This window comes from Nerophis ophidion, linkage group LG14 (genome assembly GCF_033978795.1).
Source record: "Nerophis ophidion isolate RoL-2023_Sa linkage group LG14, RoL_Noph_v1.0, whole genome shotgun sequence".
NCBI classification, from domain to species: Eukaryota; Metazoa; Chordata; class Actinopteri; order Syngnathiformes; family Syngnathidae; genus Nerophis; species Nerophis ophidion.
Window position 1 is genome coordinate 18,929,776 of NC_084624.1, and position 140,672 is coordinate 19,070,447.

The 140,672-nt window shown below is 41.6% G+C and overlaps 3 protein-coding genes across 5 annotated transcripts; all 3 read left to right on the plus strand.

Moving 5' to 3' along the window:
* Positions 1–43,682: 43,682 nt before the first annotated feature.
* Positions 43,683–52,350, plus strand: mrps14 (mitochondrial ribosomal protein S14). The gene is made up of 3 exons (XM_061920057.1): positions 43,683–43,839; positions 49,634–49,798; positions 51,891–52,350. The coding sequence occupies exons 1-3, from the start codon at positions 43,771–43,773 to the stop codon at positions 52,071–52,073; spliced, it is 417 nt and encodes a 138-aa protein (XP_061776041.1). The 5' UTR covers positions 43,683–43,770; the 3' UTR covers positions 52,074–52,350.
* Positions 52,351–52,435: 85 nt separating this feature from the next.
* cacybp (calcyclin binding protein) lies at positions 52,436–62,704 on the plus strand. Of its 3 annotated transcripts, none has more exons than XM_061920056.1 (7): positions 52,493–52,594; positions 54,067–54,138; positions 60,166–60,367; positions 60,442–60,538; positions 60,601–60,700; positions 61,962–62,056; positions 62,124–62,704. In XM_061920056.1, exons 3-7 carry the CDS (start codon positions 60,166–60,168, stop codon positions 62,287–62,289), a joined length of 660 nt encoding a protein of 219 aa, XP_061776040.1. In that variant the 5' UTR covers positions 52,493–52,594; positions 54,067–54,138; the 3' UTR covers positions 62,290–62,704. The 3 variants fall into 3 exon arrangements, with proteins under 3 accessions (XP_061776039.1, XP_061776040.1, XP_061776038.1); XM_061920054.1 differs by lacking the exon at positions 54,067–54,138 and adding an exon at positions 58,077–58,142 and having other exon boundaries at positions 52,500–52,594; XM_061920055.1 differs by lacking the exon at positions 54,067–54,138 and having other exon boundaries at positions 52,436–52,594.
* Positions 62,705–65,203: 2,499 nt separating this feature from the next.
* plk3 (polo-like kinase 3 (Drosophila)) lies at positions 65,204–85,476 on the plus strand. Its single transcript, XM_061920058.1, has 15 exons — positions 65,204–65,507; positions 67,094–67,201; positions 67,263–67,379; positions 67,442–67,571; positions 67,658–67,745; positions 71,772–71,867; positions 72,018–72,216; positions 72,278–72,404; positions 75,576–75,691; positions 78,757–78,877; positions 78,945–79,028; positions 79,456–79,618; positions 83,187–83,316; positions 83,387–83,497; positions 84,007–85,476. Exons 1-15 carry the CDS (start codon positions 65,283–65,285, stop codon positions 84,202–84,204), a joined length of 2,013 nt encoding a protein of 670 aa, XP_061776042.1. The 5' UTR covers positions 65,204–65,282; the 3' UTR covers positions 84,205–85,476.
* Positions 85,477–140,672: the final 55,196 nt, after the last annotated feature.

A 140,672-nucleotide genomic window follows, 5' to 3' on the forward strand; every position in this document is an offset into this window, starting at 1 on the left:
GCATAGTCGCAGCGGAGCTCAACTGAACTGAGAAAGGAACGAATCAGTTCATGAAGTGATTTGGTTCAGTACATTCACTCAAAAGATTTGTTCGTCCGAACGAATCGTTCGCGAACGACACAACACTACTGTGTTGGCCCCGTGATGAGGTGGCGACTTTCCTTCCACCCGTGTGCAGCTGAGATAAGCTCCAGCACCCCTTGCAACTCCATGAGGGACAAGCGGTAGAAAATTGATGGATGGATATATTCTATTTTTATTTATGCATAACACAACGTGCCAACTTCACTGGTTTTGTATATGCCATCAACGTGCCGGGCACCATCTCTTCACAAAGAAACGCTCAGGGCTCCTACTACAGTACTTCAGCATTATGTTGATTTTTCATGCTCATTTATTTTTTGCAGTTTTTACCTGTCACAAGTTCCAAAGCTAGTCCGTGAAAATAATGCATACATTAAACCTGGTGGAAAAAAGGTTGGGGAACCCTGCATTAAATGATGCGGCAGGCTAAACATGTTTGAGTTTGACACCTGTGCTCTAGTGGAGCTTATGCAAGCAATGGCTATTTTTGGTCATGTCAACAACTGCTTATGTCAGCCAAACCGAGAGATTTGGACTTAAATGTGTTTCATTGTTGTTGTTTTTGACTTTCTAGATCAGCTCACCTCTGTTTACTCTCTTATGGCTCAGAACTGAAAGTCAGTTAATTTTGACTTTTGAAAAGGTTTGAAAAATATGTTCTTTTTTTCCTCTCCCTTGAAGTCTAATGGCCCCTACCAGGTGAGTTCACCTCCCATTTTTGAATACTCTATGGCCCATTTATGTGTGGCTCTTAATGCTATGGCTATACAGAGTCCCCTTTTCTATGACTTCATCTCGCAAAGTTTCTTCTCGGGATACACCAGCATGAGCTTCACCTTGTAATGTTGCTCCCAGAAAGGCCAAGCTGTCAAATAGCTGCTTCAATCAGTGACAACTGGGGGCTGGCTGAAACGCAGCAGGAGGAGGAGAAATAAAAGAAAAGTACAGCAAGTCCTAAAATCTAGCAGCATGTCATCATAAATGCCTTTTTGCAGATGAGAAGTGGAAGCGCTTACTTCGTGCTCTGTCATGAAACCCTCTTTTCAGCCTACAATAGTCCTTCCACTAGAATGAAGTTTTTATTTTCCTGCATCTTTTCCTTTGAAGTCAAGCGCTCATGTTCTCCATCCCCTTGCTGCCACTCGCTACAAATGAAAGTATTTTTAGTGGAAGTCCCTTATTGGCATCGGTAGTTGTGTATGTATGTTCGGAGCATGCACAGTTGGTTCAGTAAAGCCTACACCACTGAGGTGGACAACAGTCACCCAGCCCGTGTTCGTGGTGGACTCATTGGTCAGACACCTACTGGGCCTGCCAGCCATAGAGGCCCTGCGGCTGGTGGAGCCAGTAGATGAAGTAGAAGATCCAGGGGAAACATTTAAAAACAGGTTTCCCACGGTGTTTGCTGGTCTAGGTAGATTAGATTAGATAGTACTTTATTTATTCCGTCAGGAGAGTTCCTTCAGGAAAATTAAAATGTTCAGCACAGTCCCATTCAAGATCAGACAAACATTACAGGGAGACAGAACAGGATCGCTGACGGGTCTGCCGGCTTCCAGTGCCCCTTACAAAAAAGATGAGATACAGGTAAACAAGGGGGGGAATGGGAGAAAAAAATAGAAGATTAAAATAAAATAAAAAAAATCGGTCTCAGCCTGGGCCCTGGAGGGGGGTGCAGACTGAGGCCAAGGGAGGCAGATCCAGAAGTCAACAAAAAAGCACCACAGAGGTCACGAAAGTGCCACCCCTTGTCACACAGTTCCAAAAGGTCCCGGACCAAAAGGGAAAAAAATATAATAACACATGAAAACAAGAGGGAAACACAAAAGGATGACACAAGAGCACAGAGCTCCTGCCAACAGCAGCTACTACAGCAGCGCCATCTTGGAAATATATAATAATAGGTAGGCTCGACGGGGGATGCATCATTCAATTGAAGGAGTATGCGAGTCCCCATGCACTCACAAGACCATGCAGGGTGCCGATTCCTCTGACGGAGAAAGCAAACGAAAAGTTAGAGAGGATGGAAAAGATGGGGAGCATATCGAGGGTGGAAAGGCCAACAGCGTGGTGTGCAAGCAGGGTGCCCGTAGTTAAACCTAATGGGAAAATAGAATCTGCGTGGATCTGACCAGACTTAATGAGGCAGTATGTAGGCAGAGGAACATGTTGACATCAGTTAAGCAGTCACTTGCACAGTTAGACACAGCAAAGGTATTCACCAACCAGGATGCCCGATCTGGTTTTTGGCAGATTCCCTTGGCAGAAGAAAGCAGAGAACCTACAACATGTCTTACCATTTGGAATCAGCTCAGGGCCAGAACACTTTCAGCGCCGCATGTCGCAGCTCTTAGAAGGACTGACAGGGGTTGTTTGTCATGCTGACGAAATATTGGTGTTTGGGATGGACCGAGAACAGCATGATGAGAGGCTGACACCTTAAATGAAAAGGTGTGGGACACAAAATCAGTGGCGAGGGCATAGCACCAGACCCTGAGAAAGTCAGAGCAATCATAGACATGTCTACTCCACAAAATGTAGCAGATGTGAGAAGGTTTCAAGGCATGGCAACATGCGTGGATAATTGTTTGGCCTTTTTCACAGACATAACCAAACCGTTACGGGACTTGTTAGCAAGGGAGAGTGAGTGGGTATTTGGAGAAGTGCAACAGGCCGCATTTGAAAAAGTGAAAAGGGAGCTGGCCTCAGACAGGGTGCTGGCACAGTACAGGCCAGGTGCCAAAACGAGAGCGTCCGCAGTCGCTTCTTCTTTTGGGCTCGGGGCGGTTCTTACTCAGATGCGAGAGAACAAAAGAGTTGCGACCAATAGCATACATATCACGCAGTCTCTGTGATGCTGAAGAGAGATATGCACAGGTAGAGAAGGAGGCTCTTGCAGTTACATGGGCATGCGAAAGGCTCAGATCATACCTAATAGGCCTGCAGTTCACCCTGGAAACAGACCACAAGCCATTGTTAGCTCTGTTAGGAACAAAGGCACTGGATGACCTACCCGCGAGAATCCAGCGCTTTCGCCTCAGGCTCCTCAGGGACTCATTTCAAATAGTAATGTCCCAGGGAAAGCATTGAAAACGGCAGATGCCTTATCACGCACACCCATCGTGCGCACACTCACAGAAGATGAAAGGGAGCTTGAAGGGGAGGTAAAGGTGTTTGTAGAATCAGTGCAACAGTGCCTACCAGCATCTAAGGCAAAACTACAACAGATTAGAAATGCACAAGAGCAGAACTCTATATGCAGACGGCATAGAGATCTATGCAAAAGGGGGTGGCCCCGACATGAAGACCTGCCACAGCGGCGAAAACCCTACTGGACGTACCAGGGCGAACTATACTGTACAGCAGGACTTTTATTGAAAGGTCAGAGAATTGTGATTTCTCAGACTATGCAAGCAGAAATGCTGGCGCGTCTGCATGAAGGTCATATGGGTATATCTAAATGCAAAGCAAGAGCAGAGCAGTCAGTGTGGTGGGTGGGCATAACGAGTCAGATCACTAAAATAGTGGCACAGAGTGTAACATGTATTAAGAGCCAATCACAGCATCTGGATTCAATGATCCCATCAGCACTACTCCAGCGCCCCTGGCAAAAGGTAGGGGTGGATTTGTTTTACCTGAAAGGCAGCTCCTACCTGTTAGCAGTGGACTGTTATTCGAGATACATTGACATTGAGAAAACTTAATTACCACATCTAAGGGGATTATCAATACACTTAAAGGCATGTTCTGCAGGCACGGAGTCCCAAAGGAGCTACGGAGTGACAATGGTCCACAGTTCTCATCAGCAGAGTTCACAGCCTTTGCCAGAGCTTATGACTTTTCGCAAGTGAATAGTAGCCCTTTCTTCAGCCAGAGTAACGGAAAGGCGGCGAGAGCTGTCGAGACAGTGAAATTGTTGTTACTTAAGAATGAGGAGGACCCATTAAAGGCAATGTTTTATGTTTATTAAAGATGGCGGGGCCCGGACGGGCTGTAGCTTGCAGACGCTCGTGGTATAAATAGAACATTTGGCAAAAATACCGGACAATTTTGCAAAATTCATGGCTGGCTTACAGTGTGGACACTCCGTGGTCACATACAACTACCAGACAATTCTGGATGAGGATCGATTGGGCCGTTTTGGACTGAAGATGTGTGTAAGTTGGACCACCTTGCTAGCATCGGAATACATAGGCGGCTACATCCAGCGGCCTTTGACGTCAACGGAAGACACGTAAGCGGTGTGATCGAAAGCAGAAGCAAGGATGCTGAGCGGGGTTAACAACAAAGCTGAAGGCTAATCCCCACAGACTCCTTACCCAGATATAGCAACTTTCTTAGAATAATACACAACTCACATTATGTTTTTTCTGCTATGACTGTGTCAGAGTTGGACATGCGTTCTACTGAGGTGACAAATTATGATGCATTCAGTTAATCGCAGCACCAAGCAAAAAAATATGAACATTCCCGTCATATCAATTCATATCATATCATATAATTATTTTAAGTGCACTACGCAAAATAAACGCAAAATTATTAATATTGCGACTACAAATAATTTGATCAAAAACTCCTTGACGCAGCCTATAATAATAGGCTAAAATAAAATAACCTATAATATGGGCTTTTTAAACATAAGATCATTGTCTCCCAAAATGTTCTTAGTTAATGAGGTCATTAGAGACAACAATCTAACGTCATCGTTCTCAGCGAAACCTGGCTTAAACCAGACGACTTTTTTGCACTACATGAGGCATCTCCTCCTAGCTATACGAATGCGCATATTGCCCGTCCCCTTAAAAGGGGTGGAGGGGGGGGGGGGGGTCGCACTAATATACAATGAAAACTTTAACCTTAGTCTTAACCTAAATAATAAATATAAATCGTTTGAGGTGCTTACTATGAGGTCTGTCACACCGCTGCCACTATACCTGGTTGTTATCTACCGGCTCCCAGGGCCCTATTCGCACTTTATCAGTGATTTCTCAGAGTTCGTTGCTGATCTAGTGACGCACGCCGATAATATAATTATAATGAGGGACTTTAATATCCTTATGAATACCCCATCGGACCCACCATGCGTTGCGCTCCAGACTATAATTGATAGTGTGGTCTTACACAAATAATAAATGAACCCATGCATCGCAACGGTAATACAATAGACCTAGTACTTGTCAGGGGTATCACCGTTTCCAAAGTTATGATACTCCCATATACTAAAGGAATGTCCGATCATTACCTTATAAGATTTGAAATTCAGACTCATGTTCGTCAAGCTAATAATAATAATAACTGCTATAGCAGCCAAAACATTAATGCTGCCACAACGACGACTCTTGCTGGCCTATACTGCCCTCGGTAATGGCACCATTCCCCAAGTATGTGGGCACTAACGATAACCTCACTAACAACTTTAACTAAGCCCTGCTTGAAACCATTGATAATATAGCACCGCTGAAGTTAAAAAAAGGCTCCAAAAAGGCATACCCCATGGTTTTAACTAGAGCTTATAAATTATCATGTAGAAAGCTGGAACGCAAATGGCGCGCGACTAAACTTGAGGTTTACCATTAAGGATGGAGTAATAGTTTAATAACTTATAAACGCATGCTTACCTTAGCTAAAGCTAAATATTACTCAAATCTCATCTGCCTTAATAAAAACGATCCTAAATTTTTGTTTAGTACAGTAGCCTCGCTAACCCAACAAGGGACTCCTTCCAGTAGCTCCACCCACTCGGCAGATGACTTTATGAATTTCTTTAATAAGAAAATTTAACTCATTAGAAAGAAGATTAAAGACAATGCGTCCCAGCTACAACTGGGTTCTATTAACACAGATGCGACTGTATGTTCGGCGGATACTGCCCTCCAAAATAGTTTCTCCCGTTTTGATGAAATAACATTAGAAAAATGAATTGTTTAACGTGGACCCCAACTTAAAAAAGTTAAAAAACCTATTCGTGTGTTACCATTTAGTGGTCAATTGTACGGAATATGTACTGTACTGTGCAATCTACTAATACAAGTTTCAATCAATCAATCAATCAATCAAAGAATTGTTACAACGTCTAAATGGAATAAAACAAACAACATGCTTACTTGATCCACTTCCTGGGAAACTTATCAAGAAGCGTTTTGTATTATTAGGTTCATCAGTGCTAAATATTATAAACTTATCCCTTTCCTCTGTCACTGTTCCCCTAACATTCAAAAAAGCGGTTATTCATCCTCTCCTTAAAAGACCTAACCTTGATCCTGACCTCATGGTAAACTACCGACCAGTGTCTCACCTTCCCTTTATTTCGAAAATCCTCAAAAAAATTGTTGCACAGCAGCTAAATGAACACTTAGCGTCTAACAAACCTTTCAATCCGGTTTCAGGGCAAATAACTCTACCGAGACAGCCCTCGCAAAAATGACTAATGATCTATTGCTAACGATGAATTCTGATGCGTCATCTATGTTGCTGTCCCTTGATTTTAGCGCTGCTTTCGATACGTCGATCATAATATTTTATTAGAGCATATCAAAACACGAATTGGTAGGTCAGACTTAGCCCTGTCTTGGTTTAACTCTTATCTTACTGACAGGATGCAGTGCGTCTCCCATAACAATGTGACCTCGGACTATGTTAAGGTATCGTGTGGAGTTCCCCAGGGTTCGGTCCTTGGCCCTGCACTCTTCATTATCTACATGCTGCCGCTGAGTGACATCATACACAAATACGGTATTAGCTTTCACTGTTATGCTGATGACACCCAACTCTTCATGCACCTAAAGCTGACCAACACGTCGGATTGTAGTCAGCTTAATGAAATTAAACAATGGATGTCCGCTGACTTTTTGCAACTCAACGCCAAAAAAACGGAAATGCTGATTATTGGTCCTGCTAGACACCGACCTCTATTTCATAAGACAACTTTAACATTTGACAACCACAAAATTAAACAAGGCAACTCCATAAAGCATCTGGGTATTATATTCGACCCAACTCTCTCGTTTGATTCACACATTAAAAGCGTTACTAAAACGGCCTTTTTTCATCTCCGTAATATCGCTAAAATTTGCTCCATTTTGTCCACTAAAGACGCTGAGATCATTATCCATACGTTTGTTACGTCTCGTCTCGATTACTGTAACGTATTATATTCGGGTCTCCCCATGTCTAGTAATAACCGATTACAGTTAATACAAAATGCGGCTGCTAGACTTTTGACAAGAACAAGAAAGTTTGATCATATTAGACCTATACTGGCTCACCTGCACTGACTTCCTGTGCACTTAAGATGTGACTTTAAGGCTTTACTACTTACGTATAAAATACTACACAGTCTAGCTCCAGCCTATCTTGCCGATTGTATTGTATTGTCCCGGCAAAATTTTTTAAAACTAATTTGTATACTCTTGCCTTTAAATAGACTCCCTTTTTAGACCAGTTGATCTGCCGTTTCTTTTCTTTTTCTCCTCCGTCCCCCTCTCCCTTGTGGAGGGGATCCATAGATGAAACACTGGCTGTCCAGAGTCAGGACCCAGGATGGACTGCTCGTCCAGAGTCGGGACCTAGGATGGGCCGCTAGCCTGTGTATTGAATGGGGACATCTCTGCGCTGCTGATCCGCCTCCGCTTGGGATGGTTTCCTGCTGGCTCCACCTTGGCAGGGACTCTCGCTACTATATTAGATCCACTTTGGACTGGACTCTCACGGTTATGTTAGATCCACTATGGATTGGACTTTCACAATATCATGTTAGACCTGCTCGACATCCATTGCTTTCGGTACCCTTGGGGGGGGATGTGCCCACATATGCGGTCCTCTCCTAGGTTTCTCATTGTGGTGAGTTTTCTTTGCCCTTATGTGGGCTCTACCAAGGATGTTGTTGTGGTTGGTGCAGCCCTTTGAGACACTGGTGATTTAGGGCTATATAAATAAACATTGATTGATTGATTGATTGAATGTTTGCATATAGAGTCACACCATTGCGCCATGGGCTGTCACCAAGCGAGCTCCTGATTGGAAGGTGTCTCCGCTCGCTGCTGCCACAGGTGCCATCCAACCTCAAACCACGGCGTCCCAGAACAAAGGCCTTCGAGAAAAAGGACTATAAGCTGAAATGCACACGGCTCAGAACTTTGAAAGCAGACACTAGGCCACACAAAAGCCCGAGCTGAGGCCTGGACAGTCAGTATGGATATCTCCATCAAAACAAAAAAAAAAAACCAGTGATCAGGATTGCCGACACGCCACGCTCCTATGTGGTCGACACTGGAGCAGAGGAGGTGAAGAGAAACAGTGCTCACCTTCAGGCTCTCCCTGAGCCACAGCTCCTGCCACAGTCGGCTCCACAAGAGCCACCAACCCCACAAAAGGAACACAGAACAGAGAGGGAAGCAACACCAGGTACACCAATCAGAGAGTAGGTAATCCAGACACCGACAGCAAGAGATGCTCCAAGACGGTAGGTACAGCCACCAGGGTCGCTTAAAGACTATGTCTCGTGAAAGGACAGGACATAACGAAACACATCTTGTGTAATATTAAAGCCTATAATTTGATTGTAAGTTGGCAACACTTGTTGTTTTATTTTTTTTATTGTTTTTTGAATTTGTTTTTTTTCTCAGGGAGAAATGAGGATGGTGTCACAGTTCGTTTAGCAGTGGAACAAAGGGACCCAAGGATGCAGATGAATTTGAGTGTAAATAGTCTTTACTTCACAAATAAGAAAAAAGTCAATACAAAAATGCTCAAAAACTAGAATGCAACAAAAGGTGACAGTGCGGAAAAAGAGGAACACAAAAAGGCACCATGATACAAGAATAAAAGGCTAAACTACAAACTAAACTAAAACTAGGGTCGAAATTGCAAGACGTGCAAACAACGATTTACATACCAACTGGATGGCACAGGGAATGGACAAGCAGGTCTGAGGCAAAAATACAAAGAGACTAGGAGGAATCATCAAACACCGTCACGGAGTGGAATAGCCAAGTACCATCCAGTTGGCCAGGTGCTGCTTATATAGTGCAGGTAAAATGAGATCCACCTGTGCACGTCTTGCAGCTCCGCCCACAGGAACTCTAAGGAAGACCAAACGTCAGAGACAAGTCTGCTGCACCAACAAGGGAAACTGAGTAAACTAACCACAAGATGGCAGCAGGTGGTGACAGTATTCTCCCCCTAATCAACGGACGCCACCTGGCGGACCTCCTTGTTTACCGGGAAATCTATGATAGAAATTAGGGATTTGTCAATGATAAGGGAACGTGAAATCCAGGACCGATCCTCTGGGGGGTAACCCTCCCAGTCGATCAGAAATTGCACCCCCCTGCCTCGCCTCCTGGCGTCCAGAATAGTGTTGACCGTGAAGGCTGGATGACCCTCAATCTGCTGCGGAGCAGGGGGAGACACAGGTGGAGGACTAAGGTTGGTGGACTCGACGGGCTTGAGGCGGGAAACGTGGAAGACAGAATATGACTTGAAAGATTTTGGTACCTTTAGTCGAGCTGTGACGGGAGTTATCATCCCCTCCACCTCGTATGGACCGATGAATCTTGGTGCCAGTTTCTTCGATTCTCCTGGTAGTGTAATGTCTTTAGATCAATGGTTCCCAAACTTTTGCAGGCTGGCGCCCCCTTGGCTCCCCAGTGAATTCCTAGCGCCCCCCCCCCCCCCCCCCCCAGACACATATGGAAACAAACACCTCTTTCTTGATATTTGGTATGCTGCAATTTGAAAAGAGAAAGGTTAAACACAAATGTGTATTTCACAAATAAAATCCAATTTAGTAAACCAATTTATTTTTTAGCAGTTTTAACTGTTTCAGCAACATAGAATGGTAAATAAACATTCCACCAGTAACCTTCATTGTCTCACACTTAATATTAATGGGATGGATGTGCTTAGTGCAGGGACATAAGCTTCTCAACATCAGGCTGGAACTCACTAAGAAGAAGTCGTAGATCCCCGCGGTCAGTAATTTTCAGTCGGTTTCTTTGCTTGGAAAGAAGCAAGGCAACTGCACTGAAGCCCCGTTCTACTAAATATGATGTTGGGAAGGCAATAAAGTACATCTTGACCTTGTTCCACAGCACTTGATAGCAGTCAGAGATTTTTTTTTGTAACCAAAAATCTTGATATGACTTTTTGAACTTTGGCCTTAGCTCAATGTCATTTTGAATTGAAATCAGTTCTTCCTCTGCCACTCCAGTTTCTTCACCATCGACATTTAGGAATGGATTGATCACCCAGTCTGGTATTTCAAGCAATAAAATGTCCTCAAATCTCTCAGACATGTCTCTGTGCAGTTCATCCAGGTGTGTACAATACACTTGAAGGTCATCGTCTGGTATGCCTTTTTCCTTATCCAATTCAGAGAGGCTTGGGAACTGGTAGAGTGCATGGCGAGCTATGTTTCGTTTGAATAACTGTAACTTGGCCAGGAAGGTGGAGATAGCTGATTTGACTTTAATTAGGTTAGCCTCATTTCCTTGCAGCTGCAAATTAACTTCATATAACCATGTAAAATACAGCATTTTATCGCATTTCATAAATAGGCCTACTTAAAGACAAAAATGACAACATTGAAGGTATGAAAAGCAATTTACCCTCTCACGTATTCATTTTCTTCCATTTACTCACAGAAAATGGTGGCGGACGTGATCTAAGGCACGCCACCCTCGCCACCCACACAATGACACACGCGCGAACACGCATATATGCACACACACACACACACACAGGTACAAAGTCATATACATTCGTAACAATATATATCAGTGAATGCACCACCCTAACCAGCTCAACACAACACAACACTGCGCGTTCTGGCGAGTCCCCAATTTCATGTTGACTTGAACTCAAGAGGATGTTGACCGCCAGAATGGGGTTTTTATTATAAGATAAAATTCTGAACATTACAAGTTTGAAATTACAAACCTGAGCTTTTGCTTTTGTAGTCTATGCTGTCGGATCTGACTGGGCCAGAGCGGCGTGTGGTAACCGGACCCTGATGCGTCGTCCAGAACTCGTCCTGCTGCACGTGTTGTGTACAAATCGTCAAACAAACGTTCGAACTTCTGACTTCGACTTCGGACTGCCGCCCCCCTACCGCCCCCTTCTTCCTCACCGCCCCCCCAGATCTTTCCACCGCCCCTTGGTACCGCCCACTTTGGGAACCACTGCTTTAGATGATAACCAAACCCTCTGGCCAGGTTTGTAGTCGGGAGATGGTCTGCGGTGGCGATTAGCTATGATCTGGTTCCGACTGGCCGTGCGAGACAAGGCGGCACGAGTATTACGCCACACACGGTGCACACGTCGCAGGAAGGCAGCTACGGAGGGGACAGTTGACTCGACCTCCTGAGAGGAGAAGATGGGGGGTTGAAAACCATGCACCACATGAAAAGGAGACAGCCCAGTGGATGAACATATGAGTGTGTTACGGGCATACTCCACCCATGGGAGATAGGTGGACCACAGTGATGGATGCTGGTGACAGACACATCTCAGGGCTGCCCCTAAGTCCTGGTTGGCTCTTTCCGACTGTCCATTAGATTGTGGGTGGTACCCTGATGACATGCTGACAGTGGCCCCTAACAAGTTGCAAAAGGATCTCCATGTCGCAGATGAAAATTGAGGCCCTCTGTCTGACAACACATTTGAGGGGATCCCATGAAGTGGGACCACATGGCTGACCAGAAGCTTGGCGGTTTCCAGGGATGAGGGAAGTCTGCGAAGGGGGACAAAGTGCGTGAACTTAGAGAATCTGTCTACTATTGTGAGGATGACAGAAAACCCCTTAGACATGGGTAGACCTGTGACAAAGTCCAAAGCAATGTGCGACCATGGGCGAGAGGGGATGGGAAGAGGCTGCAGCAACCCCGCAGGAGCTTGATGGGAAGACTTGCTTCTGGCGCAGACGGGGCATTCCGCCACAAATTCCTTAGTTTCTGTGCGAACGGTAGGCCACCAGAACTGCTGAGTGAGCAGGAACTCAGTGCGTCTGGCACCTGGGTGGCAAGCAATCTTGGTTGTGTGAGCCCACGACAAGACCTCTGGACGGAGGATTCTTGGTACGAAAAGGCGACCAGGAGGACATCCAGCAAGGGATGGGGAGTCCCTGTTAGCCTCCAACACCCGTCTCTCCACCTCCCACTGCACTGCGCCCAGGATCCGGGACTGAGGAAGGATAATCTCTGTGGGAGTGTCTTCTGTAGGCGGAGAGAACATCCTCGACAAAGCGTCAGGTTTTCCATTGAGAGAGCCCGGGCGAAAGGTGATACAAAAATCAAACCTTGTAAAGAACAGGGACCACCGAGCCTGACGGGGATTGGGGCGTTGAGCAGAGCGGAGGTAGGCTAGGTTTCGATGATCAGTATGGATGGTAAAGGGGTGTTTGGTACCCTCAAGCCAGTGCCTCCATTCTTGAAGGGCGAGGACCACTGCAAGAAGCTCTCGGTTCCCGATGTCATAGTTCTTCTCAACAGGCGAAAGGCGTTTGGAGAAGAAGGCGCAGGGGTGCAATTTCTGATCAGAACTGGAGCGCTGGGACAAAACAGCCCCTACCCTGGTGTCAGATCCGTCCACCTCAACAAAAAATGGGAGAACAGAATTAGCGTGAACTAACACAGGAGCTGAGGTACAGAGACATTTAAGGCGTCGAAAAGCCTGGTCCGCCTCCGCAGACCACACTAAAAGATCTTTAGAGGACGTTAGTCTATTTAAAGGTTGGGCTATTTTGCTGAAGTCTCTAATAAAACGTCGGTAAAAATTAGCAAAACCCAGAAACTTTTGTAGCAGCTTCCTGGAGGACGGCGTAGGCCAGTCTACAACCGCTTGGATCTTAGCTGGGTCTGGCTTAACCTGCCCCCTCTCCACAATCAACCCCAAAAAAAGACACTGTGGTAGAATGAAAGGTGCACTTTTGGGGTTTGACAAATAATCGGTTCTCTAAAAGTCTCTGCAAAACCAAACGGACATGCTGATGATGTAATTCGATGGAGTGTGAAAAAATAAGTATATCATTCAAGTAGACTACCACGAAACAGCCTATCATGTCACGGAGGACATCATTAATTAAACACTGGAAAACCCCAGGGGCATTAGTGAGGCCGAACGGCATGACGCAATACTCAAAATGGCCAAGAGGGGTGTTAAAAGCAGTCTTCCATTCATCACCCTCACGAATACGCACAAGGGGATATGCATTGCGTAGATCCAATTTAGTAAATACTACCGCCCCGTGCAAAGGAGAAAACGAAGACTCCAGCAGTGGAAGAGGGTATTTATTCTTGATAGTCATTTTGTTTAAAGCACGATAGTCTACACAGGGTCGTAACCCACCATCCTTCTTTTGACCAAAGAAAAACCCCGCCGCCACAGGAGCGGAACAGGGACGAATGTGTCCGGCGGTGAGAGAAGAGGAGATGTATTCCTCCATAGCCTGTTGTTCGGGACGCGAAATATTATATGGCCGCGAAGAAGGTAGTGACGACCCAGGAAGGAGGTCAATGGCACAGTCATACGGGCGGTGGGGGGGTAGCGACGTAGCCCGGTCTTTACAAAAAACCTCACTAAGGGAATGATATTCCTCAGGAATCAATGCGAGATCAGGGGGCGGAAGAGTAGCAAGGTTAGCCGGAGACGGAGTGGAGCGCAAACAATGACTATGACAAAAAATGCTCCAATTGGTAATCTTACAAGTAGTCCAATCTATCCTTGGACTGTGACGTCGCAAGCATTGAAGTCCAAGAACTAGGGGGCGCCGAACGAGAAGGCATTATAAACAATTTAACCTCCTCACGGTGATTACCAGAAATAAGGAGGGATGTAGTCTGTCTGTGAGTAATATTAGCCAGGTGGCGCCCGTCAAGTGAGCTAACATTCTTAATACGATCAATACTCATAGTAGGAATCTTTAAAGATTCAACAAGGCCACTGTCAATGATAATTTAATCAGCCCCTGAGTCAATAAGTGCCTTAATAGGACAAGAACCCCCCACCCATGACAGAGTACCTTCGACTTGAAGTTTTCCCACCATTGAGGAAGCAGACGTTACCACAGGAGCAGGCGGCGAAGTAGAGAATCTTCCCTGCGGACGGTCTTGGTTGGACGTGGAACGGCCCCCAGTAGGCCGCGCAGGACAGCGAACAACGATGTGGTCCGCAGCTCCGCAGTACAGGCACAACCGCCACCTCAGCCGCCGGCTCCTCTCTGTAGACGACTGCCACCCAGCTGCATGGGAATGGCCCCCTCTTGCCCATTCTCCGGGGCACTGCAGTCAGAAGGCGGAAACGACAAATCTTGAGGCTTGGGTGTAGACCGTGTGGACCAGGTAGATGACTGCCCTCTGGTGGATGGAGGATCCACCCTCCTCTGGGCGTGACGCTCTCGTAGGCGGTTGTCCAATCGGATGGCGAGCGATATGAGCTCCTCGAGGGTCTGGGTCTCGTCTCGGGCAGCCGGCTCGTCTTGGATCTGGGAGCTAAGGCTAGCCAGGAATATTCCTCGTAAGGCTCTCTCCCCCCAGCCACTCTCCGCCGCCAGGATTCGGAAGGATATAGAGTGGTCCGCTACCGAGGAGGGCCCCTGGCGTGTAGCGAGGAGGCGGCTGCCTGCCTCTTGTTCCCTCACGGGGTGATCAAAGACGCTGCGTAATTCAGCTGAAAATAGGGGTAAGCTAGAACGAAGTCCGGGTTTACTCTCACACACCTCCATAGCCCAGCTCGCTGTTCTTCCAGCCAGTAAACTTAAAATGTATGCCCGTCGGGCAGAGTCTGTAGCGTATGTGTGAGGCTGCTGTGCAAAAACTAGAGAACATTGATACAAAAATAGTCTGCATTATCCAAAGTCCCCCTCATACCTGGGTGGGTGTGGTATGCTGGGCTCCCGGGCAAGAAAACCCGATGTCGAGGACGTGGGGTAAGAAGGAGTTGCTGGTTGAGCAGCCTCAGGGTCTGGGAGCGGCCGAGGCACAAACGGGCTAGTATGCATCTCTTGCACAAGTGTGGTCAGGTTTACCAAAGCTTGTTCATGGTCACTTATGCGCTGGCCATGAGCCCTGAGGGCCAGCTGAATCTGATCATCTGCGGGTTCCATATTGACTTGGCTATTCTGTCACAGTTCGTTTAGCAGTGGAACAAAGCGACCCAAGGATGCAGATGAATTTGAGAGTAAATAGTCTTTACTTCACAAATAAGAAAAAAGTCAATACAAAAATGCTCAAAAATTAGAATGCAACAAAAGGTGACGGTGCGGAAAAAGAGGAACACAAAAAGGCACTGTGAAACAAGAACAAAGGCTAAACTACAAACTAAACTAAAACTAGGGTCGAAATTGCAAGACGTGCAAACTAAGATGTACATACCAACTGGATGATGGCACAGGGAATGGACAAGCAGGTCTGAGGCAAAAATACAGAGACTAGGAGGAATCATCAAACACCGTCACGGAGTGGAATAGCCAAGTACCATCCAGTTGGCCAGGTGCTGCTTATATAGTGCAGGTAAAATGAGATCCAGCTGTGCACGTCTTGCAGCTCCGCCCACAGGAACTCTAAGGAAGACCAAACGTCAGAGACAAGTCTGCTGCACCAACAAGGGAAACTGAGTAAACTAACCACAAGATGGCAGCAGGTGGTGACAGATGGTAAGGAATTTGTTATGCAATTCTCATACATAATGCCTTTGTAAGGTGTTAGGTTGATTCATTTAAAAAGGTGATGCTTATTTATAAATACATTGCAATGATTTTTCATTCCTTGTTGTACATTGGAGAAAAGGAGATGTAGTGGATGTCCCTTATGGGCATCCGTAGATGTGTATGTACAAACCCCGTTTCCATATGAGTTGGGAAATTGTGTTAGATGTAAATATAAATGGAATACAATGATTTGCAAATCCTTTTCAACCCATATTCAATTGAATGCACTGCAAAGACAACATATTTCATGTTCAAACTCATATTTTTTTTTTTGCAGATAATAATTAACTTAGAATTTAATGGCTGCAACACGTGCCAAAGTAGTTGGGAAAGGGCATGTTCACCACTGTGTTACATCACCTTTTGTTTTAACAACACTCAATAAACGTTGGGGAACTGAGGAAACTAACTGTTGAAACATTGAAAGTGCAATTCTTTCCCATTCTTGTTTTATGTAGAGATTCAGTCATTCAACAGTCCGGGGTCTCCGCTGTCATATTTTAGGCTTCATAATGCGCCACACATTTTCGATTGTAGACAGGTCTGGACTGCAGGCGGGCCAGGAAAGTACCCGCACTCTTTTTTTTTTACAAATCCACGCTGTTGTAACACGTGGATTTGTCTTTCTGAAATAAGCAGGAGAGTCCATGAAAAAGACGGCACATAGATGGCATCATTGTTGTTCCAAAACCTGTATGTACCTTTTCAGCATTAAATGCACCCCCATACCATCACAGATGCTGGCTTTTGAACTTTGCGTCGATAACAGTCTGGATCATGGGTCTCAAACTCAATTTACCTGGGGGCCACTCGATGCAGAAACTGGGTGAGGCTGGGCCGCAAGAAAATATTTCTTTAAAAATCTAACATGCACATTTTAATGAATTCACCTTCTATGAATGGCTTTCCCGCCCTAGCAACATACTTGCCAATCCGCACGATTTTTCCAGGAGACTCCTGAATTTCAGTGCACCTCCCGACAATTAGACATTCGTTGCAAAACCATTCTCCCGCATTTTTCCCAAATTTCACCCGGCCGACATTATTAATGGCGGCCGTGACTGCACTGCCTTTAACGTCCTCTACAACAGTGGTTCTCAACCTTTTTTCAGTGATGTACCCCCTGTGAACATTTTTTTAATTCAAGTACCCCCTAATCATAGCAAAACATTTTTGGTTGAAAAAAATAGATAAATAAGTAAAATACAGCATTATGTCATCAGTTTCTGAATAATTAAATTATATAAAAGTGCAAAATATTGCTCATTAGTAGTGGTCTTTCTTGAACTATTTGGAAAAAAAGATGTAAAAATAACTAAAAAACTTGTTGAAAAATAAACAAGCAATTCAATTATAAATAAAGATTTCTACACATAGAAGTAATCATCAACTTAAAGTGCCCTCTTTGGGGATTGTAATAGAGATCCATCTAGATTCATCAACTTCATTCTAAACATTTCTTTCCAAAAAAAGAAATCTTTAACATCAATATTTATGGTAAATGTCCACAAAAAGTCTAGCTGTCAACACTGAATGTTAGATTGTTGTATTATTTTTCCACAGTTTATGAACTTACATTCATACTTCATTGAAGTATTATTCAATAAACATATGTATAAAGGATTTATTAATTGCTGCCGTTTTTTAGAATGTCTTTAATAAATCTCACTTGTCCCTTGGCATACCTTCAAGTACCTCCAGGGGTCCGCGCACCCCCTAAAGAAGACTACTGCTCCACTACATGTCATTGCGCACGCTTTTTTACCACACAACCAATGTGCCGGCTCTGTATCATGTTGTGTGAGACTTGTGCAGAACAACGTCAGTGGCTGTAAGACGTACTTGTTCAACAGCCATAGACGTTACACTAGGGATGGCCGTAAAAAAACTTTTAACACTGTTACAAATATGCGCCATACTGTGAACCCACACCAAACAAGAATGGCAAACCCTTTTTGGGAGAATTTCCGCACCCTAACACAACTTAAACACAAGAGAACAAATACCAAGAACACCTTGCATATATACAACACCTCAACCGACGCAAGTAGGGAGGGTGGAGGCGTGGGGGCGTGGTGGTAGCAGGAGTGTGTATATTGTAGCCCGGAAGAGTTAGGTCTGCATGGGATTCTGGGTAATTGTTCTGGTGTGTTTATGTTGTGTTACGATGCGGATGTTCTCCCGAAATGTGTTTGTAATTCTTGTCTGGTGTGGGTTCACAGTCTGGCACATATTTGTAACAGTGTTAAAAGATTTTTTACGGCCACCCTTAGTGTGACGTGTGTAGCTGTTGATCAAATATATCTTGCAAAAACACTCATGCGTCTCACATGGCCAGATGCAATACACAACTGGGCTTGCACGCTGTCAATTCAAGATGTAGGGGGCGCTAAAGACAGTGCCATTATGGCACTCCCTGAATATTGTTGACCTGTTAAAAATTGACAGGGGCTTTGATAGAATTGTTGCCCTGAAATTCAGGGGTCTCCCGGGAAAATTGGGAACGTTGGAAAGTATGACACTGTCAAGCGCCGTTCATATTAAACTCGTGGGCCGCACCAACATTAAATTGTCATATCAAAGCGCGGGCCGCATAATAACAAATCAGCCCGCGGGCCGCACGTTTGAGTCCTCTGGTCTGGATGGTTCGCTTCCCCTTTGATCCGGATGACACGATGTCGAATATTTCCTAAAACATTTTGAAATGTGGACTCATCAGACTACAGAACACTTTTCCACTCTGCATCAGTCCATCTTAGATGATCTCGGGCCCAGAAAAGCTGGCGGCGTTTCTGGATGTTGTTGATAAATGGCTTTCGCTTTGAATAGTAGAGCTTTAAATTGCACTTACAGATGTAGCGACGAACTGTATTTAGTGACAGTGGTTTTCTGAGCCCGTGTGGTGACATCCTTTAGAGATTGATGTCGGTTTTTCATACAGTGCCGTCTGAGGGATCGAAGGTCACGGTCATTCAATGTTGGTTTCCGGCTATGCCGCTTACATGAAGTGATTTCTCCAGATTCTCTGAACCTTTTGATGATATTATGGACCGTAGATGTTGAAATCCCTACATTTCTTGCAATTGCACTTTGAGAAACGTTGTTCTCAAACTGTTTGACTATTTCCTCACGTAGTTGTGGACAAATGGGTGTACTTCACCACATCCTTTCTTGTGAAAGACTGAGCATTTTTTGGGAAACTGTTTTTATACCTAATCATGGCACCAACCTGTTCCCAATTAGCCTGCACACCTGTGGGATGTTCCAAATAAGTGTTTGATGAGCATTCCTCAACTTTATCAGTATTTATTGCCACCTTTCCCAACTTCTTTGTCAAGTGTTGCTGGCATCAAATTTCCAAAGTTAACAGGTTGTTTGCAAAAAAAAAAATGTTTATCAGTTTGAACATCAAATATCTTGTCTTTGTAGCATATTCAACTGAATATGGGTTAAAATTGATTTGCAAATCATTGTATTCCGTTTATATTTACATCTAACACAATTTCCCAACTCATATGGAAACGGTGCTTGTATATTCGGAGCATGCGCAGTTGGTTCAGTAAAGTCTACACCACTGAAGTGGATAACCTTGTGTGTGTCACTGATTTCTACAGTATTGATTGGCAATTTCACTAATTTACGGAGTCCCTAAAGGAACATGGATGTTTTGCGAGATATCACAGAAGGTTTTTTTCTTTTGTCAGTGAACCGGAAGTAAAACAGACACAGCGATGGTGAACCAGAAGTGAAACAGACACAGCGATGAAGGCGCAAGAGCATGCGGGAAATAATCCAAAGCGTGTGCTTTGTATTATTGATTGATTGATTGATTGATTGATACTTTTATTAGTAGATTGCACAGTTCAGTACATATTCCGTACAATTGACCACCAAATGGTAACACCCCAACAAGTTTTTCAACTTGTTTAAGTCGGGTCCATGTTTATCAATTTTATGCAGAGCCACCTATTGGTACCTGCTTATATGTATTTTGGATCTGCATAAGTCTCCAAAAATTTGAAAATCAAAGCGTAGAGGCATGATACGAATATTTCTAAAACAATCTCACCTTCCTTAAAACTTCCTCTGTTTGGAATTCTGTTCAAGTGTGACGACGCCAAAGCAGAAATGAACCCAAACATCCGGGAGCGAGTTGATTGATTTAAAACGTCATGTCAATGATGAAACCCAATGAAGGGAAATATTGGTTTGCTTTAGTCACAACAGAGAATTTAAGTCCGTACGTTCTGTCAAAAATGATTTATGGGGGGTCATAAATCAATGATTTATGAGGGGTCAAGGTCAAAGGTCAATGATTTATGAGGGGCCAAGGTTAAAGGTCAAGTTCAAAGGTCAAAGTCAAAGGTCAGGGTCAAATGTCAAGGTCAAGTGGGTGTGGCTTACCCCGGAAGAGGGTGGAGTTAAGACCTGCGGTGGGAGTGGTTAAACCAGGAAGAGGGCTGAGTTTTAACCAGAAAGAGGGCAGAGTTAAGACCTGAAGTGGGAGGGGTTAAACCAGGAAGAGCCAGGAAGAGGGTGGAGTTAAGACCTTCAGGTTGAGGTCAGTTTTTTAAGGAAGCTTGAGAATGTCATCTGAGCAGCATGTGACCATCCATTTGACAGTTTAAATGTTTACGATCGTTTGAAACAACTTCCAAACTTCTCGAAAACAAATTTAAACGATTGGGAGGAACTAATTAGGTTAAGGTTAACCATATGTTTGACCCTGCTTCGATGTATTGATGGCTGGGAATGTTACGTGGGGAGATGTGGACACGCACACACACGCACACACGCACACACACGCACACACACACACACACACACACACACACACACACACACACACACACACACACACACACCCACACACACACACACACACACACACACACACACACACACACACACACACACACACACGCACGCACACACACGCACACACACATACCCCATTACCTCTGCTATACCATGTTATTAGACAATGGTTTAACTCCATTTAAGCATTTAAACGTTAAAAGCATTGCACGTGTACGACGTTGTAATACTTTTTTTTTTTACCAGCCGATGACGACGAAGTGAAAGACGATGAACTTTGTTTAACGATCTTACAAAGTTGGAAGATGATTATCGAGGTGTGTTTAAACCTTCGAATTATTTAATATTATGTGTATTCATTATTTTGTTTCATAGAGGAATTGCCGTAAGATCCTAACGCGATCGTTTTAACCCAATCGCAGTCTGGTGAGTCAAATGATTCTCATTTTACAAGAAAAAAACATGCGGTATACAATACATATATACATATATTTACTTATAGATTTTCCGTTTACATCTCCGGCTCGCTGGTCTCCCTTAACGCTGGCGGGTCCGTCAACGGCCGTCGAAGAGAGTCGGCCATTCCAGGCAGAGGAGAAGGCTTGATTGCGCCAAAGACTCCAGACATCGAATCCTTGCTCCGAGGGGAAATCATCGAAAACGACGGTGAATGTCCGACAGGCACCCGCTGTAAGTTTTTCTCGTTTTCTGTAAGCTTTTTAAGATTCTCAGGAGCTTTAAAGAGCTCCTCTCATTCCAATGTCTTTCGCTCAAATGAATTTCGCGCCTAAGGGGAATGGGCGGGGACTGATTCCGGAGGTGGGCGGTTGTTTCCGCCAAGCAACCTTCTGGTGTGCATTAGCGTCACTTACTGAAATGGAGTGTGGACCAAGATGGATCCCTACTCTATATTCTTTTATTCAACCCAATGTTTTTTAAATACGTGTATAATGCTTTATATCCTATGTGTTGTGAATTCCATCCTACAATATCTTCCAAGGAACCCAAAGAAATGTTACCACACCTCCCGCTTTATTTATTCTATAGATTGCCTGAACTATTTCATAAACTAAATCTTGTCTTGTTTCTGATGCTATGTTTTTTTTTATGCTCATCAATGCACTGCTGGAGTCCGAGCACACAACTACTTTCCCTGCTTTGTTTTCCTCTATCCAGTTAACTGCCATATAAATTGCTACCAATTCCCCCGTAAAAAACAAATAGTTTATCACTGATTATTTTATCTAATACTATGTTTCCTTGTGGGATAACTGCTACAGCTCTTACCTTTATTTTATTTTTTTTATAGTTTTTGATGCATCCGTATATATCATATCTCAATCCATTTTTCTATCTGGTAACTATTTAAATTTCTATTCTTTAGTAATTGCATGTTTTCTTTTGGGTTATCAAACATCCACGGTGGTATTGCAGGCATTGGTACTGTAGGACTAACTTTAATATTGTCAATTTTAACTTTATTACATATGTCTCCTATAATCCACCCAAAACTATTCTTTTTTTTAATTTTTTTCTCTTTTTCTTGGCAGTTTGGTAGCACTGGACAAGTCGGATATCCTTGCTTGGATCCTTTTAAAGTTGCCCGATAAACTGCTGAGAGTTGATCTCTCCTCTTGTCCAAAGGTTTTTCATTCATTTTTACTTGTAATACTGCCACTAGGGTCGATGTAGTAGCTCCACAACATAACCTTAAAGCCTGTGACTGGATCCGGTCTATTTTCCCAAATCATGTTTTTGAAGCAGATTGGTAAATAATGCATCCGTAATCAATAACAGATGGAATTAAAGTTATAAATATATACATATATTGTTTTCAACGTTAACCTATCAGCCCCCCAATCATTACCCCTCAAAGCCCTCATTATATTTAACACCTTTTTACTTTTTCCCCTATTTTTTTTTTTTCCGGAAGGAACACTCCTGAAGGAATAAATAAAGTACTATCTAATCTAATCTAATCAAATCTATTTTGCTGATGTGGGTTGACTAGTTCATATTTTTATCAAACCATATTCCTAAATATTTAAATACTTGTACCTCTTCTATATTTTCACCTTAGAGTTTTTATTTGGAGCTTGTTTTGTACTTTTGTCTTTGTAAAATGTATGACTTTTGTCTTTCCAACAGAGAATCTTAAACCTCAAGCCGTTCCCCAGTCTTGAACATTATTTACCACTTTGTTAGTTTTTTGATTATTTATTTTGACTCTAAATAATATACTAGTCTTTCATTAATCATTTTTTCCATTACTTTCCCCAAATTTATAATTTCCTGCCTCTTCCGGGTCTTACCCTGACTTGCATATTGGAATTATTACCGCTAATTTTCCCCTCTGCCGGTCATTCTCCTTCTTCATATATCCTGTCATATCATTTCAAGACCACTTCTTTGACGATGCTACCTAAGTTTTTGATCATTTGATAACCCACTAGGTCTTTCCCCGGTGACGTATTTTTAACCTTTTTCAAAATTCGAACCATTTCATTCAAAGAAAATGTCATATCCATAGTGTTGGTAAAGCTATTATCGTTGTCTTCCATCATTTCCCCAATATTTAAACTCATTGTTTTTTCTCTCTTTTGTTTTTCCACATTTCTCAAATTATCATTACTGTGCACTTTAACAAATGTTTTTGCTAAAGGTTCTGCTGTTTCTTTACCCGTGACTACATCTTCTTTAATAAATGTGGCACATCATCCTCTTTACCCTTCATTCCTATCTTTACGAATCGTTATATATCCTTTTATTATAAAGTTTAATTTTGGCTTCAGCCCTGTTTCTTGAATACAAATTATATGTGGTTTAGTTTTCATATTTTTAATATATCCCTTTAATTCATGTTCGGTTGCTATCAAACTTCTGGCATTCCACCGGACAATTAACAGGGTGTTGGAATGTGGTAACATGACTCCGTCACGTCTACTCTCCGTAGTACAGCTTGCACCCGGTCCCAAGATAGTTCTTTCAACAACTTTGCTGCTGCTTTGACAATCATTTTGATCTTCTCAGTTTTATTTCTAGCCTGTTCTGTACAGTTTATTACGTGAGCCAGGAATACAACTAGTTTGTCCGTGGAAATTCCTGTATTTGTTGCCTCTTGTTTTTTTTTATTTCTTGAACTATTCACACTTCTGTTCTTTTCTACACTTTCTTGATTTCTCACTTTAAATGCCTGTGCGTATGTAATATTTCTTTCAACTTTGATTTGTTGTACTTCTGTTGCCTGTTTCATGATGTATGGCTTTTGATTATTTCTTTTTTCAATCTACAATTCCAATAAATAACACGTATTTCAAGATTACTGATAACTTTTTCAAAATAAAATGTAATTCCTGAATAAGATAATTGTATCGAATCCAATGGATTTTCTGGTCCTAAAACCTCTTTGTAATATTTGTTTGATTCCCCCAAAATACGACACAGTCTAATTTGAAAAACATATGTGCCTCGTCGGCTGTAGTAAAAAAAAAAAAAAAGCAAACCCATGCCTCCTCGGTCTAACCTCTCACAGCCCCTTTACTGCCGTGTCAAAGATGGATCAGAGACCACCTTGGCCCCTAACCCCCACTTCTTCTCCACTACCAAGAGAACAGTAATTAATCCGAGCTGAGTTTTTAAAAATATTCCAACATGACTTTTTACTTTCATTTTGTATCAAAGCTGAGTTGTGCTCTCTGGTTTATTTTGCAAATGAACCGACAGAACATGATCATGTACAAGACTCGCCTACCCACAATGCACTGCAGCCCAACGCTCCTGGTCGGATGTTTGTATCGGGGTTCATGGAGAGATGCGGTAAAGAGTGGTAGCCAAGACACACGGTCACACACGGTCACACACGGTCACACACGGTCACACACGGTCACACTCGGCAATTATTTTGACCTGGGGAGCAGATTTAGAGGAAAAAATGTGTCTGGGGGGCCGGAATATCTGATTTTCAGGTACAAAAAACTTCACAATGACACAAAATAAACACAACAGTTAAACCTCACACTAAAAACAAGACATTGACTTGTACGTTCAAAAGACAGAATAGAACAAGACAAGACATGCAATGCCATCTACAAAATGTTATGTAAATGTTAGTCATTACACACGCGGCTATGGTTTTGATGTATTTCAGCATTTCTCAAAGTGTGGGGAATAGAGACATGACAGGTGGGGCGCGAGGAAAGGGAGGAAATTTCACTTTAATTTTTTTTTTTTTTTTACTATGCTTTCATTTTCTATACACACTGTAAATCACTTTGCGATTCTGTCTGTGAAATCCGCCGTATAAATAAATGTAAATTACTTATTTTTCCTGTAGGCTTTAAATTTCTCGGCAGGAGCGAAAGTTTGACAGACATAGCAACAGTAACTTTTGCAGGCGGGGCTAAGAGGAACAAACTTTCGCGCGGATGGGTAGCAGGCTAATGTGCGGACCACAATTACACAAAATGGATACATTTGCAACTCGCACCTCAAAGGTCTGCAGAGAAACAAAAATATGACGGGTCTAATCAACCAAAAAGTCAACCTAAAAGAAAATATGGCGAAGGGTATCTTGCTCTTGGATTCACGGCAGCGGAGGTGGGGGCAGAGGAGAGACCCCTGTGTGTTCTTTGTCTAAAACGGCTAGCAGCAGACAGCATGAGACCCAACAAATTAAAGAGACAACTCGAGACCTCACATGATGTCCAATAAATTGTTTTGTTGGGGCGATGGGGGTAGGTGGGCCTTGAAAACTAACCCCTTAGTCTAAAGTGGGGATGACAGAAAAAAAAAAGTTTGAGAAGCCCTGACCTAATTGTACGGATCTCACTTTAAATGGCAAACCGATCATTTAAATGTTTTCACTTTGAATATGAAACGATGAGTAAAATGTACAATGTACAATATTATCAATTATTTCACAATGACATGTTTTAAGGATATTGTACAGTATAATTAAATCTAAAATGAATGTGATCACTTTCAGGATCATTTTATTTTTAGCCAGTAAACAACTGTTATGTACTTTTGAATCGGGTTTTCCCCTTTAAATAACAAAAATTATAGAATTTTACAATATTCATTATTATTAAATATTAAATGTGCCAACTAGTTTTACGGCATAGATCATCCCCCCTTTACCCATTTGTTAAAAAGACGAAAGTTGATGCGAGCGCCTACGTGCTGTCAGAAAACTAAAAGAAGAAGAATGCCTTTGTGCAATTACTGCTATCCTGGCACAAGTTATAAAACAAACAAAGTTACCACATTTTTTTCTGAGGAGACAAAACGAAAAAGAAAGAAAAATAATAAATCAATCAATCAAATGCATCAGTCAAATAGTACAGGCAACTTTGTTAACATGGAGCCACAGACAATTTCATTCAAAAAGTCCCAATTGCTAACATAAAGATACAACAACAAATAAAGGCAAAGAAGGCCTAGTAGGTAATTACAACAACAGACAAAGTATTAAAAATGTCGGTCCAATAACTGCACAGGGATGGGCAGAGCCAAAACATGTGTAGCAACTAAGCTGGAGACTGTTGACACTGAAATAAGGCTATATGTGGCACAGATACAAGATTTATAAACTCTACTTAAAGCCCCACTTAAGAACTTTTAGTTTTGGTTTATATTGGCCGCACCAGTGAACCAGAGCGATGGCATTTTCCCAAAAGGAAAACCACATTTACCATGAGGACTAGCGCATATAGCGTCAAACTGACACGATAATGCCACAATGATTCTGTATTACTTAACTTTCCACAGTAGGAACCTACATCCATTTTCTACCGCTTATTCCCTTTTGGGGGCGTGGGGGGCGCTGGCGCCTATCTCAGCTACAATTGGGCGGAAGGAGGTGTACACCCTGGACAAGTCGCCCCCTCATTGCAGGGTCAACATAGATAGACGGACAACATTCACACCAACCTACATATTTTACTCAAACCTTATATTTGCAGTTTGAAGTCACTGCATTGTTTTTTCCTTGTACAGTTCTTTTGAGTTTGTTGCGTGGTTGGTCAGTGTGGAACTGCGAAGTATCGCGCTGGTGGGTATTTATTGCTACCACACAAATTTCCAGTAGCTAAAATTAGCATTATTATTCTGATTTGAGCATTGAAAGTCACTTACTTAGGGACGGCGTGGTGCAGTGGAAGAGTGGCCGTGCGCAACCCGAGGGGCTCTGGTTCAAATCCCAACTAGTACCAACCTCGTCACGTCTGTTGTGTCCTGAGCAAGACACTTCACCCTTGCTCCTGATGGGTGCTGGTTGGCGCCTTGCATGGCAGCTCCCTCCATCAGTGTGTGTGAATGGGTAAATGTGGAAGTAGTGTCAAAGCGCTTTGAGTACCTTGAAGGTAGAAAAGCGCTATACAAGTACAACCCATTTATTTATTATTTATTTACTAGTTTAGCAGGAACAGATCCAAGGCAGCATTGGTCTAAAATCTCTCGTCTTTGACCTCACGCAAGCTAGTGAAAGTCGTGCCATTGTTGATCCTTGATTGTCCCTCCCTTTTTCTTTTTCGTTTTGTCTCCTCAGAAAAAAATGTGGTAACTTTGTTTGTTTTATAACTTGTGCCAGGATAGCAGTAATTGCACAAAGGCATTCTTCTTCTTTTAGTTTTCTGACAGCACGTAGGCGTTCGCATCAACTTTCGTCTTTTTAACAAATGGGTAAAGGGGGGATGATGTATGCCGTAAAACTAGTTGGCACATTTAATATTTAATAATAATGAATATTGTAAAATTCTATAATTTTTGTTATTTAAAGGGGAAAACCCGATTCAAAAGTACATAACAGTTGTTTACTGGCTAAAAATAAAATGATCCTGAAAGTGATCACATTCATTTTAGATTTAATTATACTGTACAATATCCTTAAAACATGTCATTGTGAAATAATTGATAATATTGTACATTGTACATTTTACTCATCGTTTCATATTCAAAGTGAAAACATTTAAATGATCGGTTTGCCATTTAAAGTGAGATCCGTACGATTAGGTCAGGGCTTCTCAAACTTTTTTTTTTCTGTCATCCCCACTTTAGACTAAGGGGTTAGTTTTCAAGGCCCACCTACCCCCATCGCCCCAACAAAACAATTTATTGGACATCATGTGAGGTCTCGAGGTGTCTCTTTAATTAGTTGGGTCTCATGCTGTCTGCTGATAGCCGTTTTAGACACAGAACACACAGGGGTCTCTCCTCTGCCCCCACCCCCGCTGCCGTGAATCCAAGAGCAAGATACCCTTCGCCATATTTTCTTTTAGGTTGACTTTTTGGTTGATTAGACCCGTCATATTTTTGTTTCTCTGCAGACCTTTGAGGTGCGAGTTGCAAATGTATCCATTTTGTGTAATTGTGGTCCGCACATTAGCCTGCTACCCATCCGCGCGAAAGTTTGTTCCTCTTAGCCCCGCCTGCAAAAGTTACTGTTGCTATGTCTGTCAAACTTTCGCTCCTGCCGAGAAATTTAAAGCCTACAGGAAAAATAAGTAATTTACATTTATTTATACGGCGGATTTCACAGACAGAATCGCAAAGTGATTTACAGTGTGTATAGAAAATGAAAGCATAGTAAAAAAAAAAAAAGAATTAAAGTGAAATTTCCTCCCTTTCCTCGCGCCCCACCTGTCATGTCTCTATTCCCCACACTTTGAGAAATGCTGAAATACATCAAAACCATAGCCGCGTGTGTAATGACTAACATTTACATAACATTTTGTAGATGGCATTGCATGTCTTGTCTTGTTCTATTCTGTCTTTTGAACGTACAAGTCAATGTCTTGTTTTTAGTGTGAGGTTTAACTGTTGTGTTTATTTTGTGTCATTGTGAAGTTTTTTGTACCTGAAAATCAGATATTCCGGCCCCCCAGACACATTTTTTCCTCTAAATCTGCTCCCCAGGTCAAAATAATTGCCGAGTGTGACCGTGTGTGACCGTGTGTGACCGTGTGTGACCGTGTGTCTTGGCTACCACTCTTTACCGCATCTCTCCATGAACCCCGATACAAACATCCGACCAGGAGCGTTGGGCTGCAGTGCATTGTGGGTAGGCGAGTCTTGTACATGATCATGTTCTCTCGGTTCATTTGCAAAATAAACCAGAGAGCACAACTCAGCTTTGATACAAAATGAAAGTAAAAAGTCATGTTGGAATATTTTTAAAAACTCAGCTTGGATTAATTACTGTTCTCTTGGTAGTGGAGAAGAAGTGGGGGTTAGGGGCCAAGGTGGTCTCTGATCCATCTTTGACACGGCAGTAAAGGGGCTGTGAGAGGTTAGACCGAGGAGGCATGGGTTTGCTTTTTTTTTTTTTTACTACAGCCGACGAGGCACATATATTTTTCAAATTAGACTGTGTCGTATTTTGGGGGAATCAAACAGATATTACAAAGAGGTTTTAGGACCAGACAATCCATTGGATTCGATACAATTATCTTATTCAGGAATTACATTTTATTTTGAAAAAGTTATCAGTAATCTTGAAATACGTGTTATTTATTGGAATTGTAGATTGAAAAAAGAAATAATCAAAAGCCATACATCATGAAACAGGCAACAGAAGTACAACAAATCAAAGTTGAAAGAAATATTACATACGCACAGGCATTTAAAGTGAGAAATCAAGAAAGTGTAGAAAAGAACAGAAGTGTGAATAGTTCAAGAAATAAAAAAAAAACAAGAGGCAACAAATACAGGAATTTCCACGGACAAACTAGTTGTATTCCTGGCTCACGTAATAAACTGTACAGAACAGGCTAGAAATAAGACTGAGAAGATCAAAATGATTGTCAAAGCAGCAGCAAAGTTGTTGAAAGAACTATCTTGGGACCGGGTGCAAGCTGTACTACGGAGAGTAGACGTGACGGAGTCACGTTACCACATTCCAACACCCTGTTAATTGTCCGGTGGAATGCCAGAAGTTTGATAGCAACCGAACATGAATTAAAGGGATATATTAAAAATATGAAAACTAAACCACATATAATTTGTATTCAAGAAACAGGGCTGAAGACAAAATTAAACTTTATAATAAAAGGATATATAACGATTCGTAAAGATAGGAATGAAGGGTAAAGAGGATGATGTGCCACATTTATTAAAGAAGATGTAGTCACGGGTAAAGAAACAGCAGAACCTTTAGCAAAAACATTTGTTAAAGTGCACAGTAATGATAATTTGAGAAATGTGGAAAAACAAAAGAGAGAAAAAACAATGAGTTTAAATATTGGGGAAATGATGGAAGACAACGATAATAGCTTTACCAACACTATGGATATGACATTTTCTTTGAATGAAATGGTTCGAATTTTGAAAAAGGTTAAAAATACGTCACCGGGAAAGACCTAGTGGGTTATCAAATGATCAAAAACTTAGGTAGCATCGTCAAAGAAGTGGTCTTGAAATGATATGACAGGATATGTGAAGAAGGAGAATGACCGGCAGAGGGGAAAATTAGCGGTAATAATTCCAATATGCAAGTCAGGGTAAGACCCGGAAGAGGCAGGAAATTATAAATTTGGGGAAAGTAATGGAAAAAATGATTAATGAAAGACTAGTATATTATTTAGAGTCAAAAGAAATAATCAAAAAACTAACAAAGTGGTAAATAATGTTCAAGACTGGGGAACGGCTTGAGGTTTAAGATTCTCTGTTGGAAAGACAAAAGTCATACATTTTACAAAGACAAAAGTACAAAACAAGCTCCAAATAAAAACTCTAAGGTGAAAATATAGAAGAGGTACAAGTATTTAAATATTTAGGAATATGGTTTGATAAAAATATGAACTAGTCAACCCACATCAGCAAAATAGATTTGATTAGATTAGATTAGATAGTACTTTATTTATTCCTTCAGGAGTGTTCCTTCCGGAAAATAAAAAAATAGGGGAAAAAGTAAAAAGGTGTTAAATATAATGAGGGCTTTGAGGGGTAATGATTGGGGGGCTGATAGGTTAACGTTGAAAACAATATATGTATATATTTATAACTTTAATTCCATCTGTTATTGATTACGGATGCATTATTTACCAATCTGCTTCAAAAACATGACTTGGGAAAATAGACCGGATCCAGTCACAGGCTTTAAGGTTATGTTGTGGAGCTACTACATCGACCCTAGTGGCAGTATTACAAGTAAAAATGAATGAAAAACCTTTGGACAAGAGGAGAGATCAACTCTCAGCAGTTTATCGGGCAACTTTAAAAGGATCCAAGCAAGGATATCCGACTTGTCCAGTGCTACCAAACTGCCAAGAAAAAGAGAAAAAAATTAAAAAAAAGAATAGTTTTGGGTGGATTATAGGAGACATATGTAATAAAGTTAAAATTGACAATATTAAAGTTAGTCCTACAGTACCAATGCCTGCAATACCACCGTGGATGTTTGATAACCCAAAAGAAAACATGCAATTACTAAAGAATAGAAATTTAAATAGTTACCAGATAGAAAAATGGATTGAGATATGATATATACGGATGCATCAAAAACTATAAAAAAAAAAAAAATAAAGGTAAGAGCTGTAGCAGTTATCCCACAAGGAAACATAGCATTAAATAAAATAATCAGTGATAAACTATCTGTTTTTTACGGGGGAATTGGTAGCAATTGATATGGCAGTTAACTGGATAGAGGAAAACAAAGCAGGGAAAGTAGTTGTGTGCTCGGACTCCAGCAGTGCATTGATGAGCATAAAAAAAAACATAGCATCAGAAACAAGACAAGATTTAGTTTATGAAATAGTTCAGGCAATCTATAGAATAAATAAAGCGGGAGGTGTGGTAACATTTCTTTGGGTTCCTTGGAAGATATTGTAGGATGGAATTCACAACACATAGGATATAAAGCATTATACACGTATTTAAAAAACATTGGGTTAAATAAAAGAATATAGAGTAGGGATCCATCTTGGTCCACACTCCATTTCAGTAAGTGACGCTAATGCACACCAGAAGGTTGCTTGGCGGAAACAACCGCCCACCTCCGGAATCAGTCCCCGCCCATTCCCCTTAGGCGCGAAATTCATTTGAGCGAAAGACATTGGAATGAGAGGAGCTCTTTAAAGCTCCTGAGAATCTTAAAAAGCTTACAGAAAACGAGAAAAACTTACAGCGGGTGCCTGTCGGACATTCACCGTCGTTTTCGATGATTTCCCCTCGGAGCAAGGATTCGATGTCTGGAGTCTTTGGCGCAATCAAGCCTTCTCCTCTGCCTGGAATGGCCGACTCTCTTCGACGGCCGTTGACGGACCCGCCAGCGTTAAGGGAGACCAGCGAGCCGGAGATGTAAACGGAAAATCTGTAAGTAAATATATGTATATATGTATTGTATACCGCATGTTTTTTGCTTGTAAAATGAGAATCATTTGACTCACCAGACTGCGATTGGGTTAAAACGATCGCGTTAGGATCTTACGGCAATTCCTCTATGAAACAAAATAATGAATACACATAATATTAAATAATTCGAAGGTTTAAACACACCTCGATAATCATCTTCCAACTTTGTAAGATCGTTAAACAAAGTTCATCGTCTTTCACTTCGTCGTCATCGGCTGGTAAAAAAAAAAAAGTATTACAACGTCGTACACGTGCAATGCTTTTAATGTTTAAATGCTTAAATGGAGTTAAACCATTGTCTAATAACATGGTATAGCAGAGGTAATGGGGTGTTTGTGTGTGCGTGTGTGTGCGTGCGTGTGTGTGTGTGTGTGTGTGTGTGTGTGTGTGTGTGTGTGTGTGCGTGTGTGCGTGTGGGTGCGTGTGTGCGTGTGTGTGCGTGTGTGCGTGTCCACATCTCCCCACGTAACATTCCCAGCCATCAATACATCGAAGCAGGGTCAAACATATGGTTAACCTTAACCTAATTAGTTCCTCCCAATCGTTTAAATTTGTTTTCGAGAAGTCTGGAAGTTGTTTCAAACGATCGTAAACATTTAAACTGTCAAATGGATGGTCACATGCTGCTCAGATGACATTCTCAAGCTTCCTTAAAAAACTGACCTCAACCTGAAGGTCTTAACTCCACCCTCTTCCTGGCTCTTCCTGGTTTAACCCCTCCCACTTCAGGTCTTAACTCTGCCCTCTTTCTGGTTAAAACTCAGCCATCTTCCTGGTTTAACCACTCCCACCGCAGGTCTTAACTCCACCCTCTTCCGGGGTAAGCCACACCCACTTGACCTTGACATTTGACCCAGACCTTTGACTTTGACCTTTGAACTTGACCCCTCATAAATCATTGACCTTTGACCTTGACCCCTCATAAATCATTGACCTTTGACCTTGACCCCTCATAAATCATTGATTTATGACCCCCCATAAAACATTTTTGACAGAAGGTACGGACTTAAATTCTCTCACAACACTAACTTACAGCCTCATCTGAAGTTCAAAGGTGCCTTGTCTTAACATTTAGGATACGTGGCAATGTGCCTTCAACTGTGAAGAAATGGTTTCGAGTGTGTACAAGGAAGAGTCCATTCATCCATTTTCTACCGGTTATCCCTTTGACCCATCACTCTTGATCACCACCCTGGGATTTGAGGCGAGCAGTGAGTAGCAGTGGCTGCGCCTGGGAATCATTTTTTTGGTGATTTAACCCCCAATTCTAACCCTTGATGCTGAGTGCCAAGTAGGGAGGTAATGGGTCCCATTTTTAAAATCTTTGGTAAGACTCGACCAGAGTTTGAACTCACAACCTACCAATAATCAGGGCAGACACTCTAACCACTAGGCCATTGAGTAGGCCATATTGCACACGGTCTTAGCGAATAAAAAAAACAAAAACAATTACCATCTTTTAACTCCACCTCTCAAAACAGCCCGCTTTTAGAAGTAGCCAAAGTGGCTAAACAATAGTCTTTTGAGCAAAATCTTTGCAACATTTTGACCAAAGAGCCATCATTACATGTCACGTAAACCAAACGGAGGTGTTCTAAAAATAGAAATAATGACAAGACCCCTTTAATGATGGTGACAGAAGTTGTGAAGACTGGACAATCTTAAATTGATAAAGGTAATCATTGCATACATTGTGCAGAGCAGTGAACTGTAATCCAAGGGACAATGGTGCGTACACCAGGGCTATCCAAAGTGCAGCCTCTGGGGCCTTTTATGGCCCTCAGCTCATTTTTTATTGGCCCATGAGAGATTTTTAAAGACAGAATAAACATACAACATTGCAACAACAAATCAAAGAAAAAAATACATATGGCCCAAATGGTTCTAAAAATGGGACCTGACAACGAAAATGGCTGTAGACCTACTGTATATGGTCGTTGATCACTGCCATGCTTCCAGTTATGATGAACATGCATACAAATTTCTTGCTAGAATTGTTAAGATTTTGAGTGTGCTAAAGCTCTCTAAAAAATTTTTTATTTGGAGGAATAACAATAATATGAAATCATAATAATAATAAAATTCAATTAATTTGCTTTTTTGCCCACAACACAAAGTTAAAATGTTTTGTTTAAAAGTATTTTAGTTTGTATTGGACTATTTCAGACTCTTGATCCCTGAATATACACAAACAAGTACACTCATGTTAGAAATGAAAATATCTACAGGGAATAAAGTTTACTATCATAAAAATATTTATATCCTTTCACATATACAATTAAAGATTTCTAATTACTTTCAGAGTTACAATTTATAGCGCAAACCTACTGACTTTTTAGTAACAATGTACATTTGAATGTTGTTTGTGGAAGGAATTTGAGGCAAATAAATATTTTTGAGAAATAAGCCCACGACTCCATGAAGAGTGTGAGACTAGAACATTCCACAGCTCGTGTTTATTTTGGTGGATACACACTGTGGTTATGACATGTACATTCATCCTTTTGTCAACCTCATTCAAGGCTGTGAGTTGGTATGGATGGTATTAAATTCAAATTTAACTACACAGTTGCAATGTAAACTATCATCTTTGAGCAATTGTATCTCTATCGCTGCAATTTTAATTTGACTTTTTTTCCCCACGATCACAATTGACTTGGTTTATTCGTCCTCCTGGTCGATAGGAGGCAACACTTACTTTAACCCTTTCAGATTCATCCTCCTGGTCGATAGGAGGCAAGACTTACTTCAACCATTTCAGATGAGACTAGCAAGCGAGTAAGATTTTGACCGAGGGCGAAAACACGACGCAGAGTGTGTGAGCGGAAGGTGGGAGAGGAAGCTTCCGGAAGGAGAGACGCGGAACTACCAAACATTTGGAGTGAATTTGGCGACGGCGAGAGTATCTAAATCTGTTTTGGCGGTTGAGCATAAACTGTTTTGTGACTGGATCGAGATGGAAGGGGATAGTGACGGGATGTATGAGGATAGTATGGAAATGGATAGGACTAGAGGGGAGAGAGGAAAGAAGGGGAGAGGAGGGAGTGAAGGAAAGTCGAGTACTAAAAGAGTGCATGAAGACGATGAAGAGGTTGATAAGAGGAAAAGGGTTATGGTGGATGAATATAAGATCATTTATACATTTAAATCAAACCAAGATATGAATGACATTAGTTTGATGACACTGGTTAAGGGATTAAAGAAGGACATTGGAGAGGTGGAGATAGCGAAGGTGCTGAGGGACGGACGGCTGTTGATTAAATGCAAAAATGGAGAGCAGAAGAGCAAAGCAATGCGATTGCAAAAACTGTGCAACAAAATAATAAAGGAAAACATCGAAGTGGGAGAACGAAAGGGGGCAAGAGGAGTCGTGACAGGAATCCCAAGAGGAGTGTGAAGACTCTTCTTCGGCATTGTAATGCCGGTGTGGTTTTCCCGTGGATGCGTCGAAGCAGAACACAGCATAGGTAAGATAAAGGGTATTTAATAACAAAAGTCTATGAACAAAAATACTGGTGTAAAGAGAAAAAGTAAACAAAAGACGCTAGCGTGAAAGCTAGGCTAAAACAAGGAAAACTAGAACTTGGTACGAGGACACAAAAGAGTAAACAAAACATTTAGCATGAAAGCTAGACAATAAAGTGGCTTGGCGTGAGAGCTAGCGAGAAAATACATACGAATGATGAGAGTCGTCACTGATGCGCGTGGGCAAATTAGGATCCGAGAATGAGTGAACAGAAAAGGTGAGCTTAAATAGGAGGGTGATAATTATTAGCAGGTGTGCGGGGCGAGACTAACAGGTGGACTGATGTGTAACCATAGTGATGGACAAAAACAGGAAATAAACGGGTCAGACTGAGAATGAAAAAACAAACACGTGAAGATCTGAGCAGCAGATCGCAACAGTATTCCCCCCCAACAAAAGACAGATACCAGATGTCTTAAAAAACAAACAAAACTTGAACCCCCTCCCCAAAACCAGAAAGTTCACAAACGAAGGGAGGGCGGAGGGAGGCCACGGTGGAGGGTCGCCAGATCGCATGTCCCCGAATCCACCGAGGACACATCATGTGGCGGCGGCGGGTGGAACGCTGCTGCCGAAAAAGTTTTGGCGGGCGACCTCGAAAAGGCCACATTAGTGGCCGCCTCGCAGGATGAGGTGCCCGGCGAGGCGGACGACCCGGGCACGGCCACATCCGTGGCCGACATGGAGGAGGGAGTATCTGGCGAGGAGGATGACCTCGCAGAGGCCACGCCCGTGGTCGACGTGGTGGACGACGCCTCAGCACCGAAATCCCAGCAGGCTTGGAAGCAGCAGACGAGGGTGCGGGGACTGCAGCCAAAGCAGGCCCGAGTGCAGCTGGCGAGGATGATGCGGGTGCTGCAGCCGAAGAAGGCGTCGGAGGCGGCCTGGGAGCCGCAGGAGTCGTCGGAGGCGGCCTGGGAGCCGCAGGAGTCGTCGGAGGCGGCCTGGGAGCCGCAGGAGTCGTCGGTGGTGCTGGTGTGGGCTCCAGCCCCGTCGTCGACGCTGGTGTGGGCTCCAGCCCCGTCGTCGACGCTGGTGTGGGCTCCAGCCCCGTCGTCGACGCTGGTGTGGGCTCCAGCCCCGTCGTCGACGCTGGTGTGGGCTCCAGCCCCGTCGTCGACGCTGGTGTGGGCTCCAGCTCTGGAGCTGTTGCTGGAGTCGGCTCCAGCTTTGGAGCTGTTGCTGGAGTCGGCTCCAGCTTTGGAGCTGTTGCTGGAGTGAGATCCAGGTTAAAGTCTGTAATTGGTATGAGAACCAGTTCTGGGTCGGAGGCTGGTGTGAGAACCAGGCTAACATCAGTTTCTGGTGCGAGAACCAGACTAGAGTTCAAAACTGGTGTGAGAACCAGGCCCGAAAAAGCTGCTGGTGTGTGAACCAGGCGAGAGTCGAATTCTGGCGTGAAAACCAGGTTAGTGTCATGTGCTGGTGTGAGAACCAGACTGGGAGCAGGTGTCGGCTTCAGCCGAGGAGCAGGTGTCGGCTTCAGCCGAGGAGCAGGTGTCGGCTTCAGCCGAGGAGCAGGTGTCGGCTTCAGCCGAGGAGCAGGTGTCGGCTTCAGCCGAGGAGCAGGTGTCGGCTTCAGCCGAGGAGCAGGTGTCGGCTTCAGCCGAGGAGCAGGAGTCGGCTTCAGCCGAGGAGCAGGCACAGGGGTCTGCCGAGGAGAACTAGGGGACTGGCTGTGAGCAGGACTAGGACTATGATGAGTGATAAGACAAACACTAGGACTCGGGCAAGGACTTGAGAGAGGACCAGGACTTACAATCACACTAGTGCTTTGAGAAGGGCTTGGGCAACGACCAGGACTTACAGTCATACCAGGGCTTGGGCAAGAACTAGGACAAACGGTCAAACTAGGGCTTGGGCAAGGACTGGGACTAACAATCAAACTGGTGCTCGGGCAAGGACTAGGACAAAGACTAGGACTTACAGTAACACTGGGGCTCGGACAAGAACTTGGGTAAGGACTAGGGTTCGGACTAAGACCACGAGGGGAATCAGTACTAATATTACAAAGGCAAGAAACAAGACTCGGGACCGGACTCGGACTACGGATCAGTCTACGAGTGGAACTAGGACTACGACGACTACGAGAAAGACTAGGACTACAACTAGAATCAGAACGGAAACTCGGACCAGGACTTGGACTACGACTCAGTCTACAAGTCGGTCTACGAGTAGGACTAGAGCATGGGCTACGAAGAAGGCTGGGACTCGAACTCTGAGAGAGACTGTGACTAAAACTAGGGCACGGACGGAACACAGGTGGAGGAGGTCTAAGAGGGCGTGACTTGACCGGGGAGAACACCGGTGGAGGAGGTCTAGGAGGCCGTAGTGGCTTAACAGGTGTAAACACCGGTGGTGGAGGTCTAGGAGGCTTAGTAGTAATACTGGCCCTCCCCTCGAGACCCGGATTCCAGACGGGGTCCCGTTGGATAGAGGCTGACCGTAAGGGCGGGCGGTGGGAGGTTTGGAGGAGGGCAGACTCCACCCCATTAGTCTGTATGAGGAGAGGATTGTTCTGAGCAGCAAGAAATTTCTCCTCCAGCTCCAGTTCAATCAAAACTCTCCTGTACCACTCGTCCATCCAGGCAGGACTATATTTTTCTAGGTCAGTTTCAAAATCAGGTGACGTAGGGGTAGGACGTGAAATAGGCTGAGATGTGGGCGGGGCCAAAGTAATGGGAGGCTGATCTTGACAATTAACAATATACTGAGGGTGACTAGAATCAATATAAATGTCCTGATACTGTGTGAAAGTATTATTACTGTCCAAGTTTTTGGAAAATGGCTGAGATATATCGTCCACAATAAAAAAATCTTCTGAAAAAATGTCATCAACAGAGGCCGGTGTTGCGTCACCGGTGGGCGTTCCCCAAATGACGTCATCGCTTGTGTCAGAAAAAGTGTCATGGCAGCTTAAGGAATGATTTGAAAAAAAACAAGCAGGATTACCGGTAATGACGGGTGAATCCTGGACGGGGTGAAACTTGCTGTGTCCATGGGGAGGAATAAGTGGTGCTGGAACATTACTGCCGCGCGGGGGACCTCTCCACTGGACCCCCCGCTTCTTCGGGGCAGCGCGAACGGCTTCGGAGGAGACTTCAGGCCCACAGTCGAGTCTTTCCTGCTCCCAAGCCACGAGCTCCAACCACAACCCTAAGTCGAAGGGTTCCTCCCGTGGTTTCGACGCGGAAAAACAACTTGATGCTCGGATCCTACTGTGAAGACTCTTCTTCGGCATTGTAATGCCGGTGTGGTTTTCCCGTGGATGCGTCGAAGCAGAACACAGCATAGGTAAGATAAAGGGTATTTAATAACAAAAGTCTATGAACAAAAATACTGGTGTAAAGAGAAAAAGTAAACAAAAGACGCTAGCGTGAAAGCTAGGCTAAAACAAGGAAAACTAGAACTTGGTACGAGGACACAAAAGAGTAAACAAAACATTTAGCATGAAAGCTAGACAATAAAGTGGCTTGGCGTGAGAGCTAGCGAGAAAATACATACGAATGATGAGAGTCGTCACTGATGCGCGTGGGCAAATTAGGATCCGAGAATGAGTGAACAGAAAAGGTGAGCTTAAATAGGAGGGTGATAATTATTAGCAGGTGTGCGGGGCGAGACTAACAGGTGGACTGATGTGTAACCATAGTGATGGACAAAAACAGGAAATAAACGGGTCAGACTGAGAATGAAAAAACAAACACGTGAAGATCTGAGCAGCAGATCGCAACAAGGAGAAAATTTAGATGATCTGAAAAAAGAAATAAAAGGAGGAACTGTCACTATGATGAAAAGAATGATGGCATTTAGGAACGGTGAAAAGACTGAGAGCGAATCCGTGCTAGTGCAATTTGCAGAGGAGGTCCTACCAGAGAGAATCATGATTGGGTATTTAAGCTTCTATGTTAGAGCTTACGTGCCACCCCCAGTACGTTGTTTCAAGTGCCAACGCTATGGGCACATAGCTAGTGTGTGTCATGCTAAGATGAGATGTGGACGGTGTGGAGGAGAGCATGAATATGGACAATGTGGAGAAAATGAACAGGTCAAGTGCTGTAATTGTGGCGGGAATCACACAGCAGCGTATGGGGGCTGCATCATAAGAAAACAGGCAACAGAAGTACAGCAAATCAGAGTTGAAAGAAATATTACATACGCAGAGGCAGTTCAAATAAGAAATCAAGAAAGTGCAGAACAGGACAGAAGTGAAAATAGTTCAAGAAATAAAAAACAAGAGGCAGCAAATACAGGAATTTCCATGGACAAACTAGTTGTATTCCTGGCTTATGTAATAAATTGTACAGAACAGGCTAGAAACAAGACTGAGAAAATCAAAATAATTGTCAAAGCAGCAGCAAAGTTTTTAAATTTAAAAGAACTATCCTGGGAACAGGTGCAAGGTGAACTACAGAGAGTAGACGAGACCAAGTCATGTTACCACAATCCTACGCCATGTTAATTGTTCAGTGGAATGCCAGAAGTTTGATAGCAAACGGACAGGAATTAAAGGGATATATTAATAATATGAAAAATAAACCACATATAATATGTATTCAAGAAACATGGCTGAAGCCAAAATTAAACTTTATAATAAAAGGATATATAACGATACGTAAAGATAGGAATGATGGTCAAGGAGGAGGATGTGCCATATTTATTAAGGAAGATATGTATTATTCAATATTAAAAGTAAAACAAGAACTAGAGATAGTAGGAGTAGAAGTATGGAATAATAAAGAAAGATATAAAGTACTAAACTTCTATAATCCATGCAAGAAATTAGAAATTCACCAACTAGAAACAATAATCGAGCACTGGAGTGACAATATTATTTGGTGTGGTGACTTTAATGCACATAGCACAATGTGGGGTGAAAGGGATGACTGGAATGGGGATACATTGGAAGCACTTTTGGAGGAAAAAGAACTGGTGTGTGTGAATGATGGGTCGGGAACAAGGTTAGATGTCGTCACGGGTAAAGAAACGGCAATAGATTTAACACTAGTGTCACAAGGGTTAGTTAGCAGGAAAGGTGGAGTGGGAAGTAAATAAATACAGCACAATGGGAAGTGATCACTATCCAATCTTCATTCACATAAACATAAATCATAGGACAGAAAGCACTAGGATAGAAGGAAGATGGAAGTATAATCATGGTGACTGGGGGAAATTTAGGGAAATTACCGACATAACTTTAAAGGAAGTAGATATAAATCAAGATATTGAACAATTAAATACAGATATTACAAAGTGCATAATAGAAGCAGCCGAACAGAGCATACCAAGGAATAGTATAGGGAGAAGAAGGAAGATAGTGCCGTGGTGGACACAAGAGTGCACAGATGGAATACAAGAACGGAATAGAGCATTTAGAATATTGAGAAGAACACAATTTCCAAGACATGATCCAATATAAAAGGCATCAAGCTAGAGTAAGGTATGTTATTAAAAAAACAAGAAAACACCATTGGAGAACTTTTTGTGAAACACTAAATAGAACTACTCCTTTAAGCCAAGTGTGGGGAATGATCAAGAGAATGTCAGGGGTCAGAAAAGAACATAAAAATCATGTGATGAAAGATGGAACGCGGAGTGTGGTAGGAAATAAAGAAAAAGCAGAACTTTTAGCAAAAACCTTTGTTAAAGTGCACAGTAATGATAATTTGAGAAATGTAGAAAAACAAAAGAGAGAAGAAACAATTAGTTTAAATATTGAGGAAATGAAGGAAGACAACGATAATAGTTTTACCAACACTATGGATATGACATTTTCTTTGGATGAAATGGTTCGAATTTTAAAAAAAGTTAAAAATACGACGCCAGGGAAAGACCTGGTGAGTTATCAAATGATCAAAAATGTAGGTAGCATCGGCAAAGAAGTGGTCTTGAAATTATACAATAGGATATATAAAGAAGGAAAATTACCAGATGAGTGGAAAACAGCTGTAATAATTCCAATATGCAAGCCAGGGAAAGATCCGGAAGAGGCAGGAAATTATAGGCCGATAGCATTGACCTCAAATTTGGGCAAAGTAATGGAAAAAATGTTATAATGAAAGATTAATATATTATTTAGAGTCAAAAGAAATTATAAAAAACTACCAAAGTGGTTTTCGCAAAGCAAGAAGCACAAATGACCCAGCAGTGCAGCTGGAAGAGGAAATTAGAAAGGGACAAATAAATAAAGAAAGTATAATTGCGGTATTTTTTGACATAGAGAAAGCGTATGATATGTTGTGGAAACAGGGCTTGCTGATGAAACTAAATAAGATTGGGATTAGAGGACTTTTTAACAAGTAGAACATTATTAGTAAAAATAGAGAATGAATATAGCAGAGAATACGAAGTGGAAGATGGGACCCCACAAGGGAGTATAATAAGTCCAGTACTATTTTCCATCATGATAAATGAAGTTTTTAGCGAAGTGGAAGGGTTAGTGGAGGTGGCATTGTTTGCTGATGATGGAGTGATGTGGAAGAGAGGTAGAAATACAAAACATATAGAAAAGAAGATTCAAAAAGCGGTAAATAATGTTCAAGACTGGGGGACGGCTTGGGGTTTAAGATTCTCTGTTGGAAAGACAAAAGTCATAAATTTTACTAAGACGAAAGTACAAAACAAGCTCCAAATAAAACTCTATGGAGAAAACATAGAAGAGGTACAAGTATTTAAATATTTAGGAATATGGTTTGATAAAAATATTAACTGGTCAACCCACATCAGCAAAATAGTGGAGAAAAGTAAAAAGGTGTTAAATATAATGAGGGCTTTGAGGGGTAAAGATTGGGGAGCTGATAGGTTGACATTGAAAACAATATATATCACTTTAATTCGATCTGTTATCGACTACGGATGCATTATTTATCAATCTGCTTCAAAAACACTACTTGGGAAAATAGACCGGATCCAGTCGCAGGCGTTAAGGTTATGTTGTGGAGCTACTAAATCTACTCCAGTGGCAGCATTACAAGTAGAAATGAACGAAAAACCTTTGGATATGAGGACAGATCAACTCTCAGCAGTGTATTGGGCAAACTTAAAAGGATCCAAGAAAGGACATCAAACCCGTCAAGTGCTAATAAACTGCCAGGAAAAAGAGAAGAAAAAAATCAATAGTTTTGGGTGGATAATAGGAGATATATGTATCAAAGCACAAATTGACAATATTAAAGTTAGCCCTACAGTACCAATTCCTGCAATACCACCGTGGATGTATGAAAACCCAAAGGTAAACATGCAATTACTGAAGAATAGAAATTTAAATAGTTACCAGATAGAACATTGGATTGAGGAAATGTTTTTTGATAACATCATGATATTCACAGATGCATCAAAAACTATAAATAGTAAAGTAGGAGCTGCTGCAGTTATCCCACAAGGAAATATAGTGTTGAATAAAAGAATTAGTGATAAACTATCTGTTTTTACGGGTGAATTGGTAGCAATTCATATGGCAGCTAACTGGATAGAGGAAAACAAAGCAAGGAAAGTAGTCGTGTGCTCGGACTCCAGCAGTGCATTGACGAGCATAAAAAACATAGCATCAGAAACAAGACAAGATATAGTTTATGAAATAGTTCAGGCAATCTACAGGATAAATAAAGCGGGAGGTGTGGTAACATTTCTCTGGGTTCCTGCTCATGTAGGAGTTGAGGGAAATGAGTTAGCTGATAGATACGCAAAACAAGCAACCACTGAAACAGAAGTAAACCTGGAGATTAAGCACAGTAAAGAAGAAGTGAAGAGCATAATTAAGATAGAACACAATAAAAAGTGGCAGGATAATTGGAATAAGGAAATAAAAGGTAGAGAGTTTTACAAAGTCCAGAGGAGAGTAGGTGTCATGATAGGAGGGGGTAGAAATAGGAAAGAAGAAGACATTATTACGAGAATGAGATTAGGACATACTTATCTAAATAGTTCACTAAAATTGATAGGCAAACATACTACAGGGCTGTGTGATTTTTGCCATCAAATGGAGAATGTTGACCATGTTTTAACACAATGTCGGAAATACAATAGAGAAAGAGAAATACTGGAAAATAAGTTAGCAAAAGAAAATATTAGGTTAGAAGTGGGAGGTATATTAGGATTGCATTCAGAAAACGTAGGATACAAGGCAATATACACGTATTTAAAAAACACTGGGTTAAATAAAAGAATATAGAGTAGGGATCCACCTCGGTCCACACTCCATTACAGTAGGTGGCGGTAATGCACACCAGAAGGTTGCTTGCCAACCGCCATTAAAACATAAGAAGAAGAAGAAGAAGCAAGCGAGTAACTCAACATGGCGGCTCGCCTAATAACACAAATGGGCTTTGGTGCCCTTTATTCTAGTGTCTGTGCTCCGAAGCAGGTATTGTATTCACATTAACATGTTGCTTCAGTCGTTTGATAGTTGTGTCTATTTTGTAGCGATGTGGTATGAGTTAACCGAGAAACAGCAATGTTTGGCTAGGCTAGCATCATGCTAAGCTAGTTAGCTGTAACATTCGTTGCATTGTAGCTAACTGACTAGCATCATGCTAAGCTAGTTAGCTGTCGACAATCGTTGCAATGTAGCTAACAGACTAGAATCATGCTTAGCTAGTTAGCTGTCGACAGTTGTTTGCAATATAGCCAACAGGCTAGTATCATGCTAAGCTAGTTAGCTGTCAACATTCGTTTCATTGTAGCTAACAGACTAGCGTCATGCTAAGTTAGTTAGCTGTCGACAGTCGTTGCAATGTAGTTAACTGACTAGCATCATGCTTAGCTAGTTAGGTAACAGGGAGGTGGAGTGTTAGGGGTCAAATGTGTTAAAGTTGTTATGCATCTTAAAAATTCTGATTGTAGGCTTACTTTTTGTTTGCGTCAAGGGCAGAGGTCTAACAGCAGGGGTCATAAACTACTGAGTTGATTAGACTTTTTTATAGATATTGTTTGTCTACAAATGTAAAGGTTTAAAAGTGCACAGTAACATTGATCCACCACACTGTAGTGTTGATTATAAAATGCTTTACTACGGACACAACTACTCACACCTTGCAGTTTTCAAATAAAAAACGTAAACTACGCCTGGGCGTTATCCAATATCCATTTTCTTCCGCTTATCTGAAGTCTGGTCGCAGAACCAGCAACCTAAGCAGAGAAGCCCAGACTTCCCTCTCCCCAGGCACTTCGTCCAGCTCCTCCTGGGGGATCCTGAGGCGTTCCCAGGCCAGCCGGGAGACATAGTCTTCCCAACGTGTCCTGGGTCTTCCCCGTGGCCTCCTGCTGGTTGGACATGCCCTAAACACCTCCCAAGGGAGGCGTTCGGGTGGCATTCTGAGCAGATGCCTAAACCACCTCATCCGACTCCTGTCAATGTGGAGGAGCAGCGGTTTACTCTGAGTTCCTCCCAGATGACAGAGCTTCTCACCCTATCTCTAAGGGAGAGACCCGCCACCCGGGGGATGAAACTCATTTTGGCCGCTTGTACCCGTGATCTTGTCCTTCCGGTCATAACCCAAAGCTCATGACCATAGGTGAGAATGGGAACGTAGATCGACCGGTAAATTGAGCTCTGCTTTCCGGCTCAGCTCCTTCTTCACCACAACGGATCGATACAGCGTCCGCATTACTGAAGACGCCGCACCGATCCGCCTGTCGATTTCACAATCCACTCTTCCCTCACTCGTGAACAAGACTCCGAGGTACTTGAACTCCTCCACTTCGGGCAAGATCTCCTCCCCAAACTGGAGATGGCACGCCACCCTTTCCCGGGCGAGAACTATTGACTCGAACTTGGAGGTGCTGATTCTCAATAAATACAATCTCAGATTTTTTCACAAAAAATGGATTTACAATTTTTCCCCCCGAATTTTCCTCCTACTTTTTAAAGAAACCATAAACCACTAAAGACAGATCGTTCAAAACAAGTTTTTGTTTTCTCCATTCATCCATTTTCTACCGCTTTTCCTGTATTTTTTGATCAAAAACTAAACTGAAATGGTGCTGCATAAACTGCGTTCATTGATCCATCCATCCATCCATTTCCTACCGCTTGTCCCGTTCGGAGTCGCGGGGGTGCTGGAGCTTATCTCAGCTGCACTACTATCTTCGAAATTCTAATTTGAATAATGTTGGGTTTTTAGACTAAATATAAATTGTAATTTTTATACAATAATTTTCACAGGATTGAAATTACGATCTTTGTCTGGGAGACAATGTTGGCGCTAGGAATTTTGTAACTGAGGTTTTAGGATCCCCAGTAAATCATAAAAATGGGGTCCCACAGTAAATTTTTGAGGTCCCACTTTTTTGTAAGCGTTTTGGAAAAAAAAAGATAAATGTATGCATTATCCTGTTATAACTTACATTTTATATTGTGTTTTGGAAAAAGGTTGTCATAAACGTTACTTTGTTCATTAAAAAAATAATACAAAAGAAAACAAATTTTTATGCATATGTAAGTTTATTCAGTTATAAACATTCATTCAGTTTCTCCTTTCCTTAAAGGATCTAAACTTCACCACTGCCGGTAGTTTTTTTCTATATTTGTATTTAATAGCTTGTAGGTGTATTTTTTTTCAGTATGAAAGTGTAAAAAGTTTTATGCATTATTTATTTAAATCTCTAGTCTTTACATCGATCCCTCAGTTCTATGTTGTTGTATTTTTTTTCTGCTCTTTTTGTCAAAGAAAACTGTTATTTTTTTTATGGCAAACACACAAAATTTGCATGATATAATATTTGATGTGAAGTAATCAGAGCCTTCTATCAAATCAAAACCCATCAAATCAACTGTATTTATATAGCACATTTAAAATTTACCACAGGGGTGGCCAAAGTGCTGTACAATGGGCAGGTTAAAAATGAGAAACGAGCAAACACAACACAAACAGAACATGATAAAAAATAAATAAAAAAATAAAACCAGGTAACAGCAGGTGTATATTGGGGCGCCATTGCAGGATGGATATCACTCAGTGTTAAAAGCCATGGAATAAAAGTATGTTTTTAAGAGAGATTTAAAAATAGGAAGATATATATAGGTTAATAGCTCATAAAAACATTGATTTTGATTCAATATTATGTTTTGAGCAATGACAGGTTTAAAGAAAAGAACATTTAAACTTTTTCTGAAATTAAATTCCACCTGTAAGCTTTTTTATTCCACTTTTATGTTTTTGTTTATTTTAATAGTATTTTTAGAATGTGCCATGGGCCTTGGAAACATTAACTGCAAACACTTCAAAAGGCACATATTTGTTGACCTGCAAAGTATGTTTTTGGTCTGGTCGTATGCTAGTTAGCTTGAAGCTAACAGCTAGTCTGTCTCCATCCTGGAACGATCTCAATCCAGCGAGAGATAAAAGTAAAGTTTCCATGCACTCACAAAGACTTCTGCATGGACTTCCGGAAATGTGCGGAAATGCGCGTCCTTTCTGATTTCAATGCGTAATAAGACCCAAAAAGTGTGTTAACGCCAATAATGGGAGGCAATACTTGTCTTGAACAAATTACTTCTGTTGTTTTACAAAATTGTGGAATTGCACATTGCATGCAATAAATAATCATCTCCAACATTGACATTAATAAAGTGCAAACCTAAAATTACTTCTGTAAACTAAAATGTATTTTACATCATGAGCAAATAATCAAGTAAAACGTTTCAGTAAGTGGATAAAGGAAGGCTTTTTCATCCACAAATCTTGGGAAAGTGCAGAGGAACTGCTTTAGTCATCGTTCTCCTCGTACATGTTATTATACATACCTGCTGTAAATGATTCCACTGCTTTTTAACCAGGGTTTTTTGGTTGTTGCGATCTTGTTAGGCTCGGAGAGTAGAATTTCCTGCACTCGACTGGAGGCTTCGGTTTCAGATGCTGGAATACATTTGTTGTACTGCTGCCTTTTTTAAATGGACTTTGCACTGTGCGGTCATTTGTTCCACGCCTGTTCCCGCAAAACAATTGTACTGTCAACGGTTTTATTTGGAACAAACGTCTCGCTCTTGTTAGCGGTAGCATTGGCCATGTTTTGAATCCCCGCTAAAGCAGTAAGGGGGTGGGTGACGGCTATGGAAGTTCATGGGGGCAAAAATTATGCCAGAGCAGGAGGAGAAATCACTTTTTTATTTTTTAAATTTGTCTGCAACAGTAAACTTAAATCCATCTAACACTTATCACCAGGCCTAACATAAAACAATATTTTCGTTTACATGTTAGTGTTTAAGATAGCTAGCAATTTGCTCGCCAGTTTTTAGTTAGAGATTAGCGCGCCAGCTAGTGATAGGTGCAGCAATTGCTAGCTAGCCACTAGCGGCGCATTTGATGTTGTTACTGCTATGTTCACACTGCTGGGTCGGATGTTCGATTCTAATATTTTTGTCAAATCTGATCTTTGTAGTGGCGGTTCACATTACAAAAACAAATTGATTTCTAATGTAAATGCAATCTGACCCGCACGTCTGATCTTGAATGGGTTTGTGCTAAAAATCTCAATTTCCTCTCGGGGATTAACAAAGTACTTCTGATTCTGATGCGGACATGGCGTCATGATGTTGTACGAACTGCAGATTTACCGAAGTAAGCATCACTTCTGCTTTAGTCAGTCTCTGTACTGATGCGTTTGTGGCAATTTCACAGATTTTGTGCAATCAAAATTAACATTTTCTGAACCGTATTGTTGCGTACAGAAGATTAAGAAGGAAGAGGACGAGTATTTTGGCTCTGGCAGTTTTACAGGATCATTTGTCTTCGAAGTCTGTCCGAAGAGCGAGCGAGCAGTCGGAGACAGGAGTGGTAAAATTTTCACGTGGGTACCTAAAACATTTGTTTTCACCTGTTTTCTGATCCGTCGTCAACTATTTTGTAACTGTCTATTGTGGCAAGTAATTATGACGCTTATCGCTTTTTGGTGACGTTGTGGTCGAATGAATTTAAACCTAAACGCGGCAGCGTTCAAATTGAGGAAAGATTGCACATGCACCTGATTTGTATCCACTTATGAGAGAGTTCTGGGTCATAAATAAAACAATTTGGAATTGCACTGTTACACGGACATGAAATAATACGATACAGGTCGCATATAGGCAAACAAAATTGGAATTGTCCTGCAGTGTGAACAAGGCATAACTCTGTATTACACAATTACACGTTACCTTTTGATTTATTCAAGTAGCCCCACCCCACTCTTATCAGTTCAAGTGTACTTGGCCTGGACATTGTTGAAGACCCCTGGTCAAGAGTGACCGAATCCCAGTTCACCAAATGTGGGATAAAGACTTACGGTAATTAATGCATCGAAGTAGTCAAAAATAAACATTTTATTAATTTTAAACATGATTCTGTTTCTTAACCTGTGAAATTACTGTGATTTGTTAGCAGCACATGACAGACTGCAAAAAATAAACTTTTCTCAACTGTCTCACATAGGAAAAGGTGCTGGAGCTTTTGTAATGTTGCTGTGGGGAAAATGTACCTCAATAAAATAGAATCTGTCTCTGTTAAAAAATAATAATAATAGAACACCATACACAGCCGAAATATTTATTAAAATGGCTTACCAAGTCACAACGAACAACATTGCAAAATGTAAAAAATTAAAATGCAGTGTTTTCCCAATTTTTTGTCTTCTTTTTTTGTTTTCTGTTGCCATCACTTTCCAACAAATTTAGCATACTGACTCGTGTTGATGGGCTCATCTTGCTCATTGGGTTTGAAGCCGAAATATTCCCACACATTTGGCTGTCGTGATGTTTTCTTTTAATGTCTACTGTATCGGTGCTTCTCACTGGTCATGGTCACGTCCTGTGTGTATACCAAAGCAGCTCCACCGACAAGAGACAAAGACAGCAGATTACTGAGGAGATAGTTCACTCCACACCCTGTGCATTGCCACAACTAAATATGTGTGACGCGTGAAAAGTAATGGCAATGCCTGACTTGTGTGGGACATCCGGACACGTGTCCCAGGAGCTGGAACAAGAGTCAAGACAGGCAGTATAATACACAAACATTGGGATACTACCTACATCAAAGAGGTCCACTCTCTTAATTGGAGTTTCGGTATATACAATTATATTCTAGCATACTACACAAGCTCAATAAGTCAAGTTTTTTACCCTGTTTGAGAAAAGTTTTTATAGTCATTTCCCTATAGAAGTCATTGAACACTGTGTGCAGGTACTGAGGATCTGCTGGGGCACTGTGGAGCAAGTAAGAGGTTACTACGTCGACTGGAGGATGCTGAGAGATGTCAAGAGGAGAAAGATGGCCTTCGATTATGCGGATGAGAGGCTTCGCATCAACTCGCTGAGGAAGAACACCATCTTACCCAAAGAACTTCAGGTACAATGGAACTAGTGCTGGGCGATATATCGATATACTCTTGTCTCTGCGATATAGAAAATGACTATATTGTGATATTTGGGTATACGTTGTCACTCAGTTGCTTTTAGCTGCTGGCATTACACTGCTGGCTCTTCCCACTCGTTCTTGTGTCTCCTTCTCACAGACAGCAAGCGCACTGTCTTACATACGTCACATTTTGTCACGTCATACGTCACATACATATACGCCCTCGCGGAGCAGAGAGGTAGCAGCATTGGTAACATTAGCTCTGAAGCTAGCAGAGCCGTGCGAGTGGCAATACAAGAGAAAGAAGGTGCGAATCTGGTAACAAATAAAGGAATAATTCATTCCCAAGAAAAACAGCAGGGTGTCCATCATCTGGCGGTGGTTTGGCTTCAAGTGGGAATATGTCGAACAGACAACCATAATTTGTCAAGTGTGGGGCAAAAGCTTTGCCACAAAAAGTAGCATTACTGCTAATATGCAGCATCATTTGAAAAGTCACTGCTAGAGAACGAAGAGTGATTACTCTGCATGTCAACATCTTCATTCGGTGCCACACGCCCACACCATCAAAATGCCGAGGACATTTCCAGATCAACGCCGTATGAAAAAGAAATAGCCAACAACAAAAGGGTATAATGTTTGCAGTAACCTACCACATAGCGAAGGACAAACAAGATTTAATTTCCTATTATGCAGCATATTTTTATTTGACAGTTATTAAAATATATTTTGTGACATCATGCACAAAAGTGCACTTTATTTGTTTTAAACTATTGTAGTGGTGTTCTGTACAAAAAGTGCATTTTAATTTAGTGTTGTTTTGATATTTCATCTTAGTGACATTATGCACAAAAGCGCACTAATTTCTTATTTTAAAATGTCTCTGACTATCTTGCACTTTATGATTTGGAATTGACATGAATGTTTGTGCCACTACTTAATGCAGTTTTGGTCAATTGACTTAGTTGTGATTTACTTCTCTGCATGAAAGTTTAAAATGAGCATATATTAATGAAGTATGAACAAAAATGTTTTTTTTAATGTAGACATAAAATCATCACACTGGTGTGATTGTATGTATGAGGTGTTAATTCAAGGCTAAGGCAAAATATTGAGATATATATTGTGTAGGACTGCGAATCTTTGGGTGTCCCATGATTCAATTCAATATCGATTCTTGGGGTCGCGATTTGATTACATATCAATTTTTTCGATTCAACAGGATTCTCGATTCAAAAACGATATTTTTCCGATTCAAAACAATTCTGTATTCATTCAATACATAGGATTTCAGCAGGATCTACCCGTCTGCTGACATGCTAGCAGAGTAGTAGATTTAAAAAAAAAAAAAAAGCTTTTATAATTGTAAAGGACAATGTTTTATCAACTGATTGCAATAATGCACATTTGTTTTAACTATTAAACGGATCAACTATTTATGAGTTATTTTATCTTTGTGAAACCATTGGACACAGTGTGTTGTCAAGCTTATTAGATGCGATGCAAGTGTAAGCCACTGTGACCCTATTGTTATTTTTTTTATTTTTATAAATGTCTAATGATAATGTCAATGAGGGATTTTTAATCACTGCTATGCTGGAATTATAAATAATATTGATACTGATGTTGATAATATTAATTTTTGTTTCACTACTTTTGGTTTGTTCTGTGTTGTGTTTGTGCCTCCTCAATTGCTCTGTTTATTGCAGTTCTGAGTGTTGCTGGGTCAGGTTTGGTTTTGGAATTGGATTGCATTGTTATGGTATTGCTGTGTATTGGTTTGTTGGATTGATGAAAAAAAAAAAAAATCGATTAAAAAAAAAAAAAGAGAATCGATTCCGAATCGCACAACGTGAGAATCGCGATTCGTATTCGAATCGATTTTTTGCCAACACCCCTAATATCGTGTATCGCGATATGGCCTACAAAATATCTACATATTAAAAAAAGGCCATATTGCCCAGCCCTAAATGCAACATTTGTCTCTTTAACACACAAATATGAGTACAGTCATGCAGATTTCCAGGTCATTTGTCGATAGGAACCGTCCGAACAAAAGGCAATGTATTTTTCCCCCCTGCAGGAGTTGGCAGATAAAGAAATTGCTGCATTCCCCCGAGACTCATGTCCTGTGAGAATCCGCAACAGGTGTGTGATGACATCCCGGCCGAGAGGAGTGAAGCGCAGATGGCGACTCAGCCGAATCGTCTTCCGTCACCTGGCGGACTACAGCCAGTTGTCTGGGATTCAGAGGGCGAGGTGGTGACTTAAGAGGACGATGGGCAATGACCCACAGACTTTTGTTTTGGACATTTCTGTGTTTGAAGACATTCACAAATTAATCACGAGCCAAAAGTTGATTCAATAGCATCTTATCTGAAATCTGTGCAGCACAGCACTTCAGCTGACCTGACTTTGAAAGCTATTCCGACAATATAGTTTGTCCCCCCCAAACAATCTCAATAAACATTGCAGCATATTTAAGGATACAATGTTCTTCATCTAACATTTTCAAATATGATTTAATAAATGCATTTACATTATTATTTGTGCTTTGTTTTTTCTCTCTTACCAGAATGTTAATTTTCATCCAAATATAGTGCATGTATAATGTGTTATGTTGTGTAGCCACGAGGTGGCGGTGCAGCACTCACATGCTTGATGACACCGCCAACGAAGGAGAAAGCGGCGCTTCGGATGTACAGTGAATGTTTGAGCTGCATCTCCGACATCATCGCTGGGCTAATATAACGTCAAATACGAAGAATAATGGATCTAACAGAGCAGGTACATTAAATTAATGTAATCAATTGAACATTATTACTGCAGGAGAATAATTATTTGCTCCTAATGCCGCTAATCGTTTCACAAATAATACAACTTCCCATGCTAGCTAACAATTTGCTTACGATAAGACAAGACACAAAACTTTGTTTTCAACGTGAATCCGCCTGATTTGTATTGCTGTGTTCGTACAACCTGTCTTCTGTAATGTTCACATGTGATTTATATTACTGTGTTCGTACAAGCTGTCTTCTGTAATGTTCACATGTGATTTATATTACTGTGTTCGTACAAGCTGTCTTCTGTAATGTTCACATGTGCGAGTGTCCGTCCTTTTTTATGCTTCTTCTGCTAGCTAGTTAAAATAGGACACATTTAAGCACCTTTGCCTATTCACCATATTTAGAGGGACTGTCATTGTTTTATTTAGTGTGCTTGATTGACGATCGCTTCCTCGTTTTAGCTGGACTTTTCTAGAACATTCTTTAGCCTTTTTTTTAAATGTTATAAACATTTTTTTATAAACTGTAACATTTACAAACACTCGAGAAATAATACTAATCAAAATATGTACAAAAACAATAAAACTCAGCGCCAGGGGGTTGTAAACTAAATGTTTTCTAGAACATTCTAGCCAGTAGCGTTGTAGCACGTGACGTCAGATGCATCGTTTAAATGCACCCTGTCATATATGTATGTATATTTAAATGTGTACACACACAGCGATTTTTTCGGTCTGTCCAATTTAAATTAATTAATCACTGAATAAGTTATACACAGTCTTTATTCTCTCGTCATGTTAATGCCAATTAGAACATAGTGAGATCTAAACATCGATTGATTGATTGATTGATTGATTGAAACGTTTATTAGTAGATTGCACAGTTCAGTACATATTCCTTACAATTGACCACTAAAGGGTAAGACCCGAATAAGTTTTTCAACTTGTTTAAGTCGGGGTCCACGTACATTGGTCCATGGTACAAATATATACTATCAGCATAATACAGTCATCACACAGGTTAGTCATCAGAGTATATAAATTGAACTATTTACATTATTTACAATCTGGTGGGTGGGATGAGGAGGATTTGGTTGATATCAACACGTGTAATAAACAAACTTTAATAGAAATGGGCAATATGGCAGTTTTTTATATTTGCCCATATCAAAAATTATGTATGTGCATTAAATCAAAGTGCAAAAATAAGGAAGTCGTAAGCTTATTAAAGTGTTGCAATGTGTGAAAATGTGAACCGAGAAACCTGAGAAAAACTTATTTTTGTGCAGGTTTGTTGGTTTGTTATTCTAACTTCAGTGTGGCAAGGAATTCATGTTATGCAGTAATTGTTGTTTAAATATTATTAGACCAACATTTTATTTTAAAGTAGCACATTTATTATATTTTGTGATTTATTATATTTATACAGCCCTGCACTTTACGTCCTACCTGTTTTTTCCGTTCACCCGAATAGGAAATGGAGGAGAGGAGATGAAGTACTACCGTCCGTTTGAAAAAAATCCATAAAAACTGCTATACTGTCGAGGTGACTTTTCCCGTTTTATTCAGAATTTGCTTTCTGCAGCACTCATTTTTACTTTCTCTTCTCACTCTATGAAGAGAATCAACAGCAATGTGGCGCAACCTTACTTGATAGTTGATACTGTTACGGGATTGGCTGTTTAGCGTGTCCTCCCATTGCTCACTGACCACTTCCTGTTTTGCTTGGTTAAAGACCAATAGTGCCTTTGTCATGTTTCTTTATTTCCAGGTTCTTCCAATTACAATAAAAAAAATATAATCTCACACACTTTTTATAAATATCCTTTACGTTTCTATTGAGATAAATATTGGTATCGTTTTAGCAACCGAGACCTACTTTTTACTGACTTCCGGACACCGAGATGAGATGTCTCATTTTCTTTCGCTCCCGCTCGGTAATACAACCAACCGCTCGGATGATCCCACACTTTCCCATTTTTCTACTGTGGATCACAGATTTATATTTGAAACCACCATGGATACAATACCCTCTTGAAAGTGAGAGCCGTGAACACGAAATGGACAATCACTGCGATTTCTACCTCTTCGGTAAATCATCGGTGAAGCACCAGGCCTTCGGGGGTAATGTGATCCACTCATGCCTCACAGCGGATCGGAACAGAAGAAACAAACCCCTGACTAGTAGGATAGACCGAAGATCTACAATTTTACTGTTACTTCTACTCTCAGGAGATAGTGAACTAAACCCTGGACCAATAACCACCCGGTTAATGTTGTCTCGCCTGGCGAAGCCTAGCAATGTTGTTGCTAACAACGTCGAGGAAGCTAGCGTAGCTGCAGGACCTCGTCAGGGCTATGTTAAAAACATTAGCTCTCTACCTATGCCAGCTCTCACTTGTTCATCACCACACAAGCTCACCTGCGTTCCAGCGGTCGGCGGCACGACGGAGGACTTCACCCTGATCATCGGTGCGGTTGGCAGCCCGGAGATGGAGGAAGACAGCTCAGACACCGGTGAGGACAGCGGCTCGGCGGCGGACGGCGTAATGGCTTTTGACGACACCCTGGCCGCCATTAAAGTCGGCAGTGCGAAGGTCCTCCTAACCTCTCCCAAACCCTGAGGGTCATCACCGCGTCACCTGGACCCTCCCACGGCCTACACAGGTTTCAGGGGACTCTTAGTAAATCCCTGGTTGTTGTTCTCAACCTCACCAAAACCCACGAAAACCACTTTAACCCCCACCACTCCTACCTTGCCCCCTCTTCAACTCTGCCCCTCCCCCATCCCCTGGACAACGAACAATGGGCCTCTCTCCACCTCCACCAAGTCTTGCCTCACAAACTTCAGTAACAACCAACATCCCTCCATCTTCTGGACCCTCCATCTTCTGGACAGTACCTCTCCCCAATGGACTCTGATGTTATTTTTGGTTCCGGTGGGCTACACATCATCCATCTTAATGTGAACAGCCTCTCTTGAAATAAACTCGACCAAATCACAGAAATGTTCCACAACAGTAAGGTAAAAATCCTGTGTTTCTCTGAAACTTAATTAGATGAAAGTGTTTCTGACTCAGAGATAGAGATAGAAAACTTCTCGGTCATCAGAAAAGACAGGAAAAAACATGATCGTGGTGTTTGTATGTATATTAACCAGGATATTGAATAGATAACTCGCTCTGATCTTAACCACATTGCCCTTGAATCTGTGTGGACAGAAAGTACTTTTAATACCAAAAGTGTAAAGCCGAAGTATATTAAAACAACCCAATAATAATAACCTCAAATCACTCCTTTCAACACTCAAAAAGCAATGCAATAAATTTAGAAATAAGACAAACAACCTGACTAAATCCTTTAAAAAAAATTACATCAACAAATAAATGGAGGAAAACACAAATAAAGCCACGTAAGCTCTGGAAAATTCTCAACAACCAGCTTCCTGGATGCAGCCAGAAACTGAAAACCAGACTCACCAACATCAAGGAGGGGTGACTCCCTTATTACAGACAAAATGAAGGGAGCAAGCAGATTTAACACCTTTTTTTCACCAGCATAGCCACAACTCTCGTTAACAAGCTGTCCCATCACTCTGGTCGCTTTGGCGTAGAACACATTAAAGCCTTCAACAGAAAGCTAGGAGTAATCAACAACAATTTCAAATTAGAAATGGTCTCAGCTAACGAGGTGCTTAATAAATTGAGCACGCTCCACCCAAACAAGGCCACCGGCCTTGACAATATCCCCTCAAGATTCCTCATGGACTCTACCACCACCATTGCCCCAATAATCACACATATAATAAACCTCTCAATCAAACAAGGCCAAGTACCCAAGGATTTCAAGATAGCAAGAGTAACCACCCTTTATAAAAAAAAGGAAGCAAATTAGAACCTGGTAACTACCGACCTGTTTCCATTCTCAGTTCCATTTCGTAAATAATGGAAAAAATAGTTTATGAACAGGTCGATAGATACCTTGCTACTAATAAACTAATGTACAAATTCCAATCCGGCTTCAGAACTAACCACTCCACTGACACATGCCTTCTCTATCTGACCGACCACATCAAACATGAGGTGGACGCGGGCCAATACTGCAGCATGGTCATGCTGGACATTCAGAAGGCCTTTGACAGCGTTAACCATGCTATAATGTTGGATAAGCTCAGAGCAATCGGATTTGATAAAACCTCATCGAGCTGGATGCAGTGTTACTTGGAGGGGAGGAAACAGGTGGTAGAGATGAACGGCACCGTGTCCCCTCCACTCTCAGTAAGCTGTGGAGTCCCCCAAGGCAGTATACTAGGACCTTTACTGTTCCTAATATACGTAAATGGCATGCCATCAGCATGCGACTGTGAATTGTTCCTGTTTGCGGATGACTCGGCCCTGCTGGTATCCGGCACGGACAAGTCACAGGTGGAACAAATCCTTAGTGCTGAACTCCATACACTTAAGTAAAACGGAATCCATCCTATTTGGGTCCCATATCAACCTTAAGAACGTCAGTGACTTCACTATTAAAGTGGGTGACATTGTTATCACCAGGAAAGATGAGATCACCTACCTAGTTTCCATTCTAGAGGCCAATCTTTCCTGTGCTAAAATGGCAACCGAGGTAATCAAAAAGGTCAACTAAAGAACAAGATTCCTCTACAGAATCTCCTCTCTGGTCAACAAAAGCATCTTGAAGTATTCTAGCGAGAACTCTCATTCAACCCTTTTTCGATTACGCTTTCTACAAAAAGTAGCATTACTGGGTGGAAGACAGAGTAAAACAACTTGCACTGAGCCAAGTCTATAAAATTCGCTACACCTCCCTGATACTGAAGTACATGTCAAACTACTTCCTGTGGGGCGGTTTAGCTCGGTTGGTAGAGTGGCCGTGCCAGCAACTTGAGGGTTGCAGGTTCAATTCCCGCCTCTGCCAACCTAGTCACTGCCGTTGTGTCCTTGGGCAAGACACTTTACCCACCTGCTCCCAGTGCCACCCACACTGGTTTGAATGTAACTTAGATATTGGGTTTCACTATGTAGAGCGCTTTGAGTCACTAGAGAAAAAGCGCTATATAAATATAATTCACTTCACAATTCACTTCCTTATCGTAAATGCTTGACATAACCACAACACCAGGGGGCGCTCCACAAACCACGTTAAACCCAGATTCCGATCCAACAAAGGTCTTAATTCATTCTCTTTCTATGCCACATCAATGTGTAAAAGTAAGTGCATCTTTATCCTCCTTCAAAACCGCTCTAAAACAACACTTCCAGGCAACTTCAACCCTTTGCTAATACCCTCATCCATTCACATCCCATCTCCCCGAATTGTAAATAACCTAATGTAAATAACCAAATGTAGTTCTAATGTTTATACTTGTTCTCATGCTATCTGAACTCACTATGTACTCTGCTCGCTGTACATATCCTACTAAGTAAGACCTACACTGTTTCAATGTCCATTTCTCTTTTGATGCAGTTGTTGATGACTGAAGTACTGATATCAACCAAAGCTCCTCATCCCACCCCCCGGATTGTAAATAATGTAAATAATTCAATGTATATACTATGATGATTAATTTGTGTGATGACTGTATTATGCTGATAGTATATATTTGTACCATAAATTGATTAACGTGGACCACGACTTAAAAAAGTTGAAAAACTTATTCGGGTGTTACCATTCAGTGGTCAATTTTATGGAATATGTACTGAACTGTGGAATCTACTAATAAAAGTTTCAATCCATCAATTAATCAAACAAAAAAAACAGCACATGATCTGTTCTGTCAAATATATGAGCTGACTAAATGATCAGCAATGAAATTAAACAATGGATGTCCACTAACTTTTTGCAACTCAACGCCAAGAAAACGGAAATGCTGATTATTGGTCCTGCTAGCCACCGACCTCTATTTAATAATACAACTTTAACATTTGACAACCGAACAATTAAACAAGGCGACTCGGTAAAGAATCTGGGTACTATCTTCGACCCGACTCTCTCGTTTGAGTCAGACATTAAAAGCGTTACTAAAACGGGCTTCTTTCATCTCTGTAATATCGCTAAAATTCGCTCCATTTTGTCCACTAGCGACGCTGATATCATAATCCATGCGTTTGTTACTTCTCGTCTGGATTACTGTAACGTATTATTTTCGGGTCTCCCCATGTCTAGCATTAAAAGATTACAGTAGGTACTAAATTCGGCTGCTAGACTTTTGACAAGAACAAGAAAGTTTGATCATATTACGCCTATACTGTCTCACCTGCACTGGCTTCCTGTGCACTTAAGATGTGACTCTAAGGTTTTATTACTTACGTATAAAATACTACACGGTCTAGCTCCAGCCAATCTTGCCAATTGTATTGTACCATACGTCCCGGCTAGAAATCTGCATTCAAAGGACTCTGACTTATTAGTGATTCCCAGAGCCCAAAAAAAGTCTGCGGGCTATAGAGCGTTTTCCATTCGGGCTCCAGTACTCTGGAATGCCCTCCCGGTAACAGTTCGAGATGCTACCTCATTAGAAGCATTTAAGTCTCATCTTAAATTTCATTTGTATACTGTAGCCTTTAAATAAACCCCTTTTTAGACCAGTTGATCTGCCGTTTCTTTTCTTTTTCTCCTATGTGCCCCTCTCCCTTTTGGAGGGAGGGTGGGGGGTACAGGTCCGGTGGCCATGGATGACGTATTAGCTGTCCTGAGTCGAGACCCAGGATGGACCGCTCGTCCAGAGTCGGGATCCAGAATGGATCGCTCGCTCGTGTATCGGTTGGGGACATCCCTGCGCTGTTGATCCGCCGCCGCTTGGGATGGTTTCCTGCTGGCTCCACTATGGATGGGACTCTCGCTACTATATTGGATCCACTTTGGACTGGGCTCTCACCGTTATGTTAGATCCACTATGGATTGGACTTTCACAATATCATGTTAGACCCGCTCGACATCCATTGCTTTTGGTCCCCTGGGGGGGGGTTGCCCACATATGCTGTCCTCTCCAAGGTTTCTCATAGTCATCATTGTCACTGTCACCGACGTGCCACTGGGTGTGAGTTTTTCCTTGCCCTTATGTGGGCTCTACCGAGGATGTCCTTGTGGTTTGTGCAGCCCATTGAGACACTTGTGATTTAGGGATATATAAATAAACATTGATTGATTGATTGATCTGCGATAAGGTAGCGACTTGTCCAGGGTGTACCCCACCTTCCGCCCGATTGTAGCTGAGATAGGCGCCAGCGACCCCAAAAGAGAATAAGCGGTAGAAAATGGATGGATGGATGATTGATTGATCTGCGATGAGGTACAGACTTGTCCAGGGTGTACCCCACCTTCCGCCCGATTGTAGCTGAGATAGGCACCAGCGCCCCCCGCGACCCCAAGGGGAATAAGCGGTAGAAAATGGATGGATGGATGATTGATTGATTGAATAGATATGGAGAAGAGATTAGATTAAATAGGATCCCCTTTTTCGTACTCCTTTTCAAAATAAAGCCAAGTTTTAACCTAACTTGTGTGTTCAACACATATACCATACCCTGATCATGATTTTCTTCCTCTAAAACAGATGAAGCAGTTGGAGGCAGACTTGCAGGAGCTGGGGTCTCTCTTAGAGAAGGCGGAGAGGAAGAGGGTGCAAGATGTACTCAAGCAAGAGCAGAAGAAGCTTGAGAAGGAAATTGCCGCCAAGCGTCAACAGAAAGAACAACAAGCCCGGAGAGAAGCTGACCCAATGAAAGCCACTTATACGGTCAAGATCACCAACTACGGTAGAAGGTTCTCAATACATTACTGCTCATGTTTCTCTTTCATTCATTATAAGTGTCATTTACCTCTAATGCAGCGTGGGATCAGTCTGAGAAGTTTGTGAAAATTTACCTGACTTTAAAAGATGTGCAGAAGATTCCATGTGAGAATGTAGAGGCCAGCTTTACAGAAAGGTGCGTAAATGAGAACATCATGCTTCTACAAGGATAGGTCAAATGTGATGTCTCTGCGGCAGGTCATTTTCCGTGCTTGTGAAGGATCTGGACGGGAAAAATCACCAGATGACTGTTCTCAATCTGTTGTATCCCATCGATGAGAAGAACAGCTGCACAAAGGTGAGAGGAACTTGCAGTCAGCAGCAATAGAACTATGTTGTGATGAGGGATGGCACAATTGAAGCGATTCGGTACCTGGAATCAGTACTCAACGGTGTAAATGTTTGCTACTTTAGTGTGTCTTAAAATACCTTAATGAATGCTAACTGTTTGAAATTAAGTCAATTATTTATTTTAACACTAAGCTGTGCTGTCCAGTTATCTTGTTTTTCTACACTTCTGTCTCATTTGCAATTACTGTACTCTATTACATAGTAGATTTTGCATGTACTTGCAATTCCAAGACGTTAGAAGTAGAGTATGGATGAGGGTGTTTTCCCCTCGCTGGTAAGTAGTCTTTGTCACCAAGTTAAATGTGCCATACAAAGTACTGTATGTATTGTATTTATTACAGACTTACTGTTTGTTTGATTGTAACATGCATCTTACTTGTCGTTTTGATTTCTAATTTTAGAGGTGTTGAAATAGCCATGTAAAATCGCCAATGCTCATCTTTAGCATGTCTGTGGAAAAATCCAAGGTAAATTAGCATCGATCTTTAAAAAATGGAGCCTTACTGTACTTTTGAGTGCCTTCTTCACTCATCATACCTCAGGTGCTGCCATTTTGTCGAGTAATTGAAAGTCACAAATATCACTGACTATTGGAGACCCCAACAGTCATTTGTTTTTGCAGACCACGCACCTGGCGACTATATGAGAATTGTTGGTTAATTCATGGCTAATAGGGTCCTTAGGCAGAATTTCATTTGGAACCTCCCCATTACATTAAAAAAAAATTAAAAATGTTCATGTAATTAAGTGGAACAATTTTTATCCTTCTCTAATCATTGCTTAATTGAATTTGTACTAAGCAAATGTAATGGGAAATCAATTGATCAATACTATGCTTTGTGCGGAATAACAAATGTAACATCCTTAAACATACATTTATAAACGTGAGCACCTCAACTACTTACAAGACGAGCACTAATGTGAGACTTTAAGGGGAATTTTTCCATTACAGTCTTATCAGTGAAGCAACTAGGTAATACTTTTGCTGTAAAATTTCATATATAGCACCCTGTCATTCGTCAATTTACATTTTACATGCGCTTTATCGCACAGTACAGGGCCCCCTACGGATTGTGGGCCCAACTCCCAGTGCGTGATCTGCATTTAGGGCAGGGTGGCCCTGAATGAAAAATTGCCGATGTATGGAACATCAAGGAGTTTGAAATGTGTTGAAGTGTTTTCCAATCAAGAAAATGTTTTCCCCACAGATTAAAAGTGACATGGTTGTGATCATGTGCAAGAAGCAAACCACAACAAAGTGGGAGTGTCTCACAAAGGTGGAAAAAGCCTCAAAGGACAAAGAGTAAGTTGTTCTTGTCCACGTGAACATGATGACTGAACACAAGCTAGTGAAGTGTTGTCCCCCACAGTCAACCGAGCACGGAGGACAATGTCGACCCCAGCGACGGTCTAATGAACATGCTGAAGAAAATCTACTCCGAGGGCGATGACGACATGAAGAGAACCATCAACAAAGCTTGGTCGGAATCCCAAGAGAAGAAAGTAAGAGGAGAAGAAGGCATGATGGAGTTTTGAGCTAGAATTTCCTCTCATCCATAGCGGGACTCAATCCCATTTAAAAAATGACTTGATTGCCAACTTTTGAATCATATGTCCATTGTACAAACACTTTCTGCTTTATCAAGAAGTTTCATGTCACACACTCGGCAGTATAGCCAAGAGCAAGTCATTACCAGAATAAACAACCAAATGGAACTGAACTCTTTCACTCTGTCATTTACTCTTTTTATGCATTGGACACATGTTAAACCACCTTTTATAAATACATGTGTGTGATCATGTGACTGTTATAAATGCATGTGTGATCATGTGACAGTTATAAAAATGTGTGTGATCATGTGGCTGTTATAAATAAATGTGTGTGATCACGTGACTTATAAATACATGTGTGTGATCATGTGGCTGTTATAAATAAATGTGTGTGATCATGTGACTGTTCTTCTGGGCTTTGTCGGGAAAATACATTTCTGTTTAATCACTGATCTCATCCACCACAGCTGGACTGTTTGGTTTGTCTTTGAAGACTCATCCCACTGACTTCATCAGTTCTTGTCTTAGACTGGTCACAACTAGTCTTAGATTGGTCACATCTAGTCTTGGACTTAGATTGGTCACATCTAGTCTTAGATTTAGATTGGTCACATCTAGTGTTAGACTTAACTTGGTCACATCTAGTTTTAGACTTAAATCGGTCACATCTAGTCGTAGACTTAAATTGGTTACATTTACTCTTAAGACTACGATCTGTCACATGATCACATCCAGTCTTAGACTTAAATCGGTCACATCTAGTCTTGGACTTAGATTGGTCACATCTAGTCCTAGACTTCGATTGGTCACATCTAGTCATACCATCTGTCATCTCTGTACATTTTGTTGTCAAAGGACTGCTAGTTCTCCCTGAGGTGCAGGTAGACATTTGAGTCTAGAGAGTGAAGAGTTTGCCCGTCTATGTATTGAATTAGTGTTTGTTTTGTTTCCCCGGTATATAAAGCAGTGTATTCCTCAGTACACCAAATAGTTTTTGTGGGTGTGGGATTTCTGGTCTTTAGGATGCACCAGTCTCTGTCTCAGGGTGTTGCCTGCTTAGAAGTGTACTGGGCTGTTGTGTTGGTTAAAAGTTATTTTGAGTTTTTTTTTTTTAGATAGACCAGGTATATATGGAACGACAATATTTGTAAGTTGTTCTTGCACAGCGTGATGAGCACAGCGTGCGCTCATCAATAACATCCAGCTGTCAGCATGTCTCCATTCAACAACCCAAACGGGGCTACTGGTACGATCTTCACTACTATGGCATGCTGGGTAATGGAGTTCTTATATCACCTGGCTCATAACATCACTATATATCTGTCTTAGGCCATCTAGAAAGCCTTACTGACAACAAATCGTGATTTGATTGGCTATTGCAACTGTCTATCAACTGTATGTGCGCGTTCACTGACAGCGCACGGACGCCAATGTTTGCAGAGTATTGCTGACTCGGAAGTCTTCTGGCAGATTTGCTCCAGCAGGCAACATAAGCTAGCTGAATTCTGATTGGATAAAAACTCTATAAACTAAAAACCACAGCAGCATGATATGACATGAAGATAATTCTAATACTTTTAGATATTTAGGGAAAGTAAATAAACGATTTTTTTAATCGTTAATTATGATCATGATGATTTCTGTAAGCTAGCTGAATTCTGATTGGGTAAAAACTCTATAAACTAAAAACAACAACTGCATAATATGACATGAAGAGAATATGAATACTTTTACATATGTAGGGAAAATAAATAAATAAATAAGTTTATCTTTATGATCATGAACATTTCTGGTTATGTTAGGCAAGCAGAGAATGTCTTGCTGGCCCTGACGGCACACCACTGCAATCACTAATCCCTTTTGTCCACCAGATGACAGCAATGTTTCAATATGCACACATGGGAATATTTATATAACGAAGAATACAATAAATTATGTTAATATAGGGCTTGGATACGAGTAGATACATATTGAGAGTAGATGGACTGACAAATAGATTTGTACTAATAATAATATGGCAGGTTATTGTCAAAAAACATAATTCAATAAATCTCCTTAGGACAACATAACAAATAAATACATTCCGTTCGTTCACATAACAAAACATAACATAAGCATTTTATTTGGCGCTTCTGCTATGACTATCAAGCTGTCTGGACTTCCCCCCTTTTTTATTGTCTATTTATTTATTTATTTTTTATTTTTTATTTTATAAGCCAGATGAGGTGGTACGGGCATCTGGTCAGGATGCCACCCGGACGCCTCCTAGGGAGGTGTTTAGGGCACATCCAACTGGTAGGAAGCTAAGGGGAAGACCAAAGACACTTTGGGAAGTGTATGTCTCCTGGCAGGCCTGGGAACGCCTCGGGATCCCCCGGGAAGAGCTGGACGAAGTGGCTGGGGAGAGGAAAGTCTGGGCTTCCCTGCTTAGGCTGCTACCCCCGCGACCCGACCTCGGATAAGCGGAAGAAGACGGATAGATGAATGGAAACGTTTATCTATAAACAGCAACATTTACAAACAATTGAGAAATAATAAAAACAAAGTGGTAAGCCATAGGCTCACACAAGTTCAGTAAATAATTACAATTTGGAACACAGCATCATCGATTTCACAGCTTTTTGGCTGTTTTGAGGTAGAGTATTTTAACGTAGTTGTATTTCTTTTTTAAAGGCACAAAAACAGGTCGGGTATTGAGGAACTTACATTTATGAATATACAACTTAACCAATAGTAAATTGAGGTTGCAAAGGTGAAGTTAGTTTTCAATTTTTTGTTTCATAAAGTGTAAATCCAAATAGCACATCTTCAAAACAAAGAACAGATTTGTCATGAAAACGTCCTCCTCAACAGGCCACGCCCTTTCACGTGACCAGTCCCTGTGTATATGCGCCGCGCGCCACGCCAGACGTCTTCAGTGGACGGAGGAAGTCGCAGCCCTACTTGACGCCTGCGCTTGGGCAGCCAAATAATCCCCGATGGATCTCGGTTGTTTCACGGCGGCGCAGCGGCTTTCGTGCCACGCCACGAAGGCGGATGTATGTCCCCCGGCGACGGAGCGCGCGTCCCCGCTGCAGCGAGCTCCTACTGCGGCGGCGAAAAGCGGCAGGAGTAAATGTGAACAAGGCAGGCCGGAGCTGGCACAGGTGGTGACCGACTCCAGGACGGGACGCTCCTACTGTAAAGGCAAGCTTCTTGGCAAGGTAGGTGTCCATCACACGCAGGGGCGCCGAAAACGGGGGGTAAAGGAGACTGGATTCTAGGGGCCCAAGGTTGAGGGGGGGCCAAAGAGACACCTAATGATGATGAAATTATATGAAAATATGTGTTGGGGGCCCTGTAAAGATTATTTTCATGGGGCCCAAAATCTCTAGCGGCGCCCCTGATCACACGTGCCATAGTTGCGTCCATTGTACTCATGTGATCACCCGCAGGTGCGTCCATTGTGCTCATGTGTTCAACGCAATTTAGCTGCAAATGGATAAGGCACAGCAGAAAATGGACACATGTCTTTGCTGCATCAACACGTTGCTGCCAAGTCTGCCGCAGAGTCCATTTCATGCTTGATGAATGCGGCCATCGAAGCCTCATTTGGTGCATCAGACGCCACACCGCTTGGGTATGAAGCAACAACTGCATCATACTAGCGCTGGGCGATATGGCCTTTTGTTAATATTTCGATATTTTTAGGCCATGTCACGATACACTATGTACAGTATATCTCAATATGTTGCCTTAGCTTTGAATTAACACTTAATGCATATAATCACACCAGTATAATGATTCTTTGTGTCTACATTAAAACATTAGTGTTCATACTTCATTAATATATGCTCATTTTAAAATTTCATGCGGAGAGGGAAATCACAACTCTGTCAATTTACTAAAACTATTTATTAAACAGTAAAGTAGTGGCAACAACATTCATGTCATTTCCAAAACAAAGTGCAAGATTGTCAGACATTTTAAAAATGCAGAAGTGCACTTTTGTGCATGTCATTTAGACGACATATCAAAACAACACTAAATTAAAGTGCACTTTTTGTACAGAATACCACTACTATATTTTAAAACAAATAAAGTGCACTTTGTGCATGATGTCACAAAAGATATTTAAAAAAGCGGGTCAAATAAAAAATGTGCTGCATAACAGGGAATCAAATTGTGTATGTCTTTCGTTATGTGGTAGGTGCCTGCGGATGTTTTTTTTTTCCATTCACCAGGATGTTGAAATGCGGAGTTTGAAGCGCTCTTTGTTCTCTAGAGGGTGACTTTTCAAATGATGCTACAAATTGGTAGTGCTGCTACTTTTTGTAGCAATGCTTTTGCCGCATACTTGACATATTATGGTTCTCTGTTCAACATCTTCCGGCTTGAAGCTAAACCACCGCCAGACTATGGACCCTGTGCTGTTTTTCTTGGGAATTAAGTCTTCCTCCATTTGTTACCAGATTGGCACCTTCTTTCTCGTATCACCACTCGCACCGGTCCGCTAGTCACCTGCCACAGCTAATATTACCATGCTGCTACCTCTCTGCTCCGTGAGTGCGTATGACAAGTATAGCAAGGTGCGCTTGTTTTATCTCTCTGTGAGTAGAGACAAGAAAGAGTGACACAAGCCTGTAGTGTAATGCCCTCAGCTAAAAACTGTGAAAACGTATACTCAAATACTCACGATAGTAATGTTCTACATCGCACAGAGACAAACCCGCGATATATCGAGTATATTCAATATATCGGCCAGACCTACATCATACCTTAACCGCCTCGGTTTTTCCTCCTCCTCTAGGGTGGTTTCGCCCGATGCTATGAGATGACGGACCTGTCGAGCAACAAAATGTATGCGGTGAAGGTTATCCCGCAGACCAGGGTGTCCAAGCCGCACCAGAGGGAAAAGGTATAATGGTGTGCAACGGGTGTACAGCGCGGCTTCAGCTTACAGGCTTTTGCGTCACCAGATCACCAACGAGATCGAGCTGCACAGAACTCTGTCGCACAAGCACGTGGTCAAGTTCTCGCACCATTTTGAAGACCAGGACAACATCTATATCTTCCTGGAGCTGTGCAGTCGCAAGGTGAACAATAGTGGTGTGCATGCCGCCTCTTTCCAGGTTGACCTTTTCTTCCTTCTGTGTAGTCCTTGGCGCACATCTGGAAGGCCAGACACACGCTGACAGAACCCGAGGTGCGGTATTACCTCCGGCAGATCGTGTCCGGCCTCAAGTACCTTCACAGTCGAGGCATCCTGCACAGAGATCTCAAACTAGGTGGGCGTGCTGGGAATGTGCAGGACTTTGGCTCCTGGAGTGCAGGACTTTGGCCCCTGGAGTGTTGACTGCTGTCTGCTTTTCAGGCAACTTCTTTGTGAATGAAAACATGGAGCTGCGACTAGGAGACTTTGGTCTCGCTGCCAAGCTGGAGACTGTTGAGCAGAGGAAAAAGTATGTTAAGGATTATGGGAAACTGACTTTCCACACATTTGGGGCTCTGGTGTGCCTGCATGCCCACCGACTTCGATAGGCCCCGACCCAACTAATGGCTATCGATTTACATCAAATCAAACTGTGTCATATTTAAATACCTTTTTTGTTGCTCGTGATGTCTCACGCGGTTGCAGACTAAAAATCATCTCAAGCACACAGACCGAACTCTCAAAAAGTATGCCTGATTAAAAAAAACCTCAACATAAATTGAGGCACTGCTTTTCGGAATGCGGTAGTTTGATGCCAATTTACTCTGGCTTTGCTATGTACATGCTACTGATAAACATTAGCGATTTTACATTGCAATTCTAAGACCTCCCAAATATGGTAATCAAAACTATAACTGAGATGCGAGTTACAAACAGAAGGTGTGTAAGAAGTGCAAAACTGACTGTATAAAAACTTTGTAGGGTGCAACATAAAACTAGACTGGCACATTCAGCTTCATGGCAAAGAGTACTTCCTCACTTTGCAATGCATTGTAGTCTATACCCAATGCCATCTAATGTCTTGGAATTGCAAATGCACACAAATGTAGGATATAATACTTGCAAATGACCTCAGATTTGTAATAAGTAAACATAGTTATCATAATCAACTAGTTTTTTAAATGTTACTTTAAAAACATGGATTTTAACATGAAACATTTAACATTTGTTACAATGCCCCATAAGTGATTCCCAGGTAATGGGAATTAGTCTTTGTTTCAGTACCGATGTCAAAGTCTTTAGCAAGCTTTTCAAATGTCTGCCACATTGGGATGTAACACTTCAAACTGCACCAACGACATGAGGATACCATCATGTCATTGAATCCATGACGTGTCTTGTTGGAGCGAGTGCGCCATGGCTTTGGACTTTGCCGATTTGTATTGAGGTCTATTTTTTTATGTAGCAGATGACAGGTGTCATACAAAAGTGTCAAGGAGCAATCACAGTTCAGTCCAATCTTGACCAGTGTTTGGTAAAAAATGATTAGATAAATCCACAGTCCTGGCCTAAATTGTATCTCATAACTAGAAGAGGTGTGAACGCTCCAATGCTGAAGTATAAGTGTAATTCTGACAGAATATAATTTGAATGTTGAAAAGTTAAAATTTCCAGGAAAATGGGAATTAGGCTTCTTTGAATTGTTAGTATGAATGTCCAGGATAAGTGGAATGTTTGTTGGAATGGTTTGAATAGATTGAAAAATGTGGGAATTTTGCAATTTGGAAAAATTTCGCAATCATCTCAATGGGAACTTCCTGGAAATTTGGGGATTTTGGGAAAAGTGGGATTATTTGGAAAATCATTGGGAGCATGAATGAGCGGAATTGGTTAGTGTTGGAATCATTTAAATCGGGCAATAAATGTTAAAGTTGTAAATGGTATTGGGGAATTTCAGGAAATTTGGGAATTATTTTCAAAATGGTAAACTTAAATGGTCTGAATGAGTTAAAATGGGTGGTGTTTGAATCAATCTAGAAATGTTGAAGTAGTAACATTTTGAGTTGAGAAATGTTATTACGGAATTTCTGGAAAACTGGTAATTTTTTCAGATCAAAAAACTTTAGTTTTTTTGGCCTGATTGAGAAGAATGTTATGACGGTGGAACAACTGACATGCGTTGAATTGTGAAAGGAGTAGTTGCCAGAAAAAAGAAATGGGGCTTTCAAAAAGCGTGAATCCTGAAATTTTTGGAAATTTTAATGTCCAGGATGGTGGAATGGTTTGAATAGGTTGAAAAATGTGGTAATGGTGGAAGTTTGAAACATGGCCAATTCATTTTGAATGGGGAAAAATGTCCTGGAAATCCTGTAATTCTGGGAATTTTTGAAAATTGTCAAAGGAAAGCCCACGATTCCCTAATAGGCTGACCAGTTTGAAGTTGGAACTCTTTGAAACGGGTGAAAAATGTGGAAGGTAGAGCGTGGCAAAAACTGTAGAACAATAATAAATAGATTAATTTTGGTGGAGAAAATCATGTGTGTCAATGTTTGGAGCATTCACACAATTAATCCTTTCACTTTTAAAAAAAATATCTTGACAGACAGAAATAAAGGTTTGGAATAATCCACTCAGTCAGAAACCTGCCGGAGAAGTGACTAGAAGTGCTTATAAATATGCAGTATGTAGTGTGAGATTATGCAACATTTTAGTCTTTTTTTTGTTTGTTTTTGTTTGTCATTTCATTCATTTACTCTATTGATTGCACATTTACTTTATTGATTGAACATATCCAACCGGCCTCACATGTGCTCCAAATCCCTGAGGGAGGGGGAAAAAGCAATCGTCTTTTCTGGTCAGCACGATCATGCCAAAAGTCCAAACACCACCTCTTGTCTTCTTGAGCTAGTGCTATGTGGGTTGTGACTTTGTGGATTATTTTGTTGACTATTTCTTTATGTAGAAAATGACTGTTGTCAGATATAACTGGACTGCTGCACTGCAAAAATATACAGTGGGGGAAAAAAGTATTTAGTCAGCCACCGATTGTGCAAGTTCTCCCACTTAAAATGATCACAGATGTCTGTAATTTTCATCATAGGTACACTTCAACTGTTAGATACAGAATATGAAAAAAAAAATCCAGGAATTCACATTGTTGGAATTTTAAATTTATTTGTAAATTATGGTGAAAAATAAGTATTTGGTCAACCATTCAAAGCTCTCACTGATAGAAGGCGGTTTTGGCTCAAAATCTCACGATACATGGCCCCATTAATCCTTTCCTTAACACGGATCAATCGTCCTATCCCCTTAGCAGAAAAACAGCCCCAAAGAATGATGTTTCCACCCCCATGCTTCACAGTGGGTATGGTATTCTTGGGATGCAACTCCGTATTCTTCTTCTTCTTCTTCCAAACACGACGAGTTGAGTTTATAGCAAAAAGTTCTATTTTGGTTTCATCTGACCACATGGCATTCTCCCAATCCTCTGCTGTATCTTCCATATATCCATTTTGGTATGAACTCAACTCGTCGTGTTTGCAGGAAGAAGAATACTGAGTTGCATCCCAAGAACACCACACCTACTGTGAAGCATGGGGTTGGAAACATGCTTTGGGGCTGTTTTTCTGCTAAGGGGAGATGATGATTGATCCGTGTTAAGGAAAGAATGAATGGGGCCATGTATCGTGAGATTTTGAGCCAAAACCTCCTTCCATCAGTGAGAGGTTTGAATGGTTGACCAAATACTTATTTTCCACCATAATTTACAAATTCTGTTTGGAGTCATGAATAAAGAAACCGTACATGTAAAAACACCATGGATGGTTAGAAGACAGGACGGCGCTTCTACTTCCGGTTCAAAGCTTTGAACAGCATGAAATAACCAACAGCAGCACCTGCAGTGAGCGAATCCGTCCAACAATGACACCATTTAAGTGTCTTTTGCATGGGTTTCGAATGATAACTACTTGCTTTGTGGCTGTCTGCGAAGAAAAACCCCAAAATAATTCGCATTGTTTTTTATAGGCCGCAGACTCCAAAGTGTAGGAAGAAAAGAGGGGAAATTTACGGCCACTGTAAAATTTTCAACTAAGATTGTGCTTCAATCAAGTGATTGGTAGTTCCACGTACCACTAGTGATCCGGGAAGTACACTCCACTAGACACGGCTGCAGGTGTTTGTCAGAAATAAAGACATGACATTATCCACAAAATAAAAAAACTTTTATTATGCAGCAATTGCCATAATACTGGAGATCAGTAACCGCTGAATGTACCGTTGTACGGTCGCTCGTAGGGATCGGTCTCCTCGACAATCGCACGCTTGGCATTTGTTTGGACTTATGTAACGTGTGCAACCTTCCAACTTGATCTCCTCCAACTAAACCGGTTTCCAAGTGGCAGTTGAATGTAGCGCTCGGGGCCCAGTTTCAGTCTCGGTTTGACGCTTTCCTGTGGAATACCAGAAGCAGGAGCGAAGGTATAGAGGGAAGGTTCATGTTGGAATGAAATACTGTGAGTGTGATGAATAAATATACCTGTGTTTGGTGTAGGACCATCTGTGGGACCCCCAACTACTTGGCCCCCGAGGTGCTGAACAGGCAGGGCCACGGCACCGAGTCGGACGTTTGGTCCCTGGGTTGTGTTATGTAAGTATGGCCATTTCGCAGCCGTGTGCAAAATAGCAAGTCTTTGTTTTGGAGTCAAGACGTCTTTGAGCAGGCTAGAACATGAATGTCCCAGACAAGAACCAGTTGTGCGTAATCCGTCATGCTTCTGACTCATGACACCTCCTTCAGGTACACGCTGATGTGCGGCAACCCCCCCTTCGAGACTCTTGACCTCAAAGAGACCTACAAGTGTATAAAGGAAGTGCGCTACAACCTGCCCTCGGCGCTCTCGCCCGCCGCGCAGAAACTCATCTTTAGCATCTTGCAGAAAAACCCTCACGACAGACTCACCTTGGATCAAATTCTCAACCATGAATTCTTCACCAAAGTGAGCAGAAGCCAAAAAAAGGTCAGTTGGCCTGGTTCCTAACGTGTCTTGTGCTTTGCAGGGTTTCACCCCAGACAAGCTGCCCCCCAGCAGCTGCACGAGCATCCCCGAGCTGCATCCTCCCAGCCCTGCCAAGAACTTCTTCACAAAAGTGGCCAAGAGTCTCTTTGGCAAGAAGAAAGCAAAAGGTAAGCAATTATGGACACTTCAACAAGTCTCATTTAGACAGTAGCTAACTACATTTTCCAGTAGCTTAGCTACTTTTAGAGCCATGTAGCGAGGTAGCTAACCTCAAAGCTTCAAACAGAGAAAATGGACTGTGAATCCAGGCCAAAAGAAAATCAGTATAAAATCCAATGAGCTGGATGAATAAGAATACGTGAACATCCATGATTGCTTGATGTTCCTATGATGAGTCACCATTGGCTAAGCTTAGGGCCAAACATCACGGACTGGCCAATCTGAGGCAAGATAAGGCGGGTCATTGAAACCAGGAAGTAAAATTATAACAGTTAGCACTTATGTCACATGACCACAAGGGAGTAGACGACATAGGTACGCTTCAAGCTGACCGCTCAAAAAAAAAGAAACACATTTGAAAATGTCAGAGGAATTCTCTCCTGCAGAAGATATTTTTCCTTTAGTGATGAAGATGATGTGCAGGAAACTCACGATAATGTGTGTCCTTGGCCATATTTAGGTATGTCTTTTAGAGAAAATAAACCGTTAATTTTAGTTTACTTTGTAAACCAACATAACTGTTATCTAAGATCTGGAACACAAAAGTAGTAACGTTGTTATTATTATTATTATAATTACCCAAGTGGGCCCATAGAAATGTTGTCCAATGTAGCTTTTGATGTAGCTAGATACTTTTGCCCTATAGCTTGTAGTGTTCATGGAGAGTTACTTACTTACGGTACTACACTTTCCCGTAGCTTAGCTACTTTTAGAGCCATGTAGCGAGGTAGCTAACCTCAAAGCTTCAAACAGAGAAAATGGACTGTAAATCCAGGCCAAAAGAAAATCAGTATAAAATCCAATGGGCTGGATGAATAAGAATACGTGAACATCCATGATTGCTTGATGTTCCTATGATGAGTCACCATTGGCTAAGGTTAGGGCCAAACATCACGGACTGGCCAATCGGAGGCAAGATAAGGCGGGTCATTGAAACCAGGAAGTAAAATTATAACAGTTAGCACTTATGTCACATGACCACAAGGGAGTAGGCGACATAGGTACGCTTCAAGCTGACCGCTCAAAAAAAGAAACACATTTGAAAATGTCAGAGGAATTCTCTCCTGCAGATGATATTTTTCCTTTAGTGATGAAGATGATGTGCAGGAAACTCACGATGTGTGTCCTTGGCCATATTTAGACTAAAGTATGCCTTTTAGAGAAAATAAACCCTTACTTTTAGTTGTTTACTTTGTAAACCAACATAACTTATCTAAGATGTGGAACACAAAAGTAGGAACATTATTATTATTATTATTACAGGTGCTGTTCATATTGTTAGAATATCATGAAAAAGTTGATTTATTTCATTAATTATATTCAGAACGTGAAACTTACATATTATATCAATTCATTACACACATAGTGATATATTTGAAATGTTTATTTCTTAAAATTTTGATAATTTGTACTGACAATTACTGAAAATCCCAAATTCAGTATCTCAGAAAATTAGAATATTAGATAGGACTAGTACCAAAAAATATTTTTTAGAAATGTGGGCCAACTGAAAAGTGTGAACATGGAAAGTTTCAGCATGTACGGCAATCAATACTTAGTTGCACCTCCTTTTGCCTGAATTGCTGCAGCAATACGGCGTGGTATGGAGTCGACCGGTCTGTTTCACTCCTCAGGTGTTACGAGAGCCCAGGTTGCTTTAATAGTGGCCTTCAGCTGTTCAGCATTGTTGGGTCTGGCATCTCGCATCTTCCGCTTCACAATACCCCATAGGTTTTCTATGGGGTTAAGGTCAGGTGAGTTTGCAGGCCAATCAAGAACAGGGATACCATGGTCCTTAAACCAAGTACTGGTAGATTTGGCACTGTGTGCAGGTGCCAAGTCATGTTGGAAAATGAAATCTTCACCTCTATAAAATTGGACCGCGGAAGGCAGCATAAAGTGTTCTAAAACTTCCTGGTAGACTGCTGCATTGACCCTAGACCTCAGGAAACACAGTGGACCAACACGAGCAGATGACATGGCACCCCAGACCATTACCGATTGTGGAAATTTGACACTGGACTTCAGGCAACGTGGATTCTGCGCCTCTCCTGTCTTCCTCCAGACTCTGTGACCTTGATTTCCAAAGAAGATACAAAATTTACTTTCATCTGAAAACATAACTTTGGACCACTCAGCAGCAGTCCAGTCCTTTTTGTCTTGAGCCCAGGCGAGACGCTTTTGACGTTGTCTCTTATTCAAGAGTGGCTTTACACAAGGAATGCGACAGCTGAAGCCCATATCTTGCATACGTCGGTGCGTGGTGGTTCTTGAAGCACTGACTTGAGCTGTAGTCCACTCTTTGTGGATTTCCCCCACATTTTTGAATCGGTTTTGTTTGACAATCCTCTCAAGGGCGCGGTTATCCCTCTTGCTTGTACACTTTTTTCTACCACATCTATGTCTTCCCTTCGCCTCTCTATTAATGTGCTTGGACACAGAGCTCTGGGAACATCCGACCTCTTTGGCAATGACCTTTTGTGCCTTGCCCTCCTTCTTTAAAGTATCAATGGTCATCTTTTGGACAGTTGTCAAGTCAACAGTCTTCCCCATGATTGTGTGTCATACAGAATCAAAACGAGAGACCATTTAAAGGCTTTTCCAGGTGTTTTGAGTTAGTTAGCTAATTAGTGTGGCACCAGATGTCTTCAATATCTGACCTTTTCACCATATTCTAATTTTCTGAGATGTTGAATTTAGGGTTTTCATTGGTTGTCAGCGATAATCATCTCCTTTTTAGCAAAAAACACTTGAAATGTATCAGTCTGTTTGGAATGAATGTATACATTCTAGAAGTTTGACTTTCGAAATGGAACTAATGAAATAAATCAACTTTTTCATGATATTCTAATATGACCAGCACCTGTATTATAATTACCCAAGTGGGCCCATAGAAATGTTGTCCAATGTAGCTTTTGAAGTAGCTAGATACTTTTACCCTGTAGCTTGTAGTTCATGGAGAGTTACTTACTTACGGTATTACATTTTCCAAGTAGCTTGCATCGAGACATTAATTTTTCTAAAGCTGCCTCCTAGTAAAAGTCCATTTGATAATGCAACACTTGATGTCATGAAGGCCTGTTGGAGGTGTGTGAGACTCCTCATTGTTGCTGTTGCAGTGGAGAAGACTCAGTGCGAGGAGAAGGAAGACAAGGACATTTCAAAGCTGGTTTCTGGTATCGTCAAATGTTCCATCAGCCGGCAGATCAGCTACAAAACAGTGGGGCTAAATGAGGTGAGATTATGAATCACAACGTGTCTTGTTTTTCTATCAGTCTTGTCAGGTCAAAACAAGACTTTTTCTATACATTTCAAGGTCTTCTCAGAATCTTCTGAACTCCTCTTTCCATTACTTTTTATTTTTTAATATATTTTCTTTTAAACTCCAAATATTTTAGCTCAAAATGGTTTGTCTTCTTGATATAGTATTACAGTTTCTCATTGGACAAGATTTTGGTATGATCGATGGAATGTTTGACATTTTTAAAATATTCCAAATTTACTTCCAATATACAGAAAAAAGAAATAATGATTTTGGTATGATGGATATGGATATGTTACCTTTTGGAAATGTTTTGTCTTGTATACCAAAATCTTGTCTGAAAATAAGAAACTGAGATTTTGGTATTATAGAAGAATACTTTACCTTTTTAAAATATTACATTTACTACAAAATCTCAGTTTCTTCTTTCAGACAAGTTTGGTTAAATAGATGGAGTATTTTAAGGTCAAATATTCCATCTATTATACCATGTGGTGTGGCCACTACTTTTCAAATTCTTCTAGTCAGCCAAGATTTTTGTATAATAAATGGAACATTTTACCTTAAAATATTCCATCTATTATACCAAAATCTTTGCTGAGAAGAATAAACTAAGATATTGGTGTAATAGGTGGAATATTTTCCCTTTTTTAAAATACTCTGATAGCGAAATCTTGTCTGGCCAATTCTTTTCAGTGTCTTCTAGTCAGACAAGATTTTGGTATTGTAGATGGAATAATAAAAATATTCCACCTATTATTATACCAAAATAGATGAAATATTTAACTTCAAGATAAAATGGTTTACCTTTTTAAATTTTTTATCTATTATACCAAAATCTTAGTTTCTTCTTCAAGATTTTGGTATAAAATATTCCATCTATTTTGGTATCATAGATTGGTTTCCTTTTTTGAAATATTTACCTAAAAATATTTAATCTATTATACCAAAATAGATTAAATATTTTACGGTATTATATACATATGTGTATCAATCAATCGTTTATTTATATAGCCCTAAATCACAAATATCTCAAAGGACTGTACAAACCACTACGACATCCTCGGAAGAACCCACATAAGGGCAAGGAAAACTCACACCCAGTGGGATGCCAGTGACAATGATGACTATGAGAAACCTTGGAGAGGACCTCAAATGTGGGCAACCCCCCCCCCCCCCCCCGCCCCCCCCCCCCCCCCCCTCCCCAGGGGACCGAAAGCAATGGATGTCGTGCGGGTCAAACATGATACTGTGAAAGTTCAATCCACAGTGGCTCCAACACAGCCGCGGAAGTTCAGTTCAAAGCAGATCCAAGACTGCAGCGAGAGTCCCGTCCACAGGAAAGCATTCTGGTCCATTCTGGGTCCCGACGAGCGGTCCATCCTGGGTCTCGACTCTGGACAGCCAGTACTTCATCCATGGTCATCGGACCGGACCCCATCCACAAGGGAGGGGGGGACAGAGGAGAAAAAGAAAAGAAACGGCAGATCAACTGGTCTAAAAGGAGGTCTATTTAAAGGCTAGAGTATACAAATGAGTTTTAAGGTGAGACTTAAATGCTTCTACTGAGGTAGCATCTCGAACTGTTACCGGGAGGGCATTTCAGAGTACTGGAGCCCGAACGTAAAACGCTCTTCTGCCCGATTGTAGCTGAGATAGGCGCCAGCGCCCCCCGTGACCCCAAAAGGGAATAAGTGGTAGAAAATGGACGGATGGACGGATCATCCAATATACAGAAAACTAAAAGAGAATCTGAATGATGCAACTTCCCGTCCCATCATGTGACTTTTGCAATGCTCCACATTTCTCTGTGGGGCTCATGTTTAATTGCATTAATTAATTTAATGCATTCATAGTAATTTCTGTAAATGTGTCCGTCTTGGCCATAGAGCACTTTACTAAATGCTAAAACATGATAGCGAGCTAATCACGGCGATACAATTACCGTATTTTTCAGATTATAAGTCGTTTTTTTTTCATAGTACGGCCGGGGGTGCGACTTATACTCAGGAGCGACTTATGTGTGAAATTAGTAACACATTACCGTAAAATATCAAATAGCATTATTTAGCTCATTTCACGTAAGAGACTAGACGTATAAGATTTCATTGGATTTAGCAATTAGGAGTGACAGTTCTATATGTTATAGTTACTTGAATGACTCTTAGCATAATATGTTTCATTAACATACCAGGCACCTTCTCAGTTGGTTATTTATGCGTCATATAACGCACACTTATTCAGCCTGTTCACTATTCTTTATTTTAAATTGCCTTTAAAATGTCTATTCTTAATGTTGGGTTTTATCAAATTTCCCCCCAAAATTTGACTCATTTCCAGTGCGATTTATGTTTTTTGTTTTCTTCTTTATTATACCTTTTCGGCAGGTGCGACTTATACTCCGGAGCGACTTATACCCAGAAATATATGGTACCACATAAAATAGGGCAAGTACACGCACACATCAGGTTAACAGGCCTGAGGGGAAACACACTGACACAACTTGAGTTTTCTTTGTAAAAAGGATCATTACAATTCACACTTAAGCCTAGTAGGGAAAAGGAGGAACACAAATGTCAATTATCCATCCATCTATTTTCTACCGCTTATTCCCTTTTGGGGTCACGGGGGGCGTTGGTGCCTATCTCAGCTACAATCGGGCGGAAGGCGGCGTACACCCTGGTCGAATTACAACAGATACGAGTAGTCCAGCTTTTAGGTTCATTCAAAGTGAGTTGTATATTCTTTTCCTGGGCATGACTCCTAAACTTGTTGAAAGGGATCTTCTGAGTTGTATTGTATATTCTATTCCTGGGTATGACCCCTAAACTTGTTTAAAGTGATTGATTGATTGAAACTTTTATTAGTAGATTGCACAGTTCAGTATATATTCCTTACAATTGACCACTATATGGTAACACCCGAATAGGTTTTTCAACTTGAGTTGTATTCTATATTCTATTGCTGGGTATGCCTCTTAAACATTTATGTTGAATCCTGTTTTTAAAAACCTACCAGCCTTTTGCCTTCATCTTCAGGTAGCCTCACCCACCGGTCAGCTGGTCAGTTCTGTGCCTCTGGAGCAGACGCCTGCCGAGGAGGAGTCCAGGAAATCCATCTCTCGCTCCTTTAAGGGCACGATGGCGAGCAGCTCTGAACGTAAGCTCAAATGCAGCCTGTCCCCCTTAATTTATTTGTAATTCACTTAAATTTCTCCCTTCTCCAGCATGTGAAGATGCCCTCACGCCTGCCGCTGTGTCTGAATGTGCCATGAAAATCCTTAATGGCTGCTTGGCCGCCATGCCTGCAGGTATGCATCACGTGAGGTCAAACCTGCTCTTTGACTTCCTGCTGTAGCACAATGGAAACACTGTCATGGGTTACATTCTTTGCCAACCAAGCCCTTCTTAAAGTTAAAGTACCAATGATTGTCACACACACACTAGGTGTGGCGAAATTATTCTCTGCATTTGACCCATCACCCCCTGGGAGGTGAGGGGAGCAGTGGAATCGTTTTTGGTGATTTAACCCCCAATTACAACCCTTGAGGCTGAGTGCCAAGCAGGGAGGTAATGGGTCCCATTTTTATAGTCTTTGGTATGACTTCTGTAAAACCTGCAGGATTTGCTGAGTCATGTGGCTTCAGAAGCATTTCAGCCTGTGTAAAATTGTGCTAAAGACTTATTCACTCAATTCTCAGTTGTCTACCTGCATTAATTATTTGTCCTTTTGTGCAGCTGCCAAGAATCCACCCTGCCTGTCCAGGCCGCAGTCCTTCCTGTGGGTAACCAAGTGGGTTGACTACTCCAACAAATATGGTTTTGGCTACCAGCTGTCTGACCAAAACATTGGTGTGCTCTTCAACGAGGGAACACACCTCAGCCTCTGTGACCAACGCAAGTAAGAGTTCATGATGCTTGTGACAAAACTTAATCTCTTTGAGCAGGAGCTGCAAAAAAAATAAGTTTTAAGTGTTATAATGAAGGCAACACATGATGTGTCTGTAGTAGTTATGTTGGCCTACTATCAAAATGACATTAAAAGTATTGTATACTGTAAGTGTTATAATGAAGACAACACATGATGTGTCTATTTTAGCCTACTATAAAAAATTACTGTCGCAGCCTGACAAAAATGTTGAAATGTTATATTTTATTCTACACATTTTAACAACATCGGAAAACATAAGTGAAACGGAGGCTGTGATAACTTCTGGAAATGACTCTTAGAATGGCCAAAAGTATAGATGTGTGTCCAAGTTAAAAGAAACGGCAGGTTGTCTTTTTCTCATGGATTCATTGCAAGCTGGGTAAGGTTTGCTGTGCTCTGGAATAACACGGCACACAAACAACTATCATAAATGCAGCTAATAATATATATAGATAATGTGTCATGAGACATACAAATATAAATAAAATACACAGGACACAAATAAAATTAAATTATCTCATTGAGTCCGAGTGGACCATGTTCCGCACCTCTATTGTCGAGGCGGCAGATCGGAGCTGTGGCCGCAAGGTAGTTGGTGCCTGTCGGGGCGGCAATCCTAAAACCCCTTGGTGGACACCAGCGGTGAGGGATGCCGTCAAGCTGAAGGAGTCCTATCGGGTCCTTTTGGCTCATAGGACTCCGGAGGCAGTGTACAGGTACCGACAGGCCAAGCGGTATGCAGCTTCAGCGGTCGCGGAGGCAAAAACTCGGACATGGGAGGAGTTCGGGGAAGCCATGGAAAACGACTTCCGGACGGCTTCGAAGCGATTCTGGACCACCGTCCGCCGCCTCAGGAAGGGGAAGCACTGCACTATCAACACCGTGTATGGTGCGGATGGTGTTCTGCTGACCTCAACTGCGGATGTTGTGGATAGGTGGAAGGAATACTTCGAAGACCTCCTCAATCCCACCAACACGTCTTCCTATTAGGAAGCAGTGCCTGGGGAATCTGTGGTGGACTCTCCTATTTCTGGGGCTGAGGTCGCTGAGGTAGTTAAAAAGCTCCTCGGTGGCAAGGCCCCAGGGGTGGACGAGATCCGCCCGGAGTTCCTTAAGGCTCTGGATGCTGTGGGGCTGTCTTGGTTGACAAGACTTTGCAGAATCGCGTGGACATCGGGGGCGGTACCTCTGGATTGGCAGACCGGGGTGGTGGTTCCTCTCTTTAAGAAGGGGGACCGGAGGGTGTGTTCCAACTATCGTGGGATCACACTCCTCAGCCTTCCCGGTAAGGTTTATTCAGGTGTACTGGAGAGGAGGCTACGCCGGATAGTCGAACCGCGGATTCAGGAGGACCAGTGTGGTTTTCGTCCTGGTCGTGGAACTGTGGACCAGCTCTATACTCTCGGCAGGGTTCTTGAGGGTGCATGGGAGTTTGCCCAACCAGTCTACATGTGCTTTGTGGACTTGGAGAAGGCATTCGACCGTGTCCCTCGGGAAGTCCTGTGGGGAGTGCTCAGAGAGTATGGGGTATCGGACTGTCTTATTGTGGCGGTCCGTTCCCTGTACGATCAGTGCCAGAGCTTGGTCCGCATTGCCGGCAGTAAGTCGAACACATTTCTAGTGAGGGTTGGACTCCGCCAAAGCTGTCCTTTGTCACCGATTCAGTTCATAACTTTTATGGACAGAATTTCTAGGCGCAGTCAAGGCATTGAGGGGTTCCGGTTTGGTAACCGCAGGATTAGGTCTCTGCTTTTTGCAGATGATGTGGTCCTGATGGCTTCATCTGACCGGGATCTTCAGCTCTCGCTGGATCGGTTCACAGCAGAGTGTGAAGCGACCGGAATGAGAATCAGCACCTCCAAGTCCGAGTCCATGGTTCTCATCCGGAAAAGGGTCGAATGCCATCTCCGGGTTGGGGAGGAGACCCTGCCCCAAGTGGAGGAGTTCAAGTACCTAGGAGTCTTGTTCACGAGTGAGGGAAGAATGGATCGTGAGATCGACAGGCGGATCGGTGCGGCGTCTTCAGTAATGCGGACGTTGTACCGATCCGTTGTGGTGAAGAAGGAGCTGAGCCGGAAGGCAAAGCTCTCAATTTACCGGTCGATCTACGTTCCCATCCTCACCTATGGTCATGAGCTTTGGGTCATGACCGAAAGGATAAGATCACGGGTACAAGCGGCCGAAATGAGTTTCCTCCGCCGTGTGGCGGGGCTCTCCCTTAGGGTGAAAAGCTCTGCCATCCGGGAGGAACTCAAAGTAAAGCCGCTGCTCCTTTACATCGAGAGGAGCCAGATGAGGTGGTTTGGGCATCTGGTCAGGATGCCACCCGAACGCCTCCCTAGGGAGGGGTTTAGGGCACGTCCAACCGGTAGGAGGCCACGGGGAAGACCCAGGACACGTTGGGAAGACTATGTCTCCCGGCTGGCCTGGGAACGCCTCGGGATCCCCCGGGAAGAGCTAGACGAAGTGGCTGGGGAGAGGGAAGTCTGGGTTTCCCTGCTTAGGCTGTTGCCCCCGCGACCCGACCTCGGATAAGCGGAAGATGATGGATGGATATCTCAAATAGACTTACAAACGAGGCATAATGATCCAATATGTACATACAGCTAGCCTAAGTAGCATGTTGGCATCAATTAGCTTGCAGTTATGCACTGACCAAATATGTCTTATCACTCCACACAAATCAATAACATCATAGTTCACCTTTGTGCATTCACACACAGCATAAAACGCTTGGTGGACAAAATGAGACAAAGGACTATGGAGGTTAATTTGTGTCTTATGAAAGCTTTTTTATTTTTACACTGAATTTATGTACCTGAGTTTTTTGGTTTTGAATTTTGTGAACTGTTTTTTTTTTTTTTGCATCAAATTATGCTGACTATTTCATTAAAAATATGGAAATGTTGATTATGTTCTATTATGCCAAGGTAGCCTAGTGCTTTTTTTTCATGCTGTTTTACAAGAGGCTTGTCATGTGACTTTAAACTTGACTCCTCATTGGCTGGTTCTGAGACAGGATCTATTGCTTCTGTCGTAATTAATCAGAAGTGACTCTTGCATTTTGGAATAGCAAAATTTTCAGGACTGAATTTTTTTTTTGCGCTGTATTTATTTTAAATTGTCAGCATAATTCGTTGTAGAAAAATGTCAGTTCAGAAAACTCAAAATGCAACAAGTTCAGTTTTATAAATTCAGTGTACTTAAAAGCTTTCATAATAAAGACACAAATTAACCTCTGTATAGGAGTGGCATAAAACTTTCTGTGGCAGCATCTGAGAAATTTGTAATGTAAACAAATCAGGGTGAGTTCAAGGACCGCTGGAATTTGTAGGACATAACGGCCCTCGCCAAATAATGTCATCTGTGAAGCATATTTTATTAAAAACACTGGGATTTATTTAGGATGGTTTGTGTCATGTTTGCCCTACACAAACCTTATTAAAACTCAATATAATTGTTTCCATTGTCACACATTTTTGAAAAAACTCTTCTCCGCAGCCAAGCTTCATAGTAACGTTTTGTTCTGCTCCCATAGGACTGTCCACTACTGCTTGACCAACAGTAAGCACTTTAGTTTCCCTGCCAGCTCTCTACCCGAGCAGCTTCGCAGCCAGAAACAAATAGTAGAGCTCATGGCTAACTACATGGAACAAAATCTAATGGAGGTACAACAAATACTTGACTGATTGCCACCTCTGAGAAGAAAATCCTCAACCTGTTTTTTCTGGTGGACAGGGTGGAGATCTGCACTGTCGGGATAAAGTTGCAGGTCCTCCTCCTCTGCTGCTGCAATGGGTGAAGACTGACCACGCACTTGTGATGCTCTTCAACAATGGCACTTTGCAGGTTAGAACCACATTTTACTGCCCTTCAAGTACAACTGAATTGCTTTTTGAACAGGGTTTGCATTGAAGCAAGTTTCTCCTTAAACAATTTCAATCTCCATTTTGTGTGTGTGTGTTATGCAACCACCCTGCCGACACACTCATTAGCTCGGTCGTGCACTCTGTTTGAATTCACAAAACGTATGTACATTAACAGAACTGACTTATATTAATCTTCTCGGCGTGCACGGGAAATGGAGAGGGAGGAGGCAGTGTCGACAACGCTGTGGATACGTTGTTAATGTTTCAAAGCACACATTTCTTTCTTTGGACTCCTATTGAGCAAGTAACATGGGTTTATAATAGAGTATCATGAGAAGGACAAGGATGCCACGTGCGATGTGTTGTGGTGGTCTACAGCCAGGCACTTGTAGTTTTTGTACCCTTTTTTTTTTTAACGTCCAAACTGCACAGCTTGCAATGTTCATTTCACAAATGCAGCGATCCTGACCGTTGGTCTACCTCTGGCAGGTGAACTTCTACACGGACCACACCAAGATAATCCTGTGCAAGTCTTCGGATGCCTCCTACCTGTTGACCTACATCAGTCGCGAGCGCGTCTCCTACACGTACGCCCTCGTCGCGCTGAGCCAGGCGGGCTGCACCTCGGAGCTGCGACACCGCCTCAGGTACGTGGTGCATCTACTGCAGCATCACGCCGACGCCTGAGCGCTCCGTCATCCTCCTGAGTGTCCGCCCCCTCCCCCGTGCGCCCAACCATCTCGTCCTCTGATTGTTTCGCCGTGCCAAAACTCTCCGGAGCAATATCCCCCTCCCCCGCCCGGACTGGTGCTGAGGCAGCTGATTATGCCGTTGACGTGATGAAGTTGCCAGATGACGCATTTTAGCCTCTTAAGGCTTTGTGCCTGTCCAGCCTTTGCCTCAGAAGTGCTTTTAGAAGGATGTAATGATGGATCCCCTCACATGTAGATACCTCAAAAACCACAAGCATTCAGCTTCTCATAGCTTCCATTAGTGCCAAATGTGTGTCTCTATTGTCACTAAACATAAGTTGTTTTGAGTGAACTTGCAGCACAGAACTTTGTAGGGAAGGACTGGCCCTCCTCACCTCTGTGTTCATCTTGCTGAAAGCAGAAGATGCGAGCCAGCTTTGGGATCTTTACCTCACATGCACACTCCACATTCCTGACCATATTTTGGTAAGGATCAGAGAAAGCCTTTGCTTCTTCGGCCCTTATTGACATTTTTTGTTTGGTGCATTCACTGACCTATAGGGCTATGGGAGCAACACAGTACACTGTTAGAAAAACAACCGTCTTAGATTTTTTTAATTTATTTTTTATACCATCACCTGTTTTTTGTTTTTAAATGAATACCAAAACTATTTTTAAAGTTTTAGACTCACGTGAGGTGACTGGGTCTGGAAAGGAGGGAATGGAGGGGGTGAAAAGTGCCTTTTTGGAGGGCTGTCTGTAAAGTGCAATAACAACCCTTTTTTTTTGTTTGTTTGTTTGTTTGTGAATGTCCAGCTGACAGATTTAACGGTTGGATGTACTTTTGCACTTTTGCCAAAGTTCAAAAGCGCGTCCAACAGCACTACACTCACTACCCGGTGTATTAAGCTTTTAAAATGGTGGATGTAATATTAGGGAGGAAAAAGAAAACTTTGTACTCTGTCTTTAGCGGTTAGTAGTGCTTTTCTCCACCCAGAAGTTGTATCCTGAAAACTGTGACCTGGAATGCAAGTGTGGTGCACACGTGTTGTTTGCAAAAACATTGTGAAAGCCATCTGCCGATTTAGACAAATTTAGTTTCTTGGCACATAACGTCTTGTTAATTTAATTTTTTTATTTATTTATGATTTGTTTTTTTTATTTATTGTGTACATTTTGGTCTTGACACAAAGAAATGTTCAATTCAACTCACTTTTTGTATGCATTGTATGGGGGAATGGGACAAAAATAAAGTTTATTGAAAAGAGCCTTGGTTTGATCCTGTTGTTAAACATCTTTTTTAACAGCGGGAGTGATATCTGAGGCACATTTTGACAAGAACATTTATAAAAAGAATAAATGCGCTTTTTAAAATGCTGTAACATAAGCTGCAGTCACCAGCGGAAATTAAATTTCATCAACTTTCAGTTTCCATCTAAAATCACCGAATTGTCAGTGCATCACTTGTCAATAGTGCACAAATAGTCTATATGAATATATATTTTGATTCAGACAAAAAAGCGATTGAAGGACCGGAATTGACTCTGTGGCGCATTTGTATACATAAGTTGAAAAATAAATCACACTTAGATCCACGCTGATGTCCATGTCTTCTATACTTAACAGACATAAAAAGACTACATATATCACACTATATACATCCATTCATACTTTTATATTACTTTCACGTAAAAAAAAAATACAAATTTCTAAGGTGTGGTGACTTTTGTTTTATTTTGTAGTGGTAGCAACTTAGTCAACTTCCTTTGTTTTCACTTTTTGGAAGTGTGCATGCAAGTGACGTCGGGGCCACATGGGAGACACATTGGGGCTGTGTGTTTTTACACTGCAGTCTGATAAAATTCACATTCTACTCAATGTGTAAACAGTCAGCTGGGAAAAATCAGATGTATAAAAAAGTCAGATTTGGGCCACTTTGGCATGCAACGTAAAAGTGGTCGACTACCTCCTGATGTGGGGTACACATTGGTGCCACATTGAGGGACACTTGCGGGCCACATGATGGACACGATGGGGCCACATGGGGGTCTGTGTGTCTTTACACTGCAGTCTGATAAAATTCATATTGTACTTGATGTGTAAACAGTCAGCTTGGAAAAATCAGATGTATAAAAAAATCCGATTTGGGCCACTTTGGCATGCAACGTAAAAGTGGTCGACTACCTCCTGATGTGGGGTACACATTGGTGCCACATTGAGGGAGACTTGCGGGCCACATGATGGACACGTTGGGGCCACATTGGGGTCTGTGTGTCTTTACACTGCAGTTTGATAAAAATCACATTCTACTTTATGTGTAAACAGTCAGCTGGGAAAAATCAGATGTTAGAAAAAAAAATCAGGTTTGGGCCACTTTGGCATGCAACGTAAACACGGTCGACAACCTCCTGATGTGGGGGACACATTGGGGGCCACATGAGGAACACCATGTGGGCCACATTGGAGTCTGCGCTTTTACACTGCAGTCTGATAAAGATCACATTCTACTTTATGTGTAAACAGTCAGCTGGGAAAAATCAGATGTAAAAAAAAAAAAAAATCTGATTTAGGTCACATTGTCCTGCAGTGAAAACGTGGTTGCCTACCTCCTAATGTGGGGGACACATTGGAGTCTATGCACGTTTACACTGCAGTCTGATAAAGATCACATTCTACTTGATGTGTAAACAGTCAGCTGGGAAAAATCAGATGAAAAAAAATCGGATTTGGGCCTCTTTGGCTTTCAGTGTAAAGGTGGTCGACTGCCTCCTGATGTTGCCTGAATCTGATACTAAAAGATCAGATTTGGAGCGTTTAGACTGGCAAAAAACCCCAAGATCTGTGTCACTTGAGGGCAAAATATTCCAGTTTGGTGTGCAGTGTAAATGTGTTAAGTGTGAGACAGCAGGACTCATTTGTCACTTGTCCTCAAAGCAAACAGTGACAGAGTAGAGAAAGATGTTGTCAAATGTCAACCACAGGAAAGGAAACTGGGGCCATGTGATCACGAAGCCACTTTGCTTTCGAATGTGAAGCGGAAATGTGCTGATCTGGCACTTAGCGTGCACAGCTCCTGTCATATCCTGTACTTTTCATCTGATAATAATCAACGACCAATAGTGTATTAATATCACAACCCAGTTTGTGCTGATGAAGACATGTTTTGTTGTTGTGTTATGTAACCTTTTAGCTGCTGATTGCAACTTGCTCAAAGTAAAATGATTACAAACCAAAACAATAAATAAGAACACTACCGGCCTGATTATGTGACCATTGGTGGTTTAACAATTATTAATTGTTAAATAAAATAATTATAATTTTTAATTTTTTTGTAATTATTATTTTTTTAAATTCTTTAAGGGAATAAGCGGTAGGAAATGGATGGATGGATGGAATTCTTTATTTTATTTTTTTTTCCAAGATGGCGCTGCTGTAGTGGCTGCTGTTGGCAGGAGCTCTGTGCTCTTGTGTCATCCTTTTGTGTTTCCCTCTTGTTTTCATGTGTTATTATATTTTTTTGCCTTTTGGTCCGGGACCCTTTGGGACTGTGTGACAAGGGGTGGCACTTTCGTGACCTCTGTGGTGCTTTTTTTGTGGACTTCTGGATCTGCCTCCCAGGAGCCTTTTGGCCATGGAGACCAGCTGCTGGGTCTCTGCCACACCGGAGTCGGTTTGGAGAGACTGGAGGAGATGCGGATGAGGGGACAGGGCTGTGGAGCTAGCACTAAGCGCCGGGACGGAGAGGATTCGCGGTGTCTTGGCTGGGTGAGCAGGTGTCGGACACCTCAGTCTCCTTGGACGTATCCTCGCTCATCCATGTGGACTGGACACTGGCCGAGAGTTGGTTGGCGGCCGAGAGTGGAGTCGGCTCCCTTGGTTGCTTTGCTGGCCATGCTCCCTCCACCCCAGCGGACGATGGCGTGGAACACCGCAGAGGCCACCACAGTGTATATGTTTCTTTTACTTTTTATTCATAGCTGTATGTTGAAGTGGCTGGTTGTATCCACTGCTTTAATGTCCTATGTGTTCTGATGTTTGATGTTTGCCTCTTATACACATGTGAGAGGGATGTGTACTATGGCTATGAGTTGTTGTTTTTTCCCCTTGGCCTCAGTCTGGACCCCCTCTCTTTAATCTTCTATTTTTTTCTCAACGTGTCCTGGGTCTTCCCCGTGGCCTCCTACCGGTCGGAAGCGCCCGAAATACCTCCCTAGGGAGGCGTTCGGGTGGCATCCTGACCAGATGCCCGAACCACCTCATCTGGCTCCTCTCGATGTGGAGGAGCAGCAGCTTTACTTTGAGCTCCTCCCGGATGACAGAGCTTCTCGCCTTATCTCTAAGGGAGAGCCCTGCCACCTGGTGGAGGAAACTCATTTCGGCCGCTTGAACCCGTGATCTTGTCCTGTCGGTCATGACCCAAAGCTCATGACCATAGGTGAGGGTGGGAACGTAGATCGACCGGTAAAGTGAGAGCTTTGTTTGCCGGCTCAGCTCCCTCTTCATGACAACGGATCGATACAGTGTCCGCATTACTGAAGACGCTGCACCAATCAGCCTGTCGATCTCACGATCCACTCTTCCCTCGCTCGTGAACAAGACTCCGAGGTACTTGAACTCCTCCACTTGGGGCAAGATCTCCTCCCCAACCCGGAGATGGCACTTCACCCTTTTCCGGGCGAGAACCATGGACTCGGACTTGGAGGTGCTGATTGTCATCCCAGTCGCTTCACACTCTGCTGCGAACCGATCCAGTGAGAGTTGAAGGTCTTGGCCAGAAGAAGCCATCAGAACCACATCATCTGCAAATAGCAGAGAGATAATCCTGCAGCCACCAAGCCAGATACCCTCAACGCCCTGATTGCATCTAGAAATTCTGTCCATAAAAGTTATGAACAGAGTCTGTGACAAAGGGCAGCCATGGCGGAGTCCAACCCTCCCCGGAAACGGGTCCGACCTACTGCCCGCAATGCGGACCAAGCTCTGACACTGATCGTACAGGGAGCGGACTGCCACAATAAGACAGTCCTAACGTTACCCCATCTCTCTGAGCACTCCCCACAGAACTTCCCCGGGTACACTGTCGAATGCCTTCTTCAAGTCCACAAAGCACATGTAGACTTGTTAGGCAAACTCCCATGCACCCTCAAGGACCCTGCCGAGAGTATTGAGCTGGTCCACAGTTCCACGACCAGGACGAAAAACACACTGTTTTTCCTGAATCCGAGGTTCGACTCCGGCGTAGCCTCCTCTCCAGTACACCTGAATAGACTTTACCGGGAAGGCTGAGGAGTGTGATCCCACGATAATTGGAACACACCCTCCGGTTCCCCTTCTTAAAGAGAAGAACCGCCACCCCTGTCTGCCAATCCAGAGGTACCGCCCCCGATGTCCACGAGATGTTGCAGAGTCTTGTCAACCAAGACAGCCCCACAGCATCCAGAGCCTTAAGGAACTCCGGGTGGGTCTCATCCACTCCCGGGCCCTTGCCACAGAGGAGCTTTTTAATCACCTCACACAACCTCAGCCCCAGAAATAGGAGAGACCACCACAGATTCCCCCGGCACTGCTTCCTCATAGGAAGACGTGCTGTTAGGATTGAGGAGGTCTTCGAAGTATTCCCTCTACCGAGCCACAACATCCGCAGTCGAGGTCATCAGAACACCCTCCACACCATACACTGTGTTGACGCTGCACTGCTTCCCTTTCCTGAGGCGGCAGATGGTGCTCCAGAATCGCATCGAAGCTGTACGGAATTCGTTTTCCCTGGCTACTGCGAACTCCTCCAATGTCCGAGCTTTTGCCTCCGGGACCGCTGAAGCCGCACACCGCTTGGCCTGTCGGTACCTGTCTGCTGCCTCCGGAGTCCTATGAGCCAAAAGAGCCCGATAGGACTCTTTCTTCAGCTTGACGGCATCCCCCACCGCTGGTGTCCCCCAGCGGGTTCTAGGATTACCAACCACCTTGCGGCCACAGCTCCAATCGGCCGTCTCGACAATAGAGGTACGGAACATCGTCCACTCGGACTCAATTCCCAGCGCCTCCCTCGTGACATGTTCAAAGTTCTTCCGGAGGTGGGAATTGAAACTCTCTCTGACAGGAGACTCTGCCAGACGTTCCCAGCAACCCTCACAATGCGTTTGGGCCTGCCAAGTCTGTCTGGCATCCTCCCCCACCATCGCAGCCAACTCACCACCAGGTGGTGATCGGTAGAAAAGCGCCGTCCCTCTCTTCACTCAAGTGTCCAAAACATGAGACCGCAAATCCGATGACACAACTACAAAGTCGATCATGGAACTGCGGCCTAAATGTCCTGGTGCCAAGTGCACACATGGACACCCTTATGTTTGAACATGGTGTTTGTTATGGACAATCTGTGACGGGCACAAAAGTCCAATAACAAAATACCACTCGGGTTCAGATCCGGGCGGGCATTCTTCCCAATCACGCCTCTCTAGGTTTCACAGTCGTTGCCAACATGAGCGTTGAAGTCCCCCAGTAGAACGAGGGAATCCCCCGGGGGAGCACTCTCGAGTACTCCCTCGAGTGAATCCAAAAAGGGTGGGTGCTTTTTGGCGCATAAGCACAAACAACAGGACCCGTCCCCCCAACCCGAAGGCGGCGGGAGGCTACCCTTTCGTCCACCGGGTTGAACTCCAACGTGCAGGCTTTGAGCCACGGGGAAACAAGAATTGCCACCCCAGCCCGTCGCCTCTCACTCCCGCAACGCCAGAGTGGAAGAGAGTCCAGCCCCTCTCAAGAGAACTGGTTCCATAGCCCTTGCTGTGCGTCGAAGTGAGGCTGACTATATCTAGCCAGAACTTCTCCACCTCGCGCACTAGCTCAGGCTCCTCCCCCCCGGCAAGTTGACGTTATACGTCCCAAAATCTAGCTTATGTAGCCGAGGATCTGACCGCCAAGTGTCCTCCCTTCGGCTAGCCCAGCTCACATCGCACCCGACCTCTATGGCTCCTGCTATGGGTGGTGAGCCCAATGGAGGGGGGACCCACGTTGTCTATTTGGGCCGGGCCTGTACCCATCGTGCCCTACCTCCGGGCCTGGCTCCAGAGGGGGGCCCCGGTGACCCGCGTCCGGGCGAGGGAAATCTGGGTCCTTTGTTCTTGTTCTTCATAGAAGTCATATATATATATATATATATATATATATATATATATATATATATATATATATATATATATATATATAGCGAAACAGGCTTGTGGGGATATATGGCCTCTGTCAGATATGCGGTACAAAATGGATGGAGGGATATATATATATATATATCCGACAAAGTGTTTTATCCCAAACCCTGCTCTATATCAAAAAGCTAAAGGTATTTGTTTCTGTGTGGATGAATTTGCTGTAGAATCTGACATAGATGGAAGATAAAGTGAGGCTAATTTAAGGTGAATATCGATGAGCGTACAAAGGAAGTGTCTTAGAAGAGGAACTGAGTCAGTGTGTTTCCCTCACATTCCGAGTGGAAAAAACTGGAGCCTTTCAAAAGAAAGAAGCCCATGTGGGAAAAGTTTGAGTCACAGGAAGCGGCGTCCTTCCCTCTGTGTCCAACTGCAGTGTTTGTGTTGGCTGATGTCACACTTTACCTACGTCAGTAGGAACTCTCCTTCTGTGGTCCATTAGCAGAAGCAAGAAAAATGTGAAGTGTGCATGATTGCATGTGGAGTCACCTGTGTCCATAAGTGTTCATTCATTTCATATTTACTCTGGATTCCCTCATTGACAATATTTCTTTTATTAGCCTGCCATATTCACTAATGGTGAAGTGCAATGAGACAAGAGCACATCAAAGTAAAAAGAGCAGGAAGTCAAAACATCTGGCACATAGGAAGTCCACCATGGGGGAAAGAATTCAGACATCTAAATGCAGCGGGACAATTTCAGCTAATTAGTAACTTCTGTTTCCTGGTGGTGAACTTTCTTCTCTTCTTCCCACAGTGTGTGTGTGTGTGTGTGTTTGGGTTTTTGTTCATGCGTGCGTGTGTGTGTTTTTTTGTGTTTGTGCGTGCTTGTGTGTTTGTGCGTGTGTGTGTGTACGAGTGTGCATGCGTGTTTGTGTGTGTGAGCGTGTGGTGTGTTTGTGTGCGTGTGTGTATATTTGTGTGTCTATATTTGTGCGTGCGTGTGTGTGCGTGTGTTTGTGTGTGTGCGTGCGTGAGTGTGTGTGTGTGTATATTTGTGCGTATGTGTGTGTTTTTTTGTAAGCGTGTCTGCGTGCGCAAGTTTGTGTTCATGTTCTTCCACTTTGCCTACCTTCTCTGCATGCTACGTTCTTATTGTTGTTTTTTCGTATAAACCTTTCAACAATAGGCCCTTTTCTACCGCAGGACCTTTTTCAGGAACTTTCCCACTTAAACATATGAAGGGTAAATAAAGTCCCCCCTGTGTTTACACTAAAAACTACCAAGGTAGATTCAGTTCTTACAGGAACCTTTCAGAGTTCCTGCAAGCAAGGTGGGACTTTTTTAAGCAACCAGGAACCTTTTTGGGGGCGGGCTGTGCTGTCCATCACTGATTGGATGAACACAGTTGGGGGCGTTCCCGAAACTTCCTTTTCAAAAACATGATCGTCATTGAAATATACGCAGCGACTTGTTTATTTCCTGGTTATTTTCTATGACAACAAACTTGACAATGGAGAGAAAGAACAATAAAAATATATTTCAAAATGCAGGAACTTTTGTCGAACATCTTTGTGCTGAAGAATGCTGATCAGTGGAACTATCTTGCTGTGTTTTCACTCAGCAGTAGTCTTTCAATTGGATGCAGTTTATTGTTGTTTATTATTTTTACAAACATCATTTCAATACGCCAACCTACAAGAACTCTTTTAATCGTATTTACGTAAGAGAATGAAGTACTCAGCCGGACTCGGAAGCAACAACCTATCAGTACACCAGATAAATAACATAAAATATTAACTATTTACTTCATTACATGTTATAAAAGTAGTCAGTGACACTCCATTTGTGTAGTTATTAACCTCAACCCCAGTCAAAAGAATGCTAATGCTAACAAGCTTTGATTGATTGATTGATTTAAACTTTTATTAGTAGATTGCACAGTTCAGTACATATTCCATACAATTGACCACTGAATGGTAACACCTAATAAGTTTTTCAACTTGTTTAATCAATTCATGGTACAAATATTTTTTATCAGCATGATACAGTCATAACACAAGTTAATCCTCATAGTATATACATTGAATTATTTACAATCCGGGAGGTGGGATGAGGAGCTTTGTTTGATATCAGTACTTCAGTCATCAACAGTTGCATCAACAGAGAAATGGACATTGAAACAGTGTAGGTGTTACTCAGAGAACATAGTGAGTTCAGATGGCATAAGAACAAGTATATACATTAGAAATACATTTGGTTATTTACATTAGGTTATTTACAATCCGGGTAGATGGGATGTGAATGGAGGAGGGTATTAGTAAAAGGTTGAAGTTGCCTGGAGGTTTAGTTTTAGACCGGTTTTGAAGGAGGAAAGAGATACACTTACTTTTATACCTGTTGGGAGTGTATTCCACATTGATGTGGCATAGAAAGAGAATGAGTTAAGACCTTTGTTAGATTGGAATCTGGGTTTAACATGGTTTGTGGACCTCCCCCTGGTGTTGTGGTTATGGCGGTCATTTATGGCAGTTAAGGAAGTAGTTTGACATGTACTTCGGTATCAGGGAGGTGTAGCGGATTTTATAGACTACGCTCAGTGCAAGTTGTTTTACTCTGTCCTCCACCCCGAACCAGCCCACTTGCGGGTTGGAGTGAGGTGTGATCTGGGGTGGAGGTCTAAAAGTAACCGGACTAGCTTGTTCTGGGATGTTTGGAGTCTAGATTTGAGGGTTTTGGAGGTGCTGGGGTACTAGGAGGTGCAAGCGTAATCGAAAAAGGGTTGAATGAGAGTTCCCGCTAGAATCTTCCAGGTGCTTTTGTTGACCAGAGAGGAGATTCTGTAGAGGAATCTCATTCTTTGGGTGACCCTTTTGATTACCTTGGTTGCCATTTTATCACAGGAAAGATTGGCCTCTAGAATGAAACCTAGGTAGGTGATCTCATATTTCCTGGTGATAACAATGTCACCAACTTTTATAGTGAAGTCACTGACTTTCTTAAGGTTGATGTGGGACCCAAATAGGATGGATTCCGTTTTACCTAAGTGTATGGATAGCTTGTTGTCAGCGAGCCAGGTGCAAATTTTAAGGAGTTCAGCACTAAGGATTTGTTCCACCTGTGACTTGTCCTTGCCGGATACCAGCAGGGCTGAGTCATCCGCAAACAGGAACAATTCACTGTCGCATGCTGATGGCATGGCATTTACGTATATCAGGAACCGTAAAGGTCCTAGTATACTGCCTTGGGGGACTCCACAGCTTACTAAGACGGGAGAGGAGATGGTGCCGTTCACCTCTACCACCTGTTTCCTCCCCTCCAAGTAAGATTGCATCCAGCTCGATGAGGTTTTATCTAATCCGATTGCTCTGAGCTTATCCAACAGTATAGCGTGGTTAACGCTGTCAAAGGACTTCTGAATGTCCAGCATGACCATGCTGCAGTATTTGCCCGCATTCACCTCATGTTTGATGTGGTCGGCCAGATAGAGAAGGCATGTGTCAGTGGAATGGTGTGTTCTGAAGCCGGATTGGAATTTGTACATTAGCAAGATATCTATCGACCTGTTCATTAACTATCTTTTCAATTACTTTCGAAATGGAACTGAGAATAGAAACAGGTCGGTAGTTACCAGGTTCTAATTTGCTACTTTTTTTATAAGGGGGTGTACCCAAGGATTGCTATCTTGAAATCCTTGGGTACTTGACCTTGTTTGATTGAGAGGTTTATTATACGTGTGATTATTGGGGCAATGGTGGTGGCAGAGTCCACTAGGAATCTGGAGGGGATATTGTCAAGGCGGGTGGCCTTGTTTGGGTGGAGCGCGCTCAATTTATTAAGCACCTCGTCAGCTAAGACCATTTCTAATTTGAAATTGTTGTTGATTACTCCTAGCTTTCTATAGAAGGTTTTTAATGTGTTCTACACCAAAGCGACCATAGTGATGGGACAGCTTGTTAACGGGAGTTGTGGCTATGCTGGTGAAAAAGGTGTTAAGTCTTCTTGGTACCTCCATTTTGTCTGTAATGAGAGAGTCACCATCCTTGATGTTGATGTTGGTGAGTCTGGTTTGAAGTTTCTGGCTGCATCCAGGAAGCTGGTTGTTAAGAATTTTCCAGAACTCACGTGGCTTATTTGTGTTTTCCTCTATTTTGTTGTTGGTGTAATTTTGTTTAAGGATTTAGTCAGGTTGTTTGTCTTATTTCTAAATTTATTGCATTGCTTTTTGAGTGTTGAAAGGAGTGATTTGAGGTTATTATTATTGGGTTGTTTATCTACTTAGGGTTTTACACTTTTGGTATTCAAAGTATTTTCTGTCTCTGTCTTTTATGGCAGGTAATAGGTCTGGATAGATACATGGTTCAGAGCGGGCTTTGATCCCGACTGTTCTCACAGGAGCCATATCATTTAGTATTGCTAGGAACGCTGTTTTGAAGCGATCCCAATCATCTTTAACCAGGTTGCTTGTGAGCACAGGGGACCAGTCCCACTCACCTTATTTAAAGTTGAAATTATCAATGGAGTATGTTTTAAGGGATCTGGGTTGAGCTGTTATCTGGCCATTGGCTTGGGTTTAGTTATTTTGCGGATGCAGAAGGTTATATAGTGGTTGCTAAGACCATAGATCATGACCCCACTATTTTGTATGTTAAGGCGGTCTGATGTGAGGATGAGATCTATGGTTGACCGGGTGGAATCACACACCCGTGTGGGGAGTGTTATTAGCTGGGAGAGAGTGTGCAGATTACAGAACTTGCTGTAAGATTTGAAGACAGGCGCATCTCTGCGTTGAATATCGTGTTCAGATCTCCAGTTATAATTTTCTCCATGTTGTCTACACCAGCTAAGCACTCTTCAAGAGCACCATAGAAATCACTCTGATTAGGGGGTCTGTATACAGTCCCCCGGCTTAGCGTTTTTAAATTTGATTTCTGCCCACACAGATTCAAGGGCATTGTGATTAAGATCAGAGCGAGTTATGTATTTAATATCCTGGTGAATATACATACAAACACCACCACCATGTTTATTCCTGTCCTTTCTGATGACCGAGAAGTTTTATATCTCTATCTCTGAGTCAGAAACACTTTCATCTAATTTAGATTCAGAGAAACATGATTTTTACCTTATTGTTGAGGAACATTTCTCTGATTTGGTCGAGTTTAATTCCAGAGAGGCTGTTCACTTTAAGATGGATGATGTGTAGCCCACTGTAACCAAAAAGAACATCAGAGTCCGTTGGGGAGAGGTACTGTCCAGAAGATGGAGGGATGTTGGTTGTTATTGATGTTTGTGTGGCAAGACTTGGGGGAGGGGGGGAGAGGCCCATTGTTCGTCGTCCAGGTGATGGGGTAGGGGCAGAGTTGAATAGGGGGAGGGTTGGCAGGTAGGAGTGGTGGGGGTTGACGTGGTTTTCGCGGGTTTTTGGTGAGGTGGAGAACAATGACCAGTGATTTACGAAGAGTCCCCTGAAACATTCGGGACAGGTTAGGAGGACCTCCGCACTCCCGACTTCAATGGCGGCCAGGGTATCGTCAAAAGCCATTACGCCGTCCGCCGCCGAGCTGCTGTCCTCACAGGTGTCTGAGCTGTCTTCCTCCATCTCTGGGCCGCCAACCGCACCGATGATCGGGGCGCACCGATGATCGGGGTGGAGTCCTCCGTCGTGCCGCCGACCGCTTGAACGCAGGTGAACTCGTGTGGTGATGAACAAGTGAGAGCTGGCGTAGGTGGAGAGCTAATGTTTTTAGCATAGCTCCGACGAGGTCCCGCAGCTACGCTAGCTTCCTCGGCGTCATTAGCAACAACATTGCTAGGATTCGCCTGGCAAGACACCATTAACCGGGTGGTTATTGGTCCAGGGTTTAGTTCAGTGTCTCCTGAGAGTAGAAGTAACATTAAAATTGTAGATCTATCATTAAGGGGTTTGTTTCTTCTGTTCCGATCCGCTGTGAGGCATGAGTGGATCACATTACCTCCGAAGCCCAGGTGCTTTGCCGATGAATTGCCGAGGAGGTAGAAATCGTAGTGATTGTCCATTTTGCGTTCACGACTCTCCTTTTCAAGAGGGTATTGTATCCGTGGTGGTTTCAAATATAAATCCGTGATCCACAGTAGAAAAATGATGAGCTGTGGGATCATCTGAGCGGTTGATTGTATTTCCAAGCGGGAGCGAAAGTAAATGCGACTGCTCATCTCGGCGTCCGAGATGACTCGATGTGTTTGTGTTGCCGTGAGATAAATCCTGACATTTATTATTAATATATATATATTTACTGATAAACACCAACATTTATTATTAATTTATTTTTATTTACAGATAAACACTGACCATTATTATGTATATATTTGTATTTACTGATAAACACTGACAATTATTATGGATGTATTTTTATTTACAGATAAACATTGACATTTGTCATTTATAAATTATTATTTACAGATAAACACTGACATTTTGTTATTTATATATTGTTATTTACTGATAAACACTGAAATTTGTATTCATGTATTTTTGTTTGGAGATAAACACTGACATTTATTATCCATATATTGTTATTTACTGATAAACACTGACATTTATTATTGATATATTGTTATTTACAGATAAACATTGATATTCATTATTTATATATTATTATTTACAGATAAACACTGACACTTATTATTTTTATATTATTTACAGATAAACACTGACATTTATTTATATATTGTTATTTACAGATCATCACTGACATTTATTGTTTATATATTATTTACACATAAACACTGACATTTATTTATATATTGTTATTTACAGATGAACACTGACTTGTATTATTGATATATTATTTACAGATAAACACTGATATTTACTATTTATATATTGTTATTTACAGATAAACACTGACATGTATTATTTATATATTTTGTACAGATAGACACTGACATGTATTATTTATATATTGTTATTTACAGATAAACCCTGACATGTATTATTTATATATTGTTATTTACAGCTTTTATCCTGCACTACAATGAGGTAATGCAACAACATTTCGTTCTTATCTGTACTGTAAAGTTTAAATTTGAATGAGAATAAAAGGAAGTCTGTCTGTCTGTCCGTCTGAAATGGACCAAGATTAATCACCTGACCCTCATGAATTCAGCATTTACCGAGAGGACAATTTTCTGACTGTTGGACATTGCAGTCAAAAGCCTGACTTTTAATAAACAATTTGGTACATATTATTTTATAAAACAGATTGTTTTGTGTATGATTGCTTGGTATTTCAATTAGGTACATTTTGGTAAAGAAACTGTAACCTAATATTGTGTTTTTTGACATGGTATAAGTGTAGATAAAATGTAGTAAACATCTCCTCCATACATCAACAGTCTAAGTTGTATAAACTACCTGAAAAGTGTGAAAAGTGGTGAAAACACAAATCGCACACTTCTACAGAAACCTGTAGATCCAGGAACCAGAGGGGCTAATATGGACAACAAAACTTGAGCTGTGCCCCGCAAATGGCCCCCGAGCCACACTATGGATACCCCTGCTCTAAAATGTAAAATTTTAAGCAATATTTTTTTAACCGGGAGCATTTGTTTTATGTTGCGCATTTGTCCTACATTCTGTAATATTGTTTGTAATGGGATGAGAGAACCTCTCACAGAATGTTCTGAGCTCCTGTATCTACAACTGTGTTTTTTGAGCAGCTACATACAGCCCAGAAAAAATGTCTTGAAAGCATTTCTGCAGGTGATTTGTCTGACATGGTCTTACTTACCTTAGCTCTGAACACTGTTTGGGTGTGGTCAAGAACAAAATCCTACTGCAGTGCATCCAGCTCAACCTCTCATGGCTGACATCATGTTGTCCTTAGGCCTGCAAACTAGTTTTGGCTGACGTCATTTGAGTTATACTTGTATGGCGTTTTTCTACCTTTAAGGTACTCAAAGCATGTTGTCCTTTAGGACTTCAAACAAGTTGACACTGAAACAATCAATCAAACATGTATGTGTCAGAAGCCAAGAAGTGCCTAAAATGTGATGGATTGAATGTCCTGAAATAGATTGTAAAGAATAGAATAGAGTTTTATTGTCATTATTGCAATGAACAGGTTCATAGAACAACGAAATTGGAGCAGCTCCTCCTAAGGTGCATATACAATATGGTAGTATGAATAGTAAAAAAAAAAGATCTATTTCAGGACATTCAATCCATCACAACTGGACTGTTTGGGTTGTCTTAGAAGACGTTTGGTCTCTAATCCGAGTAAACTTCATTAGTTCATTATGATGGATTTATATTGGTCATATCTAGTCTGAGACTTAGATTGGTCACATCTAGACTTAGACTTAGATTGGTCACATCTAGTCTTAGACTGAGATTGATCACTTTTAGTCATAGACTTAGATTGGTCACATCTAGTCTTAGACTTAGATTGGTCATATCTAGTCTTAGACTTAGATTGGTCACATCTAGTCTTAGACTTAGATTGGTCACATCTAGTCTTAGACTTAGATCGGTCATATCTAGTCTGAGACTTAGATTGGTCACATGTAGTCTGAGACTTAGATTGGTCACATCTAGTCTGAGACTTAGATTGGTGACATCTAGTCTGAGACTTAGATTGGTCACATCTAGTCTTAGACTTAGATTGGTCACATCCAGTCTTAGACTTAAATCGGTCACAACTAGTCTTGGACTTAGATTGTTCAGTACTAGTCTAGCGGCTGGTGCCAATACCCCAACAGGCTTCTCAGCTCATACTGACAAACTTAAAAAAGTTCAGATCTAGGCTTAGACTTAGATTGGTCAGTACTATTGTAGCGGCTGGTGCCAATACCCCAGTGGGTTTCATCAGTTCATACTCACAGCCTTAAAAAGGTCAGATCTAGTCTTTCAGACTAGTTCTGACTAATCTGAGTCTGCTCAGACTAGATCTGAGTCTAAATATATGAACATGAACTGATGAAACCTACAGAGGAATTGGCACCAGGAGCTAGACTAGATGTGACCAATCTATCTAAGACTAGATGTGACCAATCTAAGTCCAAGACTAGATGTGACCAATCTAAGTCCAAGACTAGATGTGACCAATCTAAGTAAAAGACTAGGTGTGACCAATGTAAGTCTAAGACTAGATGTGACCAATCTAAATCTAAGAATAGATGTGATCAATCTAAGTCTATGAGCATGAACTGATGAAGTCTGCTCAGATAAGAGACTAAACATCTTCCAAGACAAACCAAACAGTCCAGTTGTGATTATTGATTGCCCCGAGATGACCTGATGAAAATTCCCAAAGATAATCGATCAAGTTGAAAAGCAGAAATTATTGATTTCAGACAGTAGTGACATTTAGTATACTATCATCCTTCAAACTTTTGATCTGTGGTGCTACATTGAGCTACATAACTACCCCCCCCCCGCTCCACCCCAACACAGCCTAGTCAAAAGTCCTCCCCTTGTGCTCCCACCCACTTACAAGGCGACACACAGTTTGCAGTTGGAAACAGAAACATTTATTTATAGTCTCTCAGTCATGGGGAGGCTAGCGCATGCGTGTGTAAGATCATCAAAGATTGTGGCACATCCTGTAGCTTACACACACACAGATACTAGTATGTTTTCATCAGTTCCACAGGAAGTTGCAGCAAGATATAAGAAAAAAGATCAGCGTGTTGCTTCATCATATAAGTCACACCATACAAAAATCAGTTTTTAGAAAAACATTTCCTCAATTTAGCAGCAAACGCAATCACAAAACAGTGAAAACCAAGCATGTCTAAACTGATTGTAAAACCTTCTTTATTCCTATAAACAATTCCAGTTATTCTGGATCCAACTGCACTTAGTTGTTTTTTGTTATGTGCTTTTGTCTATGACTTACTTCAGCAGCAGCATGTCCACACCCTTGAATTGTGGGAAACCACCTTGAGTGAGAAGCTGTTAATCCATGAGTGTCTTTGCTACTGAGATGAGAGTCTGCTGACCGGACAAAATAATGCACAGCCAGAAGAAACCTTGGATGAATGTGACGTGACAGAGCTGCGTACAAAACCACTAGGAATGTTACGATAAACGGTATACTGATAAACCACGGTGAAACATTAAATTAAACATCAAACTTTAAATTCAAATGATCGTAAAACTGTGACTGATAAGTCTTTGATAAAGTCACGGAGTAATGACACGGAAGAAGCAATCTAGCGCTAGTTTACATGCTAACGTGAAAACAAGTGAAATTCCATCCATCCATCCATTTTCTACCGCTTATTCCCTTGTGGGGTCACGGGGTTAACGTTTTTTTTTTCAATAAAAGACGACATTGCGAACTAATTACATTACTATCTGAGAAATTAAGATATTAAATTGTGCACATTTGACATGATGCATATAACACGTTTTTTTTGTTTGTCATTAAAACATTTTCAAATATTTACAAATTAAAACAATAGCAGATAAACGTATACAAGCACTCAAATAAATAAACAATTAATACATCGTTCAGGTAGGCAGAACAATATTTTATTTTATAAGATATTTATTTTGGCAAGTATATTGTGTGGCTATTTTTTATCGTATCTATTTTTTTTTTAAAGTGTGTATGAGTACCTTTTCAGCGTGTTCAACAATACCGTGATAATATTACATAAATTTGATAACACTTTAGTATGGGGAACATGTTCAGATTAGTTGCTTTTTAACATGTTAGGGTTAGGGTTGGGTTTGGGGTTAGGGTTAGGGTAAGGGATAGTGTTGGGGTTAGGGTTAGGATTAGGGCGTTAGGGTTAAAACTAACTAAGACTCTAAATTAATGGCTTACTGGTTGTATAATAAGGCCATGCAGAATAAGGCATTAATAGGTACCTAATAAGGCATTAATAAGTACTTAAAGGCCCACTGAAATTAGATTTTCTTATTTAAACAGGGATAGCAGGTCCATTCTATGTGCATACTTGATCATTTTGCGATATTGCCATATTTTTGCTGAAAGGATTTAGTACAGAACATCCACGCAACTTTAGGTGCTAAGAGAAATGCCCTGCCTCTACCGGAAGTCGCAGACGATGACGTCACAAGTGTAGGGGCTCCTCACATATTCACTTTGTTTTTAATGGGAGCCTCCAACAAAACGTGCTATTCGGACCGAGAAAACGACAATTTCCCCATTAATTTGAGCGAGGGTGAAAGATTTGTGTTTGAGGATATTGATAGCGACGGACTAGAAAAAAAAAAGTAAAAAAACAAAACGCGATTGCATTGGGACGGATTCGGAGGTTTTTAGAGACATTTACTAGGATAATTCTGGGAAATCCCTTATCTTTCTATTGTGTTGCTAGTGACACCTTTCCACTTTTCAACACACCTCCTTTAGTTGTTTGTGTCACTAAGTTACAGAGTCATGGTGGCCAATTTAGTCATTACGGCTATAATTGAGCAATGACGACTACGTGAGAAGTAAACAATAAGCAAAATGTCGACGCAATGCTTCGAAAATGTTTTGATCATTTAGTGCACTTTCGTCATACTATGCCAGTTACTTGTACAGTGGGGCAAATAATACTAATATAGTCGAAATATGCCATTTAAGATCCATCACTGCCCACTGAAAATTGTAAACAGATCGTTTTTCTTTTCAGTTGCACAAAACAGCAATGTGTTACGTTTTGTTAGTGTTCTTCCGTGTTGTGTCTTATGTTTTTGAGTTAGTTCCTGTCCTGTGCTTTTATTTTGGTGGCTTTTCCGGTTTTGTTGGTGTTTGCACCCCCCCCTGGCTGCTTCATTTCTTTCCCAGCGCATTCCTGTTCATTCTGTTTGCAATCAAGACTAGGCCAGTCTTTTTTTCCCTACCTTCATTGTCGGTTCTCTTGTGACCAGAGTTGATCCTTTTGATGCTGAGATCAAGTACATATTTCCTGTAAGTGTTTTGTTCTTGTCCGGTCGGTCCGTTGTGCTCGATTTTTGTTGGTTTTATCAATAAATTGTTTATTGCACGCTGCCACATTGTTCACCTGCATCCTAAAATCTCCAAGACCACCGACGCACCGTTGACCAACGCTTGACAGTTCGTTTTTATTACCAAAAACACCAGTTTTACAAGTAAAAATCAAAACACATTTTTGGGTTACTATTTTATAAAGCCAACAATTTCCGTCCTTTCAGTAAAGGTTTCATGAAGAAATAGGTATTTGATTACCTGCTGATTTAGTTAATTGAAGCCCTTACATAACCACCAACAGTCCAGAATTGTATAATGTAAATTATATATATACTGTATATATATATATATATATATATATATATATATATATATATATATATATATATATATATATATATATATATATATATATATATATATATATATATATTTATATATATATATATATATATATGAGGGCTGTGAATCTGTGGGTGTCCCGCGATTCGATTCAATATCGATTCTTGGGGGTCACGATTTGATTCAAAATCGATTTTTTTTTTCAATTCAACACGATTCTCAATTCAAAAACGATTTTTTCCAGATTCAAAGGGATTCTCTATTCATTCAATACATTTCAGCAGGATCTACTCCAGTCTGCTGACATGGAAGCAGAGTAGTAGATTTTTGTAAAAAGCTTTTATAATTGTAAAGGACAATGTTTTATCAACTGATTGCAATAATGTACATTTGTTTTAACTATTAATTGAACGAAAAATATGACTTATTTTATCTTTGTGAAAATATTAGGCGGTGCAAGTATAAGTCACTGTGACACTACTGTTCTTTTTTTTTTTTGTAAATATCAAATTATTATGTCAATGAGGGATTTTTAATCACTGCTATGTTGAAATAATAACTAATATTGATAATGTTGTTGATAATATTCATTTTTGTTTCACTACTTTTGGTTTGTTCTGTGTTTGTGTCTCCTCTCAGTTGCTCTGTTTATTGCAGATCTGAGTGTTGCTGGGTCAGGTTTGGTTTTGGAATTTGATTGCATTGTTATGGTATTGCTGTGTATTGTTTTGTTGGATTGATTAATAAAAAATATATAAAATAAAAATAAAACCCGATTTAAAAAAAAATTGAGAATCGATTCTGAATCGCACAACGTGAGAATCGCGATTCTAATCCGAATTGATTTTTTCCCACACCCCAGGTGTGGTTTGGTTTTGGAATGGGATAGCGTTGTTATGGTATTGCTGTGTATTGTTTTGTTGGATTGATTAATAAAATAAAAAAATAAAAAAAATAAAAAAATAAAATAAAATAAAATAAAAATAATAAAATAAAAACATAAAAAAATAGATTTTAAAAAATTAAGAATTGATTCTGAATCGCACAACGGGAGAATCGCGATTCGAATTCGAATCGATTTTCCCCCACACCCCTAATATATATATATACATATATATATATATATATATATATATATATATATATGTATATCGAGCACAATTCTCTGGATAATCCAATCAAGACATATCCCGCTCCAAATTGACATTTGTTTAGCACTGTACGACGATCCGAAATGGAAAAATTATCCCAGCCTTCATATGACCCTTCTGTTCCTCTGCATTTTTCTACTGTTTTCCATCAGTTTGAGCCGGTGTCCTTTTCTTTTTTAAATGACACAGTTAGTCATATGAAACCCTCTGGTTCTCCTGCAGATGCTCTCCCACCTCGCCTGTTTATGGATGTACTTGATACTATTGGATCAAGTGTCGTTAACATTATCAATAGTAGCCTCTCTTCTGGAATAGTTCCAGTAGAGTTTAAACATGCAGTGGTACGACCTCTACATAAAAAAACAAGCCTTGACCCCTCTCTCCTCTCTAACTTTAGACCTATCTCTAATCTTCCATACATTTCCAAAATATTAGAGAATGTTGTCTACAGTCAGTGGTTGCCCTTCTTAGAGGATAATGGTATCACTGAGCTGTTCCAGTCTGGTTTTAAAGCCGTCCACAGCACAGAGTCAGCGCTTCTAAAAGATTTTAACGATATCCTCCTGTCAACTGATTCTGGTAAATATGTTGTCCTGGTGCTTTTAGATCTGTCTGCTGCGTTCGAGACCGTCCACCACTCCACCTTAATCATTCGTCTTGAGAACTGTGTGGGTATTAATGGTGCCGCCCTCAACGGGTTCCGGTTGTACCTTACCGACAGGAGTTTCTGTGTAAAAATAGACAGTTTTATGTCTTCCAGAGCTCCTTTACCACATCGGGTCCCCCAGGGCTCTATCCTTGCCCCAATCTTATTTGCGATTTACCTTCTCCCCCTTGGTTCTATTTTTAGAAAGTACGGTATTGCATTTCATTTTTATGCCGATGATTGCCAGATCTATTTTCCCATGGCACAAAATAACACGGTTCAACGTCTCATTGACTGCCTGCACGACATAAAAGTTTGGCTTTCAGCTACCTTCCTGAGCCTAAATGAAGACAAAACAGAAGTTATGTTGTTCGGTCCAAGTCGCTCTCCCTCCCCCAACGTTGACCGGCATTCTGACCCCGTATCTCAGCGACTGTGACACAAACCTGGGGGTAAAGTTCGACTCAGATTTTAAATTCGAAAAACAAATCAGCATCGACGTTCAAAAAGCTTTTATAAATTACGTCAAATAGTGAAAGTGAAACCGCTTCTATCAGGACATGATCTCGAGAAATTAATCCACGCCTTTATCTCGAATCGTTTGGACTACTGCAATGCCCTGTATGTATGCATTAGCCAGGCCTCCCTCGCCCGCCTGCAGCTCGTGCAGAACTCTGCTGCTCGTCTTCTAACGCAGACCCGCAGACGTGAGCACATCACCCCTATATTAGTGTCCCTTCACTGGCTCCCTGTGCGTTACTGAATCAATTTTAAACTCCTCCAATTTGTTTTTAAATGTCTAAACAACCTCGCGCCAACATATCTCTCCGACCTCCTTCAGCCTTACTGCCCCACCCGATCCCTAAGATCAGCCGATCAGCTGCTACTGACGGTCCCTGACACAAGGCTGAAGCTTAGAGATGACAGAGCTTTCGCCGCTGCTGCTCCCAAGCTCTGGAACGACCTGCCTCTGAGTGATGGACAAGCCTCCTCTCTTCCTGTTTTTAAATCTCTTAAAAACATTCTTTTATTCCATGGCTTTTAACACTGAGTGATATTCATCCTGCAATGGCGCCCCATTATACACCTGCTGTGAACCTGTTTTTATATTTTATTTCTTTCTTTTTTAACCTGCCCATTGTACACCACTTTGGCTACCCCTGTGGTAAATTTTAAATGTATTATATAAATAAAGTTGACACGTACGTACGTACGTACATACATACATACATACATACATACATACATACATATATATATATATATATATATATATATATATATATTTTTTTTTTTCTACCGCTTATTCCCGTTCGGGGTCGCCTATCTCAGCTACAATCGGGCGGAAGGCGGGGTACACCCTGGACAAGTCGCCACCTCATTGCAGGGCCAACACAGATAGACAGACAACATTCACACTCACATTCACACACTAGGGCCAATTTAGTGTTGCCAACCAACCTAACCCCAGGTGCATGTCTTTGGAAGTGGGAGGAAGCCGGAGTACCCGGAGGGAACCCACGCATTCACGGGGAGAACATGCAAACTCCACACAGAAAGATCCCGAGCCTGGATTTGAACCCAGGACTGCAGGACCTTCGTATTGTGCGGCAGACGCACTAACCCCTCTGCCACCGTGAAGCCATATATATATATATATATATATATATATATATATATATATATATATATATATATATATATATATATATATACACACATATACATATATACACATACATACACACACATATATAAATGTGTTCGTACACATATGTATGTGCAGGTTTTTTATTAAACTAGGGACTTTTGTCGCGGCTCGAAACCAATTATTCATGTTTCCACTGTTTCTTATGGGGAACTCTGCCTCACTTTACCAACGTTTCAGTCGTTGAACCCTGTTGAAGAACCAATTAATTCATAGATGGAGGTTCCACTGTACAAAAATTTGCATTGATTGTGACCAAAAAGTATTTGTTGCCTAAACCTTAGCAAGTATTCATGTTGTTGTAACTTGTCTGCTTCTAACGAAATTGACCTCAATGCTAACCACATCACACTGACAAAAAAGTGGAAGCAAAAAGATGAAAAGAATGTCCAGAAGTTTGTGCACATGAACAATGTGATTGTGACGGGGCTGCAGACGACACACAGGTGTCATGCCAAGGCAGATGACAGCTTGTTGTGGAAGACATTAAGGAAATGAACAAGATGACATAATCTCAACAACAAGGAAACAAGTCCACAAACCTGAAGTCATTAAATCACTGATCACGCCACCATAGTAATCTTCATAACTCACAAAATCATTTGAATCGTATTTTAATGTTAAATTATAACCTTTATTGGTGTTATTTTTAACTTTTATTTGCTTATTGATATTCTATATTTTCCAACAACTTCCCTTTGAATTGCAAAATGTAAGTAAATTAAATATTATCCTTGTTTTAAGTGTCCAAATGTGAAAGTTAAGGCATTACTGAATCATCAGTTCTAGACGTAGATTATTTAAACTTCTTGGAGTCATAATGGCTGATTTAGTCATTATGGCTATAATTGAGTCATTACAGTATGCCAGAAATAAACAAACAGCTGTAGAGTTCAAAGAAAAATGTCAACGCAATGCTTTGATAATTTTGTGAGCTCTTGTCATACTAAAGCAGCTGTCAAAGAAATAATCCCAATATGATCAAAATATGTCATATTTCTGCCCTTTTAGGTCCATCTCTGTGCAATGAAACAATGAAAGTGTGCGTCTGTAGAGACACACCAAAAACGCCAGTTTTAGCAAAAGCAGAACAAACACATTTTTGATTCACTATTTTATGTCTTTTCAGAAAGTGTTCTACAGTGGGAATAAATATTTCATCTCCTGCTGATTTTGCAATTTTAAGCCCTCACCAGGGTTGTACAGGATACCAGTAGTAGTATAGTACCACGATACTAAAGAGTAATTTTCGGTACAATACTGTGCCGCACCCCCCCCCCCCCCCCCCACAGCCGCGTCGAAGTCACGTCATGACATTGCTAGTTTTACAAGCAGAGGAGCATGTTCGGCAGTGCACAATCACAGAGTACTTAAAAGCAGACAAAGTGTGTGGACAGAAAAGGCATTTTTGCTTAAAAACTAAAGATAAACATGAAGTTACAACACTGAAACACTCTCAGGAAGAGATGCTTTAAGACATGGCTAGCTAGTGGCTAACGTCCAGCTGCCGTCGGCAGTGTTTTAGGTACTTCTAAATCACTAATCCTCGCCCCCATAGCGACAAATAAAGTACGTTTCTTACAAGTATCATCCCTGCAGGACGAGGAATAGCTAAACATGCTTCACTACACACCGTAGCTCACCGGCATCAAATGTAAACAAACGCCATGGGTGGATCTACACCTACATGTAACATCCACTGTAATGATATAAAGTACAGGCAGGTATTTAGCCGATACTACTTTAATTACGTTGATATTTTTTGGCATCACAACATCTTTCGTTTTAAAAAAATGTATATTATGTTTATAAACTCAGGAAATATGTCCCTGGATACATGAGGACTTAGAGAATGACCAATGTATGATCCTGTAACTACTTTGTATTGGAACGATACCCGAATTTGTGGTATCATCCAAAACTAATGTAAAGTATCAAACAGAAGAATGAGTGATTATTACATTTTAACAGAAGTGAAGATAGAACATGTTGAAACAGCAAGTAAGCAGATATTAACAGTAAATGAACAAGTAGATTAAATCATTTTCTACCACTTGTCCTTAATGTTGTAGACAACATAATAGAATGAGGGCTTCACGGTGGAAGAGGGGTTAGTGCGTCTGCCTCACAATATGGAGTTCCTGCAGTCCTGGGTTCAAATCCAGGCTCGGGATCTTTCTGTGTGGAGTTTGCATGTTCTCCCCGTGAATGCATGGGTTCCCTCCGGGTTCTCCGGCTTCCTCCCACTTCCAAAGACATGCACCTGGGGATAGGTTGATTGGCAACACTAAATTGGCCCTAGTGTGTGAATGTGAGTGTGAATGTTGTCTGTCTATCTGTGTTGGCCCTGCGATGAGGTGGCGACTTGTCCAGGGTGTACCCTGCCTTCCGCCCGATTGTAGCTGAGATAGGCGCCAGCGTCCCCCGCGACCCCAAAAAGGGAATAAGCGGTAGAAAATGGATGGTTAATAGAATGATAAATGACACAATATGTTACTGCATATGTCAGTAGACTAATTAGGAACCTTTGTTTGCTTGCTTACTACTAAAAGACAAGTTGTCTAGTATGTTCACTATTTTATTTAAGAACTTAACTGAAATAATAAACATATGTTTGATGTACCCCAATTTTTTTGTTGTTAAAATTAAGCCAATAATGCCTTTTTTGTGGTCTCCTTTATTTATAAAAGTACTGAGAAATACCGAAATAATTTTAGTACCGATACCAGTACCAAAATATTGGTATCGTTACAACACTAGCTCTCACAGAAACAAAATAAACTAAAACCATAATTGTTTTATTTGAATAATTTATCAATTTTTTGTTTTACAATATTTATCATCTAAATGTTTGTTTTTCTTTTAAAAAAGGCATATCACACGTTAACATTGTGCTGTTTTGGGGTGGGCAAGCGCCAATTAAATGGATTCTAATTAATTTCAATAGGGGAAGGGGATTAGTGACAAGTTTTTGGAGCTCCGCCAAAGAACGTAAGGGGAGGTCCTCCTTGACACATGAACTTCACTGCGAGGCAGTGAAAATCTATAGTCAGCGAGGGAACAAATACTATTCCCACAATATAACCCTTACTGGAAATGTGTGGAGTGTTGTTTCTTCGGAGGAAACAAATTGTTCACTGTTGTATTTTTTCAGTGCGTTTGTCAGCAGTCATCCCTGCTGTGCCTAAAGACCATCCCAGATCACACTCCCATGATCAGCAGTGGGATCTGAATGAGATCATTGAGAGTGGATCACACACACACACACGGAAACTCATTTAAACTTTCATTTATACTTTTTTTTTGAAAAACGTTGAACATTAACATAAAAAAAAATGTTCTACTTAACCAGCCTTGCTGATTATCTCTTAATATACTATTTTAGCTGCAATCTCCTTTTGTAGGCCGTATCGCGGTTGTACATATAGAACTTCAATGCTTGCCATTCCCGGTTTTGGAGAGCTTCCGGTTCGGCCCTGAAACATTTTAAACAGTCACTCTTTCCTGGTACAATACCAGAAGGGATTAATCCAGGGGTGTTCAAAGTGCGGCCCGCGGGCCATTTGCGGCCCGCAGCTAATTGCTTACCGGCCCGCCACACATTCTGGAAATGCTATTGCAAAAATTAAAAAAAAACAACAAAAAAAGTGGAATGAGGTGCAATCTAACTAGAAAAAGTTGGCTGTTTTTTTTCTTTTGTCTCTTAATTTCTTTTTTTTTGTCATTGCGCCAAAAAAAAAAAAAAAATCTAACACTTATAACGAATTATTGACTTAATCAAGGCTCCAATTATTTCAAATATTTCACTTTAAAATGTTTAATGTGGAAAATATTGCATATATTGTGTGGTTGTCATACAAAACATTGTTTTCTTTGACAAAAGAGCATAAAAAGACAAACAAAATAAAAGTCCAAACGTAAGATCGACAGATATATCTGAAGTTGATCTTGTAACTTAAGTTAAAAAAACTAATAAAAATGTATCACTTTGAGTGGGGCACCTTTTGGATCCCAAATATATTTAATGAGATTTTATTTATCTTTTCACTGAGATTACTGAAAAAGATTAATGAATTAAAATCAATGGTGTCCTGCATTATTGATATTTTTAAGGCCGTAAATACTTCACATCAAACATTGCTTTCTGAATGTTTTGTGCAGTGGGGGAAATACTGCATATTTCAGTTTTATTATAAAAAAACAAAGTTGTCTTTGACAAAAAAGACATAATATCAACCCGAATTTTATATATTGTAGAGATTTACTGTAAGCGTTACATAATTAAAAAACAAACAATAATTTGACTTGTTTTGAACATTTTAGTGACTTAGACCCTTTATGGCCCCGGGAGCCCTAAAGATAAAAAAAAAAAAATCCATATGTTTTGTTAAGGTTTGAAAATAAAAAATATCAAAATGTCCCCTGCATACCTTAATATTTCTGTGTGCGGCCCTCAGTGGAAAAGGTTTGGACACCCCTGGATTAATCGCTTAATGTGTTTCTTGACAAACTTCACCTCTTTCTGTGTCCAGCTTTACCTGCGAGTGACCATACAAATGATTTCCAGTTCAATTTATCATCAATCATTATACCTAATGACAACATACCATTGGAAGAATGTCTCACTGCACGATGTTGTCATGATGCATGTGTGTCTTTTAAAGGTGTTGCCAGTCTCTCGAGTGGTGGGATGTGTTTATCAGGGGTTGGTAATGCCATCTCTGTTGTGGTTTAAATGTAATAAACACTCAGTGTCACGTTTACCATAGGGCACCTTTATTAAACCAGAAAAATGAGCATTAACTTACCATTGTCAGGACACGGATAGTGTCCTTCCTCTCTGGTGATATTTTCCTCTTCAGTTTGCGCAACACATACTGTGGTACACATAAGATGTTAAACTTATAATTGAGCTTAAACCAGAAAAATGGGCATTAACTTACTATTGTCAGGACATGGTGAGTGTCCTTCCTCTCTGGTGATATCTTTCTCTTCAGTTTGCACAACACCTTTTGTGGTACACATTACATGTTAAGCTTATAATTGAGTTCAAACCAAACAAAGATGACAACTTACCATTTGTACCTATTGTGATTTTATCCAAGTTCTTTCCATGGAACTCAGATAATCGACCTTGCTCGAGTGCCATCAAAACGTTGCTGATTTTTGCCATCTGCAGTGTCTTTTCCGAAAGTCTATAGAACTCACGATGGATTCCAATATCATGGCCAAGAAAATTAGCCAGCTGGTCCATCTCTGTGTCTTTCATGTTTAGCACAGTTGAAAGAGTGGCAGCATGTTTTCGTAGTTTCGTGGTTGTAAGGCAAACAGAACACTTTCCATGACATGATTTTGCATAGTCTCGTATGCAGTCAGAACCACGGACATGTGTAATCGCTCTGGGTCTTGCAAACAGGTAAGTGTTGTCTTTGAAAACCCCACAAGTTTTCCTGTACTTGATGAGAAGTTCTAATCCACACACCAATTTTGGAGTCAAGAGAATAGGAACAAGTCTGCCTCGTTTTCCCCTGATGACAATCCTTGAAAAATGTCTGCAGAGTTTTTTTCAGGGCTGTTGCAGAGATCAACTTGTTCCACTTATCTCGATGAACATCTTGGAACTGAGTGGCATTTCTGACCAAATCTTCATTGTTGTCTATCAAACCTTGTGCTTTCAAAAGTTTCCGGACTTTAACCAAGGAATTCCCAAGCTTAGTTGCCAGTGATGGAATGCAGAATTTGTTAGTGTCACTATCATAGCTACAACTACATTTGATGGTTTTGACCAGGGGACACCAAACTACGGCCCGTGGCTCAGATACAGATAAATGTGTCTAATTACATCTGAAACGCTCACACAGCCGCCGCCCGGAACCGTCGCTTTTTATTTTATTTTATTTTATTTTATTTTTTTCTAGTCCTTCACTATTAATATCCTCATCCACGAATCTTTCATCCTCGCTCAAATTAATGGGGAAATTGTCGCTTTCTCGGTCCGTATTGGTCTTACTGCTGGTGGCTCACATTATAAACAATGTGAGGATGTGAGGAGCCCTCACACCGGTGATGTCACGCGCACATACTTCCGGTAAAGACAAGGCTTTTTTATTAGCGACCAAAAGTTGTGAACTTTATCGTCGATGTTCTCTACTAAATCCTTTCAGCAAAAATATGGCAATATCGCGAAATTATCAAGTACGACACATAGAATGGACCTGCTATCCCCGTTTAAATAAGAATATCTCATTTCAGTAGGCCTTTAAAGTAATCAGTTAAGGGCCATCCAGTGCAGTACCAGCAGCAGCCCGATTAAGGGGCTTAAAAATCACTCAGGCATCTTCAGAATGGATCTGACTATTATTTAAAAAGGTTTCACTTTAGGGGACCTGTTTTTTTGTCCCCATAATGTCAAAGGTCCCCTTAAGTGACTTTGTAAACAGAGCAACGTCCCCAATAAGTAATACTGCCAGAATACACGCACGCACGCACGCACGCACACACACACACGCACGCACGCACGCACACACACACACACACACACACACACACACACACGCACACACACACACACACACACACACACACACACACACACACACACACACACACACACGATCAAATACACAAGGGAGGGCCTTCATCCACACTGTCACTGTGTAAAAAGCCCCATGTGACTCCTGGGTGGAAACATAATCATGTGCACAAAGTCAAACATTTGAAACTACTTCAATGTAGTTTTCAGGAATGTGATGTCATAGTTCAACTGTAGCATCGCTTTTATAGCAATTCCATGCGTGACGGACATAATAATTATTACTTTGATTCAGATCACAAAGTCACAATCAGCTTAACCTCCTCTCGCCTCGAGGTGTTCTTCATTCTTTTCGCCCGCTGTGTTCAGTCACACTACATGTGTTTGCGTGTCTGTGTTCAGTCACACAATCAATCAACCAATGTGTATTTATATAGCCCTAAATCACAAGTGTCTCAATGGGCTGCACAGGCAACAACCACATCCTCGGTTCAGAGCTCACCTGAGGGCAAGGAAAAACTCACAAACCAGTGGGATGTCAATGTGAATGACTATGAGAAACCTTGGAGAGGACCACAGATGTGGGTGGACCACCCCCCTCCAGAGGAGACCGGATGCAATAGACGTCAAGTGGGTCTAACATAATATTGTGAAAGTCCAGTCCATAGTAGATCTAACATAATAGTGAGAGTCCAGTCCATAGTGGGGCCAGCGTGAGACCATCCTGAGCGGAGACGGGTCAGCAGCGCAGACATGTCCCCAACCGATGCACAGGCGAGCGTTCCACACCGGGTCCCGACTCTGGACAGCCAGCACTTCATCCATGGCCACCGGAGTTGTGCCCCCCATAGGAGAAAAAGAAAAGAAACGGCAGATCAACTGGTCTAAAAAGGGAGTCTATTTAAAGGCTAGAGTATACAAATGAGTTTTAAGATGGTACTTAAATGCTTTTACTGAGGTAGCGTCTCTAACTGTTACCGGGAGGGCATTCCATAGTACTGGAGCCCGAATAGAAAATGCTCTATAGCCCGCAGACTTTTTTTGGTCTCTGGGAATCACTAATAAGCCGGAGTTCTTTGAACACAGATTTCATTCCAGGACATATACAAAACAATCAGCAAGATAGGATGGAGCTAGACTGTGTAGTATTTTATACGTAAATAGTAAAACCTTAAAGTCACTTCTCAAGTGCACACGAAGCCAGTGTAGGTGAGCCAGTATAGGCGTAATATGATCAAAATGTATTGTTCTTGTCAAAAGTCTAGCAGCCGCATTTTGTACAAACTGTAATCTTTTAATGCTAGACATAGGGAGACGAAAATAATACATTACAATAATTGAGACGAGATGTAACGAACGCATAAATAATGATCTCAGCGTCTTTAATGGACAAAATGGAACGGATTTTAGCAATATTTCGGAGATGAAAGAAGGCCGTTTTAGTAACACTCTTAATCTGTGAATCAAACGAGAGAGTTGGGTGGAAAATAATACCCAGATTCTTTACCGAATCACCTTGTGTAATTGTTTGGTTGTCAAATGTCAAGGTGGTGTTATTAAATAGGTGTCGGTGTCTTGCAGGACCGATAATCAGCATTTCCGTTTTCTTGGCGTTGAGTTGCAAAAAGTTAGCGGACATTCATTGTTTAATTTCATTAAGACACGCCTCCAGCTGACTACCGTATTTTTCGCGCTATAAGCCGCCCCGGGTTATAAGCCGCACCTTCAATGAATGGCAAATTTAAAAACTTTGTTCACCTATAAGCCGCACTGGGTCATAAGCCGCGCCTAGGCTGTGCTAAAGGGAATGTCAAAAAAACAGTCAGATAGGTCAGTCAAAGTTTAATAAAATATTACATACAAACCAGTGTGCAAATGTGCAATTACAACAATAGTAACACTCAAAATATAATGCGCAAATGTGCAATGACAACAATATCCATCCATCCATTTTCTACCGCTTATTCCCTTTCGGGGTCGTGGGGGATAGTAACACTCAAAATATAATGCGCAAATGTGCAATCACAACAATAATAACACTCAAAATATTGCAGAGCAATAGCAACATCAATACCTCAATGTTGCTCGAACGTTAATGTCACAGCACACAAAATAAACATTTAAAGCTCACTTTCTGAAGTTATTCCTTATCCATAAATCCCTCAAATTCTTTTTCTTTGGTGTCTAAATTATAAAGTTGGGCGAATACAGCATCCAAAATGGCGGACTCCGTCTCGTCGAAGTCATCAGAGTCAGTGTCGCTGTTTCTGTCTAGCAGTTCTGTGAATCCTGCTCGGACCACAGTCGAGACCGATATATCCGCCCAGGCATTTACAATCCACTGGCAGATGTAGGCATATGTCGACCGGCGCTGTCTCCCTGTTTTAGTGAAGGTGTGTTCGCCTTTGGTCATCCATTGTTCCCACGCCGTTCGCAGTCAAGCTTTGAATTCCCTGTTGACACCAATATCCATCGGTTGCAGTTCTTTGGTTAATCCACCCGGAATGACGGCGAGTGTTGAATTAGTGTGCTTCACTTGTTTTTGACACCATCTGTGATGTGGTCGCGCATGGAGTCGTAAATCAACAGGGACTGAGCTGCGTGAAAAAAGCCACCCAGTCTCTTCACGTAAACTTCTTTCAACCACTCGCTCATTTTCTCTTCATCCATCCATCCCTTCGAGTTAGCTTTTATGATGACGCCGGCTGGAAAGTTCTCTTTTGGCAAGGTCTTCCTTTTGAATATCACCATGAGTGCAAGTTTCTGGCCATTAGCATGGCAAGCTAGAACCACAGTGAAGGACGACTTCTCATTCCCTGTGGTGCGAATATTTACCGTACATGCTCCCGTTTTATCCACAGTGCGGTTCACAAGAATATCAAAAGTCAGTGGAACCTCGTCCATGTTGATAATGTGCTCTGGCCGGATCTTTTTTTCAGCTATCTTGTTTTTACAATATGCGCGGAAAGTAGCCAGCTTTTCTTGAAAGTCTTTCGGCAGTTGCTGTGAAATAGTAGTCCGTGTGCAGATGGCGAGATTGCGTCTTTTCATGAACCGGAAACACCAAGAAGCACAGCCTTTTAAATAGTCCAAGTGAAGTTCGCTTGCTAGCGCTGTTGCCTTCATTCGAATAGTGATGGTACTGACACTTCTGCTTGCTGCACTCTGCTCAACAACCCACTGTTGGAGTTTGTCCTCCAACTGTTGCCAGATGGCAACAGTTGTTCCCTCGGAAACTCTGTTTTGTCTTCTTTACTTGGCGCAGGTCATCTTGTTGTTTCCTCCACCTACGCTCCATTGATTCATTTATGTTAAATTCTCTCGCTGCTGCTCTATTTCCGTGTTCTTCTGCGTGACTTATTGCCTTGAGTTTGAATTCTCCATTGTACGCGTGTCTCTTAGTAAGAGTCATTGAAATGAATCGTATTAGCCGCGCGCTTCTTCTTCTACGGGGGCGGGTGCTTACCTTGGCGGTTGCGTACCGTAGAAGAAGTAGCGCTTCTTCTTTCCAGGTGGGCGGGTGCTTACCTTGGCGGTTGCTTACCGTAGTAGAAGAAGAAGCGCTTCCTCTTCTACGGGGAAACAAGATGGCGGCTGTTTACCGTAGTTGAATTACCGCTTTTTTGAATGCTAGGTGTTGGAGCCAAATGTCCTTATTTGTATATATTGTTTTTATTTTATTTTCTCTAATTGATGCTTGCCTCAGGCCATGTTGAATTTCCTTTTCGGCAAATTGCTCCACCCACTTCCTGTTTAGAACCAGGAAGTGTTGACAGGGATGGGACGGTTGCTATGGTGTGGTTACCCTGGTAACCTCCTTAAATTGGGTCCTTGTGTGAGCACGGGAGGGCAGAGGATGAATTACCGCTTTTTTGAATGCTAGGTGTTGGAGCCAAATGTCCTTATTTGTAAATATTGTTTTTATTTTATTTTCTCTAATTGATGCTTGCCTCAGGCCATGTTGAATTTCCTTTTCGGCAAATTGCTCCACCCACTTCCTGCTTAGAACCAGGAAGTGTTGACAGGGATGGGACATTTGCTATGGTGTGGTTACCCTGGTAACCTCCTTAAATTGGGTCCTTGTGTGAGCACGGGAGGGCAGAGGATGAATTACCGCTTTTTTGAATGCTAGGTGTTGGAGCCAAATGTCCTTATTTGTAAATATTGTTTTTATTTTATTTTCTCTAATTGATGCTTGCCTCAGGCCATGTTGAATTTCATTTTCGGCAAATTGCTCCACCCACTTCATGTTTAGAACCAGGAAGTAATGACAGGGATGGGACGGTTGCTATGGTGTGGTTACCCTGGTAACCTCCTTAAATTGGGTCCTTGTGTGAGCACGGGAGGGCGATTGGAAGACAAACAGTTTTCGAACGTGTCGTGTTATGTCAAGACGTGTCATTGAACGTATAGCGGACTGACTCATTTACACGCGTCAAACTGGTCAACACAATCGCCCTCAGTATCGGCCCAGAGATAAGGGCAATACACTGGGGGAACAGTGCCATCAAAAAGTTTTGGCGGGCGACCTCGGAAAGGCCACATCAGTGGCCGACTTGCATGATGAGGCGCCAGGCGAGGCGGACGACCCGGGCACGGCCACATTAGTGGCCGACATGGAGGACGGAGCGTCCGGCGAGGAGGATGACTTTGTAGAAGCCACACTCGTGGTGGACGTGGAGGAGGATGCTTCAGCACCGTTGTCATGGCAGGCTTGGACATAGCAGACGAGGGTGCGGGGACTGCAGGAGTTGTGGGCGGCGTGGAAGCCGCAGTCGTCGTGGGCGGCGTGGAAGCCGCAGTTGTCCTCGGCGGCGTGGAAGCCGCAGACGTCATGGCCGTGGAAGCAGGAGGCGGAAAAGTTGTCATCGCCGTGAAGCAGGCGTAGTCGTCGTCGGCGGTGCTGGCGCGGGCTCCAGCCCCATAGTCGCCACTGGTGTAGGCTCCAGCTCCGTCGTCGGTGCTGGTGTGGGCTCCAGCCCCGTCGTAGGCGCTGGTGCTGGAGTGGGCTCCAGCCTTGGAGCTGGTGCGGGAGTGGACTCCCGCTCTTGGGCTGGTGCTGGAGTCGACTCCAGTTTTGGAGTTGGTGCTGGAGTGGGCTCCAGCTCTGGAGTTGATGCAAGTGCTGGTGCGAGAACCAGGCAAGGACGTGGTGCTGGCTTGAAAACCAGACATGAAAAATTTGCTGGTGTGCTAACCAGGGGAGAGTCGACTTCTGGCGTGAAAATCAGGTTAGGGTCATGTGCTGGTGTGAGAACCAGGCTGGGAGAAGTGCCGAACACTGGTGGTGGAGGACGTGCTGGAGGTAATGATCTCGCAAGTCTGAACACCGGTGGAGGAGGTCTACAAGGCCATTGAGACTTGACCGGGGGAAACACAGGTGGAGGAGGTCTACAAGGCTGTTGAGACTTGGCCGGGGGAAACACAGGTGGAGGAAGTCTACAAGAAACTAGTGGTTTTACGGGTTTAAGAACAGGTAATGGTGGCCTACATGGAGGTTTATGTTTAACAAATAGCGTTTGTGCTACCTCCACAGCACAACTATAGGCAATAGCCCCCCCCTCAGCCAAAAAGGTTCCCGACCCCTGTCTTAAAGCATCTCTTCCTGAGGGCGTTTCAGTGATAAAACTTCACTTCGACGCTTGCGCGGGGGAGGTGTGGGACGGGTACTTTTTAGAGACGGTATTGTTCCAAAAATGATTCATTAGTATCGCGGTACTGTACTAATACCAATATACATGTGTTTCCGATGACGTCACAACCGTCCCACAATTCCCATCTTGTGTGTCAAAACAAACACTCGTAACCAAGGACGCCTCCGTTGTTATTTTTGTGAGAAATGGGTCACACATGTGTCGTTTGGGGCTGTGTATACCGCGCCAATTCAGGACAAAGAACAACAAAGTACTACGATATCCCTAAGGTCTCAGTAAAACAGGGAAAATAAACCGAGCGATTGTCGACAGAAAGGAGCAACCTGTGGCTAGCTAGAATCAATTGAGTGGGATTTACCCCTGATCCAGCAAAACGACATTATAAAGTTTGCTTTGATCATTTTGTAACAGGTACTTTGAATTATGTTGCTCTTTGTATCGATGATAAAATGTGTTATGGTTAGAATAGATATTAAAACATAGGAGGAACTACTGTGCCTGTGCTTGTGCTTAATAACGCTCGGCGTCTGACGTTGTTGTTGCACAGATATAACCTTCTATATATAATATAGGCAATCTCCGCTTATTTTTGGATGATTTTATCAAAATTTGACTGAATTAAATGAAGATACCCTAAAACTTTCATATCCCAGCAGTTGCATAGCTAGAATCATATAGTTCTGAAAATACTTTTGGGTACTTTTTATCAAGTGCTTCTGGACGATAGTCTTTAGCATATTCTGGAATCAGAGAAAGTAAGAAAGGCTTAATTTTTCGTTTGGATTTTAGTTCTCTGTACAAGTCTGACAGTTCATCTTGTGTCCCCTCCTGTACCTCTGGTAGTTTCCTCTGTTTTGATGGTGCCGGTGTATTTCCAGATCCGATTGCCTTGTCTAGCTTTCTCTTCATTGTCTTGGCGGATGTGAAGTTAATGTCCTGTATGGTCTTGTACCCAACTTTCTTGACTGCAGATGGAAGTAGCCAGTAAGATTTTTTCTGTGTGACTGTCGTGTTGTCCCGCTTCTTGACGCTCGCTTCAATGGCAAACAATAATGCAGAAACATGTGAACATATTTCGCCAATGCCTGCCATACACGTACAGTGTCGTGATAAAACACGACCCCTTTTATCTGATATGACCCATGGCACCAAACACGGATCAGTTGATCTCTGAGAGTGACGAACACGAGCGATGAGCACAAATTTATCTTCCATTGTAGCCAGTTTAATTTCCTGTACCCATCCACACACAAAGTAATTGTACGCTTCGAGCGACTTGTAGCCCTTGAGCTCATCCAGAGTGTAGGCACTAACATTGTTCACCAAATAGTTGACGATGTCGGGGTAAGTCATATCAGGATAACATTTGAAGTCCGTAGTCCATTCGTGCTTTCCCATCTCATACGGATCTTTATCGCCAATATCCTTTAATTTCTGTAAATACCTCGTTTTGCAAACCCCATCTAGCGTCTGACTGTAGGGAACTTTTACAACTTCTTTCAAATTTCCCGAAGTGGACGTCATTGTTGCTGCAAAAGTGTGGAAAAATATTTAGAAAACTGCCGCAGACGAGTAAACAAAGTTTTGACACACAAGATGGCAGCTGCCACGAAGGATTATGGGTAATTGCCGCTAGCGGAAACCATGCCGCAAACTGTCTCTGTTATCGTGTGACTTAACATTGCACGAAACAAACCATGTCTACCCCTCTTTCATTTCATGGAATCAAGTGCCTAAACAAAGAATCCCCCGCCTTGGTGACATATTTTGTTGAATACGACTGCAAAATACCACCACTATGGGGCCAAGGACGGCATGATCAGGGATGTTCCCCCCCGATGGAGAGACACAGGCGGCGTGAAGGGGAAAACGGGTCTTTAACCATGCTGAGTAAATCCACTAGGAAAACACAGGTACAAAAATATTAACCAGAAATCGGGGAAAAGGTGACAGGTGTTACATGTTAGACTCGGAATACTTAGGAATTCTCTTGATTAGTGACTACAAACAGCTGCATTCTGCTGCAGCCTCCTAAAAGTCAAAGGCAGCTTTATTGTTAATTCTTCACACGTACAAGACATACAAGGAATCAAAATGACGTCTTCAGCACAGTCCCACTCAAGTGCAGACAAACATTACAGGGCGATGGGTAGGAAGAAGCAGAGCTTCAAAGAGCAGTCAATAATTAAATAATAAATGTTGTAAGTAAACAAATAATAAATACATACACAATATTCATCCTAACAAAAAAATGGTTGAAGATGTTCCTTATAATTCTTGTTCTATGCACTTTGTGAACACTTCAGTTTCTTAAGATTCAGTTTCGTAAACTGAACCGTATCGGTACCTTGTTTGATTTATTTACTTATTCCCCTCCATAATTTAATTCCAAATACTGATATACTTAAGGTTTTAAGTGTTGTACGTGCTTACAAATGTTTTAAATCTAAGGTTATGTTCCCCCTCTTTTTTTTGAGAAGAATTGTTGTACATTCTTGACTAATAGGTTATAGTTTACATCACTTTAGCTAACTATAACCTGCTACCCAAGAATGTACAACAATTTAACAATGTGACTGTCACGGTCCGGGTGCGCGTCAGTGCGCATTCATCTGTGCGCTGCACTGAGCTGAATAAAGACCAGTGGACCCAAGGATCCGGGCCGGAACTTAACCTTCAGTTGATGTCCCTCCCGTAAGCTATCATCCTGGTCTATGCAAACCTTGCTTCGCTCTCTGTGTTCTCCACCGTCGTTTATGTATGGGCTCACGTTTTCCATTGTCGTCCTTCCTGCAGTCTGCCTTTGTGCCATGTGTCGAGCGGTGTATCTTGTCATTCCTCGTTTCTACCATTGCTTCCTGGACTGCCTCTTGAATCCTGACCTCCCGCTCGGACACGGACCTTCTCTACCTAGCCCCTTTGGATTTGTCCGCTTCCTCACTCATCACTCTGGTAACACTCAGAAATTAATTACTACACATAGTCTTACACCATACACCCTTTGGTTTTGTCACAATCCATTCTCCAGTTTATTTGGTATATTATTATTTGATTATTATATGTATAGTATTTATACTATATAGTATGTGAATTTGCACTGCATTAAAAGCTGAGCTGAAATCAACAAATACAATTCTAGCATAAGCTTTTGTGTTCTCAAGGTGCTTGGAGATAAAGTGCAAGGTGAAAAGGATTGCATCATCAGTACTGCATTCCTGCTTGACTGCAGGAAGGACGACAATGGAAAACACGACGGTGGAGAACACAGAGAACGAAGCAAGGTTTGCATTCAGTACTGCATTACTGCTTGTACTGATGATGCAATCCTTTTCACCTTGCAGTTTATCTCCAAGCACATTGAGAACACAAAAGCTTATGCTAGAATTTTATTTGTTGATTTCAGCTCAGCTTTTAATGCAGTGCAAATTCACATACTCTTGGAGAAGCTCAAAGACATGGGTGTAAACTCCACCTTGATCAAATAGTTCCACTCTTTTTTAACAAACAGAACACAGCAAGTGAGGGTCAACAGAACACTGTCAGTCACCAAACACTGCAACACAGGCGTCCCACAGGGTTGCGTTGTATCACCAACACTGTTTACATTGTACACCAATGATTGTAGGACTGTGCACCCTAACAGTTATATGGTGAAATTTGCGGACGATACCGTGCTCCTAAGCCTTCTACACAAGGATACGGACCCCTCTGTGTACCAAGACGAGATAGACCTATTTATTAGGTGGTGTGATACCAACCATCTTATTCTAAATGTGACCAAGACACAGGAAATGGTTTTGGATCCGAGGAATGTGACTGACAATGAGCCAGTGGTCATCAAAAATCAGGAAATCACTCAGGTATCCTCATTTAAATATTTAGGGGATTATATTGATAAACTTCTCTGCTGGAAGACGCATATTGACAAACTGTGCAATAGACTGCAACAGAGGCTTTTTTTTTGCAAAGATTAAGCTTGTACGGCGTAAGCAGCCACATCATTGTAGAGAACATCATTAGATACGGGATCACCTCATGGTTTGGCAACCTAACCGTTAACCTAAAAAGCAAACTGGCCGGCATGCATAAAACGGCAATAAATATCGTAGGGAGGAAAGATTATGAGCCTATACAGAGCATCTATGAGCAGTTAGTTAGGAAAAAAGCTAAGAATATTATTTCCAATTCACAACACCCACTCTTTCCTGAATATGGAACCCTGCCATCAGGGAGAAGACTCCGGGTCCCACTATGCAAATCTAACCGCCTTAAATTATCATTTGTCCCAGCCTCCATTAAGCTGACCAACATTGTGCAATAGAATGTTAATACATAGGTTAGCACTTTTTTTTTTTTTTTAGCACATAGCACTTTAGAACTAAACACTTTAGTACACAGCACTTTATCCATGAGCTCTAGTGCAAGGCACACTGGTACTTTATCTTTATCTCCATTCTGTAGATTTTATCAATCAATCAATCAATGTTTATTTATATAGCCCCAAATCACAAATGTCTCAAAGGACTGCACAAATCATTGTGACTACAACATCCTCAGAAGAACCCACAAAAGGGCAAGGAAAACTCACACCCAGTGGGCAGGGAGAATTCATATCCAGTGGGATGCCAGTGACAATGCTAGGGGACCGAAAGCAATGGATGTAGAGCGGGTCCAACATGATCCTGTGAAAGTTCAATCCATAGTGGCTCCAACACAGCCGCGAGAGTTCAGTTCAAGCGGATCCAAGACAGCAGCGAGAATCCCGTCCACAGGAAACCGTCTCAAGCGGAGGCGGATCAGCAGCGTAGAGATGTCCCCAACCGATACACAGGCAAGCGGTCCATCCTGGGTCCCGACGAGCGGCCCATCCTGGGTCTCGACCCTGGACAGCCAGTACTTCATCCATAGTCATCAGACCCTACCCCCTCCACAAGGGAGAGGGGGACATAGGAGAAAAAAGAAAAGAAGCGGCAGATCAACTGGTCTAAAAGGGAGGTCTATTTAAAGGCTAGAGTATACAGATGAGTTTTAAGGTGGGACTTAAATGCTTATACTGAGGTAGCATCTCGAACTGAGGGCATTCCAGAGTACTGGAGCCCGAACGGAAAACGCTCTATAGCCCGCAGACTTTTTTTGGGCTCTAGGAATCACTAATAAGCCGGAGTCTTTTGAACGCAGATTTCTTGCCGGGACATACGCTACAATACAATCGGCAAGATAGGCTGGAGCTAGACCGTTTAGTATTTTATACGTAAGTAGTAAAACCTTAAAGTCACATCTTAAGTGCACAGGAAGCCAGTGCAGGTGAGCCAGTACAGGCGTAATATAATCAAACTTTCTTGTTCTTGTCAAAGGTCTAGCAGCCGCATTTTGTACCAACTGTAATCTTTTAATGCTAGACATGGGGAGACCCGAAAATAATACGTTACAGTAATCGAGACGAGATGTAACAAACGCATGGATAATGATCTCGGCGTCTTTAGTGGACAAAATGGAGCGAATTTTTGCGATATTACGGAGATGAAAGAAGGCCGTTTTAGTAACGCTTTTATTGTGTGACTCAAAGGAGAGAGTTGGGTCGAAGGTAATACCCAGATTTTTTACCGAGTCACCTTGTTTTATTATTTGGTTGTCAAATGTTAAAGTTGTATTATTGAATAGAGGTCGGTGTCTAGCAGGACCGATAATCAGCATTTCCGTTTTTTTGGCGTTAAGTTGCAAAAAATTAGCGGACATCCATTGTTTAATTTCATTAAGACACGCTTCCAACTGACTACAGTCCGGCGTGTTGGTCAGCTTTAGGGGCATGTAGAGTTGGGTGTCATCAGTATAGCAGTGAAAGCTAATACCGTATTTGCGTATGACGTCACCCAGCGGCAGCATGTAGATGCTGAAGAATACAGGGCCAAGGACCGAACCCTGGGGAACTCCACACGTTACCTTAACATAGTCCAAGGTCATACTGTTATGGGAGACGCACTGCACCCTGTCAGTAAGATAAGAGTTAAACCAAGACAGGGCTAAGTCTGACATACATATTCGTGTTTTGATACGCTCTAATAAAATATTATGATCGACGGTATAGAAAGCAGCGCTAAGATCGAGGAGCAGCAACATAGATGACGCATCAGAATCCATCGTTAGCAATAGATCATTAGTCAATTTTGCGAGGGCTGTCTCAGTAGAGTGATTTGTCCTGAAACCGGATTGAAAGGTTTCACATAGATTGTTAAACGTTAAGTGTTCATTTAGCTAATCTGCAACAATTTTTTCGAGGATTTTCGAAATAAAGGGAAGGTGAGACAACGGTAGGTAGTTTACCATAAGGTCAGGATCGAGGTTAGGTCTTTTAAGGAGAGTATGAATAACCGCTTTTTTGAATGCTAGGGGAACAGTGCCCGAGAAAAGTGATAAGTTTATAATATTTAGCACTGATGGACCTAATAATACAAAAAGCTCCTTGATAAGTTTCCCAGGCAGTGGGTCAAGTAAACATGTAGTTTGTTTAATTCCATTTACACGTTGTAACAATTCTTCTAATGTTATTTCATCAAAACGATAGAAACTATTTTGGATATTTGCAGTATCCGCCGTATATCCAGTCGTATCTGTGTTACTATAACCCAGTTGTAGCTGGGACGCATTGTCTTTAATCTCCTTTCTAATAAGTTCAATTTTCTTATTAAAGAACTTCATAAAGTCATCTGCCGAATGGGTGGAGCTACTGGAAGAAGTCCCTTGTTGGGTTAGCGATGCTACCGTACTATACAAAAATTTGGGATCGTTTTTATTAATGCGGATGAGATTTGAGTAATAATTAATTTTAGCTAAGGTAAGGAAAGGTTTATAAGTTATTAAACTATCACTCCATGCTTGATGGTGCACCTCAAGTTTAGTCGTGCGCCATTTGCGTTCCAGCTTTCTACATAATAATTTCTGAGCTCTAGTTTCTTCAGTAAACCATGGCGTACGCCTTTTTGGAGCCTTTTTTAACTTCAGCGGTGCTATACTATCAATGGTTTCGCGCAGGGCGTTGTTAAAGTTGTTAGTGAGGTTATCAATAGAGCCCACATACTTTGGGAACGGTGCCATTACCGAGGGCAGTAGGTCAGCAAGAGTCGTCGTTGTGGCAGCTATAGCAGTTATTATTATTATTAGCTTGCTGAACATGAGTCTGAACTTCGAATTTTATAAGGTAATGATCGGACATTACTTTAGTATACGGGAGTATCATAACTTTGGAAATGGTGATACCTCTGACAAGCACTAGGTCTATCGTATTACCGCTGCGATGCGTCGGTTCATTTATTATTTGTGTAAGACCACAGCTGTCAATTATAGTCTGGAGCGCCACGCACGGTGGGTCCAATGGGGTATTCATATGGATATTAAATTCCTCCATTATAATTATATTATCGGCGTGCGTCACTAGATCAGCAACAAACTCTGAGAATTCACTAATAAAGTCCGAATAGGAACCTGGGGGGCGCTAGATAACAGCCAGGCACAGAGGCAGCGGTGTGGCAGACTTCATAGAAAGCACCTCAAACGATTTATATTTATTATTTAAGTTAGGACTAAAGTTAAAGATTTCGTTGTATATTAGTGCGGCCCCCCCCCCCAAAAGAGGACGGGCAATATGCGCATTCGTATAGTTAGGAGGGGATGCCTCATTAATCGCAAAAAAGTCGTCTGGTTTAAGCCAGGTTTCGCTAAGAACGATGACGTTAAGGTTGTTGTCTCTAATGACCTCATTAACTAATAACGTTTTGGGAGACAAAGATCTGATGTTTAGAAAGCCCATATTATAGGTAGTGGGCTGTTTTAAGGAGTTGTTGATAAAATTATCCGTAGTAGCAATATTAATAATGTTCCGTTTATTATGCGCGGTGTACTTAAAATAATTACGACCATATCTAGGAATTGATATGACGGGAATTTTCAGATTGTCTACTTGGTGCCGCTATAAACTGAACGCATCATAATTTGCCACCTCAGTAGAACGCATGTCTAACTCTGACGTAGTCATAGTCATAGCAGAAAAAACATTTTGTGAGTTGTGTATTATTCTACGAAAATTGCTATGTGAACAGGGATCATCCAGCCTGGCGCTGGCTAGTTCTAACTTAACTGACTCCATACCCAGGCTAGCAGGCTCTGTAATTGCCTGTGACCGGGCTTGCTCTAGTGCAGTTAGTCAAATGTGGTTCAATGCGAAATCTATGTTACGAGACAAGAGGATAGCGCCTTCCTGGTTAGGGTGAAGGCCGTCTCTCCTCAGCAAGCCAGGTTTGCCTCAGAAGGAGGGCCAATTATCAATAAATGTAAATCCCTGTTATCTACAGAAGCTATCCAGCCACTTGTTAAGAGAGACTAATCTGCTATATCTCTCATCATTGCCTCTCCCAGGCAGGGGGCCAGAGACAATTACTCGATGCCTGGACATCTTTTTAGCGAGATTACAAGCCCTGGCTATGTTTCTCTTTGTAATCTCTGATTGTCTCATCCTAACGTCATTGGAGCCAACGTGTATTACTATATTTGCATAACTAATGGTGCGGTTAACCTGTCGTACATGTTTACTAGGCCTGTTGCGAGTTAGCTCCGTAAGATTAGCTTCAATGTCAGGTGCTCTGCCCCCGGGAATACACTTAATTGTGGCTGGTTTGCTAAGCTTTATGTTTCGGGTGATGGAGTCCCCTATGACTAAAGTTTGGTGCCCGGTAGACTGGGGTGTAGGACTAGCTAAAGGGCTAAACCTATTATGCGTCTCAACCGGTACACCGTAGCTTGTAGGCCGCTTAGGGCTGCTACAAGCTGGGCTAGTTAGCTCGCTAATGCTAACGCTAGCAGATGTGTCCGCAACATCTAAAGTTACGAAATTACACTGCTCTAACTGGCGGACACGGCTCTCTAGCAAAGCCAACCTATCCATGAGTAAAGTGCACGAAGCGCAGGAAGCCATACTCACAGAAACTTTCCGTCGCCGAGTGGAGTGCCAGCTGTCTTCGGGAAGTGGTGGTCACGGTGGCGGGGGAGTAGCTTCCATCAGACCGGCGCTGCCGTTCTCCGCTAGCCTCGTTAGCTTAGCAGCTAGCTACCTGAGGGCGGAGTGGTGAGACAGAGATCGGGTGATTTGCAAGTTAAATTGAACTATTAAATATGTTCGAGAAGTTGTAAATAAAGCTGCAAAACAGTTAAAAGCACACAGATAGAACGATACTTAGCTTTTTTGCAACAAGAGCAGTCAGCGAGCAGTCATTCACGTTCTATGTGAATGACTGACAATGTACCATATGTCAGACGTGCCTACATCAAAGTGCCACCCATGTCTATCAAGCTCCATGTTCTGATGTTTAGATGTTTAAATGTTAATTGTCTGGTTGTGGTTGTGTTTGTGCTTGTGTTTTTGTTCTGTTGTATTTGTGTATGTTAAGAAAGCAATGATGCACTGTGTCCAAGACAAATTTCCCCGCGGGGACAATAAAATTGAACCTTGAACCTTGATATAAAATAAATACATAGAGCTTTACTGCCACCCTTGTGGTTCTGTGCCGTCACAACTCCCTCCTGCAACCACAACAGTGACGTTAGAACCAGACAATTGTAACTTTATAGTTAATTAAAAAAGAATTACGACAAAATGCTGTAACATCTCAACCTTAATTTTACAGTTGCTGGTCATTCAATCTCTGTTTACTGTACAGGAGTGTGCAACGTAGTCTACGGAACCCCTGAAGGACATATCAGTTTGAATCTACAGTCATTTGTTGTGTAATTACTACAATTACAGTATTTTACTGGGAAATATGAGGATATTGTGTTTTTACAGTCATTTGATGTAATGTCACACTCAATTTTGATTATAATATTTTACTGTTACTGTTCAATGCTGTAAAATCCTAGTATTTTTTGACAGTGTGTATTGTAATAGAAATTTGAAGGGGAGTATTTTAGTTTTGTACAAAAAAGTTGTATTTCAACATAATTTCTATTAATGCTCAACAATGACAGCATCTTTAAAATGCTGCCCTAATCCAATCAAGCCTAAAAGACTTTCTGTATTACTAGTAGAACTCTTTGCTTGCTTTCTTCTTGCACCACATGGAAAATGTCACTCCACACCACAATCTCACAGTTTAGATTTAATATAGAATTTCAGGGTGCGTTTAACCATAATTTAACGCAGGGTGGAGTCGACACATCACATAGAATATCAAACAGTAAGGAAGGAAGGAGAGGGATGGTCTATTTTATAAAATATTCCCTAGGAATGTCTCGCTGACAGAGGGAAATTCTGCTTCTCGTTTAACAGGAGGCAGGTGTAACATGAAGTGGGATGGAGATACTTTCCTCTGATGGTAATCAACTCTTTAAATGTGTCCACAAAAAGTGTGTGCTTCTAGAAGCTAGAGTCATTCAAATGTCAGGAGATGTGTTTTTTTTTAAGACCATATGTACAACTGATAGTGATTGTTTAAGACCATGAGTACAACTGAGTTATTTTTGAAGACCATACATACTCTTGATAGTTATTGTTGAAGACATACGTACTACTAAAAGTTATTGTTGAAAACCTTACGTACTACTGATAGTGATTGTTGAAGAACATCACTGATAGTGATTGTTGAAGACCATACATACTCCTGATAGTTATTGTTGAAGACCATACATACGACACTGATAGTTATTGTTAAAGACCATACGTACTACTGATAGTAATTTTTGAAGCCCATGCGTACTACTGATAGTTATTGTTGAAGACCATACGTATTACTGATAGTTATTGTTGAAGACCATACATACTGGTAGTTATTGATGAAGACCATACATACTACGGATAGTGATTGTTGAAGACCATGCGTACTACTGATAGTTATTGTTGAAGACCATACGTACTACTGATAGTTATTGATTTTGCAATGCATTGTGGGGGATGGGTAGCCGTTGTTGCTGGACAAAATTTGTGTTTACATGGTTGTAATCAACTAGCAGTATTGTGAGGGAGAGCAACACACTGGAATAAAATAAAATAAAAACTCTGGGGACAGTACTGACACAAACATGACCATGTTCCAAAGGCTGGTGGAACTTATCCCTACCAGCACGTTCAATAGACAAAATTTGAGCAAGCAAAATGCCAAGTCGGGAAAGACTGACTGACAAACCTTCTTTGGGTGTGTGCGGAACTTGGAGGTGGGTCAACAGGTCTTGTCACTGTTCCGTGTCTCCTGCTGAAATTTATTTCAAACTGAATATATTTTATGTCCGAAATACACTGAGCATTGATGTGGGAAAAATTTTAAATCTTCTCAGTTATTGATCTATAAATAGGGGTATTGCTCTTTTCCCAAATACTGCAATTCTCCTAACCCACAGCTAGCTCAGCTTAGCTAACAACCCAGTAAATGCTGCATGTGTAACTGAATGAAACATGCTTTGATTCAAACTTACCAGTGTGAAAATGCCGTGAACACACCAACATGTACCAGGTAATGGTGTCAAAAGTCATGTTTGATGGTCTCATGGATGCTATCCAGGCTATTTATCGTCTCTTTATTAGCTCACTAACCCGACTTCCTTGGCTTTGCTTCTACGCTGGAAATTAAACAAATCTCACCAAATGTTTATTTTTTCCTGAAGCGATCATGACAACCATTGTGGCAGTTATTTATGTTGCACGCTGGTAAAATATTTGGAACTTGCTAAAGAAAAAAACGACTTTAGGCGAGTTTCTTGCATTCAACACAATGTAAAGATGCTATTCCGATGCATTTAGACCCATGATGTATTCTGTTTCCATATCACACTTTCCAACCCTATTAAAGGATTAGAGTTGTTAACAATAAACCTATGCCACCGAATATCCGGTTGGAGAGGCGGCCGGTTCAGTAAGATTCAACTGTGAATCCTTGGCATAAGCGAGTGTAGACACATAAACTGCTTATCACGCCAAACTAGAAATCAGTTGCCAGTTTTCGTCTTTAAAACGACCCGAGAGGCAGGGTTGGCCGTCACACGCTTGTTACGTTACTTACTTTGGGGCCGTATAGCTCAGTTGGTAGAGTGGCTGTGTCAGCAACTTGAGGGTTGCAGGTTCGTTCCCGGCTTCCGCCATCCTAGTCACTGCGGTTGTGTCCTTGGGCAAGACACTTTACCCACTTGCTCTCAGTACCACCCACACTGGTTTGAATGTAACTTAGATATTGGGTTTCACTTTGTAAAGCGCTTTGAGTCACTAGAGAAAAGCGCTATATAAATATAAATCACTTCACTTCACTCTGATGTGGAGACGAGAACAGTGTAGCTACATGGATCCCATGTGGCGCGAGACTAGCAATCAGTAGACAGTTTATCTTTAACACAACGCAAGTCACGGCTGCCCGCCAAATAATGACCCTCAAGATACGGAACATCAACACCGGACCGTCTGCTGTGAAATCCGACAGTTTATCTTTTCTTCTTTCACAAAACCCAACCTTCTGGTACAATGGGCTCAATCCTTGCTCTTTTACTAACGACCTTTCAACTGCACAACACACGTCACTTGCCATCCTTGTCGCTGAAGTCATGAACCCATTGGCGTACTATGACCACACTGGAAAATGATTACATATGTTTTGCTTTTTTATTTTATTTAACATCTTTGGGGAAATATGTTGTTTTAAAAATGTGAAAATACTGGAAGTATGTCACTTTTATAGAATGTATATTTGAAGAAGAATTTGCCAATAGCTGTTTTCTAAATGTTGCTCATTTATCAGGTTATTATTATTCTCATAGTATTCAACTGATCAGTTGCCTTAGAAGATGTTTGGCCTCTCATCAGTTCATGTTCATAGACTTAGCTTGGACAGGTCTAGTCTGCCAAGGTCCTAACTATTTATCATCTGACATGTGGAGGAGCGCATGCATAGAAAGTTTATGTCATGTATAAAACAATGTGTACATCCACAAATGTTAACCATAGGATCGAATCGTTCATACACTTAATCAAATCTAAAATAAACCATTCATACACTAAATCAAATCTAAAATGAATCGTTCGTACACAAAATCATATATAAAATGAACCGTTCATACACTAAATCAAATCTAAAATAAATCGTTCATACACTACATCAAATCTAACATGAATCGTTCATACACTAAATTAAATTAAATTAAATTAATCGTCATGCACTAAATAAAATCTAAAAAGAATCATTTATACACTAAATAAAATCTAAATGAATCCCTCATACCCTAAATCCAATCTAAAATGAATCGTTCATACACTAAGTCAGATCTGAGCAATTGTTCATACTCTAAATCAGATTTAAAATGAATCGCTCATACACTAAATCAAATCCAAATGAGTTGTTCATGCACTAAATCAAATCTAAAATAAATTGTTCATACACTAAATCAAATCTAAATAAATCGATCATACACTGAATCAAATCTAAATTAATCGTTGATGCACTAAATCAAATCTAAAATGAATTATTCATTCATTAAATTAAATCTAAATGAATCCCTCATACACTAAATCAAATAAAAAATGAATCGTTCATACACTAAATCCACTCTAAATGAATCTATTTTACACTGAATCAAATTTAAAATGAATCACTAAATCAAATCTAAATTAATCTTTCATTAACAAAATCAAATTTAAAATGAATCGTTTGTATAACAAAAACAATGTAAATCAATCTTCCATACATTAAATCAGATTTAAAATAATTTGTTTATACACTAAATCAAATCTAAAGGAGTCATTCATATACTAATTTCAATTTAAAATGAATTGTTCATCCACTAAATCAAATCTAAAATGAAATGTTCATCCACTAAATCAAATCTAAATTAATCTTTCATTAACAAAATCAAATTTAAAATGAATCGTTTATATACTAAATCAAATCTAAATTAATCTTCCATACCCTAAATCAGATCTAAAATAATTTGTTCATACACTAAATCAAATCTAAAGGAGTCATTCATATACTAAATTCGATTTAAAATTAATTGTTCATGCACTAAATCAAATCTAAATGAATCATTCATGCACTAAATAAAATCTAAATGACTCTATATTACACTAAATCAAATCTAAAATGAATCGTTCATACACTAAATCAGATCTCAGCGAATTGTTCATACACTAAATCAGATCTAAAATGAATCGTTCATACACTAAATCAAACATAAATGAGTTGTTCATGCACTAAATCAAATCTAGAATAAATTGTTCATACACTAAATCACATCTAAATGAATCGATCTTACACTAAATCAAATCAAAATGAATCGTTAATTCTCTTAATCAAATCTAAAATTAATTGTTAATACACTAAACCACATCTAAAATGAATCATTCATACACTAAACCAAATCTAAATGAATCGATCTTCACTAAATCAAATTGAAATTATTCAATTTTACACTAAATCAAATCCAAATGAGTCATTCATACACTAAATCAAATCTAAAATGAATTGTTCATACACTAAATCAAATCTAGAATAAATTGTTCATACACTAAATCACATCTAAATGAATCGATCTTACACTAAATCAAATCAAAATGAATCGTTAATTCTCTTAATCAAATTTAAAATTAATGTTTCATACACTAAATCATATCTAAAATGAATCATTCATACACTAAATCAAATCTAAATGAATCGATCTTACACTAAATCAAATCGAAATGAATCGCTATACACTAACTCAAATCGAAATCATTCGATCTTACACTAAATGAAATGAAAATGAATCGATCTTACACTAAATCAAATCGAAATTAATCGTTCACACACTAAATCAAATCCAAATGAATCGATCTTACACTATATCAAATTGAAATGAATCATTCATACACTAATTCAAATCGAAATGACTCGATATTACACTAAATCAAATCTAAATAATTGGTTGAGACACTATATCAAATCTAAATGAATCGATCATACACAAAATTAAATCTAAATGAATCGATCTTACACTAAATGAAATTGAAATGAATCGTTCATACACTAAATGAAATCTAAATAAATCGATCTTAAACTAAATTAAATCAAAATGAATCGATCTTACACTAAATCAAATCTAGATTAATCTTTCATACACTAAATTTAATCAAATTATTCTGTTTTATAAATAATTTGTTTTTGAATGGCATTGTAATCCATGTATCGAGATGTGAATAGAATTATCCATCACAAAGAGATTCACATCCCTAAAAAAGACTTATTCAGTGTTTGTACAAGATTTGAGTTGGAGATCAGTCTCTTTTGCATGGTTAAAGCAAGGGCCCCACACTTCTTGAATCAGTGTGGGAAATAGAACGTATCTCTAATCATTGTTCTGGCATAAAAAGAGACAGATATTTTTTTTTTAAAGATTTTGTTCCTGTCAAAGACCATTTAAAAAGACTGGCTTTATTGTTAAATTGATGTTCTTTTAAAAGTAACTTTTTGTTGTCAAGGAAACATCCATCCATCCATTTTCTACCGCTTATTCCCTTTGGGGTCGCGGGGGGCGCTGGTGCCTATCTCAGCTACAATCGGGTGCACCCTGGACAAGTCGGCACCTCATCGCAGGGCCAACACGGACAGACAGACGACATTCACACTCACAGTTCCTGGTAAAATAGCATTTGGATGAGACTCATTAAAGCTACATACATATCACTAATTCCTTATTTAGATCATAATTTCTAAAATGACTTCCTGGATCACAAGTACACAAAAAAATGAATACAAATGTGTATAATTATATTAACAAGCTAAATATGTGAATACAGAACAGTACCACCTGACCTGAACTACTTAAAAAAAAACAGGTCAGCAAAAAAGTGACTTAATGTTGTTTTCCTTTGACGCAGACTAATTTTCTCATTGTTCACTTAAGAGAGCCGTTCAAAAGATTCGGGAAGGTGGTGGGCGTGGTCGGGGAGGGGGTTGGGGGGCTTAGGAGCGTGGTTAAGAGGGGAGGAGTTTATTTACAGCTGTTGTGTGCGCAGTTGTGCGCTGCACTCTCTAAAAGCCGTAGATGTTATTGTCACATATGCATGATTGATTGAAACTTTTATTAGTAGATTGCACGATACAGTACATATTCCGTACAATTGACCACTAAATCAGTGGTCCCCAACAACCGGGCCGCAGAAGAATTTTTTATAAAAAAAAAAAAAAAAAAAGTTTTTATTTTTTATTAAATCAACATAAAAAACAATATAATCTTACAAATAGTGCACCAACCAAAAAACCCTCCCCTTTTCATGACAAAAATGTCCCTTTTTCATGACAAAGAAGAAAAAAAAGAAAAAAGAAAACTCGCCCTCGATCATTCTACAGTTATAACGTCATTGGGCAGACACGCTGTTTGTATTGTGGGAAAGCGGACGTGAAAACAGGCTGTCCTCACTCAGGTCCGCATGGAGCTGGAGGGGGTGTGGCCTCCCGCTCAGCCTGAATTTCGGGTGAAAATTTGTCCTGAGAGGTTTTCAGGAGGGACGCTGAATTTCGGGAGTCTCCCGGAAAATCCGGGAGGGTTGGCAAGTATGCTCTAATTTACAAAATTTAAAGGTAATCCACTGCTCATATGTGTTTTATAATTTGCCCCTGTGTTATGTTTTATGGCTGTAGATATTGTCTGACTTGTCTTGTTTCGTTGGTCTGTTTTTTTCCGTCACGTTCGAGATCAATAGGGATTCATTTAGTTTTGACCGCTGGATAAAAAAGATTGTGAAGAATGTTTTTATTCGCGTTGTAAACTGTATGATGTAAACTGTAGAGCAGAAGATTGTTGACTGTTTGAGTCAAACAATTTGCCATAAAACATGTGAGTTGCCTAATATTTTGGCTAGCTTGTAACTAGCATGTTGCTATGAGTGACTTTTAACTAGCATCCATCCCTCCATCCATCTTCTTCCGCATATCCGAAGTCGGGTCGCGGGGGCAATAGCAGCCTAAGCAGGGAAGCCTAGACTTTCCTCTCCTCAGCCTTTTTGTCCAGCTCTTCCCGGGGAATCCTGAGGCATTTCCAGGCCAGCCGGAAGACATAGTCTTCCCAACGTCTCCTGGGTCTTCCCCGTGGCTTCCTACCGGTCGGACGTGCCCGAAACACCTCCTTAGGGAGGCGTTCGGGTGGTATCCTGACCAGATGCCCGAACCACCTTATCTGGCTCCTCTCGATGTGGAGGAGCAGCGGCTTTACTTTGAGTTCCTCCCGGATGGCAGAGCTTCTCATCCTATCTCTAAGGGAGAGCCCCGCGACCCGGCAGAGGAAACTCATTTCGGCCGCTTGTACCCGTGATCTTGTCCTTCCGGACATAACCCAAAGCTCATGACCATAGGTGAGGATAGCAACGTAGATCGACCGGGAAATTGAGAGCTTTGCTTTCCGGCTCAGCTCCTTCTTCAGCACAATGGATCGGTACAGCGTCCGCATTACTGAAGATGCCGCACAGATCCGTCTGTCGATCTCACGATCCACTCTTTCCTCACTGGTGAACAAGACTTCGAGGTACTTGAACTCCCCATTTGGGGTAGGGTCTCCTCCCCAACCCGGAGATGGCACTCCACCCTTTTCCGGACGAGAACCATGGACTTGGACTTGGAGGTGCTGATTCTAATCCTTTTCACACTCGGCTGCGAACCGAGTGTGAAAAGACCTACTGTAATCCTGCAGCCACCAAAGGGGGCCCCTCGGACATCATAGCTCCTAGGATCATTGGGTCACGCAAACTCCTCTACCACGATAAGGTGGCAGCACCTGGGGATAGGTTGATTAGCAACACTGAGGCCCTGTTTACATTAAGCCGTATAAGGTTATCCGTGTCCACACACAACAATGCCACAGTTTAAGACCCCCGCCCCCCTCCGTCTGCCGGCGCAACGCCACCTAGTACGCATGCGCAGAAAATGCGCACGTCATAGTCACCTCCAGTGTTGCTTTGTGTGCAAGTTCTTAAATGTAACTTATCTTAACAATATCCAGTGTTGTGGTATTTCAGTTAACTGGTATCCAGTGTGTTGTGGGGCCCTATTGTAGTGAATCACACCTGAGCCATCATAAATTAATCAAATCTTTATTACACACAAAAACAATGTGATGAAGAACATTTTACATCAATCAAACTAGGGATCTAGATATCTGGTCAGGACACTCCTCACTCTTTTGCCTTCACCTTCATTGTCAATTCTTTTTTGGTGACTTTATATACTCTGGACCTCGACATTGAGTCTGTGACATACATGGCGGACAATGACTGATACAGTCTGCTTTGCCAGTCCAAAAGCATTCTGCGTTTTACTCAACAGCCAGGTAATACTAATCTTACCATGAATTGATTAACGTGGACCCCAACTTAAACAAGCTGAAACACTTATTCGGGTTTTACCATTTAGTGGTCAATTGTACAGAATATGTACTGTACTGATGTCCAATACAAGTTTTAATCAATCAATACAAAGGGCTTCAAGGTGGCAGAGGGGTTAGTGCGTCTGCCTCACAATACAAAGGTCCTGAGTAGTCAGGGTTCGGGCTCGGGGTCTTTCTGTGTGGAGTTTGCATGTCCTCCTCGTGAATGCGCGGGTTCCCTCCGGTTACTCCGGCTTCCTCCCACCTCCAAAGACATGCACCTGGGGATATGTTGATTGGCAACACTAAATTGGCTCTAGTGTGTGAATGTGAGTGTGAATGTTGTCTGTCTATCTGTGTTGGCCCTGCGATGAGGTGGCGACTTGTCCAGGGTGTACACCGCCTTCTGCCCGATTGTAGCTTAGATAGGAACCAGCGCCCCCCTGGGATCCCAAAGGGAATAAGCGTTATAAAATGGATGGATGGATGGATGGATACAAAGCACACGCTACCTTTTTTTTATCACATCCACAGGAGCCCGCATTCTCGTTGTCTCTCCTTTGACAAATAAACCAAGTTTTTCGCCAAGTAGAATCACAGCTGAAAAGTTATCTTTTGTTGAATCCAAAATAACTGCAATTGCTTTCTCTTAAGGTATTCATGTGTGATTTCCACAAGCGTCTGTACATGTAGAAGAAGGAGATACACGGGCATATCTGGATAACTCACCTTCATATTTCCAGTGGTAGGCTCCGAGTTATTAAACCGCTTAATTATGAATCTGTCTGTGGCGCGTTTTTTCTGATGTCACTTCCTGTGTGGATGTGGTCTTTCTGGCGTCACTTCCTCTCCGAACTCAGTTTGTAAACGATCAATGAGTCCATACAAAGCTAAGTGCCTGAGATTCAACAATTACACGGCTGACTTATCCGTGTAAAAAATTGTCCGAGGAGGGGAACCTTAAAACCTGATTTAGTGTGGCAGAAACGGGTCTTAGGCTAAATATTTATTTGTTTAAGGGGTTAAATGGCTTAGTGTAGACATGGCCTAAATTGTCCCTAGTGTGTGAATGTGAGTGTGAATGTTGTCTATCTGTGTTGGCCCTGTGATGACTTTTCCAGGGTGACTTGTGGATAGCAAGAAGAAAACATGTGAAGTGTATGTAGGTGGTTATATCCTGTAGGTAGTAGCATGTTGCTGCCAAATAATTTCTATGCACGTGACTAACATTTAGATAGAACTTATCAAACGTGACTTAAGCATGTGTCTAACATTTGGGTAGCATTTAATTCTTCTTTTCGTGTCTTTGAAGCATCTGGTTATACAGTAAGACAGTTTCCTATTTCTTTACAAAGTCTTTTGCATTGTGGTTGAACTCTGCGAAATCTTTTAAGCTGCATTGGTTGGGTAGCCGCCTTCCACCCGATTGTAGCTGAGATAGGCAGGCACCAGCCCCCCTCCCCGACTCCAAAAGGGACAAGTGGTAAAAAATGGATGGATGGATGGATGGATGGATGGTTGGGGAGCAGAGGCATACTTGCCAACCTTGAGGGGGGTATATTTTCAGGTGTTTCTTATAAATACAAATAATCCATTCATGAATGAGTGTATCAGTGCGGCCACTGTGTTCAATGGCAAAGTCTGATATACAAAATTTGCAGGCAGCATACCCCTTTGCCCTTTGAGCTGTCCTAGATGAACTGAAATTTTTTTTTTCCAATCATTTTGGAACTTGCAAGCATACTTCTTCTTCTTACTCGTCGTCGCCATGTCTCTTCTTCGTTCTTCTGCTTTGTCTCTGTTATGTTTTTGGACATTTATACTTGCTGTAGTTTTGAAGCAATGCATGATGGGAATCCGGATGTTGTGTGTCAGTGTATTAATGTGCCAGCTGGAATAAACACACGCTGAGAAATAGGTCCGTGCCTGCCTACTTTATGGGTTATGGATAAACCTATGGTTAACGGAGATATATATAACAGTCTCCTTTTCAGGTGAGAGAGGACGCTAAAGGCAGTGCCTTCAAGGCACGCCCCCAATGTTGTTGTACGGGTGGAAATCGGGAGAAACTCAGGAGAATAGTTGCCCAGGGAGATTTTCGGGAGGGGCACTGAAATTCGTAGGTCTCCCAGGAAAATCGGGAGGGTTGGAGAGAAGGCAGAGCTGCATCGTATGGTCCTCTTCTCCGCATTGGCAGGTGGTTGGGCCGGTCTTGTAGCCCCATCTGGCCATAGCAGCTTTTGATTGCCCTGTTCCTGTTCTCAGGTGGTTTAGTATCTTCCACTGGACCCATGGTGTTTCCGACCCAGAGGGAAGGTCTTCAGAGCGGGGATTCCCATTTCAATAGGAAGGGGGTCTTTCTTCAGTCTTTGTGTCCATAGCTGGAGTCTGGTTTCGTCCCGAGATGTTCTTAAGGGGCTGGACATTGCTCAGGAAGCTTCTCCTTGACTTCAGACGTTGGGCTGAGGGTTCACGTCCATGGGGGAGGTGGGGTTATTCACTAGTAGCTTTTGTGAATTCTACTTGGCTGGCTAATTCCCATCTCACGTCTGCGGGTGCGATGCCAGCGAGGTTGTTCAGGTTGGTAGGCTTCAAGCAACCATTGATCAAGCGGAAGGTGTTGTTCAGCGCTGGGCCTAGTTTCTTGGCATGAGTTGATTCCTCCCAGACAGGAGATGCGTACTCCGCCCAGGAATAGCACAGGGCCAAAGCAGTACATCTTAGTGTGTGTGCTGTAGCTCCCCATTTGGAATTTGTCAGATTCTGTAAGATGTTGTTTCGGGAGCTGACTTTCATTTTGGTGTTTTTCATATGTTCATGGAAGCAGAGGGTGCAGTGCAGGGTTAAGCCAAGGTAGACAGGGTTGGTAAAGGTTTCAAGTGGTGTTCCAGACCTTTTGATGTTAAGAGGCCTGTTCGCATCCCGGTTCCTGAGATGCAACGAGCAGACTTGGGTGTGGCATTTAATTAGACGAGTGATTATAGTAAGTGATTAGTATGCAGCA

Excerpts from the sequence above, each read along its gene's own strand:
- plk3 (XM_061920058.1), top strand. The coding sequence starts at position 65,283 with ATGGATCTCGGTTGTTTCACGGCGGCGCAGCGGCTTTCGTGCCACGCC. Across the intron at positions 67,572-67,657 it reads GCACAGAGATCTCAAACTAG|GCAACTTCTTTGTGAATGAA; the intron begins GTGGGCGTGCTG and ends TCTGCTTTTCAG. Across the intron at positions 83,317-83,386 it reads TGGAACAAAATCTAATGGAG|GGTGGAGATCTGCACTGTCG; the intron begins GTACAACAAATA and ends TCTGGTGGACAG.
- mrps14 (XM_061920057.1), top strand. The coding sequence starts at position 43,771 with ATGGCGGCTCGCCTAATAACACAAATGGGCTTTGGTGCCCTTTATTCT. Across the intron at positions 43,840-49,633 it reads GTGTCTGTGCTCCGAAGCAG|GTACTGAGGATCTGCTGGGG; the intron begins GTATTGTATTCA and ends CACTGTGTGCAG. Across the intron at positions 49,799-51,890 it reads TCTTACCCAAAGAACTTCAG|GAGTTGGCAGATAAAGAAAT; the intron begins GTACAATGGAAC and ends TCCCCCCTGCAG.
- cacybp (XM_061920054.1), top strand. Across the intron at positions 60,539-60,600 it reads GAGGCCAGCTTTACAGAAAG|GTCATTTTCCGTGCTTGTGA; the intron begins GTGCGTAAATGA and ends TCTCTGCGGCAG. Across the intron at positions 60,701-61,961 it reads AGAAGAACAGCTGCACAAAG|ATTAAAAGTGACATGGTTGT; the intron begins GTGAGAGGAACT and ends TTTTCCCCACAG.